Below are 144,179 nucleotides of genomic sequence, written 5' to 3'. Positions count from 1 at the left end.
GAATTTGTCCACTTTAGTGGCCAGCTTTGGCTTGCTTAAAGCGCCACCTGTTGGCCGCCACAGTTTCGGCGCTTGGTTAACAGATGGCGCTAGCAAACTGATTGGACACGCGCACATGTAAATGCCAATTGGAAGGCTCGAATTGGTCCACTTCAGGGTGGTTTTTATGGTCACACATGAAGTAGATACACACATGCTCACGCACACACATGAACAGATTCTCATGAAGATAAACTCATATGTGGTATAGAGATTTGGTCAAGGAGTCGTTCGATTAAGAATGGAATATTGCCTTTTTAAAATTCAAAGATTTATAAATATTTTAATACATATAAAACTACTTTCAACCATTGTCTGTTATTTGTTTATTTAATATTATTATTAAATAATTTTCGATCAATATAAAATTGATCTATTTAAAATTTACAGTACTATAATATCATACAAAAGTTAAGTTATTTGCGAATCCTGTACTATATTTTATTCCCTCTTAAAACGTCAGAGCTTCTTCTTAAAAATCAAATATAATGGATCCACATCCTGAAAAAAAAGAATCTCAGAGTTCAGCGCACAACCTGCATAACTGTACATTTGAATGCGGATCCTTGAAACGACCAGCAAAACGGACAAACGGAAAGCAACGAAAAGGTAATGGCACACAGGAATAGAGAAACGAGCGATGAATGAATGCGGTCGCAGGCGGCCTTTAAAGGTCGCTTTTGGATGCCTAAACATAACGGAGCCACTTTGCACCGCGACAGCCGAGATCCAAATGTGCCTCCTGCTCCTTTTTTCGCCTGTCCCTGTTTACTGCCTTTGCCTCTGTCTCTGTGTCTCCTGTCGCCTGTCTTGTAGCTCAAGATGCCATAAATAAAATGCTCGAGCTCGGGCATTTGTTTGGAGTACAGGCAACAACAGTGATTGCAAGAGCGAGTGCGAGTGCGAGTGCGAAAGTAACCGACAGAGTCTGAGGCTGTTTATAACACGACATAGATGTTTGTATGTGTGTGTGTTACACCCCCGCGAACAGTGGACGATGCTGATGCAACTCGGGGGAAGAAACAGAAGACAACTTGAGATTCAAGTGACAATGATAAACATCCTGCAGTTGGCCGTGTCCATCAACGCTGGCGCTTCGACCTCGAGAGTACACCGCACCCCGCACCCCGCACCCCGCACCGCATTCCGCACCGCCCGATCACACAAAACAATGCCGCGTTTTCAAGTGTCTTTCAACGTAATCATAATATAGACGCATCTCCAAAAGAAACCGAATCCCCGAACCAATTACACGTGCAGAGTTGCCTTAGAGAACGGGTTGTCAATGAGAAGATGCTCTGATGCAACTTCCTTTGCTGCATTTTCCAATTGAACACATGTATGCAATACAAACTGTACTTTCTGAAATTTATTCAAAATACGTACAGCATCTTCAAACTAATTTTTCAAACTACAATTTTTAAATAAGATTATAATAAAAACTCCAATTTTATGGATACAAATAATAAATTGAAGCATGGGAAAGAATTAAAGTAAAATAAGTAAGAAAGTGCAGTATTATTCTTAAAATATACCAAATTATTATACTGAAAAAATATTAAAATTTACAGAAGACTACAATTGGTATATCGATAAACTATTGCATTCGAAATATGTTATCAGATATACCAAGATATACCAAATTGTCAACTTATAAATTGTTAATTCAAAGTAAAACTTAGGAATTAATGGATTCTGGGAGTATTTAAACAATAGCCTTTTAATACATTCACTGCGGGGATATGGAAAAATACAGAAAGTGACCCAATCAAATTAGATAAAAAATAGTTTGGTTACATATTTTGTTTTAGTTGTAGTTTTGTTAAAAGTTTAGAATTATATAAAATTGAAATGCATTTGTAGGTTATAAAATATAACTAGCCGATGATGTTATTATAATTAGTATTTTAGTTTAAGCATTTACTTAATTTCCACCAATAATTGTAAACATTCACAGACCATAAGAGGTAAAATGTAAAAGTTTATGAATACACCAAATCTTCGGCATATGATTTGGTAAATTTTTTAAGAATAATACTTCTTTCATATAATTAATTATAATTATAATTATATGTAAGAAAGTCTTAAAAGACTTCATCACTTGACTCTGCCAAAAATGATTTAAATATTAAATGAGCTAAAAAAGCAAATGCCGTTTACTGTACTTCAATTAAATTCATTTAAATGTGAAAATCCAACTCTTTCTTTATAAAATATAATATATTAAGAGTAGGATTAAGACTTTGAGACTAAATCGTAAGTATGTAGAACAAAAACACTTAGCTTATTAATCCATTGGAAAATAAAGAAAATAAAAAGTCGTTTACAATAAGTTCCACGATGGCACAATATAAAATCTGTTGTGAACTCTTAGGGGGTGCTTTCAATCGACTAATGTCAGAGCTCTTCATTAAGAAAGTGGCATTTTTATGATGAAATCGACTCGATGCGTGACAGCGACAAATGCCAGATTGAAGGATCTGTTGATGATGGTCTGACGAACCACTATGGAAAATGCATAAAGTATTTTCGGGGTCCCGCGAAACGAATCGTTTGACAAGTGTGATGCTCGTTGCTGGACAATTTGCATACGAGTCGATAAAAACAATAGAGAGCATTGATTGTGAGAAGCGAGAGGATGAGGATGAGTTGCAAGGGGGCGGTGTGGCATGCTGTGGTGGTGCTGCCAATTAGCGGCGCTGCAGTTCGTGTTGAATGCAGACAACAAAGGCAACGCAGCGACTCTCAGCTGATTGATTTTGATGATGTTGCATCCACGTCATGATGTGGCATAAGGGCAGCTCAGAGACGCCGCAGCGTGTGTGGAACGTGTTGACTGTGGACCACCCAATGCAGGCAACAATTTTGACAGCTCGACAGAGGCCAACAACACAGAGTAGGAGGAGGAGCATATTGAAACCAATACGTCAAACGTGAGATTACATAAAAAACCGCAAAAATATGCGAAACAAAAGGCAAACAACAACAACAGCAACAACAATCGAGAGCTGACCTTTTGGGTTGGGCATTGTCCTGAGGCAAATACTCGTAAAAAACAACAACATATGAATCGAAGGCCCAGCATGCATATGGATGGGTCTATAAGGATATTAAGGATATTGCCAGCATTCGCCTCAACGCACGTACAGAGGGAACGTTGTTGCATCGATTGTTGTTTGCTTTTTTTATCCTCATCGTTGCTGGACAAAGAACCTTGCTCCGCATGCTCTTCACTCTGCTCTGCTCTTCGCTGTTCTCTGTTCTCAGTTCTGTGTTCTACTGGCCACCCATTAACAATGGAATGGGTTAGCAAAAACTCCTTAGAATATGATCTCGTTGAGGGCAGCTGAGGCAGCGTTCAATCGTTCAATACACCAATTCTCAATCATTCTCAGCACTGAGCTGAGCTGAGCTGAGCCGAGCTTCAATAAAAGCAGCTGACGCACACGATTTTCATTTCCATGAATTGCAATTAATCTTTCTCAGCAACATTTACTATAATACTTTAATTACAATGCAAAGTTAGCTACAATAATTTGACCTTGACCTTTCTTTGATTTAACTGGCATAAGTTACTAATTCCAGTACAATAATATACTAAAAGACTATCCATGAACTGCAATTAATCTTTCCCTAGCTATATTTATATATCTTAATTCAAATACAAAGTTAGCTACTATATTTAATGACATTTGTAAGCCATCTATTTTATTGAACTTTCTTTGATTTCATTATAGCATAACATACATAACTTAACAAAAAATCTGTATGCCCAATATTGAAATTCAAGATTATAATTTTGTTTTAAAAGCGCAAAAAATCTCAAAATTGAACCAAGAACAATTTAAAATAAAAATTGTTTAAAATAAATAAAAAAGATAGATTGCGTGTTTTTTTTTACACATTTTTGTAGTTTGTCTTATTTATTTTTTAATATTAGCTACAACTATGACACCAACCAATTTTTTAATTTGGGTTTGATTTAAAGATCTTAATTATTAAACTAACAGCAACAGCATCAGAAACTAGAGTGTACATTAAAGGAAGGGAATTCCAAAATTTTAAGAAACAATAAAAAATTTGTTTTCTAAGTTTTTAAGCCATGATTTGCGATATTCTTTGAAACTATAAAAATATTCTTGAAGCAAGATATTAACCTTAAAAGAAGAAGTGTTTAATCAAATTTCGCTTACAAATCTTGATTTATTTTTTCAACATACAAATCTTATTTCAAGATTTTTCAAGATTTACTTTTCAATCTATATTTTGTTTCTCTTTGTGTATTATACTTATTTGTAATGCAAAAATTAGTCTAATTTATATGAATATTCATTTATTAAATACAAAAATCATTTAAATAAAAATAATGAAATAAGAATTTGAAGTACCAAAAATAATTTTAACTAAAACTTAAGGTTATTCACGGACTTGTAAAGTAAAAGATTTAATGTTATGAATTGTCGTTGGCAAGTTTCTATTTGGTTTGATGTCATACGGCTGAATGGAATGCTTAAAAATATCAAAGCTGATAAGAGAGGGAGAGAGAGAGAAGTGGATAGGATCCAAAAATAGGCAAGTATTTGCAATAGCATCGCTGAAGATCGCAGCTCCATTATCTAATCGAGTGTGTCTACGCAATAACACCTACCTCAACCTCCACCTCTGCCTCTGCTTCGGTTTCTGCTTCTGACTTCATCTTTGCTCATCCTCTGCTTTGCTTTTTAAGTAAACAATGAAAAGAATTTCGAAATTTGCACAATGTTTCAATGTATTTGCACAATTTGCAAACCTGGCTTGACTTTCTCTCCCTCTCCCTCTCTCTCTCTCTCTCTCTTTTGGCGAGGGCTGTTAATTTTTTGGCATTCAATAAAAATAAATCAGAACCGCAAACAAATGCAGCAGCAGCAGCATCAACTGGACTCGAGTCGAGGGCTACTCTTAGAGGGGAAGGGCAGGGGAAGGGACAAACAGGGGTCCGAGTTGAGGTCTATTGTCCGAAATTTGAATATGGATTAGATAAATCGTGCGTGCGGCAGACGCAAGGCAACAATTTGCAATTTTGCATACGCAAAAACCTCACGCCTCGCTGATAGTCAGTCAACCGACTGTTCAGACTCAGACGGACGGACGGACGGACGGACGGACGGACAGACGGACGGACAGACGGAGGCGCATAGTCATCGAGATTTTTGGGCAGCGTTTTGAGCGGGCATTAAATTGATTTTATCGCCGCAGCAAATGCGGCAACTGCCAATAAAACAATTTGCCGGCCCGTTGTTGTCCTTTGTTCGGCAAACACAAACACTCACACACACACACACACACACACACACACACGATGGTTGTGTTCTTTTGATTGTTATGAGCATTTTGCCACAGAAGGCAACTTCGGTCGCGAGCAGCGTTCAAAGTCAAATTTCTGTTGATCCTGCAGGTTCGCTTCGACTGACAAATGACACAGCTTAGTGAAGTTGGTCAGCATTTGGTATTGTTCAGTTAAGTGAAGGACAGGACAGGACAGCAGTAAACACAGCTGGAGATCGGTCACTACAAAACACAAAAATAGCAGTTCAATTAGAAATGTATCTTCTGCTTCTTGAGACATTTGAGGTGCATACAAAGCACTTTGAATAAAATGTATACATTGCTAAAGTCCTTCTCAAATTAAATACTTTTGATTTAAAATGTTTGATGACAATTTAAATTTATTTCAGTTAATCAGAAGTTGGAATAATTCATGTGACAATTTGAAAAAAAGGGAAGAAAATTTACAAGCCCAATAGTTAAATAAACAAGATAAAAAAAATAGTAGCTAATTTAAACTTTTCCCTTGAACAGAAAAAATAATAATAATTCAAATATGATAATTCAAACATCATAATAAATAATCTTTAGCGAAAATATACGCTGCTGGTTTTGGATTAGATACACGCTTACTTTTGTGAAAGTTTATTGTTCTAATGTGGATTGAATTACAGTATTAATGAGGATTGAAATTAAGTTGATATGATATTATTTGGTATTAAATTATACTTTAAATATAATATCCAAATGATTATATAAATTTAACAAAAAATATAAATAAAAAATATAATATAATATCCAAATGATTATATAAATTTAACAAAATTGTGTTTCTTAAACATTTTCTTAAAACTGCTCAAAATAAAGTGAATTTTTCTTGGTCATTAGAATAAACGCACTTAAAAGCTTTTTTTTACTTAAACTTTAAGTTGGTGTTTATATTTGGTTTATTAGAATTAAAAAAAAGCTAAGAAAGGAAGCAAAACTCATTACCGCAACATTGAGTTTTGCTTCCTTTGTTAGTAATAACTTCATATGTATATCCTTCATAGAATGATAGAAGGAATCTATGTAGTTCATAGAAATCTCACTCCAAGCATTTCAAACATTCACACTAAAGCTTCGGATAATGTTTCCTTATATTCATATTTCATTTTTACTTCATTGTTAATAAATACTTCAGAATTTTAATCTTGATTTGAAATAAAGCCTTCTTGGTTCAATTTTGACATTTTTGCATTCTTCACATAAAAATATATTCTTGAACTTCAAAATGGAATTATTGTTCAAATTGGATTTAACTTCTTAACTTTTGGCTTAAATACTTACTTATTGATTTGAGGACTTTATTAATACTTGTTTTAGTGCTCGCATAGTTTTTATTTGTAACAGTTCTAATCTAATAAGTATTTTTGAATATCAATTTAGAACATTCTGCTGCAAAAGTTGACAATGCTTTTCATAGATGCATTTTTCATGTGAAAACTGTGGAGTGGAAAAAAATGAAGAAGCAGAAGAAGAAACGTTAAACAGCGACAAATTCGATCGCCGTTGAACTTGACTTTGACTTTGAGTTTGGGATAAAGAAGGAGAGAGAAGGAACTCGAAGTCGAAGACACAAGATGTGCGTTTTTAGTTGTTCAAAAATAGACAATCTTTGTGGGACTAGGCAACAGAGAGAGATAGAGATAGAGAGAGAGAAGCGGGGGAGTTGAGGGGCATATGGGATGGGGAGAGAGAGCGGCATAACCGTTTCGGTACTGCACACACACGCACACGCACACACACACACACACAGCTAAAGCGAGTGTCTAAAATAAACATGCGCATCCGTTGGATACGAAATAAATGTTGTGCCTGTTGCAGATGAACGGTGAACGGTGACCGTGAGGATGCCGCTCTGGCGACACTGAGAGATGCGTAACACACACACGCACACACATGTGTGTATGTGTGTGTGTGTGTGGCACTTACACAAGACACCGATGCAAGCGCGAGTGATGCGCGTCCTGCTTTTGGTGTCCAAAAACAAGAACGAACACAAAAAAAAAAAACGTATCTCGAACAACATTATCCGTTACATCGTCGCACACATGTGGCGCACTCAATGCGTATGTGCGTGCGTGCATGTGTGTGTGTGTGTTGCTGCGATCCATTGCGCCCATGTGGCGAGTGCGTTTGACATTGACATGGTTGCTAGTCTGTTTACTTAATGTCATTACGAATGTGTGTTTCATTTATTCAACCGTCCGAGTCCGAGCCACCAGCAGAAGCAGCAGCAGCAGCAGCAGCATCCCCTTCTCCTGCTCCCTCTTATTCCGCAGTCTTAGTCTCAGCCTCAGCCTCAGCCTCACCCCTCACTCTCCGTTTCTCATGCTCGCCCAAGTATTGATGCGCCCCAGCCGTCGCCCTTTAGCAAGCAAAGCGACCCAAGCGACCAAACCAAGCGACCAAGCGGAGGGTGGCTATTTTTAGTGTCCGTTTCAATTTGTGTTACTGTACTTTGTGTCCGCTTTGCTCCAACTACAGCAGCTACAGCTACACAAAGAGATACACGCTCTCCACTCATACAACATTTCCAAATTTATGCTAGTTTATTGACGTGAGCAGAAGTCCAACTCAAGTTGATGACACGCCACAAAATTTCGATTGCCTTTCGATTGAATACAATGTTTGTATATTCAATTTGAAATTAGGTAATAATACAGATACAACTTTTTATTTTTATTATATTATATTAAATCTAGTATTCAATTCTACATTTAAAAGAGAAGATAGAGTACTGGCTGCTGGGGTCTTTGACTCAAAGATACCACTTTAAACTAGCTATATGAAAGCTAAAACATTTTATACATTATCAAACGATATATAAATTTACAAATTCAGGAAGAAGAATTAAAGAAAAAACTCAGGACAATAACCCGCAATAAAATTGCATATTATATATTATCATCATATCTATTTGAAATTAAATTAAAATCACAAACTTAATAGCTTAATGTCTAATGCAATTATGAAGAAGTGCGAAAGCTACAGTCGGGTTTGTACAACTGTGAGATACACGCTAACAATTTTCAATAAAACATTAGCAAATCATAAATACTGTATTAGTCTATGTACAAAAAATGGCGACTCAAGTAACAAATTTACACTTGTTATTCGATTTGAGGATCCGGAATGCTTAATGCTTTATGTTAATAATTTTACAATTATCCGTGATTTATTACTGATCTATCTTGCTTTTTATTTAGTATAAAGTGGTATAAAATATTCAATTAAAAAGGCACTTATCCAAATGCACATATTTAATGTCTCAAGAGCTATATTTTTAAGCAGTAGACTAACAAGAAACCCTAATAATGCATATTTAAGATTCCATATACAGTTCTTTATATAAAAGGGTGTAATTTATACTTTAAAGTGTAACGAAATTGAAGAATCAATCGTACGAAATTAATTCTTGAGCACAAGACAATTGATTTAAGAATTTTATTTTACAGTACGTATTACACTTTTTGTTTCTGTGTGTTATTAATATATATGTATTAAAGAAGTGTTGTCCTATGAAGTGCAAAGTTAATAAATAAAGTTGAAGAAGTTGCAATAATTAAAGGCAATTAATTTGTAAACTTATTAAGTAGTAAATAAACAGTTGTTATTCAATAAATATTATTAGATATTATGTTAGATATTATTAATTTTATTAGTATTTTATAGATCTTACTACTCGTTGTCAAAATCCGAAGAATGCAATGTATCTATCATCCGCTATCCGAAGGAGAGAAATTCTAGATGTTAATAAAGAAATAATTTCATATGAAGTTAGGTCTTCGTTGCTTTGGGTGACATTCTGGTATATTTTGTACTCTTATAGTACATCAATATACCACATATAGCCTATATGGTATACTTTTTACTGTACAGTATATTTTGAATGTTTGTGGCATATCGAAGTACCAAATGTATCCTTCGGTATATTTTTGTATTTTGATATATTGGCGTATCTTTTTTACTTTTTTTAATTATCTTATATATGTATCTTATAATTTGATAAGATTCTATTTGACTTCAATTATTTGGTGAAAGCAAGTTATCACTGATGTTAAACATAATCCGAGTTCAAGCGGTGGCAACTGCTCAGCAATTGGATTACAAGCAAATTGAGCAACACAAGAGATCGAGTGCGAGTGCGAGTGTTCGTTTAATGAGTTCAAGATACTTAAATGCGGCCCCAAAAAAATGACTGCTGAGACTGAGACTGTGTCGCAGTTGCAGTTGCAGTTGCATTTGCTGCGATGGCGTGAGAGGGAGCCGCATACACACACACACACACACACACATATATAGGATGCGAGTGTGTTTTCCTGGTCGGCTGAAGGAGGAGCATGTGACACATGTGTGTCCGTGTCCATTTGGATGCAGCCGCTCCCCCTTGATGATAATTGCTCTTTTGGGCTCAGCTCAGAGTGTGGAGTGTGGAGCAGTGAGGCCTGCATCCGCTTGCTAATGATGCCACTTCGTTTGCCTCCAAGTCGCCACTGCAGTTGTGTATCTACATATATCTGTGTATCTGCGTCTGCGTCTGCATCTGTATCTGTATCTGTGTCGCTAGTCTTGTGTTATTCTTGCTCTTGTTGTTGCACTTTGATTTATTTGGACGCTTTTCAATTCCCACGAAGACATCGAAACCGAAGCGATTGCAGTTGCAATGGGCACAAGCAGTAGAGTATCTACATGCCACACTCATATGAGCTGCTCTTGTGTGTGTCTATATAAATATCTAAATATGCATATGCACTTCCTGCGGGACGGCGGCGTTACCCGCGAATATTGAATAACCAGAAGTCCGGAATGGGATAACTCTTCCTTCTCTTCCTTCATTTTTTTTTGTTCTCAAAAATATGCATAAACGTTTCGCCTCGTCCGAAATGGTGCAGTTAAAGGGCTGCGCAAAAAAAAAAGAAAACAACATTTACCCCTAATAAACCGGAACTAATAGAAAATAGAAAATAGAAAAAAAAAAACAACTCATACTGAACTCATACGCAGTTCCCAAAAAGGTCGTAGACAATTTTTTATAGGCATTTGACATGGATCACACGGGCATTTTTTGGTTTTTTACATTTTTGCTTGCTTGCTCTTTGCCATCTTCCGGTTTCGTTATCGTTTTCTCTTTTCATTAGTTGACTATAATTTATTAATTTACATTCGTCCTTTGCATATGCGAATGCCACAAGGGTTACACGCTGGGTAGCGGAGTAGCGGGGAAGCGGGGTTCGCTAGGGTCAGAGGGTTCGATCGCATCGCATCGCATCGCACCGCATCGCCGCATCTTCAGGGTAACTTCATTGACAGACCTCGATGACCCAGAGAACGCGATTCCTCCGATTCCTCCGATTTCCGATTCAAATACCACGACATTGTCAACCAATTTCGCACCCCATGGCCAAAAATGCCACTCGCATCGCGTTTCGCGCTTCTGTTCATTTTTTTTTTCTTTTGTATCCTATCCATCTATCTATCGAGAGTGGCTGCGGCTCATCAGGCAGGTCATGTAGGTAACCAACAAAAAATGAAAATGCATTCAAATTATAAACTCTTGCATCGCGAGGGGTTGAGTGCAGTGATTTAAACAGTATTCAAATGTGCCACAGCATTTTCAATTTCATTTATGCTGGCGCAACTTTGGCTATAGATTTTCCTCAGCATCATTTAAGTATTCTAGAGAGAGAGAGAGAGAGAGAGAGAGAGAGAGAGAGAGAGAGAGAGAGAGAGAGAGAGAGAGGGAAAGAGAGTTAAGCTATGGATCTACATGTATATAATGAAAAATAAATTGTTTCTAAAAAATAATATATACATTCTTGTTTTCATTAATTCAACATATTTAGCTACATAAAGCCAAATTGTCCAGCATTCTTTTTCTTCTCTTATTTAGACACGCTCACTTAAAAAAAGTATTATTTAATATTATTCAAATTCGTTCTAGTTTACAATTTTTAATATATTCCAATTATATAGTTTGCTGAGAATTTCAAGTAATATTTGATTTTAAAGTTGAATACTCTCGAATTAATTATAAACTTACGTTTTTATTGCAATCGCTATTGGATAGAATATCAAATAAATATCATTAAACAATATTTTAATTTTGATAATTTATACATTGAACTTGTTCTGTTCTTAGTGAAATGGGCCAATTTATCATATTTACAATTTTCTTTTTTGCACCGCTCCGAAATATTATAATACATAGACTAAGTATTCAGTATTAATTTTAGTAAAATATATTGTTTGTATTGTTATTTAAATATAAAAGTTTATTTGTTGTAACGCCGTTCAATATTATTATATATTTTATAATATATTCCTCCAGCAAATGTGTGTAACAAGCAGAAGGAGGCATCTCGTACCCCATACGTTAAATATATTCTTCATCAGAAATAATAATATTATAACAAGTAAAAAAGCTACAGTCGAGTGTACTCAACTTTGAGATACCCGCTACCCATTTTAAATAAAAGCTAAACAGTGCGCAACAATTCTAAAATACTAAAATATACCAATGGCTACATTTGGTATATTTATTTAGTACTACATTGAAAAATATAGCGACTTATAATGGTAATCTAGTATATTATATATTCTACGATATATATTTTGAATGTTGTAGTATATCGATATACCAATTATAACCTTCGGTATATTTTTGTATTTTGTTGGTACCAAGCTAATGATGGAATATTAGCACACTTCTTTGCTTGTATACCAATTTTTTATAAAATCAACACCATGCGGTATTTCACAGTCGAGCATGCTCGATCATCGCTTTCTTACTTTTTGTTTTGTTTCGTGTGTTTTGCACTTCTAGGTTACAATCCAAATCTCAATACTTATATTAATATCTGTTTGCTAATTTATAAAACCATCTTATTGAGAGACACATTTAAAGTTTAGTTTTGTGCATGGTCAATTAATATTATTGTACAATAAAAATAAAATAAAACTAATTATACAACTGTTTATATCTCTTCTTTATGTTGGCTAAGAAATGAATAATCTTTTTTTTTAAAGCCAATTCTGGGCACAATCTGTGGCAATTTCGAATTCACTTTCATTAGATGTCATTAGGTGCAATCAGCTGCAGGTTCTGATCCGGCTTAGGATTGTGTGATTTCTAACCGTATTTGTATCCTTTCTGGCAATTGGTTGGCAATGCACAAAATCGATTGACTCGAAGCATTTCATTGACTGCATAAATTGCTCTGCGGTTGGTTTCTTGTCCAGTTGGCAGCGCGCAATTAACGTGTAGATCCGCAAAAGGATCTTCTGGTTTTTTGATTTTACCGGCAAATAATAATTAGAAGCGTATACCGACAAAGGACAATGAATGCAAGTTGAGGAAACCTAAGCAATTTGGCTCATCAACGCTCTTCATTCAGCCCAGCCCGCAAAATCCAATGAAAACACACGCAGATTAGTGACGGTCTCGGTCTCGGTCTCAGTCTTGGGATTGGATTTGGGACTCTGACTGAGACTGAGACTGAGACTGGAATGCAGGAAGTCCACTGACCGCAGTCACGACACACGGAAATGAATCGACTGCCAAGTGCAATCGAGTGACGGCCACAGACAAATCGACGATGATGATGACGACGATGACCCGATCACTGACCCGACCCAACTCCCGCTGTGCTGTGTGACCATGCCCTTTGTCTTGCCTTAACGGTACCAGATGCAGGACACGGCAAGGCAAGGCAGAGCAGGTAGTCAGGTAGTCTCTGCTACAGAGTCCTTGGCTCTACGTGTCCTGGCGCTGCCTGGAGTTGTGATGTGTTTGTAAACACGCTGAAAATAGAATAATAGATCAAAGCCAGATACCAACGCGATCAGCATACACAATATGCAGGATCCCTTTGCACTTGCTGCTCTTGAGAAAGAGAGAGAGAGAGAGAGAGAGAGAGAGAGAGAGAGAGAGAGAGAGAGCGCGAAAGTGAGATCGCTGCGTTGACCCTGATTAACATTTGCTGGACTGTGAGAACTACCGGAAATCGTTCTCCTACTGCTGCTGCTGCTCTCTCTGTTCTCTGTCCATTTTCATAATTTCCATGGCATTGGGAAATTTGTAACACACATGTTGCTAATCGCTCTTCGGTCTTCGCTCTGCGCCGCCTGGCGTTTCCTTTTCAATCACAGAGCACAAGGTGCACTCCCCCCACGGTACCACGATCACCGAGCACAATTCTCGAGTGTGATTATTGTGAATGTTTCGAGTCTCGAAAATTATCCCACGCCTCAACAGGCAAATCAATTGTTCGTTGCTCTTGTTGCTCTGCCTTTTTAGCAGATTTCGAATTTAACACCTGAAATACGAATAGTAGGGGATATTCATCAATGTATTTAATATATTTTTATATTATTTATATAGATCAGCAATTTATTAAAGGATTAATGGATTTTCAATTGATGTTCTTAATAATAATAATACTTTACTTTCAGTATTGTATATTTAGATATCTTTTAAACATATTTTGAATTTAACACCTAAAATACATATATAGAGTAGAGTAGGGGGATATTTGTCAAAGTATTCTATACATTTCTATAATATATCATTATATTTATGTATATAGATCAGCAACAATTTGTTAAAGGATTATAAGATTTTCAATAAATGTACTTATGTAGTTAATATACATACATATGTATTATACTTTACTTTAAAATATTTCGTTTCTGTATTGTATATTTCGATAACTTTTAAACAGATTTAGTATTTAACACCTTAAATATATATGTAGAGTAGAATAGGGAATATTTTTCAAAGTATTCAATATATTTTTTTAATATATCATTATATATATGTATGTGTATATATCATCTACAATTTGTTTAAGAATTAAAAGATTTTCAATAGATGTTCTTACTCTCGTATCATTAATATTCATCGAAAATTAATATATGCATTTGAAATATTGTAAACAAATTTAGTACTTAACATCTAAACAGATTTAGTACTTAACATCTGAAATACTATGTATTGAATATATGTCAATTTATTCAATATTTTTTTAATATATCCTTTAATTATATGTATATATTGAGAAGCTGTACATTGTTAAAAACTTATTATTATTAATCGAAAGTTTATACACACAAGTATGCAAGAAATTTATTTTGCAATATTTGTTAGTATTATATATTTAAATATATTTGGAGTTGAACACTTAACACGTAATAAATCTATTCAATTTATGTATTTTCAAAATATTACTATATTTTAATTTTGTCAAAGGATTTAGGGAACTTTAATATATTGTAGTATTATAACCATTCTTAAATATATTTATTAGTTATATTTTAAATATCATTCTTAAGTTTTTATACCCGCTACCCATAGGGTAGAAGGGTATTATAACTTTGTGCCGGCAGGAAATGTATGTAACAGGTAGAAGGAGGCATCTCCGACCCTATAAAGTATATATATTCTTGATCAGCGTCAACAGCCGAGACGATATAACCATGTCCGTCTGTCCGTCTGTGTGTCTGGCCGTCTGTCCGTCTGTCCGTCCGTCCGTATGAACACCTAGATCTCAGAGACTATAAGAGATAGAGCTATAATTTTTTTTCGACAGCATTTGTTATGTTTGCACGCAGATCAAGTTTGTTTCAAATTTTTGCCACGCCCACTTCCGCCCCCGCAAATCAAAAAAATCGAATAACAAGCGTAAATTTAAAGCTAAAGCTGCGGTATATACTATAATTACTATAATAGTTATGATTCCTGAAAATTTGGTTGCGATCAGATAAAAATTGTCGAAGTTATTAAAGAAATACTTTTGTATGGGCAAATACGCCTACTTACTAGGGCTCTTAGTTGCTTTGGCCGACCATCTGGTACATTGTGCCGTCTATGGTATATTCTGAATGGTGTGCTGTATTGATATACCAAACATACCATTTGGTATATTTTTATTTTTTTTTTAGTATTTGCGGTATATTTTGAAAATAATACCGCAATATTTTGCCCTTTTTAAAAATGGGTAGCGGGTATCTCACAGTCGAGCACACTCGACTTTAACTTTCTTACTTGTTAATATTTGATTATGATATTTGAAAATATTCTATTTCTTTAAATCTGTTATATTGTACTTTCTTTGTTAAGCTGTATGGGTAAAAAATGTAGAAATATCTTCATATTTTATTATTTAGTTCATTTCGTTAGTTCCAATGTTACGTTGTTAAAATAGAAAATGTCTCATTGATCCGATCATATTTTTATTAGGGCCTAATATATTTTATATAATCAATTTACATACAATATAAAAAATGAATTCATATACAAGAAATTATAATTTAACAAATGTATTTAAATAAGACTTTTTCAATATTTACAAATTTAAAATTTCGTAATTTAATTTCATTTGCCTTTTTTCGGTGTTACCTAAAGCGTTTTAATTATTCAAACTGTAATATCTCTTTTTTAATCGATTACTCTGCAATACAACGACCCATCTTTTGAATACTCCCGGTCTCTGATCTTCATCCTTTGGCAATCGCAAATCTGCGATCTCCAGCTACTCAATTAACGAGCACATATGTTAACAATGACATTGACCTCTTTATGGCATTACTCAACTCGTATCTCGAAGTACTCGCATAGTTTGTTTTCAATTTTCAATGCTGCTAAAAAAATAAAGATCCCGTTTTGCTGTTCGGTTATTTGTTGTTGTAGAACTATCGAGGAGGAGTATCCACCTACGAAATGGACGGCAACCTTCTACGGTATCTGCTTACTGAGTTTTGTGCCCATTTGATACTCACAAACTGTGGACAAAAGCAAACCCAATCAAAAGAAATGGAAACTTAAGACGCCTCGACCGTTTTTATAGCGGTACCAACATCCTGCCCCATCTTCATCCTCCACACACACACACACACACACACACACACACACACACGCACGCACACTCACTCAAAATAGCAAAATGGACCCGCGCCGGACGACGCCGAAAGACCTCGAGGGTCAGGGCAAAGGACACGGGAATGTGGGACGATGATGATCAACTACTACTTGAAGAACAAATGCCTAGCGGTTTTTTCGGTTTTTTACAAATATCGCACAATGCTTCTGCCCCCCGCCCCTCTTATTGGCTGCTTTCTCTCAGTCCTAGAGGATTCTATTCTTTTTCGCACGCTGTTGGTTTCCTCTAAAAAAGAACAGAGAAAGAAAGGGCAAGCGCTAAGAAAAAACGCACACAAGAAAAGAAGGAAGCGAGTGAAAGAGAGAGAGAGAAAGAGAGGAGGAGTGAGTCCTTAATGATGATGATGATCGCAAATGATGATGATCAATTTTCAATAGCTTATCTGCTTAGAGAGCTGCGCATGATTGATTTTAATTGGAAAGCAGCAGAACGAAGGATGCAGCAGGATAGCATCGAAAAGATGAGATGCCTGTGGCACTTCAAACATTCCGTTGCACGTTGTATATTGCACGTTGCACGTTGCACAATATCAGGGGACATCTCGCTGTCTGTTTTGTCTGGCAGCATCTGTTGTCCTGCAAATTGCAAGACTGTCGTAATGTGTGCAAAATCCATTAGATATGTGAGATCTACTCGATGGGATTATGCGACGACGAGACAGCCAGACGCCTTCGAGACTGAGATACTCGCATCTGTATCCGTCAGATACGCAGATACACAGAGTGTATCTTCAGATAGCAGCAGCATGTGCACTCGCATTTTTTACTATTGTCATCTTGTGCAACGGTGCAACGCCCAACTTACAGCTCATTAGGTAATCGATTTCTTTGTTTTCATTTTGCAACAGAACAGAAAAGTTCTGCATAGAACTATTCGTGTCATTAGGTAGCACTTAAAATGTGTTTTATTAAAGCCTTTTCGAAAATAATTTCATTGTTCGAATATTTTATATTAATATTCATTGAACTTACTTTTATTTGATTCTATTTTACTTTATTTTAACATATTTTATTTTATTCTATTTAATTAGTTTTAATTTAATTAATTTTTCAATACATTTTATTTTATAGTACATATTTTATTTAATTTCATTTTATCTTATCTTAGCTCAATTTTTATTCAATATTATTTCAAGTTACTTTATTTAATTTCATGTTTGTTTCATTTCATGTTATATTATTTCATTTGTTTTATTTCAATTTATTTTATTTTATCTTTTGATTATAATTTATCATTTGATATTTTTGGTTATTTAACGTATGAATAATGCTTATAGATAACAGAAAAATTTCTTTTAAAAAAGTAAGAAAGCTACAGCCGAGTGTGATCGATTGGGATATACTCGCCACCCATTGAAAATAAAAGTAAAAAAACAACTGTATTAATTTAAAAATATAACAAAATAATATACCGCAAAAATACTATATATATGCCAACGGGTATATTTGGTATATCGATATAGTATTACGTTAAAATATATTATAAAGTTCTAAAATATATATAAAATATAGCTTATGCAATTAATATCGTTTTTGCCTATACGAAAGTATTTCTTAAATAAATCAGACAATTTTTATCTGTTCGCAACCCAAAATTTCTGAAATCTTAAATTCAATAGCTATTATTGAATCGATTTGCGGGGGCGAAAGTGGGCGTGACAAAAATTTGAAACAAACTTGATCTGCGTGCAAGCAAAACAATTACTGTCGATACAAATTAAATCTCTATCTCTAATAGTCTCTGAGATCTAGGTGTTCATACAGACGGACAGACAGACAGACGGACATGGCGATATCGTATAGGCTGTTCTCGCTGATCTCAAAAATATATAAAGTTAATGGGTCGATGGCTCCTTCTGCCTGTTATATACATTTCCTGCCAACACAAAGTTATTTTGTGTTATGAGTAGCGAGTATAAAAATATGTATTAAATATAATACGAATTAAAAGAATTATTTAAAAAAGTTAAAATCTGATGCAACAACACATTTTGCTGCTATTTCTCATCTGATTTCTAATGCGACGTGAACTCTGAACGCTGACATGAGTAAAAACTTGAACTTGGTGAAATTTTTCAGTTGCATCTCTGTGGATGGATAATTTACATGATATATTGGCGCTGATGTTAACTGTATTCAAATGCATCAACGACAAGAAAGCTCGATGTATGCATAATATGAAGATAGATAGAGAGAGACAGCTATCCTAATTATAATTATTGATCATGGAATTGTTAAGAATGTGAATTAGAAATCGCTTTATGGCAAACGTTGTAGTTCTCGAGCCCTAGAACTCTCCACAGAAGAGAACAGAGAAGAAAAAAAGCATATCTTGTTCTCAGCCACAGACGAAGCAGACGAAGTAATGTGACTGCTGCTGTGAAATTCACGATTCAGCAGTTTTGGCTGCCGCTTGCGGCTTGTTGCTTGGCTGCTGGCTGCTTGCTGCTTGCTGCTTACCACTTTGCCGCATGTTGCTTGTCGCGTTGCCGTGAGCAATGAGATTTCCATGGTTTTTGGCCAAAAAGTTCAAATTGCTTGAACTTTTTGGTGTTCCAAATAGACCAGACCAGACTTGTGAGCCTCAACTGGACTGCAGGTTGTCCCTTTTTTGGACAGCTCTCTCTCTCTCTCTCTCTCTCTCTTTATCTGTCTCTGTCTTCCTTGCTCTTTGGAGGTGACCAAGGGCCAGACGATGGACGATGGTCGATGGACGTTGAATGGTTTTGTTGCTTTTTTGTTGTTTGTGGCTGACTCAGCTTGGGATCTGTGCTGAGTTTAAGCTGCTCTTCTCTCAGCTCCTAATCAAAAGTCAAAATCTTTGGCTCGCTTAGCTTAGCCAACGAAAACGTGATGCAGTAGGAAACGCTGCTTGCTGACGATGACTTGTTGCCGTTGCCGTTGCCGGTGCTACCTCTCCCCTCTCTTTGGCACCCCCGCATCACATCATCATGGCATTTAGGTGAATGCATAAGCTTGGACAATCAACTAAGTGACTAACTGACGGACTCACTCACTCACTCACCGACTGACTGACTAGGTGGCTGGCGACTGGAGGAGCGTCTAGTCTTAACATGGACCTTAGCCATTAGCCAAATGGCACAATTGCTTTTATTGGCGACTGCAGAAGCAGAAGCAGAAGCAGCCGCTGCATTGTGGCCGCTCCCGTTGACAACTTGAGAATTATGAACATTTATTTGGGCTTGCCTCTGCTTGCTTCTGCCTCTTCTCTCTCTCTCTCTCTCTCTCTCTCTCTCTCTCCAACTCCAACTCCAACTCCAACTCCAACTCAACTCTCTGCTGCACCTCGACTTGGCAATCGCCGCCTTTGGCCAGATGAGTCGTCGCAGTCGCAGTCTCAGTCTCAGTCGTCGTCGTCTTCATCTGTGTCTTTGGTGCGAGATCTCGCACAACGTGGCACAGTGGCAATGCCAAAGCTGTTGCTGTTGCTGTTGCCCAGCCCAGCAGCATTTCCTCAGTTGCAGCTCAGTCCATCGATTCGAAATAACGTAGATGGAGACATTTAAAATGATTAATTCACTACACACTGGTTGTGTTGCTATGTTATGGCTGCTGAAAGGAAAACTACTTTTACACTTTAGACCACAGCAATCAAAGAGTTGGACTGTTGTCTTTAATAAGATTAATAAATACCAAACTTAAGACGACTGTGGGACGAATATGACAGACATGTTAAATAAATAGATCCAAGACAGATGTGACAAAAATTGATTAATTCTATTAAAAGTCAACTTTTGTTTGAACTCCTTCAATGAATTATGTTATTTCTCTAAATGCACACATATGTATATTAATAGCGAATTTGCAAGAAATAATACATTTTGTTAATTTGAGTGATTCTATTATTGATTCTATTATCAATCTGGTATATTTTCATCTCTATGGTATATTACGAGCTACACTTACTACAACGATATACCAAATATGGCCTTCGAAATGTTTTTGTATTTTTTGATATATTTTATGAAGTATGCCGCACTGTTTTGCTTTTATTCAAAATGGGTAGCAGGTATCTCAGAGTCGAGCACACTCGACTCTAGCTTTCTTACATGTTTTATCTAGATTGCTGTCTATTATGGCTTGAGAGCTTGAGATTTGTTAAGTTCTGCAACTCTTTTTCATGCCAGAAAAGTCTAATTAGTATACATATTTTGTCAATTATTATTTCTCTATACTATTTGACACACTTATGGTTAATCATAGACATAATCATGCTAATGGTAATTTTGCAGTAATCGGTATCATATTTGTAATTGTAATTTTGTATTTGAAAACAAATATCGGTTACTAGTTAATGTAATTATATTTTCAGCTATCCCCATATTAATAAAACTTTCTTTGTATCTAACTGGTTCGTCTCATACTTGAGTATGGATCATTTGTCGGAAATCCTTAACATTGGATTCTTCATTTCATGTGTAGTCAATGCAGAAACTATTACTGCTTTTTGCTCTTTGTAGCGTAGAGTGGAAACCATAATATTAGATTACCTCCTTACCTTATTTCACTGTTATTACTAAACCTTATCTTATTAACCGTAAGACGATGAAATGTTTTTTTCTTTATTCCTTAAACAGTATTTTTATGGTATTTATCTAATACTTATTTGGTATAAATAATATTATAAGTATTATTAGTTTATTTTATTAGTTGTCCAACGTCTGATTAATAAATGCTTAATAAATTTCCAATATTAATTTTCCTTATCCACGCGTCAACTAGCGGTTACATACGTCGAGGCCCAAATAAATAGTTGCTTTGGTTAACAATCTGGTATATTTTGTACTCTATGGTATATTTTGAATGTCATAGTATATCGATATACCACGTGTGACCTTCGGCATATCATAGTATTTTGTTAATATACTAATTTGATATATTTAGAATTATCCCGCTTTGTTGTGCTTTTACTTAAAGTGGTTAGCGGATATCTCGCAGTCGTGCTCACTCGACTGTAGCTTTCTCACTGGAGATGCTTGTATGCGCTGGGCCAATTGACAGTACTGACAGTACTGTTTAGAAATATTTGAAAATATGAAACAAAAATTGTTCTATAGTTAAGTCGAATAACTTACTCTATTATACAAATATTGAAAGCAAAGAAATGAAACAAACTTTTCGAAGTTTCGAAGTTGAAATGTTGTGTGATTTAGTTCTGGAATTTTAAATGCAAAATATGTATCTCACTTTAGTTTAATCAGAATATGGAATAAAGATATTTTTCTAGCCTGTTGTCTTTTTATTTTGCGTTGTTGTATGACGTTTAAGTAGGTCAAAGTGCTAAATGGCAATATGTGAACTCTGAAGAGCGTCTTCAAAAGTTCCCCCATAAGATTTTTGTCATAATTCAAACACACTCGCACACACACACACTCACACACCTGTTGTGTGCCAGATTTGTTGGATCTGCATGCTGTTTGTGTTTTACTGTGGTTCAATGCCGAAAGCCGAAAGCCGCATGCCACATGCCGAATGCCGCATGCCACATGCCACATGCAAATGTGTCAATAGCATCAAACTGGACATTTATTGCATTTGGTTTGCCATTTAGCCAAGAGTCGAGTCGAGAGTATCGCGCAGAAAGCTTTGAGTATCGAGTACATTGAGTACTTGCCGCATAGAGCATCGATTGCAATCCGACATCGTCGTCGTCGTCGTCGTTCGTTCGCTTGACTTTGGCCGCTCACTCGCCACAGTTTTGCTTTTGCCGATTTTGTATTTCTTTTTCTCTGTGGCATGGCCCATGACCGGAGCCGCAGTGCTGGGAAAACTGGCAAGTTGCAACTAGCAACTTGCAACGTCGTCGTGAGTGAATCTGGCATACAATATTTTGACAATTCAAAGGATTCTTCAGCAGAAGCAGCAGCAGCAGCAGCAGCAGCAGCGTTCACCTTTTGCATGCAACCAGAGCCACCGCTCGCTCCACTGACATGCTGCAGCTGTAGATCACCGCCCCCGCCAGCAGCAGCCGCAGCAGCAGCAGCAGCAACCGTTGCCTCCGCTCTCATCGTGCACTATGAGTTGTGAAACCGATTTGTAGCACGGTCTCTGGCGAGAGGTTGTCGATTTGTTGCACAGATTTGCGCACTCGTCGCGGTGACTGGCAAAAAGCAAAAAGCACAACAGCAATATAAAACACACACAAATCCTTGCTTTTTCTATTTCTATTTTAAGAATTTGATTTTGAAAAACCATTTGGCAATAGCCGCAGAACCAAAAGTGAAGCCAACAGTCTCTTACCTTGGCACAATAAAGTCGCAACAACAGCAGAAGCACCAGCAACAGTATCATCATCATCATCATCATCATCATCATGATGTTGATGATCAACGGAATCGTTGTCAGGCATTATCATTATCATATTCATATTCAAAAGGTTCAACACACATTCAGCATTCGACAGCTTGAACGTTTTCGCCTCATTTACATGTGGCGCGCTCTTGAATCTTGCGGCGGCTCAAGACTCAGATCATTCGCAGCTTCAACAAACAAACAACAAACAACACAAAAAAAAAAGTTCGGCAACAACTTGGGCAGTCATGATTATATCGTAGTTGTTGCTGTTGTTGTTGTTGTTGTTGTTGTTGTTGTTGTTGCAACAACCGCCTAAAACACTCATCATCATGTCGGACAAACAACCTTGTTGCCGTTTTGCCATTCGCCGTGGCCGGTGCTTGCGATGTTGCCTGTGTTGTTGCCACAGCCTGCTGCCTGCTGCTTGCCCCAGCTTCTCGCCTGTTGCTTGCGTCGTTGCGTTGTTTGTTGTTCTTCATTGTTGTTGTTGTTGTTATTGTTGTTACTGTCGCTTTACCCGCTACCCGAGGCTGTCATTGCTTCCTCGTGGCGCTAATGTGGCCGCCACGGCTGCTGCTGCTGCTGTTGCTTTGCTGCTGCTGCTCCATTAAAGCCTGCTGCCGCTTATGACAGCAGATGCACGCTCGCCTCGACATGCAACCAGCCGATAGACGCTAGACGGGGGCAGCACCAACAGCAACAGCAACGGCAACGGCCACAACATGTCGAAGGAACCTTTGTGCTCCAAATTGTATGTGAATGCTCTCTGTTAAGCTTTATCTAACATTTCGTATATTTATTCTCCATCAATTTGCAGCCATGTTCGCCAGCTGTTAAATTGCAATTTCAGCCACTTTTGGCATGCTGTTAACAAGCGTTATGCGTATTGTAATTAAATCCATGTTGGACAGTTTTCAATTATTGGCTATTTAATTGTAATACTCAAGTTACTGATGACAATTTCTCATAGGATAACAATGAATTTTTCCTTTAAATTTAAATATTCTGAACTGATCTACATTGAAAGTTATTAAAGAAATTATTTTATGGGAAGTTAGATCTTCAGTGGCTTTGGTTGTCAATTTGGTAAATTTTATACTCTGTGGTGTATTTGTAGTATATCGATATTCCAAATATAGAATATCCGTTGTATTATGTACATTATTGTATATTTTGAATGTTTGTAGTATATTTACATTACATTTCATTAATTTAATACTTTTTTGGAGTAATACCGCACTCTTTTGCTTGTGATAAAATGTGTAGCGGGTATCTCGCAGTCGAGTAGTAGCTTTCTTATTTGTTTTACTTTTATATATTCCACACTCTGAAGATCTAAATTCCTCTAGCCATATTAATGATGCAATATGTTTCTATATAAAATGTGTTGCTTAGAATTAAGACTTATGGAGCAAAGAAAATAAAATGAAAATAAAATATACCAATAGATTGTTCATAAAATGTAAAAAGTTTTGCACTAAGAAACACATTCAAATTTTTCTAGCACATTTATAACTCTTAGCATTCGGTATTTTTCTCTTGTATATTACTTAAACTTAAATTCAATTTCCATATTTCATAACTTTGTAGTTAATAATTCTTTTGTCTGTTCTAAGATATTAAGCTACTACTAAAAACTAAAAACTTTTTTTTGTTTCTTATATATTATTCCAACACACATATAAATTCCTATTAACTTTAATTTAATTATATTTATTTCAATATATTTTGCATTTTATTAATTAGTAGTAGAATTTAAATATAATTTCTGTGTTTATTTTTTGTCTTCACTATTCAAATATGTGACGACATATTAAGCCTGAAACTTTCCGATACATATATTTCTTTTATTAAATTTTGTCATACAGATTTATTGGGTTATTAATTTTGATACATTAGAAAAAAACAAGTAAGAAAGCTACAGTCGAATGTACTCGACTGTGAGATACCCGCTACCCATTTTGAATAAAAGAAATACATTTTGCGGTATCTTTCTCAAAATATACCGAAAATACTACAAAAATACTAAAAAATATACCATACATGGTATATTTGGTATATCGATATAGTACACCATTCAAAATATGCCATGGACGGCACAATATACCGGATTGTCACCCAAAGCAACTCAGACCCCTAGTAAGTGGGCGTTTTTGTCCATACAAAAGTATTTCTTTAATAACTTCGACAATTTTTATTTGATCGCAAAGAAATTTTCAGGAATCATAACTACTATAGTAATTATTGTATATATATATTCGCAACTCTAGCTTTAAAATCACGCTTGTTATTTGTTTTTTTTTTATTTGCGGGAGCGGAAGTGGGCGTGGCAAAATTTTGAAACAAAACTTGATCTGCGTGCAAACATAACAAATGCTGTCGAAAAAAAATTATAGCTCTATCTCTTATAGTCTCTGAGATCCAGTGTTTCATACGGACAGACGGACAGACAGACAGACGGACAGACACACAGACGGACAGACGGACATGGCTAGATCATCTCGGCTGTTGACGCTGATCAAGAATATATATACTTTATAGGGTCGGAGATGCCTCCTTCTACCTGTTACATACATTTCCTGCCGGCACAAAGTTATAATACCCTTCTACCCTATGGGTATGTTAGCAGGTATAAAAACACATTGCAAAATACAAATTAGTTAATTATTGAAAATGTGTAATTAGCAATTTCCTTACCTTAATATATCATAATGCAATTTTAATTGTTACTCAGAATTGAGTTCTAAAGTTGATATTAAACAAAGCTCTGTATTTGACTGGTTTACTTTTATTGAAAGCAAAAGCAGATAGAATGTCAAGCTTTCAAATATTGATGGCATTGATATGAAGACAAATTCAAATTGTAGGGAAAAATTGGTAAAAAATATGTTAAAAGATTTGAGCAAGTCTGTGTGTTGCATGCACTATATACATACATACATGCATATGTATTGTAGGATCAACGTAATGCGGCATACAAAGTATATCGACATGAATACAATCTTTTAATGATCGTGTGTAATTTTCAAACATGTCGGGACAGAAAAGTCAAGGCACGCCGCAGTTGCCGAAGCAGTTGCAGTTGCAGTTGCCGCAAGTAGTTGCAGTTGCAGTTGCAACGACGTCCGTCACCTGACCCTAGCTCAACTTGCTGGCAATCACTCACATTGCGAGCCCAGATGAGAGTAGACAACGACAACGACAACGGAACACAGAGAGGCTGAGAGGGGGAAGGAGGAGGAGGAGGAGGAGGAGGAAGCCTTCGAGACATAGGCGTTGTTGCTGTTGCCCCAAACTGAAGCTGACTTTCGGTTGCATTGCACCTTGAATCCGAGTTCAGCGCCACCGCATCACTCACCCACTAACTGAGGACCAATGCATCGTGGTTTGCTCTGGTCGCATTTCGCAAGCAAGTCTAGCAACAACAACAACAACAACAACAACACCAACAACAACAACAGCAACAATGTTGTGACTCGTTCACATGCCACTCAAGAAGTCGTGGCACTGAATTCTTCGGTAGTTCGTCGCATGCCCAACGTACTTTGCATTGCTTTTTTTCTCTCTTTAGCTTTATCTTTATTTTTGTTGATGGGCAAACGGGAAGCGAACACAGCGCGGGGCATTCAAGATGGATTTGAACGTTTTGGGCAATTACAATAGCTCAATTTGTTTGGCACTGTGCACTGGCAATCGTTTTGTCAATTGCCACCAACCAGAAGGAGTAACAGCAACAGAAACGGAGCCAGAGCCAGAGAGAGAGAGAGAGAGAGAGACAAAGTCAGAGTCAGAGTCTAGAGCTGGCCTCATAACTGCTTTTGACTTCTTCAAAAAATATTCTGCTAGTCGCAGATACTTTTAGTTTTCAATTAGCTCTTGCGGCATCTAGCTGTTCATGCAAAGGGAAAGAGAAAGGCAAAGAGAATGGAGTCGCCACATTGGACCCACAAAATCCACACGATTTGAATGGCAAGTTCTTTTAAGTTTAACTACCAAGTATTGCTAAAATATTGAATACGGCATTGCATTGTCAAAAATGCAAAAATTCATATTTTATATACCCTTTTAAGTACAAAAAAATTCATTTAGAACCAAAAGTAATTAAAATAAATGTAATGTAAGTAGTCAAAATAAAAATTACTTATTATCAAAATATTAAATACTAACATTAATTGATAGTCAAAAAGCTGCTACCATTTCAGTGCTGTATTATTTTTCAAATATACAAAATTAATATACTGAAAAATACTAAAATATACCAAAATTTGGATTATACAATATTATGTACATTTACAATATACCATAATGTAAATAATAATCAAAGAATATCTATTTAATATTCCAAAAAATACTTAAGTACACCCATACTCGATATATTATAATCATAATATACAATAGTGTAAAAAACATACCAGAAATGCCAAATTAGTGTATTAACAAAATACTAAAATATAAATTTAATTGATATATATACTTTTACATTTCAAATATACCATTGTTTAACAGTAATGCCAGAAATACTAAATTAATATATATAGAAAAAATTACTAAAATAGTAATACTAATACTAATAATACTAAAATTACAAAAATATACAAATATTTGATATATTGATATACTATTACACTAAAACTTTACCATAGTGCTAGAAATACCAAAATTAAAATACACCAATATTCGGTATATATAACATATATGGACACTATTATATTTAAAATAACAAAAGTGTAATAAAATATGCTAGAAGTACCAAATTAATATATTGTAAAAATACTGAATAATGCTAATATTCGGTATATACACTATTCGTTCCTAATATATCATTATACAAAAAAGGCCAAATTATCAGTAGAAGCAACTTAGATCCGACAACAGCAGCCCGGGCGTGGCTATTTATGAGGTCGAAGGCGACTCCTTCAGCCGGTCACATAAATTAACTAAATTAACAGGTGTCTTGGAGATATACTTGAGTTGAATGTAGTTTGGCATTATTAATTAGAAATATTCAGTCAGAAATATTCGAAATGTTAATAAAATTCTCTTTTAAGATGAAAAGGTGAAATTATTATTATATAATAAATATAATAATTATTATTATTTATTAAATTCAAACGGTTTTAAAACTAAGATATTGCTGCTTTTGCATGCTTATTGACTATTTGGAATTATCATATACAACTTCATGCATTCAATATTTTTATTCAGCTTTCTAATTTCTACATATTTTGTGGCATTTAATAAAGTACTAAGCCTTAAATCCTTTTTTGTTTTGAGATTTGGTATTAATTAATAATATATTTATTTGTTTAAAAGTTAATCTACTTTCATTATATGCTAATATAACATTCATCTTTGATTGAACATAATTTTATTTAACTTTATTTCTTGAGACTTACTCTACACCTCCACTTGCATCGGGATTTTCATTGATATACGAGTATAACATTCTATTTACCTATTTTAATTTGAGCTAATGATTGCAATACAATTGATATATAGCTGATAGCTGAAATCGTTTTGTGTTGAACACAAGCTGCATGGTCATTTAAGTGCTGCTCACTCTCAGGCTGAGAGCAATTGTTGACTCACTGATCCAGATGCAAGCCGAGGCGAAGGCGAGGTTTAAGGGCTACAATAAAGATTAGTTAAGCTGAGAGTTGTGCTTAACTTAGCGATACATTTAGTATGACCAATTGTGTATCTTTTGGGCTACTATTGCTGTATTTGTATCTATTTCTGTATCTGCGTTTGTATCTGTATCTGCATCTGTAGCTGCAACTGTAGCTGTATCTGTATCTACTGTTGGTGTATCGTTTAATGTCTGGTGTTTAGCATTTTCAATTTACATATTACACGGCAGTCGAAACAAGATTTGTAGCCGCAATCGCAGCCGTGGCCGTGGCTTCAGCTACAGCTACAGCTACAGCTACAGCTTTAGCTTCAACTTCGGCTCCTGCTCCAGCTTCAGCTGAAAAACAATTTATTGTGACACGAGGTAATTGCCTTGGGCAGCAGCAGCAGTAAAATTGTTGTTGTGGCCAAAACGGACACTTGAAAAAGAGACACAATACTGAATACTTCAGATCATATTGTTGAAGAGCTGAAAGAGCACAACGAGTGACGGTCAGCTACATATATGTCTAATATATAGTATAGAAGTAGTCATAGTAGAAGCTGCAGCTGATCGATCTTGATAGGAAAAGTCGAAGTCTCAGTCGCAGTCAAAGTCTCGGTCCGCTCTGCTTGGCAGCGGCACGAAGATGCCACAAAATGTTGAAGAAGAACCAAACTTATTTGGTGTAACAATTATTTCGTGATTTAATTTCGACCTTTAGCGACCAATTTAATCGATCCACACACAGCTCCATTGTGTGCCACAGTCGAGTTGGCGAGTTGGACAACAGCGCTTCTCTCTCTCTCTCTCTCTCTCTCTCTCGTTCTGGGAGTGGGCAGCCCGAAGTGGCAGCAACAGCAGCAGCTACAACTGTACATTTCAAAGAGAGCGGCGGGGGGCAAGTTGGCCGACTATTCGCTGCATTGTTTTGCCCTGCCAGTGGCTCCTCAATCGTGCGCGATATTCCGCCAAGCCTACAGCCCCAAGGCACCACAACAGCAGCCACAGCAACAGCAGCAAGTTGCAAGCAGCAGGCAGCGGTCGACAATCGGCAGCGATTGCCCAGCGCTTGCCAAGGGGCAGCTGCGGCTTCGACTTCGGCTTCGGCTGCTGCCTAGACACAAAGTTCCCACGTCCATGTCCGCTGCCGTCGACGTCGTTGTTGGCAAGTGGCATGCACCATGGTCGCTGGTCGTTGGTCGCTGCTGAAGCTGCTGCTGCTGGTCGAGAGTTGCTCCAGAGTTGTTGCAACAACAGCAGCAGCAGCCACAACGACAGCAGCAACAGCGACCGCGACAATGTCCCCAGAAGCGTTTCGAGCGAAAATTTAAATTTCGCACCGTGGCATTATCATCATCATCATCGTCATCATCATGATCGGCTTGCTCATCATGATGTTGATCGTGGTTCGGGATCATTGCTGTCGTTTCTTTGTTTTGCGGCCTGCTGCTCCAAGTCGCCGGCGGCTGTTGCTGCCGTCTCTCTCTCCCTCTCTCGCTCTCTCGGTCTCTGTCTCTTCCTCTTCCTCTTTCTTCTCTCTTTGTTTTTGGGGCTTGGGCCAGGTCAGGTACGTCTTTGGCTTGGTCAGCAGCGACACGATTGCTGGTCAGCTAATAATTGCCATTGATTTCGATCAGACAAAAACAGAATGAGAGAGAGAGCGAGAGAGAGAGCGCAACTCTGCTCGCAATTTGTGAAATTACATAAATCAGCTTTTATTTATTTATACTTATGTTGAGTTGTTGCAACTTGTTGCAACAGTTGCTGCCGCAGTGTTGCTTTAGCGTTTGCCCTTTTTTTCCCACTCCCATTCGCATTCCACTTTCCTTTGCGCATTGATTACTTATTTTCCCAAAATAAATAAGCATTGTAAATTGCGCTCCAAAATGAATTTGAGAGCCACTGTTGCTCAGCTTAGCTCTGTGCTTTGTGTTGGCTGCCTTGCGGTTATCAAGCGGCCATCGGACAGCGCCATACCGGTGGCAATGGCAACTTGCAACTTCCAACTTGCAACTTGCAGCTTTCAGCCTGCAGCCCACAGTTTGCACTGTGGCCCGATAGCGTTGGCGATGGCAATGGCGCTGTTATCGTTAATCGATCAGCCTGCCTACGCGCTGAACTTGTAAGAATAGTTGCAATTTAATTGAAGCCACGTACGATGGCAACAACAACGAAAGTAATCGAGAGCAATCGACTATCGATAAACGAATATATGATAGAGACGCCATACTTGAATATTGACTGCTCATTTATCGATCACATTACCGATTTGTCAATTAGCTCATCTAATAGTGTTGAATACATTCTGTAAAAAACGCATTTTCAATTGACAAGCCTACACTATAATAATAACTTAACTTTAACAGTACTCGTGTAATCGTGTTATTACCTATCGATTTTGATACGCTTAAAATTTATCATCAATTAACATAGTAAAACGCCAATAAACTTAAGCATTCTATAGTAGTATATTCTAGTTGAAGCATTACAATTCGCATATACTAACTTGATAATTTATCGATTTTTAATCGACTAGATTAATAAGCAATTATTATAAAAACTTAAAAACAAAGTTGTTTATTCTAGCTTAAGCGTTAATTTATATATTTTCTGCAAGGCAAATTTATAATTTATTAACTTGATTATTTATCGATTAATAATCGCTTAGAATTGTTCATCAAATAACTAATTGACAAGCCATCAAAAGTTTTTTTATTGCAATAGTTTAATTTTTTTATATTGACCGCCAATTTATAATTTCTCTTTTAAATAATATTGTCATTTGTTAACTTGATCATTTATCGATAATTAATCGCTTACAATTGATCATTAATAAGCATAGCATAAAGCATCAACAAACTAAAGACATTTCTTTATTTAGTTCAATATTTTAGTTAAAGTGGTAATTTATAATTTTGTTATAAAGCAAAAATTTCATATTTTCATTTATCGATTTTTAATCGCTATCAATTGTTTATCAATTGATATATTAATTCGCAAACAAAGTTAAGTCTTCTCTTGCCACAATATTTTATTTTAGTTTCAGTGTTAATTTGTAATTTGTTTAATAATAAAATTCAGTAATATTTTACACAGTTTTTTTTCCCGTTCGATTATCGATCAATCAGACGCAGCCTACTTAGTTTAATGTGTGAGAAGCGCTGGGAAAATGCGTTAAGCAAATGGCAAAACAATTTGCCAGGCTAGAAAGAGAAAGAGAGAAGACCCAGGAGTAAGCGAGATGGTGTATAGGAAGAAGAAGGAGCAGACAGAGAGATGCAGGCGATTTATGAACTTGTAGTCGGAAGTGATTAGAGAGTCCAACGGTCTGCAGCCACCCTCGACTCAAGCTGTGGCCAAACTGCACTCTGTTAAAGTGTGTGTGTGTTAGTGTAAAATACAAGTGTGTGTGTGTGTGTGTGTGCGATTGACACGTTCCATGTGCTCGATTTCGACTGAAAGTTCAGCTGATTGCAACTTGCGGCTTTGCAACGCGAATGCTGCGAATGCTGGCAATGCATGGACGCCAAATTCATTCATTCAACGGACTCCAAGGTAAATCCCAAAAGCAACACCACACACCACACTCCACAGCACAGCACACCGCAGAGCAACATTGTCTGTTTGGCTGGAATCGTGTCTGCCATGGAAATTGAATGAGTTGTGCGCGTGAGCCACGATCAGCGCAAGCTTTGCGTAGAGAGGCACAGATGTTGCAGCAGCAAAGGAGTGAGGAAGGTGGACGGGGAGTCTGCGTCCAGCGATCGCCTTGAGGCCAAGCCACAGAGTCTGAGTCTGCGTCTGAGGCAGAGTGGCAGCATCGTTGTTGAAGCACACTGTGCACTTGCAACTCGCTCGCTCGCTGGCTTACTCGGCTTTTGGGGGGTAATGAAGAATTATTGTGGCTCATTGTAAATGTCTCTAATTATGGTTCATTAATCAATAAAATTGTTTAAGTTGTCCCCCCCGTACCCCTCCCCCATCTCATCCATCTCTCTCTCTCTCCCTCTCTCTTAGCTGTCTCGAAGATAATGTTCAAAGTTGAGCACGCCGCAAAGTGCGCGATATATCGACATGTGTATGGCGTGTATTGCCAGATCGTGATATTTGTAGTGGACACACGTTTGTCTCAGCTCCAGACAGCTGCCCTCTGCCCCCTCCCCCATCTGTAAGTCGACTACAACTTAAAACTAAAACTAAAACTAAAAAAAAAAACTAAAACTAAACTAAGCCTGAAATTGCGCGCTTCAGTTCCGCTGAACTTTCTTATCGCTCTTTTAATGGCCTAATATGAGTTCTCGTTTCTGCCTCCTCCCTCTCTCTCTCTCTCTCTCTCTCTCTCTCTCTCTCTCTCTCTCTTTGTCAGTCTCTGTCTTTGTTGTAGCTGCGACCAGTGACGCTTTTGATAATGTGGCCAAGTCAACGTTTGCGCTCCACTGACTGAATGAAAGTGCGCGACTTTGGTGGTTCCAAATGGCTTCAGACGTGGCCCAAAGATCAGCGCGCGTTGGCGACACATATCACTCAGCTCGCTGTCTCTATCTTTAGCTATGTGTGCATGTGCATGTGCATGTGTGTGTGTGTGTGTGTGTATCTTTGTGTGTCCAAAAGTGTACGTCATGCACATTTAGCTGCCCCCTCTCTCACTCTCGATGTGTGTCTTGGCCAAGGTAGATGACACGAGAGAACCTTCTCAATGCTGTTGCCTCTAGGGTTGCAACGCTCTTGGCGCTTTACCGGCGTGAAATTGGTTTAACCCACTGGTCACAATTGCACACACACACACACACACACGCACACACTAAGTGGAGCTTAGAAGTGGAGTGGGGAATACAAATAGTTTGAAGCACATTAACATTAACATTAACTGAGCCGCAAAACGCGACAAGGGCAGCCGACCAGAGCCCCAAAGACATAGCCACAACCAGAGACAGAGTCACAGTAATAGCAATAACGATAGCCATTGCTGTAGTCTGAGCGAAGCTATAGTCATTGCTATAGTCATAGTCGGAGCTATACTCATTGCCATTGCCATAGTCAAAAGCTGCGCAGAACCAGAGCGAGACCCAGAACTAGACGCAATACCAGAACCAAGTACTGTCCTCTGCTTTGGCTCTTATCTTTGTCTCCATATCTATACATGTGTTTGTCTTTGCCTATGCGTGTGCGTGTGTTTATGTGTTATAGCCATGGCAATGTCCAAGCACATATTACATACAAGTTAATTTAAGTGCAGTCTAAAAGTCGTTGCACTTGGCATGACAATCATTTAGATACCATTCGCATGAATGTGACTACGAGTGTGAGTGTTAGTGTGGATGTGAGTACTCATTTGAGTAGTTCAACCATTCATAGCAACTGCAATTACCAGCGTGAGTTAATTGAGCTCAAGAACTAAATGTATCTGAAAGATCTCTTCTTATTGATATTCACAACATTCCGACTACAACTTGTCGACAACTTATTCCAATTCAAAAGTGTATAATTTTTATTACTGTTATAAGTATTATTATTAGTATTATTACACAACTCATGCCTTAATATATTCATAACGTTAACTAAAAAATGGTTAAAATGACTCAGACAAATACCACAACTTTCATGAACTACTAAGATTGTGATTATTGAAATAAATAAATGCTTCAAATAATTTCATAATTTCTGAATGCTATTATCTTAATACTACTATTGTTAGAAATTAGTGAAACTTTTCGCCACACCAAAAAATTTGTTATATAAAGCGATAAATAAATATTTTAATTCATTCAAAAGTTCTGTAAGTTTTCCAATAAAAATTCAGTTATAAAATGAAATAAAACCTTGTTCATCACATTAGTCAATGCGACACTTAAAATAAATACTATAAAATCGACAAAGTCGAATAAAAAGCGTAATTTTTAAACAATAAAATGTAATTTTTTGTTGCGATCAGATACAAATTGTAGAATTTATTTAAGAAATACTGTTGCATGGCTAACAAGCTCGAAAGCTACAGTCGAGTGTGCTCGACTGTGAGATACCCGCTACCCATTTTGAATAAAAGCAAAATATTCCGGTATTATTTTCAAAATATACCGAAAATACTACAAAAATACTAAAAATATGCCAGATGGTATATTTGGTATATCGATATAGTACCGCATTCAAAATATACCATAGAAGGCACAATATACCAGATTGTCAGCCAAAGTAACTCAGACCCTTATAAGTAGGCGTTTTTGCCCATACAAAAGTATTTCTTTAATAACTTCCACAATTTTAATCTGATTGTAACCAAATTTTCAGGAATCATAACTACTATGATTATTATTGTATACACCAAATCGCAGCTCTACCTTGTTGTTCGATTTTTTTGATTTGCGGGGGCGAAAGTGGGCGTGGCAAAGCTTTGAAACAATCTTGATCTGCGTGCAAACATAACAAATGCTGTCGAAAAAAAATTATAGCTCTATCTCTTATAGTCTCTGAGATCTAGGTGTTCATACGGACAGACGGACAGACAGACAGACGGACATGGCTAGATCGTCTCGGCTGTTGATGCTGATGAAGAATTTATATACTTTATAGGGTCGGAGGTGCCTCCTTCTACCTGGTACATACATTTCTTGCCGGCACAAAGTTATAATACCCTTCTACCCTATGAGTAGCGGGTATAAAAATGCATACTACAATTCTGGTAGATTTTGTACAATATCAATATCTGGTAGATTTTGTACAATATCAATATACCAAATGTAACTTTCGAAGAGTTTTAGTATTTTTGTGGTAGGTTTATAGTATATTTTTTGTATATAAAAATAGGTATCGTACACTCTGCATTGTTGTTATCTTACTTATCCATTTATATTATTGAATGAATTAATAGTTAGCTTTAATATCATAAAACTACGTGTTTGCATAGTAATTTGTTATTTTTTATATTCATTAATGTGGATAATATATATCTATAATGGTATCTGTAATGTGCAATATAATTTAAGTTTTCTTTTTATATCTAAAATGTAAAGCAGTCTAGTAATAAACTAAAACTGAACCAAATTATCCTGGGACATAGGTTTGTGTAGTGAAAGGGAGGGAGACTTATCGCCCCGTGGCCATCTTAACGGTTATCCACTGCCTCTGAGAGATGCGGGAGGAAGACAACCCATACCAACACTCCTTCCCCACCCCCCTCCACCATCGGTGGCTGTCCACACGTTGAGCAGTTGCGGTCTGCAGCGGTTAGATGCGCCTGGCCGGCGTTTAATTTCATTCGCCTGCCTGCGTCTTGAAGAAGATTTCGAGTGATTTTTAATAATCGTCGTCGTCGTCGTCGTTGCTGTTTTTGTTGTTGTTGTTGTTGTTGTCATCATCATCATGGGGCGATTAAACGAGGCAGTGGCAACTGTAGCAAGCGACATCGCAACGACACGAATAACGATGAATAATCACAATGGAAGTAAAAATAGCGGCAGCGTCACCTACAACCAACACAACAACGACAACAACGACAACAACAACAACAACAGCAGCAAGAGCAATAGTAATAGGAATAATACACGTAATAATAATAATAATAAATATTTCTAAACAGTTAGTTACATTAAGAGCCGCAATGAAAACAGTAACTCACTTGTAAAGAAATAATTTGACTCGCACTTGGACTTTAATTTGCCACGAAAATGCCGCTTGCTGCTTGCCGCTTTGCCGCCCTCTTCGCTCCCCGCCCCCTCCCATCTTTGCCGCTTGCTGCACTCGTTTGTGCCACATGGAGTTGTGTGTGGCTACAGGGCATAACGCCGCCGACGCCGCCGTTGCTGCTGCTTTTCACCAGACACCACTAACAACAACATGAAGTTCAAAGTCTTGGCTATTTCAAACTGAAGTTTGAATACACTTTCCAACATTTTCATATATTTATTCTGTTTAGTAAAAGTTATCAATATTGCGATCAACACTAACTTAATTCAATTTACTTCATTCATATTTCTTTATTTTATATTACCAATATTATATATGACTTTCATTTAATTTCATGTAGGTTAAGTTTAAAATAAGGCAACCTAAGCTTATATTATAAAAATTACTACGATTCATATCTTGTTTAAATCTATGCTATTCTTTTTTAAGCTAGTTATTCACATATTATATCAACATATCTATGCCAAACTTAAAAATACAAATATTTTTGTATAAAACATTAACAAGTAAACAGCTTTAATTTCCGCCATTAATTTTTGTATATATATGTACACCCAGAGAGACAAAAATCTAGATTGGAAAGTAGATTGCAAATCTCGATTCACAATTTTTTCGATCTTAAAAAAAAACAATCTTAAAATAAAATTTTTTTGTTGAACAAAATCTTAAGTCAAGATTCTAATGCTAAGTTTGCATTTTAAGATTAAAAACATCTTATTTAAAGATTAAAATCTTCTTCTAGATTGAAAGGAAGATTGGAAATCTTAATTTAATTTAATATTTTATTCTTGATTTTGACGTGTTTTTTAATGTGTATATATTCTTAAATTAATTAAGATCCTAGGCAAGCATAAACTAATTATACAGATGTGTATTATATTATACTATATGAAAACCATTACTACTTGTATATCATATATATTTTATATTATATTAAAATTCATATTTTTGAACAAATTGTTGATTGTGAATATTTTTCAGCAATATTAATGTTTTTGTATTATCATTATATGTTTTATTAAACTATATAAATATACTTAGCATATTGTATAGTTTTATATTTAAATTCATTTAAATAAGCAAGTTGTTGAAAAGTACATTTTTGAATTATATTTTATGTTATGGATGGAAAGTGTTGTTACACTTTGCTGATTAAAATGACTTTTCCCTTTTCATAGGGTATTGCAACGTGAACAATTGCTGGCTAAGCAAACGTCAGGCAGGCAAGTTTAGCGTGGAGCCACATCGTAAAAGCGAGAGAAAAAGAGAGAGAGAGAGAGAGAGAGGAGCCTCCTCTTCGTTTGCCTTTGCAAGTTCCGATCTTTTGATGATAATCAGCAGCAGCAGCAGCAGTGGAAGAAGCTGCTGTCCCGCCGTTTGTTGTCGTTGTCGTCGTCTCTTTGTGGGCAGCGAGCGTGGAAACAGTTTGGGAAATCACATGCGACATTTGCTCAGCCGGCAGCAGAAGCAACAGCAGCAAACCGACCAGGGAGGTGGTAATCTTGAGCCAGATGCAGCTACTACACATTTGCCAAGAGCCCAACTGGCATTGGCATGCACGATTCAACGAAGCACCCAGCAAGCGTATTCCCTTGCACCTTTCTCCCAGTCCGCACTCCGCACTCTGCACCGCACTCCGCACCGCACTCCCACTCCCACGGTGGTTTTATTCATTGGCCCCGTTACATGGAAGCCATTTGGCGACAGTTTTACCAGCCTCCTCTCTTTCAGCCTCTTTTGTGGCTGTGACTGTGGCTTCGCGACAATTTGCTTAAAAAAATAAATCACGAAAAAACCGCGAGACAGCCACAAGCACAAACCACCGACAACCGCCGACAGCCGCAGCCACCGCCAACTTGCACCACAATAAAATGCCCAGCAATATTAATAATGCCAATGGCAAAAAGGACCACAGACCCACACACACACACACACACAAACTCAAGCTCAAACTCAAACTCAAACTCAACACACAGAGCCAGAGCCAGAGCTCGTAACTGATCAGAGCAGGATCGCAATTGGCAAGTTTGTAAAGTTTGATGGCTTTTTTGAGTGCACCAAGTGTTCTTCTTGTTCGTTCGCTTGCTTGCACAGTGGTGAGAATTCATTAAATAAGCAGTGTAAACAATAACGAATCAGATCACACTTAACTGCATTGGGCATTTGAATTGTTCTTCCAAAAGCACATATTGTTAAACTGAAGAGAAGTAACTAAACTAACAAAAATAATATAATTCAGAAATTTTATTTGCTTAACAGTTTAATTTTTGCAAACCCAGTTGAGGCTGTTAAGCGAGGTATGAATGTAATAAGTTATTCATAATTTGCAATAAGAAACTTTCTACAATGTTCGTCAGTGCGTTTAACTTAATTTGTATGGGAAAAATTCATGTATATGTATATTTTTAAAGAATAATTGCATTCGAATATGTTATCTCGCTTAACGGCCACATAGCATTATGACATGCAAATTATTCCCTCAATATGAAAACTTGTTGAACTAAATCAAAGTAACTAAACTAACACAAATAATGGAAGGAAAAAATACAAAAATTTATTTTCAGTCACAATTGTGGCTGCTAAGCGAGGTATGAATATAATAAATTATTCATAATTTACATTAAGAATTTTCCAAAATATTCGATACAGAATTTGGCTTAATTTGTATGTGCCAAGTTCTTGTATATGTATGTACATATATTCTTTACAAATAATGCCATTCATTTTGATAAGTCAATTCTTATAATATCTCGTTTAACGGCCACATAGCATTTTGGCATGCAAATTATTATTCGCTTATTTGCTTACTTAAATCAAAATCATTAAATTAAACAAAAATAATGCAAAAATATAGTAAATTTACTTATTTAATATTCTTAAGGCCTATTTTTTCGATTTCAATAGATATCCAAAAATTGTTTTGATTATCCATAATTTGTGTTGAGAACATTATAGGAATTAGTATTACAGTATTTGCATTATTGGGATATTGCACAAAGTCTCGTAAAATTATTTCAATTACTGTTTTGCATGTAAATTGAGTTTGTCAATAATTACCGATCGATATGCAAAACAATGTTATCGATATTACCTTTGATGTATGTATCGCATAAGTATCAAGTGCTTGCATTAGTAGAAATTATTAACATATTTGCAATAGAAGCATGAAATTCAAATTAAATCTTTTCTTTCTTTTTTAAAATGCCCAATTACTTTCTTAGGCATATTGATCGATAACACACCGCAGATCGATAACATCCATATGTCCATCAATGGCTGCAACTCTGTTGTACTCTCATTGACTGCCGTCGCATGTTGCCAGCCACCCACCCAGAGTTATGGTGGCTCTACCTACAGAGCTGAAACGGTGGCTACGACTGGAATTGTGGAGAAGAAGAAAGAGGAGGAGGAGATGGATGCGGGGATGGGGGAGTTGCGACAGCATTTGCGAAATTGTCAAATGATTTACATCCGACATATGTATGCTAAACTCACGAAATCTAACTGAGGCACGATTAGGACACAAGCGCGAAATTCGCCACGGTACAACGTGCTCGTGTGTTGTTGCACACACATGCACACACACTCATACACGTAGAGAGCAACACACACACACACACACCTGGAGAGTCAGACTCATTCACAGCATTGGGCATCATGTATGTACATATAGTACAATCACTGGAGAGGTAATCGTAATCGTGGTTATGACAAATTTCAATGCATCACGTTGGCCAAGCGCAGGCTATGTTTAGAGAGGGAGGCAGAGAAGGAGGGTGGTTGGGGGAAATAACTGTGGGTGCACAGCGATCCTAATGCCACAAAATGCCGCTGCCTAGGCGTCGCAGTTGCCATCAAAGTAATTGGAACTTTTCTCACTTTCACGCGCACAAATTATACGACGACTGCGCAATTTTGAAGTCTGCCCGAAATAATCTACCAACTTTCTTATAGTTTTCCTTTTTTTTATTTGGGCTTTTGTGTTTTACATTTTTGTTGAGTTTGCTGTTGTTGTTGTTGTTGTTGGGTTTTCGTTTTAGTTTTAAATTTAGCTGTTACTGTGATTGCTTTCTGTGACACGGCAGCTCATCTCATTGCTGCTTCGTGTTTGGCTAGTCATGACTTCCGCTCTGTCTCTCTGTCTCGCTCTCTCTCTCTCTCTCTGTCTCGCAACTTCGACTAAATCCAGTTGCAACGTGTGCTTTGCCCCATTATGTGGCATGTGTGGTGCAATGTTCTGCTGCCCACACAAACGGCAAACCGCCAAATGAGCCAACAACCCCACTCAACAGTGGCTCGAGCTCAAGCTCGAGTGTCGATTGATCTGCTCAATGATGATCCATCGATCCATCGTCGTCGTCGTCGCTGTCGCCGTCGTCTTCATCTTCGTCCATCGTCTGACGTCGTCGACACCGTTGTCTCTTTTGATTGCACCCAAGTAACAGGAATTGTGATTGTCATGCTTAGTCAGAGCAAAACATGAATGTGCTTCTATTAGTTTGCTCTGCTTGCAGCGGGCTGTCAATCACAGATCAATCAAAGGAATTAGCTTTCGAATTTGGTTTGACCAACAGCTAATTGATTACTTAGGTTGCCGAATGAATAATTTGTTATAAATTAAACAGCAATTCAATAACTTATTACTTAAATGCCTTTGGAATCTTTTAAATACTTTTACTATATTGATGTAATGCAATTTTAATTATTGTTAACATAAAGCAGTCAATCAATAATATATATACATATATTTTATATACAGTTTGAGTACTTTTATTTTCTCTTTTTTGCCAAATAGAACTTTTATTGAAAAACTTTTAAATAATTATAACAATGTAAGACTTCAATCTTCTTCAATCACAATCACTAACAAAACTTGTACGATGTTTTAAAATTCTTGTCATCATTTTATTTATATTTTTTTTTTATAATTCTTTTCTAATTATAATTTCATAAGTTATCAGACTATTTATACATAGTATATGAATATATCAATCAATCAATCAATCATGAGTACTGCCTGATACAAAGACTCTAATTTGTTTTTCCAATCCACATATGCTGAAGATGAAATCAAAATTCGTATGCATACTATATGCTAATATATATGCTGATCAATCATGGATCAATCATAATTATAGATTACTACATTAGGGCCTGATAAAAAGAATATTCTATTTTCTCGGAATTTCAAATCCCTCTTTTGAATATGCATGTATATATACTAATCAATCATGGGTCAATCGAAACAAAGTCTTTTCTATGTTTTGTCATTAGTAAATGTCATTTATTAGTTCCAATTGCTAAAGATAGAATCAAAAATCTTATGCAAATATACAAATTTACTTCTCAACCATAGATCAATCATAACTATAGATAATTGCTTTAAGGCCTGATATAAAAACTTATATTTTATCTCATTAGCAAATGCCATTTATGAGTTGGAACTGCTAAAGATTAAATCGAAATACTTGTTACAAATCTGAGTAGACACTTATTTTAATCAATCACGGATCAATTAATCGAGTTTATTTACATACAAAGTCTTTTCTTTCTTCTTACCAAGTGTCATTTATGTGTAGCAACTGCTAAATATAATATAAAATCAAAAATCTTATGCATACTATAAACGTATATATGTATGTTTATCAATCGGGGATCAATCATGACGTTAGATGAGTTCTTGCATTTTCTCTTATTAGCAAATCTCATTTACTCTTTGCAACTCCTGGCTTCTTCTAAGTCGCAGTCAAGCGAGTTGCCCACATCTTTATACCAACAGGCAGCACGAGACAACTGTCCGGCATAAATATTTGATTGAGGAAGAGGAAGAGGCCAGGCTGGCTTATCGCGTGCTTTTCACCTTTCAAAACTGGCCAACTTAAAAGTTTGCCAACCGAACCGAGCGTGTGTTTGGAAAGTCTTTTCAAATGAGGCAGGGCTGTTGGGCTAACTAATTCAGGAAAAAAGTGTATCATGGCCTAGTCAAGTATTTGTTGTTGTTGTGGTGGAGTTCTGTTTCCGCCTTGCCCTCGCTTGCCATTCAATTTGCTTGCGTTTTAGCAAAACTTTTCAATTTTTTGTTTTGACAGGGAGAAGAGTGCGGTGGCGATGACGGTGGCGGTGGCGGTGGCAAGGAGCTGGTCGACGAGTGAAAAGAATGCATGAAGGCTTATCAGTTGGACATGCTGTATTTTAATTGTGGGCACTCGAGTGTGAAGCCGGGCCAGCAAAACAACATCGACAACAACAACAACAACGGCGATGACAACAATTTACTGTCTTGTGCAGACCTCGCTTCAAATACAAAAACAAAAAAAAAACAAAGTTTGTTTAAGATGGGCCAAGGGGTCGGTCGTCAGGTACAACACACATTAGAGGCAGGCGCCCGCACAAATGGCCAGCAACTCCCCCGGAATTTTCTTTCTCTGACTCCTTGACTGCTCGCCCTTCCCCTTCCCCTTCCCATACATACTCACATGCCTGATAAAGTGCTTCACGTGAATCCAAAGTTTTGTTGTTCCACATTTTTTGGTTATCGCCAACACATCGTGTGTAGTGTTGATAAACATCAAACCGGCAAAAGCAAACGCATTTTTCCAACAATACTCCAGGTCCTGCTTCGACTTTAGCTCCTTCTCCTTCCCCTATTTCCATCTCCATCTCCATCTCCAGTTGCTGCTGCAGCGATACTGCCAAAAGTTGGACAATACTTTGCCTTTGTTCTTTTGGCCGACGTCGTCCAAGCGTAACCCGCAAAATTCGACTTACTTTTAAATCTAGTGTCAAAGTTTAATTGTCAGCGACACATGTGATGCGCCCTCTTCTAACTGCGTCAACGAGGTAGCAATCAAGTCCTAATGGAGTGCCAAGGAGTTCACTTTAATCCACTCAATAATTGAACAACTTTCCAAGCTACTAACACCAAATATTTAGAGGGTATCTCAAAGTTCGACTTTGAATTAACTACCAGCAACAATTCTTTTCAGAGTTAATCGCTATTTCATATAACAGTTTTTAAATTTTCGCAAAATATTTATAGGGTATCAAGAAGTTGACAATCAATACTTTTATGTTTCCAACCTTTTTTGGTTGCAATTAGATATTGTAGAAGTTATTAAAGAAATAATTTCGTAAGGCAAAAAATGATAGCTTACTTTTTGTTGACAATTTGGGATGTTTAATTTTGAAAGTATGCATATCGATATACCAAATTTAGCTTTCGGTATGTTTTAGTATATTTCGGCATATTCATTTGGAATACTTAAAGATTTAAAAAATCAAATTTTTGTATATTTTAGCATATTTCGGTATATTTAAAGATACACCAAATATAACTTTCGTTAGATTTTGGTATATTAATTTGTTATATTTTAAAATATACCAAATATATCTTTCATTATATTTTTGTATATTTCTGTGTGTTACTTTGGAACATTTTAAGAATAACAAAATCTTAAACAATCAGAAAAATTACTTTTACTGTTTATACTTAAAATGCAATTTTTCGTTAACCGAGCTGTTACTTTTAAAATAAATAAAAAAGTCAAATTTATGGCATATCTATTGCGTTAAAGAATACTTGATTATGACTCACTTTCACAATAAACCCGAATGTAATTGGACAATTTGAGCAGAAAATCTTTCAAGCGCATCTTAAAGAAAAAACTTCCATGATAAATAAATTTAAAAAATTAGAATACATAATATAAATTCAGTAATTTTGTGTAAATACGTTAAACGTACTTATTATGATTAGTAATTTATTTAATTTATTTTATTTATTGAAGCACATCAGTTACTCAATTTAGTTACATTCAAATAAAATTAATCAAATATGTAAGTAAACATATTATTATATATAAATGAAATGAATAAATATATCGCAAATAATTAAAAAAATAATGAACTAAGATTTTTGGTTGACTTGAAAGAATGTTATATCAAGGCACTCGTTGCAGAAATTTGGGAAAGCCCCGAAAAAAACCAAAAATTTTTAACATATTAATTTTCCTCCAATTGTGAAACGTTGTTCTCTATGATTAAAGTAAAGTTTCTCAAGGCATTTTCACAGCTTAATGTGAAGAGACAGATAACTTAATTTGGTTGTAGGCATCGCTGGTTGTTTGCTGGTTGCTGGTTGCTGGTCGCATCATCTGTCAGATGTCATATGCATGTTAGTGTGTGTGTGTGTGCTTATGCATTTCATTAACCCCTTAACGCCGGGGCTACTCGCATTCAAGATTTACATCTCCATCTATACTGGGAAATCTTGGAGCGTCAATCTGTAACCGAAAGCTGCTCCCCAAAAGCGACGTTGACTGAGGTAGCGACAGCGATTGCGATTGCGACTGCGACTGCGACTGCAGCAATTTTTTGGGGGAGCGTCCAAGCAGCTTGCAACTGAGTTGCAAGTCGCTGCAGTCGCTGCCCACCCACTCACATTTGCATGTTGCAATTGTCAAGCCCTGCCACGCTGGTCAGCGCACAGATTGCAGTCGCAGTTGCAGTCGGCGTCGCTGTCGCTGTCGCTGTCTCTGTCTCTGTGGCTAGCCCATACGTTTTGTTTTTATTGATGGCTCTTAACAGCCAAGCCAACGTCGTTTAAATAATGAGCCATGCCATGCAGTTGCCTCCTCCTCCTCTTCTTCCTTCATTGCCATCTCCACACACCTCCGCAATGCAGCAAAAAAGTCTGCTGTCATAGTAAAGTCATCGATCGGATTTGAGGCTGAGGCCCAGTTTGACTCTCTCTCTCTCTCTGTCTCTCTAGCAATCCGATCTACGAGTTGCGCGCTCTGGGCAGCTGCCTCTTTGGATCATCCGCTGTGTGTTTGTTGGGCAATGGCCATTTGGGCATTACCTAATGATGTGGCACTGCCACAGCGGCATGGCCAGCGGCATGACTAATTACAAAAAATCACTGCCTCAATGCAAAGTGCCAACTCATTCTATCCCTCTCTCCCCTCTCTTCCTCTTTCTTCCTCGTTCTTTGCCTTGTCCATTCTCACTTTCAATTTCTCTGCGAATTATGTGCGATTTCGCGCACTTTGACCTCGTGAATGAATGCAAAGTCAGCCAGCCAGCCAGCTAGACGTTTGTTGTCGTTGTCATCGCTACTCAAGCGAGAAATTGCAAAGACAGCTGCTTACACACAAACACACACACACATACTCTGCACACTTGAAATTGACCGGCCAAAGATGCGACGGCGATCGTCAAATGCCAACTCAAGTCTGACATTTGTTGTTCGCCGCTGACGACGACGATGACGATCGCCGGGTGACGTTAACAGACCAAATATATAGATATTCAAGAAAAAGTGATGGACAACGAAATACCAAGCAAAGAATTTACCAAAGTTTTTTAGAGAACTTGAAGAAATTAGCTAACTTCACTTATGATATTTTTCATTTATGAATCTTGTTTGTATCTCTCTGTTCAAGAACTACTAATTAAACTTTTTCCCGAGTACATTAATAATTGGTGCATGAATATTGCTACATATTTAATCGATTATAATTAGTTGATTAATCGAAAAGTCAATTTTGCCCATTTTTATTAATTTAATTAGTTACAACGCTAGATTAGCAAACTTGTTATTTTTACAATAAAATATCATACTTACAATCTTTCATTTAAGTAATTTAGAATTAAATGGATATTATTAGTTGAGCAAGTTTAGTTAGTACCAAGTATAAAATGTATAACTCACTTTAGTTTTTAAATGAAAATTAATTTGAATTTTATAAAATAAGGAGTTCTACTGTTTCTGTTTTACTTTTTGTGTTAATTTAGCTTTCCTTTGCATATTGCATATGTTGTGCTCCTCTATAAATTAAATATATACTTATAATAGTTAGATATAATTGTAATTAACACTAACTTATATCCGAAGCACTGCCTGCAGTGGTCTTCTGCTTGTTCCTCTAGATATACAATGTTATATTATGTTCCTTACTTTTTTATTGCTAACTCAATCTGTGAATATAGAATATTTTTTATTTCGACCTCTTGAAGCATGTGCATTTGTAAGTATTTTTGAGTATCCCTTCACATATTCTAATAACATGTTAAACAGTTAAACGTTCGTATCAGCATATATAGCATATGTTAAGTCTATCGTTGTAAATAAAAAAGCAAAAGAGCCCATTCAAAATTAAATAAAATAAACCAGATATTATTGTATCATTGAGTCTCTATTTTTAATATTTTATACCCGCTTTCCATAGGGTATAAAAGTATAATAACTTTGTGCCGACAGGAAATCTATGTAATAGGCAGAACGAGGCATCTCCGACCCTATGAAGTATATATATTCCATGTCCGTCTGTCCGTCCGTTCGTCCGTTCATATGAACACCTAGATCTCAGAGCCTATAAGAGATAGAGGTATAATTTTAAGTCAAGTTTGACAAACATCGAATACCAAGCCTAATTTTGAAGCTAGAGCCGAGTTTTGTAGCAAACAAAAATAAGTTAAGTACTTATGTTAGGATTCCTAAATATTTGGTTAAGATCAGATTAAAATTGTAGAAATTATTTATGAAATATGGGCAGTTGCTTTGGCTGACAATCCGTCATATTTTCTACCGTATGGTATATTTTAAATGTATTACTATATCATATACAAAATATTAATTTGGTATATTATAAGAATATCGCACTGTTTTGGCTTTATTCAACATGGGTAGCGGGAATCTCACAGTAGAGCACACTCAGATGCAGCTTTTTTAATTGTTAAAAGTGCCTAAAATTGGATTTTATTTCTTAGAATGTTAAATGCTTACACAAAAACCAATAAAAAAATCTACATTGAAAAGTAAATTTCTAAGAATTTAACAAAAATTCTAACTTTTCGATCTTAAAAAAAAAACGTATTATGATTCAATACTTTTGTTTTGATTTCAGAGTTTTTCATGTGTTGTTTATGGCTAACTCCTTAGATACTGCTTAAGGTTCAATTGTACACAGAGAGAAAAAAAACTCTATATTGAAAAGTTCATTGCAATTCTTAATTGAAGACTTTTTCGATCTTAATAAAATATCTTGAACCAAGAATCTTATGTTTCAAAAGCCTTTACAAAAGATTTTGATATTAGTATTGCATTCTAAGATTCAAAACTAGAATGAAATTCTTGAGAGAAGAACTTGTTATGGTTTCATCATGACAGAATATATCATGATTAATTATATCATGATTCAATATTTTATACTTGATTTCAGAGTTTTTTCTGTGTAGTTTATTCCTAATTCCTTCGATACTGCTCAAGGTTCAATTCTACATAGAGAGAGAAAAAACTCTATATTGAAAAGTACACTGCATATATTTATTTAAGAACTTTTCGATCTTAATTAAAAACATAATCATGATTTTTATACTAAATTGGAATTTAATGATTAAAAAATCTTATTTTAAGATTGAAATTTTGATACAAGAATGTTTTTTTATATAAAAAATAGTTTTCAGATCTTGATTTAACAACTTTTCGATTAAAAAAAGTTCTTGAATCAAGAATTTTAGGTTAAAGAAATATTTCGATTTTAAAATATCGTTTTAAGATTGAAAACTATAAAGAAATTCTTGAGTTTAAAACTTATCTTGGTTCTATTTTGACATTATATAATCAAGATTGAAGATTTTGTTTATGATTTCAGCACTTTTTTTCTGTAGTATATTCCCAACTCCTTAGATACTGTGTACCAAACTCAAAGCACTCCCTTCAAGAACTTGCCCGTGCAGGGTATGCGGACAAGCAGACTTTAAGCTGCCCAAGTTGTGGACGCTGTGATTGAAGCTGGCTGTGTGTAAGTGTGTGTGTATGTGTGTGTGTGTGGGGGGGGCATGCTGCTTGCGTCCAAGGCGGCGGCACACGCATATTGGTGCCATATGATTAGTTCGACGTTGTCGATGCATGACAACCCAACTGAAAATAGTACAGCGAGCAGAGGAAGCGATCGAGCGCCAGTGCCATTCTTTGATCCGCTGCTCTTTAAGCCTCGTTCTTTATTCTTGCGCCCCCGTCTTGCCCTCGCTTTCTGTATTTTGTGTGTCTTCCATCAAGCGACGCGTCTTCGAGCTCCATCTGTGTGTCTCGATGTCTCGGGCTTGCCAGCGCAATGAGCAACAAATATGATCATCATCTGTGCGCTCTGCCTGTGGTGCCATTGATGACCACAAAAACTGGGCGTGGCCCCGGCATGCCCCTCGATTCACCCAACTTTGGGCATGGGCGCGCACACCCAAAAACCAAAAAACAGAAACAAAATCGGAACAGCAAACAAACGAGAGGAAAGAAACGAAAACGAAAAAGCAAAATCAAAACCAAGTTGTAGACTCCTCCACCCGTCCCCTCCCTCTCCGCTCCGCTCCGCTCTGCTCTGCTGCTCCTCCTCTGACCAAGTGCGATCACTTACAAGTACAAAATTGTCCCAGCCTACGCTCAGTTGCACTCAAATACTGTTGTTGTTGTTGTTGTTGTTGGTGCCCCCAAAATGATATCTGGGCGCTGATTTCTCATCCGCTGTGTGGCGTGTGCGTGAGCCAAAGTTTAGAGCTTGCTGCTGATGCAGAGAGCGAGATAGGGCATAAAGAGTACTCGAATGGGAGCAAGACATATCGCAGGTACGCCTTAGCCTCAGTCTCAGCCTCAGATTCAGATTCAGCTTCAGCCTCAGCTCATTTCATATTCATTGATGTGGAGCAGCCCCAGCTGTCGCCCAGTCTTTTGGCCAGGGGCACGGCCACGTTGCATGCTGCAAGCTGCCTGCTGCCTGCTGCATGATTGCGTGTGCGTGTGTGTTGCAAGTGCGATCCATGGGAGGACTCTGTTATGCTTGCTGCAATTGCAATTACCTCACCCACTAAATGCCCACCACAGGAAATGGCAAAGCAAAAGAAAAAGAAAATCGAGCAAGATAAGATACGCGCTTGCGATTGAGATAAAAAAAAGATGACAAGAACTACTTGAATATACTCAATTGAAATCGTAGTGAAATAGTTCTCTCGGTTTCCTCACATTCACATTCCAAACTTTGAAGCGATTTATCAGATCGATTTTTTGTTTTTTTTTTTTTTGGGCTATGCTTAATCTGGCTGGCTAACCGTTTAGCGTGGCTCAAATTGATCGTTTTAGCCCTCATTGTGATTGTGTGTGGTGTTGGTGCTGTGCTTGAGACTGCGACTGCGACTGCGACTGCGACTGGGCCTGGCCAACACCAACAACAACAACAATAATAACAACGACAGCAGCTTGGGCTTGACTAAATGCTGGCCTGCCAGTAGTAATTGTTGTTTGTCTTCAAGTTTTTTCCAGTTGTTGTTGCTTTCGGTGTCATGCGCCACCTTAACAACATTTTTGCCAGTCCCATTTGTCATTTAGCCAGTCAGTCAGTCAGTCCGTCAGTCAGTCGCAGAGCCATCCAGCTAGCAATTCATTCATTATGCTCTCAGATTCAGCCCAGGCGAGTCATTCGATTCATAGGCAGACTGCGTGGGTTGTCATCGCTATTGCTGTGGCTGCTTAAGCTAAAGAGCAAACAAAACAAAAGAGACTTTGCTGCAAATAGTATTAAGAAAATACTTGTACGATGCTTAGGCATTCAACTTAAAATCATATTGAGTTCTGTATACACTAACAAATTAGCCAATTAAGCATCCCGAATCGAGAAGTGAACTGATCCAATCTTGTTAATTATTTATTCATTTTAACGAAACATATATCAAAAACAATCAACACTAAGTTTATTGCAATTCGATTAAAGGAAAACATTATCTTTTGCTAATTTATAAACTAAATAATATTCAAGACTCTATAGTTTGTCTAAGACGATCGCGAAGATCAATCGTAAGTAATTACTTTCTGAAACATGCCTAGTTATTTCTCCATTTATTTCATAAATAATCTGATTGTTATACTAAAGAATCATTATACATACATATGTTACATAGTAGAAAATAATAAAGTTTATTGGTATTATTTACAAATTTTACATCAACTTGAAGTCAGAAGGGACAAATGTATCTACCATACGTATTCTCGGCACTGTATATTCTGATCTATTGGCGAAAGTAAGTTCTCATCCAATTTATCCGAAATATATGCACTTTTCACAAAATATATTTCAACTTTTTATAAATCATTTTTCAATTTATTTGTTTGCCATATTAACGTTTAAAATACTGCATTTTAATATAATAAGTTTTTTAAATCTTAAAATTAATCACTAATCAAAAAAAAAACTAATCCAAGTTCATATCATTCAAAAAAAATCGTTTAATAATACTTAACTAATATATTAAACCCAATAAAAAGAGCCTTCTATCTAACAATTGTTTAACACATATCGTAAAAAATATTCATTTTCCCGTTTAATCAGATTTTTAAATGAGGAAGCAACATTTTCATTACTCTCAAGAATTTTAGGTTTTAGCAATGTAAATTCTTCTTAAGCAACACCATAATCACTTGTTGTTCTTTTTCGAACTTCCTCCATCAGCCACATATTTTATTAAAATATTTAAGAATTGCTATTTATTATTTAAAATTAATTATTTAACATTAATACCTATTTTATTTGTTTTTTTTTTCCTTCACACATCACATAAATATTTTTGGAACTGATATTTATTATATTACATTATTACTTGATCATTTTGTTTTATTTTACAATTTAATTTTAGTATTGAAGTAGAAATGTTTTCTGTTTTTCTTAACATTATTTTTGAAATAGTTCGAAAATTATTTTTGACACATTTCTTTCAATATGAATTTCATTTAATAGTGCATCAAGAATGTTTTCCTAAAGGCTATCATAAATTAACTAACATTATTTATTGGCACATTTTTGTAATATAATATCTTTTAAATAAATATTAGAGTAAAGATGTGTTCTGCTTTTTTCAACAATATTATTATTTTTATTTTATTTTTATATTATAATTTTGCATTGTTTTCCAAATAAATTTTTATGACATATTGAATCAGGAAATAGCAATATTATTTAAATATTTTGAGTAGTGACCACTGCTATTTATTATTATATAATATTATATTTTATATTTACATTTATTTAATATTGACTCAAGAATGTTTTTCTGTTTTCTTTAAATGCACTAAACGTTGAATGAAAATTGTTTTCTCCAACTTTATCCCTCTCGTCCGCATTTCTCTACCCCCCGGTCTTTATGCTCCAAGTCCGTTAACCCATTTGTAGTGCCCAAATCCCACATAGAGCATACACCACATGACAATGCTCGAATTGTCTCTACGTCTCCGTCTCCGTCTCCGACTGCGACTGCGACTCCGCCTCATTGTTTGCTTTTTTCTTCAGTTTTTTTGTTCGATCGCAATGCGCTTGGGAGAGCCACACTCACACACACACACACACGCTCAAACACTCACATACACACTCACACACACTCTGGTTAGTTGTAGTCGTAAATCGCATGCCTAGCTAGAGATAAGTTCAGTTTTGTGCTCTATGATGCACCTCAGATTGCAATCAAGAGATATCCAGAGATATTGCAATTAAGATAAACCCACAAACGCCGTATGCGAGTATTTAGCCAGAGATCAGAGCTCCCCTCTCCCCCCACCCTTCCCTTCTCCCCCTTCCCATCTGTTCTTCCTCTTCTCCTCAGTTGTCATCTAGTCTCTAGTTAAACCCTTAACCGTTCTATTATTATTGTTGTTGCTTTTGTCGTTGTCAACCGTTGCCCATTGCCTCCACCTTTGCGTCTCTCTCTCTCTCTCTCTCTCCTCGGTGCCCGTTGCCCGTTGCATCGTGACTCTCCCCTTTGCTTCTCCCCCTTCAATCCGATGGAATCCACATGCTCACTTTTGCCATGCAAAGAAAGGCCAGCCGAACGGATTTTTAAATACCAAATAAAATTCCAAAAACAAAGAAAAGAAGTCGCCGAAAAAGTCAAACGGCGATCGCTTCAATGGGCTACAAAAATTCAAATCAGCTTTAGCCAAGAAAGATCGCAGTCAAGTGCAGATCAGAGATGGAAAAAAGAACATTGCCAAATTAAAAATATAAATATATTAATTTTTTATTTATTTCATTTTCATTAATTCCTATTCCATATTTAATTCTTAGGGACAAATCAAAATTACATTTTATATAGAGTGCACCCAAGACATCTTGATAAAAAGTATATCAACATTTAAATGTATAAAAGTAATCCCTAAATTAAAAAATTAAATTAGTAATAACAAAGAAGTTCTGAACAGTTAACACTTTTTCATAGGACTGCATTCATTAAGGTTAATAATTCAGTTGCAAGTTTTAACAAGTAAGAAAGTTACAGTCGAGTGTGCTCGACTGTGAGATACCCGCTACCCATTTTTAATAAAGGCAAAATATTGCGGTATCATTTTCAAAATATACCGAAAATACTAAATAATACTAAAAATATACCAAATGGTATATTTGGTATATCGATATAGTACACCATTCAAAATATACCATAGACGGCACAATGTGCCAGATTGTCGGTATGTGTTTTTCGACAGCACTTGTTATGTTTGCACGCAGATCAAGTTTGTTTCAAATTTTTGCCACGCCCACTTCCGCCCCCGCAAATCAAAAAAAATCGAATAACAAACGTAATTATAAAGCTAGAGTTGCGAATTTTGGTATATACAATAATAAACTAAAGTGGTTATGATTCCTGAATTTGGTTGCGATCAGATAGAAATTGTTGAAGTTATTAAAGAAATACTTTTGTATGGGCAAAAACGCCTACTTACTAGGGGTTTTAGTTGACTGACAATCTGGTATATTGAGCCGTCCATGGTATATTTTGAATGCGGTACTATATCGATATACCACATATTCCATTTGGTATATTTTTAGTATATTTGCAGTGTATTTGCTATATTTTGAGAATAATACCGCAAAATATATTGGCTTTAAACAAATTGGGTAGCGGGTATCTCACAGTCGAGTACACTCGACTGTAGCTTACTTGTTAGAATAATCGAATAATACCGCAAAGTTTTGCTTTTATTAAAAATGGGAAGCGAATACTACACTCTAAATATTCTAAAGAGTGCAAAATATACAAGATTGTCAGCCAAAGCAACTAAGACCCATAGTAAGTAGGCGTTGTTGCTCATTAACTTAATTATTTTATTTTATTTTATTTTATTTTATTTATTTTCTCAATAACTTCTTAAATTTTTATCCAATCGGAATTATAAGATTATAGTTATTCTTGTCTGTACCAAACTTTTCTCTAACTTGCAAGGGCAGAAGTGAGCATGACAAAAATTTGAAGCGAAATCTGCGTGCAGACATAATAAGTGATCCCGAAAAAAATTATATCTCTGTCTCTTATAGTCTATGAGATCTAGGTGCTCATACGGACAGACAGACAGACGGAAGGAAGCAAGGACATGGCTATACTGTCTCGGGGTTTGTCCTGGATTTAGGATATATATATACCTTATGGGGTCCGAGATGCCTCGTTTGGCCTGTTATATAGATTTCCCCAAGGAATAAAGTTATAATACCCTTCTAACCTATAGGAAGAAGTTATAACTATTATCAAGAATCAGATGACTTCTATTTGAATTGATGCAGCAGAAAGACGCATTCAAGATTTGTATCAACATTTGGAGCATCCTCGACATTCTTGCGGCTACAACCTTAGCTCTCTAGCTCTAAATAAATAAATAATGAAATAAAATTCACAATTGTTTAAATAGTTATAAGATATCAAATGACTTTTATCAAAAATCAAAATACTCCTACTTCAATTATTTTATAAAAGAAAGGCAATTGCACGCACTCTAATCATTCTTGTCTTTGTAAATTGAGCTTTCAATCCCAAAAGAAATAAATCGACAAATAAACTAACAAATAAAAATAGTTAATTAAATAAAATGTACTGCACTTTATCTAGTTTTAATATATGTCAAGACCGCTATCATGATTCAGATGACTTCTACTTCAATTTAAAGATATAAAAGATATGTAATTAGGAGCATCCTTGGCTTGGCATCCTTGTTGCAATTGCTTTGACTGTACCGCGTGTCGCAAGTTGAGTCGAGCAAATGTTGTGGCAGCCATTAAAAAAAAAAGAGTAGTGTAGGAAATGTATAAATATATCTCGCACTTAATGTTGAAATTTTCAAGTTCACCCCCTGCTACGAGCCAAACTCTTGGGGCAGGAATGGGACTGGGTCTCTTCTTCTTCCTCTCTCCCTCTCTTCTCGGTCTGGTTGCGGTCTGGTCTGTGGCACAATGTCTGGTCAGAAATGCCTGGTGTGTGATTTGTCTGTTTGCAACCGAATCCGAATCCGTATTCGAATCCGTATTCGAGTGTCACTGAGTGGGATCTGTGATCTGGATAGCTGACAGTGGCTCAGTGGCCTCTCTCACTTTTATTCTCTCTCCGTCTGTCTCTCTCTCGCTTTCTCGCACTGTCTATCCGTTGTCCCCACGATGCTTAAAAATAACATGACGCCCGCGTCGCGATCTCGCGGCCAAGCAAAGAAAGCTGGGCGGGCGCATCGCGCACATGTGTCAGCCATATGTTTGTCCATGAGGCGATGCCAGTCAGCGCAACGGAATGGAACGGAACGGAACGGACGACGAAGGACGGACAGCATTGGAGATGTAGATGGAGACTAGCCGTGGGGCTGCGGTTGATGATGATGTTGCTGCCACTGCCACTGCCACTGAATGTTGCCGCTGGCGACTTTGACATTGTGTCGCGTTGTTGGGCAGAAAAGACAACAGAAAATACAAAAAAAAGAACGTTTCCCTTTTCCACCATCGATCAGTCGATGCGACCCCAAAAGAACCAAACACTCAACATGCGACGACTCGCTCTCATTGTCATTGCTTCCATTTGTGGACACACTTGAGATTCCATTAATTCAAAAATATTTATTTTATTTTCCCATTTACCAAAAACATTCATTCTCGTTTTCGTTTTCGTTTTCGATCTTGTTCTTGTTCTTGTGTTTTATGGCAAATGTTGCTACTGTTTCCCATTTTCGGTCTTTGCGGTCTTTGTTCTCAATGTTCTCAATGTTCTCAATATTGTCACTTGGACACTGTAAATCGAGAAGGGAGGAAAGACAAGACACACTTGAGATACACACATACACACACACTCATCATGCAACACTCGCACAACATTCAAATTTCAAACTCATTTTCAAATCGTTTACACCAAATGTATGTGGGACTTTTCCTCAATTTTTCTGGTCTCTTTCGAAATTATAAATTATAAATGAGAATATTAACACAGAGTTGCAGCTCAAATGGAAAATTAATAAATCTTTTTCTTTAGCATTATTTGTCTCAATGTAATAATCAATAATGTATTGGCTTTTATCAACACCAATGTTTAAAGAAATATTCCAAAAAACAGTTTGAATCTTATCAAAACCATTTTTTAAAACAGTTTAGTATTGAACATATCTGAATATTGAAACCAAAAAAAAATTACTCTGGTATATTTTCTTCTACATGGTATATTTTGAATATATTACTTTGTTAATATACCAAATATAACATTCGGTAGATTTTTACTATTTTTGCGGTATATGAATTTGGTATATTTAAAATTACCGCACCGTTTTGGTTTTACTCAGAACGCCTTCCTACTTCGGGTATTAGTTGATTGGACGGCAATCTGACAATATAGCAAAAATACCATTTGGTATATTTTTAGTATTTTTTGGGATACATAATCTGGTATATTGTTGTGCATTTACTCGACTGTAAAATTCTTTATTTGTATTTCTTTATAACAACCTACAACTTATTTTATTTATTCCCAAAGAAATGGATTTTTCAAAATGTAAATACATATTTTTTTTCATATTGTATTACTTTCTATTATAAAATTTATGTAATTAAAAAGAATTATAGTTCTTACTAACAAGATGCAACAAATTTTCTTTTATTCATACAATATTTAATTAATATTCTTGGACTAATTTATATTTGTTTACAATATTAGTGGATAAGAAGAAAGCATTTTTAATCCCGTAAAATATATATTTTTAAATATTTAACTAATTTTTCAGATTTTATGTCTTTATAAAAAAATGCAATAAAATCCTTATTCTTAAAAAACGCATTCTTCAAAATTTAAATATGATGCGTGTCTAACTTTATAATTCTTTACCACAACATTCGATCAGTATCACTTTGACCTTTTGAGTTTGAAGTCAACCACACCAAAGACACTCAAACAATTTCTCTGGTGATCATTCATTTCAAGAGCTGCCCGCAAAATGTAAAAACAATGTCCTTTAAAGGGGCGCCTACTGCTCTGCATGGGGTACGTATTGCTGCCAGGACATGGACAGGCGGAGAGATGGACAGGACTCGCAATCAAGTGGCACTTGAGAAGTCAAGTGTGGCCGGCCACTTGTACTATACAATTCGAAAACTCAATTAAGCGAAGTCACAGATGTGGCTGTGACCTCGCTGCAAGGGGTAAAGGACTCGAGATCCTTGAGAAAGGCGCTGCCATAGATCTGTAATTGATATGAAAAACCATTTGGGAGATTAAGTGGAACAAGTGGAAGATCTACAACGAAATGCGCTGATTTCCCAAGGCGAGGTAATAGAAACGAAAGGAGAAGTAGAAGGGGGGCACTTGGTATCGGTATCTATGGCACGGCAGAAGGGCATTGAGGACAACAACAGAGCGTTTATAGTACTTAGTTGTTAGCCTTCATGGCCATCGAATGTATAATCGATCAGTTGGGTGGCAGTGCCCAGCCAACGGGTCGAGTCGAGAGTTTGTTGGGTCATCTAAACAAAGCCAAAACCACCAAAGGGCCGCCTTCGTCCCCTCCTCCCTCTCTCTCTCTCTCTCTCTCTCTGTCTCTCCTCCCTCCACACTCCTCTGTGCCAGCTGTGTCCCGCACCTGCAACGCCAGGCCGTGGCTGGAGCCAAATGTGGCACTCGTTGGCTCGTTGGGCTCAATGAATTTTGTTAAATCGATAAACTTTGTTTAGCCCACGGAAACAACAAGAAGCAAACCGGCCGAGCGAGGCCCCTAAGAGCAGCCACCACCACCACCATCTCACCACCTCACCACCTCAGCTAGCTTGCTAACACCACAGCTGTAGTCGCTAACATCATCACCAATAGTCTAACCACAGTGCAGCCCGCAAAGGAAAGCAACAAACAGAAAGGAAAAATAAAAATAAAAAAAACAGATTCCATGGCTACGCGGCCCTGGCCAACGGATTGCGTCAATCAACAATTTGTCAACGCGGAACGATATGGAATCGGAATCGGAATCGGAATCAGAATCGAAAACGGAATGAAACGTTGGCCCGCATCCTGCGGAATGTGTGGCGACCGACAACAACACCACCGTCGAGGAAGGGGCTGTCAAATTTTGATACCCTAACAACCAAGTTGAGTCAATATGATCCATCTGATTGCTTGACGCCCTGTTTGGAAGCTATTGCAATGAAACTAGTTAGAGTCAAGGCTACCAAAGGTGCATGATCGATGTTTCATTCGATCAATTAATCGATTCGTTTCAATAATACTATGTACATTTATATATATAGATCCTCAACTTGGAAGCTATTTTAATGAAACTTGCTACAGTAAAGGCTCAGTTTGTGATTATTTTAACATAAAATCAAAAAGATCGCAAATCATGCAGTCGATCTTACATTCAATTGATCGAATGAAATATCGATTTAATAATCTCTGATCTTTTTGATTTAATCCTATAAGCTCTCTGAAAGTTTGTAATCAAAGCACTATAAAATACATACCAAATACATAAAGCTGTCATTTGTATGATCATTCCAGAAATATATTCTTATAGGAAGCGTTCGTTGTTTTCTAATATGTAGTATTAGAACAATATATCAGCGTATCACATATCAATATATGAATGAACAGTATATTAGAAGAACGTATCAACATATCAAATAAATACTGTTGAACTAAATGAATGTGATTTATTTAGTAAGTATTTTTCTAATGTATAGTATTAGAACAATATATCAGCATATCACATATCAACATATTAGAAGAACAACATATCACATAATACAGTTGAACTAAATACAAGTGACTTATATAGTAAGTTACTTTTACTTTTACTCTTTAAATACACGCTAGGAGAGCTTAAGCTTGAAATTCAGCCTGAATTTATTCCATAAACCAAAACCTGAATTAAGGCCTTCTTGTTTAAGCTTAGGTAAAGCGATAATTATCGGTCAGATGAAAAGTAAAAAGGCAATCCTATGCCTCAGCTGTTTCTGATTTGCCAAATTCCAAATATCCTCGTTGCTGTCTTAGAAAACTATTCAACATTTTTCAAACTAAGTAACTAATGCGTAGTATTCAAAAGTTGAATTAAATCTATGAATATAACATCATTTTAGCCCCAGTAACTTTATTTATATTGCTTGTAATTTTAATATTTCAATTTGTATGTATATTTTATGAATTGTGCAAAACTTATAAGTTTGTAACTTAAGAACGCTTAAAAAATATTTGTAATACCGAGAAATTTTATTAAGATTTTAACCGATAGTCCCGCAGCCTCCTAATTCTTACCGTTTCGGCTGTGCGTTGATAGTGTTATCAGTAAGTAAAATAGTAACTATTTTAAATATTATACAATTTGAATATATAGAATATTAAAATTTTAGCCATCTTGTTTAACAACTTCATTCGGTTTGCATTGCAACCTTCCAGCTCTTACCGTTTGTGTAAGAGCTAATATGCTAAATATAAGAGTATACGGTCAAGCGTTAGCAATGCAAGAGCGAGACCTCTTTAATTTTTATAAGTATTAAAAATAATAATTTATAAATTTGTTTTTTAGCATCGCACTATGGACTGTATCATACATAAGTGATTAGTCAAATACTAAACATAATTCATAAATTTGTATCGTAAGATCCCGTTGCATTGCAACTTTCCAGCTTTGCAGCCTTCTTGCCCTTACCGTTAAATATATGGGTATATGTCCAAGCGTTGGCATTGATATGGCTCTTAAATTTGTATATATATATTTTATTAGTCTAAGAAGATTTATAAATTGTTATCTTCAGATCGCCTTGCAGTGCAACCTTCCAGCTCTTACCGAGTGGCTGTATATTCCCCTCAGTAAATCAAATAGTAACTACTTTAAGTGAATGTAAGAGTATTTGACTGTTCGTAGTGCTGCTGATGACGTTGCTTTGCTGATTTGTTTGGTGCTCGTTTAATCGATCAACGGCCAAGCGTTGGCATTGAGAGAGAGACCTCTTCAATTGGTGCCACGGGCCGCACAGCGGGTGACGCCGACGGTCGCCCGCTCGGTCGGTCTGTCGGTCGTTTGTTGGTTGGTTTGGTTGGTTTGTTGCTTTTGGTGGGTCGCTGGGTCCACCAGTCACCCAGTCAAGGAAACTGTTTGGGTTTGGGTTTGAGTTTGGGTTTGGGTTGACATAGCGGTGCTATCGAGACTGTGACCCGCAATCGATCCAACAAAAAAGCCCGTTTCACGCGACAATTAATAGCTGGGCAACGCCGTGGCGACGCCTGGCACGGCCCCTGCCCAGCAAAAGACAGGAAAAAAAAAAACGAAGAAAACGGCAACCGTTGTGGCAAGAGGCAAGGCAAGGGCAGCGCGCCTGTGGTTGCAGGTTGCAAGGTTGGGAAGTTGCACGAGAGGGGGGATGGGGAAGAATTGCACAACGGTAGCCGTGATAATGGGCAGCTTTTGTGGCTTAGGCGGCCGCTGGCCAATTGCAAATTGGGGCCGCCACTTAAGGAGCAATCATGGCCAGTCGGCGAGCGAGATGTGGCAAGCTTAATGCTAATGCAACAGCTGCCCCATGGCCAGATGATGAAGGTGTGCAACAAGCGAACGATCGCTTGATCGATCGATCGAACGATCGATCGCTTGGCCAATTTGTCGACACTTCTAATGCTGGACATGCGCCGCAAGGATCGCGTAATGACCGCTGTTGTTGTTGCCTCTCTTGCTTGCTCGCTGCACTTTGGCAAAGCCCGGTTGCAGTTGCAGTTGCTGTTGCTGTTGCAGTTGCAAGGAGTGCACACTCAAAACTCAAGCAGTTCGGCTCGCTTGCTCCGCATATGTCACAAACAGCGAGGTAGTAAATCCCCTCCTCCTTCTCTTCTTCCGCCCTCCCCCCTATTCCGTGGTAATTGTCGGCAATTCTGTAATTTTCGTTGCAAGCTTTGTTGCAGCCAGCAGTTGCAGTTACCTCACATCTCGCCGACAAACAAGAGCGCGTGAGGCTTTGCCTATACTTTGTATAGTGTGTGCATACATTATGCGATATATATAGTGTATATATACATATATACACCGATCCATTCATAACACTTCCCTCCACACGGCGAACTGTGCTTATTATTTACTTATTGAAATGCCGCTGCGAAGGGTAATTACGAGTGCTCCTTTTTTGGTTCTGTTTGATGTCACCGCATTCCGTAACAGCGAAACTCAAAACTCAAAATGCGAAACAAAACAATCGACAAAATTATTATACAAATCTCGCAACTGTTGCACACACACACACACACACATTAAGACACACTTATACACACCCGCACAGCGTGTTTAACCTTTTTTTTTTTTTTTTAGCGGAGGGACAAGCCCTAAAAAGTCAGCAGTCACAACATTGTATGATTAAAATTACGTTTATAATTATGATTCGATGAGCTTGTTGGCTTCACTAACAGTCGATTATATTCACAATACTTAACGAAAACATTTCAAAATATGCATTTAATAGAACAAAATTTAACATAGAAAATATTGATGAAGCGAATGTTTAAATGTTTAAGCTTATAGTATATAAAACATTTTTAATATTAACAAGTAAGAATGCTACAGTCGAGATTCTAATAGAAAGATAACAGTGTGATATTAATCTTAAAATATATTAAATGAATATACCGAATTTGGTATATTAATATTCTCTAACATTGAAAATATACCATAGATTGCAAAATATACCAGATTTTTAACAAAAGCAACTAAGACGTTTTTGAGTAGCGGGTATAAAAATCATATCGCTGCTGAATGTTCTCAAATTTAAACAATTAAATAATATTTATTTAGCAAAAATCCGAAGCGAAAACTATATAAAATATTCTACTTTTATATTTTATTTTTTTTTACTTTACAAAATGGTAATTTGATTTTCTTTTTGCAAGTTGTTTTCTAATGCAGTCAACTATAAACAGTCAATATTAAAAACGTATTGCACATAAATTAAAATTAATGTAACAAATGAGAACCTTAATTAAATTAATATAATTTGATGAAGTTGGATTATTTTTGTATTTGGCCACTGAACGTATTCAAGCATTTTCTACTTAAACAGATTAAATTAATCAAAACACAATATGCAATTTTTTAAGAAAAAAAAATTTAATTTTAAATTTAAATTTAAATTAACGAAATTATAAATATTAAATTGTGTTGGGTATTCTAATTATATTTATATATTCCAGTTAGATGTTAAATTTATTTGTAACTGATCTTCTAATAAAACTTTCAGAAAAAATTTTTAAAAATTGTAAATTAACGAACACAATAAATAATAAATAATGTTTCTATAATCCAGCAAGGTGTTAATTAACTTGTAACTGATCTTCTAATAAAAAAAGAATATTTATTCATTTATTCACATGTTTAATTATTATATATTATATAGGGAGTGCTAGCTACTGAAGCCACAGACTCAAAAAAAAAAAAAAAAAAAAATACATAAATACATTGATTGGTCTATATACAATATTATTGTGATCTTTAAGATTGGCATAGATTTTAATTTTGGTAGTCGAATACAACATTTATTGTATATTAGTTGGATTTACCTTTACGTTTGTAAAGGTTCTTAAATTATCATTTTGCTCAAGCAAAGTTTTTAATACTATACAACAAGTCTGGGGAAATTTGGATGTTAAATGGGTTAAGTACGAATACAAATGCACAGTCGATGGTACGTAAGTTTCATTTATTCTTTTAATCAAAATTTTCAAGATGCAACTCGAATTCAAAGACTCAATCATCAATCAAGCGGCCAACAAGTTACGAGTAAATAACATACGTGTTCTGGTCATCGTGCTTAACCTACATATGAATGTAGCATGTGTTTATGTGTGCATGGCTTATACAATTTCGATCTGGCATATAACCCTTTGTGCGATGATGCTGCTGTCCGCGTCTGCCGGCGCTGTCAACGCTGCAGCGACGACTGATAAGCGTGCGACGGATGCCAAAGCTCGTCTGCACGTAACCCCATCCGAAGGTGGCCAAACTCGTCTCTGCTACTGCTGCTGCTGTAGCTGCTGCGGCGACTGCGGCGACTGTTGTTCGCTCTCTCTCGATGTGCCTTGTGCTCTCACACATGTGCGTCTCTCTCGCTCGCTCTTGCTCTCAGCCAGACAAGGCTAACGGCAGCAGCAGCAGCAGCAGCGTTCTCTCGCTCTCCCATTTGTTTTGGGCAACGCTCTCTGGCTCTCGCAGTGGCTACCTGTGTGTGAGAGCGCGAGTAACGGTGCTTCGCCAGCAGGCAGGTTGAGTTATGGGGAGAGAGGAGGTGAACTTGGTGAGGACAAGAAGAGGGACAAATGGTTAGGGGAGGGAGGAGGGAGGTATATGGTGAGAGCAACGATGGCCAATCGATGGGGCGAACGCGCGTGTGCGACGCTCGTGTGAGTGCGTTTCACATGTGAGCGTGTGTGCGAGTGTGTGTAAATGCGTGTGAGTATGTGAGTGTGTGAGTGTGCGAGTGTGTGTGTGCACATAAGCAAATGCGCCGATACATATGCTATAGCCATGGGGCAATAACTGTGGACACACACATGAGATATGCGTGTGTGTGATGTGAGTGAGTGGAGAGTCGAGTGGTGGAGTGGAGGAGTGGGAGAGGGGGATAGAGTGGGTGGGGGAGGGGGAGGGGGAGGGGGAGCAACTAAACAATGGGTTAAGCTTGAGGTTATCTGAACTGCGAAGCTGCAGGCGAGCAAGTGTCATATGATTCACACACACACACACACACACACACGACTGAAGTTCATGTGTGTAGGGGGAGGAAAGCTAAAGCTGAAGTTGTGTCTCAGTGGACACTCACAATACACTTGCACATGTGTGTGGCGCTAATGATCTCTAGCCATCTCGCTCTGGTTCCCCCACCCCATCACTATATCCCTCTCCCTTTCACACACACATACACACACACACAGCCGCAGCACAATTAACAATAAGGCAAAACCTTTGCAATAAAAACAATTCGCATTCACTTTTGGGCCAGCATCACACACACACACATACACACACACACACACGCAGAGAGACAAGCTCACATACGTGAGTACGTGCTCTGTGTGCTTCGCATATCAAAGCGCCTGACATTAATGGGTGCAATGCTAGGCAGCGCAGTCGGCAGCGCAGTTAGCAGCGTTCACAGCAGCTTCGTATATGTGTGTGTGTGTGTGTGTGTGTGTGTGTGTGTGTGGTTCGAACAGTTTGCCGCGTCCAGACTTGGCCGCTTCGCAACTTGCAACTTGCAACATGCTGCAAGCCACCCACCAAACTCATTGCCCTCTGCCGCAGTCGCAGTCGCAGTCGCTGCCGCAATGATTAATGTGCATTAGCCGGTGTTGACCGCGGTGGGCGAGCATTAAGCTTAAGTATGAGCATTCTCGTGCAGCAGCTCGCAGCAGCAGCAGCAGCAGACGCCAATTGCAGCGAGTACGCACCTACACACTCACAAACACACTTATGAGTACACTCACTCCCACAATTTGTGTTTGCTAATGTGTGTGATATGATATGTGATTCGTGAATATTCTCGAGTATGAATGCATTCAGACCTAAGTAAGAATGAATTCAATTTGAATAAGTCATGAATGTACGAATACATTCATTCACACTCGTTAATATATTCGCACATACCTAAAAACATTTATTTTAAAGAACAAAAAATGTTTCAAAAATTATTCATGAATATACTCACGAAAACATATGAATACACTCGCGAATATATTCACAGATACGTATGAATACACTCGCGAATATATTTAAAAAAAAATACATATGAATACACTCGTGGGTATATTCAAAAAATACATATGAGTACACTCGTGAATATATTCACAAATACATATGTATGCACTCGTAAATATATTAAAAAAAATAGTTATGAGTACACTCGTGAATATATTCACAAATTCATATGAATACACTCGTGAATATATTCACAAATACATATGTATGCACTCGTAAATATATTAAAAAAATAGTTATGAGTACACTCGTCAATATATTCACAAATTCATATGAATACACTCGTGAATATATTCACAAATACATATGTATACTACATGTGAATACACTTATGAATAACCTGGTGCGTACACTTGCATATACATATGAATACACTCGTGAATATACTCGCAACATTCGAACAGTGTACTTTATGCCCGAAACACGTGCGAATCTGAATGCATTCGTGAATACCCCAGCGACAGAAATCGAGCAGAGCACAGAAATCTCGGCAGACATTCACTTTGAAATGAATACAATGCAAACAAACACTCACATGGCACTCGCGAGTTGCGAGCTGTGAGTTGTGAGTACACTCAACTAAACACCCACCCAGCAGCCACCTGAACTTCAACCCAGAAAAAGACCAAGCTCAACTCATTGACTAACTACGCCAAATGATGGCAGCGACGTCAACGTCAACGTCGCCGTCGACGCTGGCAGAGCGCACAGCTCACAGGGGGAGTAACAAACTGCCCGTTGGCGCTGGCAGCGACGCTGACGTTGCGACGACGACGGCGACGCCAACGTTGGCGTTGCGAGTGGTTTGGTCGGTTGTAGCGCTGTGGCCTCTTGTTGAATGGAAGATGGGCATAAACTAAGTTTAGTTTATTAGATGCACACGAGCAGCCGCGTTGTGAGGACGTGCCACAAGTTCCTGCCACAAGTTCAACCGGTCCACCGGGGACACAACGAAAGCGACGCGCGCGAAAAGTCGGAAAACTTTGTGACAAAAAAATATCGAGAGTGTTTTGTTTTTTTTTTGATTCTGCTGGTAATTTACACATTCATATTGAATATGAAAAATGCTGCACGTTGTTGTTGTTTTTGTGTTTTTGCGCGGCAAAAATGTTGCGCAGTCGTCGCTTAAGCTGCGCGCGCATTGTTATCGTTATCGTTATTGTTATCGAAGCTTTTCTTGTTGTTGTTATCGCACGCATTGTTGTTGTTGCCGGCTTTGAAACTTTTGTCACTTCTACTTCTCAGTCTCCGTCTCCTTCAGCTGTATTCGTCCTCCTCCTACTCCCCCCCTGCTCTAACACTTCACACATGTTTGAGACGCGTTCTTATCAGCCAGCGTCACGTAGCGTCGCGGCGCGTCGAAGAGCAGCGCAGTCAACAGCGACGTCGCCACATCGAACTTGGCTATTTTCATTTGTTTCAACTGGCGCAAGCTTCGCCTCTCTCTTTCTCTCTCGCAGTCTGTCTCGCTCGCCCGCTCACACAAGCTAGCTCGCTCTCGCAGTCATATGTGTGTGTGTGTGTGTGTGTCCACCCCCACATACGCACACATATGCGGCCAACGGACCAACGAGTGCCAGCAAACCAAATAAACAAACGCAACGACAACGACGACAGTGACAGCGACGTCGACGGCAGCAGCAGCAGCAGCCCAGCAACCCACCACCACCATCAACCCACCTCGTTCCCCTCCTCCTCTACACCCTCCACCCTACACCACCACCATCAACAACAACAACAACAACACCAACAATAACAACAACACCAACAATAACAACAAACCACCACCAACAGTAAAGGGCTGCGTAGCTTTGGCGTTGGCGTTAGCGTTGACGTCGACGTTGGCGTCGCTTAGCCAAAATCAAATTTTCAGATTGGCATTAAAGTGCAAAACCCTAAAATAAAATTGAATTATCTGAACAGTCGCTCGCAGGACATCGTCGCGTTCGGACCATGCACTCGTGTTGTTGTTGTTGGCTTGGCTGCTTGGCTTTTCCTTAGGCTCGCATCAAAAAGCGCTCTGCCGCAGTCGCTGCCGCTGCCACTGTCGCAGTCAGTGACTCTCTCTCTCTCACAAAACTACCTTACATACATGTGTGTACATTCGCTCACTCACACACACACACACACACACATACGTGCACACATGCACGCTCGCTTACTCTCTCACGCACTGTGGACTGTTTGTTCGTCCACTCGTCAAGCTTTCGTTTCGTTTCGTTTATCCGACGACGACGACACAATACACGAAGTTCTCTCTTTGCCCGTTGCCCATTCACACTCACTGGCCTCGTGTGCTAGTGCGCTGGTGTTAGTGTTGGTGTTCGTGTTGGAGTGTGTGTGTTGGTGTCGCTACGGCGCTTTGTGCTTTGTTGGTTGGACAACGGCAACGACAACGACAACGACAACTACGACAACAGAGCGACAGCCGCAGTCGCAGTCGCAGTTGTAGCAGAGTCAGCGAAGACGCGCTCGCCGCTCGACGCCTCGCAGTAGTCGCGTACTTCCGCCGTTAACGTTAGCACCACACATTTTTTACTGACGAGGCTGCCACCGCCGTCGTCGTCGTCGCGGTGCACGCAGCAGCAGCAGCAAACGCAACTGCAACAATAACAGTTATCAGTTAACAGTTAGCCACAGGACAACAAACAAACAAATTATGCTGACGCGCTCTCCAATTGAAAACTAAAACACAACGCGCATTCCTTTCCTCCCCCCTCGTCAACCATCCGTCGCCCAACCAACAACACATTATTATCTAGCCGGTAAAACACACATATACTCACAACACACACACACACGTTAAGAAAGTGCAAATTGTTTTTTTTTTCAAGTGCTAAAAGAGTTGTGTATTCCAATTGGAAGGCGAATTTTGGTGTGTTTTGCCAATTGGACGAAGCCGCAACGCAACGTGAACGCGTCAGACAAAAACATCGAAGCGAACGATAAAGTTGTGAAGCAAAACAGAAAACGCAAAAACAAAGAAAAAACAGAAAAAAGGAAAATGAAGAACGCGCTAAAAAACAACAAAAACAACAACAACAGCAGCAACAACTAGCAAAGCATAGGCAAATAAATACAACAGCAACAAGAAAGAACGGCAGTGTTCCAATAAGAAACGAAGCATAAAGAATAGAAGAGAAGGAAGCGAGAAGAGGAAGCAGCCAGCAAGCAAGCAAGCACTCTGTGTTTGTGTGTGTGTTTCTGTTTCTGTTTCTGTTTCTGTGTGCGTGTGCTTGAGTGCGAATGCGAATGCGAATCTGTTTGTTTTTGTTTTGTTTGTTTTGTTTGCTCAATTTGCGATATCAAATGAAATAAATCGAATTATGTTAATAAATCATTTTGTAATTGTATTAAAGGCTTGCCAACAAAATGACAACAACAACCACAACAACCATAACAACGACAACGACAACAATAAATAAAACAAAACTTAAGCTGCCGAGTGGCCGCCGCTTGAGAAACATTTAAACGGCCCTCCGACAACAACAAAATAAATCAAATTTGATCAAATCACAAAAATCACTTGGAAAACATATTTAACAAAAAAGTAGTGCATTTTTTTATATGGAAAATTAAAAAAAGAAACACAAACAAGCAAACAAAAAAAAAAAAAAAAAAAGAAAGGAAAAGTGCAATAATAAAAATCAAATCAAAGTAAATCATAAAAATAAAAACAAACAATACATTTATCAAGTGTTTGACGACAACCCGAAAGAGAGCAACTAGGAAAGACGAAGGAGGAGAACTTGAAGAACGAAGGAGAGGAGAGGAGAAGAGGAAGCCCGCCCAGCTGCCATTGCGGGGGCGAGCGCTCGGCAAAGTTTCGAAACACCTTTGGAAATTGAAACAAAAATGAGAATTAAAATGCCCGCGGTTCGAATTGCACAAGGTGAGTACGAATAAGAACAAGAAGATGAAGGAGAAGGAGAAGAAGAACAAGCACAACAAGTGCACCCCTTTAAAACTTCTCTTTTGGCAACTATTCATCCCAAGTTGACAAAAGCTCTTAAAGCTGACCAGCTTAGGAGGGTGGTTGGGGGGAAGTTGGGACACCTGTGGGTAGGGATTGGAAACGGGAAACAGGAAACCCAATGCGGGATGCGTAAAATGAAGTTAATTGGGACATTTTCTAACATTTGATACTTATCGATATGCATATCGATAGTTGCGATAGTAAGAATTAACTTTTCTATTACCAAAACTAGCCTTTAAATGAGACTTTACGAACTTTAAATATTTATATTAAATATTAATGATATGTTATTCTTCATATTGGAAAAATAATAGCGAATGTTCAATAGTTTAGATTATTTGTTTATTCATTAAACTTTAATCTTGAACAAAACCCTTTTGTCAAATCATTTAATTTTCGATATATTTTGAAATGAATAATTAATATTACAATAATCGATAATTCACTTCTGTTTACTATCGAAAAAAATCACTGTTTTCAAACGCGATGGATAATCTATAATTTTTAATATGGAGTTTCGAAAGCAAATGCTATCAAACATTTGTTTGAATATATTGTTGCCAAATATTGAGTATACGCTGTGGGTAACAATCGACTTTTTAGCGCAATTTTATTCTTGATAAAAGCGATATTGACATATTGTTTGAGAAAAATATGAAAATATTTTTGTATGCTTGCTTTCAGTTGGCAAATTTATTATAAGCGTAGCTTAGAATTCAAAACTATGGAACAAATTGTGATAAATTATGGTACTAAAAATAGAGCGCATAATAAATATAAAAAATTAAAAATCTAAACTGAAGTAAAAATAGTATAGAGTATTGAAAATGCGAAAGTAGAACCAAATTAGTATGTTGTCCCCGTAAATTCTATTGTATTCAATTATATTCTATAATTTGAATAGAATTGTTGAAGTCACAAATTCAATAATATGGAATAAATACAAAATACATATTATAAAATTGTGGAGTTTGTTAAATCTGAATTTGAATCAAGTAAAAGCTGAAACGAAACTGGAAAACATAATAAATATTTATTTTCAATGTTCAATTCAAATCGAAAATAATGAAATAGAAATTAGAAAACACAATAAATAGAATATATTAAAATTATAAATGGAATTTGTTAAATCTGAAATTGAATCAAGTAAAAGCTGAAACGAAACTGGAAAGCATAAAAATATATATTTTCAATGTTCAATTCAAATCGAAAATAATGAAATAGAAATTAGGAAACAGAATAAATAAAATATATTAAAATTATAAATGGAATTTGTTAAATCTGAATTTGAATCAAGTTAACGTTAAAACAAAACTGGGAAGCATTATAAATATTTATTTTCAATGTTCAATTCAAATCGAAAATAATGAAATAGAAATTAGGAAACACGATTAATAGAAGATATTAAAATTATAAATGGAATTTGTTAAATCTGAGTTTGAATCAAGTAAAAGCTGAAACGAAACTGGGAAGCATAAAAAATATATATTTTCAATGTTTAATTCGAATCGAAAATAATGAAATAGAAATTAGGAAACACGATTAATAGAAGATATTAAAATTATATATGGAATTTGTTAAATCTGAAATTTTAGGAAACACAATAAATAGAATATATTCAAATTCCAGCTTGAACTTTCGTATCATAAATATATCGATATTATTCGCCTTCGTTCGTGAGTGAATGTGAGTGTGAGTGTTTTCGTATCTGTCTGCGAATACTATGGGTACTCGCACGAGTCAAAAACCAAAAAAAAAGAACAGAACAGAATCGGTTATCGCGACGATATCGCAAATGCTCTGAAATCAGAGCCCGCCCGTTTAGGTGTGTTTGCAATGATTTCCCAGATTCGTTGTGGCTGGTATTTTTTTTTTGTTTCGTTTGTTGTTGTTGTTGCTTTTGGTTTTGCGTTGGCGGTTGTAAAGTTAACGCAGTTGGCCGCAATTTAGTTGAGGCTATATTGCTTATTATTATTATTGTTCTTATTATTATTACTATTATGACGACGATTGGCGAGCTTTGCTTTGCTTTGCTTTGCTTTGCTTTGCTTTTCCTTTTTGTTGTCCGATCTCAATGGTCGCAATTAACATGACAAATAAATGAGAATGCGACTGCGACTGAGTGAGTGAGTGAGTGTTGCGCCTGGTCACGGCTAGTTCAAAGGGAAATCAGAACCGTATAACCATAAAACACACAAAAAAAAGAAGAAAAAAAAAACTGGGGCCTGTGAATTTTGCACTCATATTTGGGCATTTCCGTATCGCTCTGATCATAAAATGTGACTCCAATGCGGTGTTTTTTTCTGTTCAGTTTTTTTTTTTTGGCTGAGATTCGAGCAATTGTTATCTGCGCTTTATCTAGATAACAATCGTCGTCCAGCCCTGAACTGCCCAATGACGCACTTGCCACGTTCCCAGAGTACAGAACACGCTGGCCATTTATCATTTATCATTTATCACCTGCCTTGCCCCACCTGAGACCTTCTCTATCTCTTTCTGTCACCCACCCAAGTGTCGTCAAAACAGTTTTAATTGCTCGCAAAGTTGTTTGCCTTGTTATTGTTGTTGTTGTTGTTGTTGTTGTTTCTGCCCTGTTTTCTTTTTTGTGACTTCAGTTTGTGCTACAAATCAAAAGCGGAAGGAGTGAAGAGTATCTTCCACGAAATGTTTCCCATTCAATTCGAATTTTGATAAGAAAAACTTCCACCTCAACTTCTTCTAATTGCTGACGATCGAGAACAACGTATTTCTTCTTCTTCTTCTTTTTTGTTTTGTGTTTTTTTGGGAGTCTCTCGAAGTGCTTTATATATAGAGCGAGTTATCTGTTATCGATAGATTGTGTTGTGCCCAAAATTGCTCTTGTTCAACTCTATCTAACCCCCCTTTTCCCCTCCCCGCTTTCCTCACCTCTCTTATTGTCCGTCTCACATCATAATTAATTGCTACAATTTCATTATTTATTTGTTCGTCACTTTGTTGTTGTTGGAATCTTTTTGATCTCCGAATTTACAAGATTTCGTCATGCTGCCTCTTATTCTTATCTTCTTATCAGCAACTAATGAGTAATTTCCAAGAACAAGTCCCATTGCCAAATGCCTCAACAGCACGTCTCATTTTTCTTCTTCCCCTTAATTTAGATGTTTCTTCTTTTCCATATCACTTTCGGCCAAAAGAAAAAGGATAAACCTGGTTGATAAAATTTCATTTAAATGTTCTAAAAGTTGATTATTTTTGTTGCAAACAATATTTTATTTGGATATGTCAAATATAATTCAAACCATTGTTTGGTAAATATACTATAAATACTAAAATAAATATATGTATATACTAAAATATGCAAAGTATTTAAATTCAATAATATTCAGTTAATATTTAGTTAATTGCAAGGTGTAAATTTGGTTGCAATTAGATAAAAAGTATACAAGTTATTTTGGAAAATCTTGTTGAATGGAATATCTAGTATATTTTGTGTACCCATATTTTCAATACAACACTATTCAGTATATTAAATATACCATATTTTGTGTACCCATATTTTCAATACAACACTATTCAGTATATTAAATATACCATATTTTGTGTACCCATATTTTCAATACAACACTATTCAGTATATTAAATATACCATATTTTGTGTACCCATATTTTCAATACAACACTATTCAGTATATTAAATATACCATATTTTGTGTACCCATATTTTCAATACAACACTATTCAGTATATTAAATATACCATTTAGCATATTTTTAGTATTTTACGGTATATATTTTTAGCATATTTTATATTAATTATGCGATTGAATCTTCTCTTATTTAACAGTTGCATATTTGAATAATAATTACTGCGAAGCAATTATTATTTTTTCAAACTTTTACGTTTATAACGACCAAAATATAGTTTATTTAATTTCAAATGGACTCAAATGAAAGTATTTTGTACTTATACATTTTAAGTCAACATTTGTGAATCATAAACAAATACTTTATGAAAATAATGAAATTTGGGGATTAAGAATTCTGGTGGATAGAAGAGTTAGAAAAAATATATATTAACTACTTTTCTTCTAAGAAATTTCATTTTCGTTGTAAAGGACTTTATTTACAGTTATTCAACCCTTTACTTGTTCCCAATATTATCATAGTAAAAATGTTTCAAGTCACAATTTATTAGTCGATATCATTTAATTTTAAATTTTTCATTTTATTCTTTAGTTTCATCAACTGTCCGATGAACTTTAAATATTTGCATATTATCTTTAATGGGATTTCGTAAAGTCCCGATACTAAATGTGGTTCTAAAAAGGTTAAAGGATTAACAAATGAAATCCCCAAAAATTATTCTCTTTGATTACATAATTGACTAGTTCAAGTTTCAATAAAATATTTGAAGTTCAACTTAAAAAGTTGTTTTTTTATCGATTTCAAGCAATAAAATAAACTTGAGCAGTTCAATTGAATAAGTTTATTTCTATTCGATTTCATGTAAATAAATAAAAGAAAGTTCACCATTAAATAATCAAAATATGTCAGAGATTTTGATTTGTGGCAAACAAATTTCGATGAACTATTATTTTCACCTGTTTTGTCACAGGACACTGTTCACTTTCCTCAACCCTTGAGGCGATCCGCGTTGCGATTGAATACGAAAAGCATTAAAATGAAAAGCAGAGAAGTAAACGGTCAAATGTCTAATCAAGCGGAGCCAAAGGAGCAGCTGGCTTCAAGCGAAACACGCGCCGGACACGAACTAGCTTAGCATTGATGTGTGTGTGTGTGTGTGTATGTGTGTGTGTGTAGCACCTGCTGTGGGCCATCTGATGGTCTGGTGCCTGGCTTTTGGCTTTGCTCACCTTCACGCAAGAAGTTGGCTTTTAATTTGATTATCGACCAAACAGTGTCCATTAAATGAGCGACCATCCGTCCGTCCGTCTGTCCGTCTGTCTGTCCGTCCGTCCGTTCCTTCACTGCCCGTCCGTTCGTCCGTTCGTCCGTCTGTCTGTCTGTCCGACCGCGAGCTGGCATTGTTATCCAGCTTTGCCATGGCAACCCATATCGTTCTCTCTCCCAATTGTTATAACAAATAACAGTCCTCTATCTCTATCTCTCTCTCACTCTCACTCGCTCTGCGTCGTCATGTGGATGTCAAACTTTTGTCCAGCTGCGGCTTAAACGGCTCAGCAAGCAGCAGGCGGAGGAAGGAGAAGGACGATGAGGACGATGAGGAGGAGGAGCAGTAGGTGGAGTGCATTTGAAATGCTCCTGCGGAGCCTGCAGGACATCCCAAATAAATTGCAACTTCGTTGGGGGGCTGTCTCCCTCTCTCTCTCACTCTCTCACTCTCACTCCCCTCGCTCCCTCTCTCTCTTTCTGGCTGTGGCAGCATAATCAGCCACAACAGCGCGCAGCAAGCTTGCTTCCGCTGCGACGTCTCGGCGCTCGTCTCCACTCACTAGGTGCATCCGCCAGCCAGTCAACAGTCAAACAGTCCGTCGGTCGCAGCCGTGTCCGTACTTCTTCTTCTTTTTTTATTCTGGCTAGCGACAGCGGGCGGTCGAGCCAAAAGGACGAATCGCCACTCACTCACTCGTTGTTGTTGTTGTCGTTGCTCCCCAAGTCTCGGATGCGGATTCACATTCGTGCACACACATTCACTTATTCACATATTCACATATTCACATTCACATTCACAGATTCAGGATTCCGGCCAGGCGCATGAATTGTTTTGCACTTTCTTTTGTTTTAAATACGCTTATGGCTTTTGTTTTCCGCTCTCTCTCTCCCGCTCTCTCTCTCTCTCACTCGCTCGCTCAGTTCACTTTTAATTTTTCGTCCAAAATATAAGAAAACACACACTAAAAGCAGAAAGCACCAACAACAACAACAACAACAACAATAAAACGAGACAAACAAAGCGCAGCGCAGTTTGAAATAAAAATACGAAAAAATCCCCTTCGCAAGTTCTTGCATAGTTATTACACACATACACACATGTGTGTGCTGAGCAATTTCCCAAAAAATAAAAATAAATATAACTGGGAAAATAAAAGCTGCAACTGCAGCGAGTCCCAAAACAGGATGCACAGAATTCATTCGCCCGGCAGCTGCAGCAAGAGTTTCTTCTTCTTCTCTCAAATAACAGCCTCGAACCGGTTCACAAAAGTGGTTCAAAATGTTTTGGGAAAATTCTTACAACACTTATGGTAACACATGAGACATTTTTTAATTATTGTCATTCATTTTGTGTACAATTAAAAACAGCAGACAGTTCCATATTTTTGTTTATCATACAATTTCTATTAAGATTTCTAAGTTAATGAATTATATTATATTTTTCACATTAGAAGTCACTATTTTTATGTATAATTTAATTTAATTTCTTAATGTATCAAATTTAGGCCTTTTGTTATAAAATTTTTTAGCAATTTTTGTTTTTTTCTTGTTCCATGTATTAGTTTTATTATTATTACAATTAAAACATTCTTTCTTTTTAAATATACATTTTAGTAATCTCTTAATATAATAAAAGTTAATCCTTTAATGCTAGAAAAAGGCTGCTGTTTATATATTTATTATTAATATGTGAATAAGCTGCATTTTTTATGTATGTATATTATCAATGTTCAAAGAAGTAAATTTAGAAAATATGCTTGACTTTTTTAATACACGAAGGAAACTCGGAAATATCTTTATTCTCAAATGTAAAGTGGTAAAAAGTGGTTCTCCAAGTATTTCAATTTCTTTTGTTTTCGGTTTTAAGTTTAACCATTTTATTTGAATGCGCTTTATAATAATGTTGAAATATTTTAATACAATAAAATTTTAAATGCTTAATCCATTTTTTTGATTTTGCATTTACTTTTTAGTTTATTTTAGTCATCTGTTTTTTGTTTGTTTGTGAATTTTATCATATTTTTTACTTACCTCAACAATATTAAATTCATTTTTAACAAACCAATAGTTGCAGAAATAGAAAATACTGGAGATTCATATAATTCAATGTGAAATAAGCACTTTAAAAAGAATCATGACTGAAGAAATTTAATGAGCAACAAGCTGAATGAATTGTCTTACACATTTAATGGGGTTTAACTATACATGAAATTATATTTACAAATTTGTTGAGTTGTGCGCTGCAACGTTGCGTATACGCAATGCAGACGCTGACCAGCTGCAAAGAGAAATAATGCAGGGGAAAAAGAAATGAAAGCGAGTAGCAAGGCTGCAAACTTAATGAATCTTTTACTAGGTTTGTTTTGACGCGCATATTTTTATGACGTCGACGTCGACGACGATGTTCGCACTTTGGCAAACTTTTCACTTTCAATGGCGACAACAGCGAACAACGGCAAGAAGGAGGCCAAAAACCGGGCTGTGTGTGGGTGGAAAGAGGAGAGCATAAAGAGGACTTGGCACCTTTGTCCTTTGCCTGGCTTGAGCTTGAGCAGCTGTGCAGCCTGGTTGAAAATTTGCGTAGCAAAACAAACCGCAAAAGCAGCAGCAAAAGCAACATTTGAGTGATTGCAGCGTTCCATTTGCCTCCATTCATCGAGGCTCTAGTCTGTTGTTGTGCGGCGCACGCGCCTCGCAGAATTTGTTGCCTATTTTTTTGAATGCTTGCAACGGCAGCACGTGCCACAAGTTGCCAAACTAAACGCGCAACTTGAGACTAGACCGGCTGCCGCTTCCGGCCAGGAAATGCGCTCAAAAAAAAGTAAAAAAAAAATAAAGAATAAAGAATGAAAAACAGCAAAACAGAAAAACAGAAAAAGAAAACCAGCCGCCGAAGATGCTTTTGTGATTTTTGCTTGTCGCACGGGGCGCATAAATTAGCCCGCCCAATTGCCGTATGCTGCACGCTGAACGCTGCTTGCCCCGTTGTGGCAGCCAACAATTTGATTAGTTCCAGGTCCCAGTGTCAGGGCCAAAGAGTCATTCATTAAAGGCTTGGCAACAAGCGTTTTTTTTCTTGTTTTTTTGTTTTGTTTTTTTTGTTTTGCCCAAAACGCCAACGCAATGTCAAAATGTGAGCCAGCAAAAAGTTGTGGCAACAACTCGCCCTCCCCCCCTCTCTGCTCACCTCTTTTTGAGTTGAAGATGAAACCCAAAGTGGACGTTGTTGTCGTTGATTTTGATACCCGCTATCCATAGGCTAGAAAAGTATTATAAGAAGGTAGAAGAAGGCATCTCACATAAAGTATATATATCAAATATACCAAATATATGCTTTGGTATACTGTATATTAAATTCATATTTTTAAAGAATACTATAGTGTGGCTATATTTTTATTGAAAATATAAAAAAATATATAGTTTGGTATATTTTTATGGGCAGATTAGACAATAATACTGCATGGCTTTGTATTTTTTTTAAATATATATATGGCAAATACAAAAAATATTCCATTTTTATTAAAAATATACCAGATATATATTTTGGCAGATTAGACAATAATACCGCATTGTTTCACATTTATTAATAAAAGTAAACATCAAATATACCAAGTATATCTTTTAGTATATTTTGGTATAAAATTATGGGCATATTAGATAATAATACTGCACTATTTTGCAGCTTAGTAAAAATATACCGAATATACCACATTTATGCTTTGATATATTTCAGTATTTTCGGTATAGTAATAAAAATAAAAAATACATTATTTTTTATTGTAAATATACCAATTATATATTGTTGTATATTCTAGTATATTTCTTGTTACACTTTTTATGAACATATTAGAAGTTAATGCCGCAATGCTTTACTTTTATTGAAAATTTACCAAATGTATAATTTGGTATATATTTTAGTATTTTGTTGGTATATTAATATGGTATATTTAAAACAAGTATTTCACAGTCGAACACATTCGACTGAAGCTTTCTTACTTATTTCTACCTTTAGCTTTTTTAATTGAGCAGCGCAATTATTATTTGCTGCCTCGCTGACTGTCCGTCTGTCCGTCCGTCCGTCCGTCCGTCCGTCCGTCCGTCTCTGTCTTCGTCTGTTCGTCTGCTCATTCATTCACTCATTCATTCATTCATTCGTTCGTTCGTTGGTTCGTTCAATTCAATTCAGTTTATAAATAGCGCACGAAGCGCAGATTGAAAACGCAGCCCACGCAACGTGAGGCGCACCCAAAAAAAAAATCACAGAGAGAAAAAAAAAGGAGACTCTGGAGTTGAAGCACGGTCAGCGTTTGGACTTCTAGCTGTAACTGGAGCTATTTTCACTCTCCTGCTGTCGTTGTCGCTGTCGCTGTCTCTGCTTTTCATGTGGGTGTCGACGGTTGGAGATGAATTCAATAAAAACTTCACAGCCAATGAACAGTTTTGGCATGTGACCAACCAACAACAACAACAACAACAACAACATGAACTGAAACGCGTGCTGCAATCTCAAAGATTTTGTTCAACGTTTTCTTCTTCTGTAGGTGTGGGTGCGGCTGTAAAGCCCAGCCCCAGATAGCTGGCTAGATGGATGGATGGATGGGACGATGATGATGATCATCATCATCATCATCATCTTCATCATCAGCAGCAGTTGGATATTTTTTTCCTTTTTTGGGGCTGGGGTTGGCACAATTTAATTCAATGATTACAGATTTTCAACTGAAACGAAGACGCGAATGACGTTGCCAATGCCCACAGACAGCAGACAGCAGACGCAACGCGTGCGTCGTCCGCAGCTCAAATAAATAAATCAATCATGCCACTCGACGGTGCAACAACAAACAAACAGACGTGAGGGGGCTCCCCAAAGGGCGCCCCCGCCAAAAATTGTGCTGCTGCCCGCAATCCGCACCTGGACCCACCTCGAAATTATCTCTGTGTGGCACTCCCCATTTCCGCTTGCCTGGCGATTAATATCGAGAGATGCCACCACACCAATTCTTCAATTCTTCAACTCCTCAACTCTTCAGTTCTGCAGTTCCTCAGTTCTTTGCCTTCACTTCATTTTCACCCGCCCTTCCTTGGCCTCATTGTTATCAGTGTGTGCGTGTAATTATTGTTATTAAGATGCCACATTGTCACATTGCACACCCCAAGAGTGGAGTCCAGGACTAGTCTCCACACTTGGGGCATGCCACAGCGATGGAGTTGCAGTTGCCTGTCAATCTGTGGTGCAATAATATCTTAAAAGCTAGAGTGTGTATTTTGTGTGCTTCATTATCATTATTATTATTATTATTATTATTATTATTATTATTATTATTATTATTATTATTATTATTATTATTATTATTATTATTATTATTATTATTATTATTATTATTATTATTATTATTATTATTATTACTATTATTATTTTAATTTATGTATTTTTATTTGCAAAATTTATTATATTATTTAATTAATTGTTAATTTTTTGAATCCCTCAGTCTAATATTCATTCATATCTACATATACTTATGACTAATAATGTATGTGTAATTTTATTCATTCATATTTTTATTAATTATTAGTCTTCTATGCACATTTTACGCTATAAATAATATTTATTTATGTATTGGAATTAAATGATATTTTAGAAAATTCGTATATTTCAAGGACATCATATATACATAGCTTTACTTTAACGATTTTCTTATTTTAATTTTAACTCCGCTCAAACAAAATATTGTTGTTGTTCACATTTTTTGTTTATATTATAATCTTATGTTATTATTTGGTGATATTTATCTAAAATTATATTATTACCCATTCACATTTTAGTTCTTTCGATTTGAATTAAGTTAATTGAAATACTTCATACTATTTCATTCTTTTTTTGAACTTTTGCTATATTCAATTGTTGCTTTTATAATGCAAATTTTCAAGATAAATTAAAAAATGTTTCGACTTAAGCAAATCATTCGTATTAAGAGCCTATTCCACGATTATTCTAAATAGTTTCTTTGACTTTGGTACAGAAAATATTTGTGAACTCTTTTAATTTGAATTCGCATTCGCTTACTCATAGTCTATCTCTGTCTGTGTGCTTTGCTGTCTCGCTTTCTGCTTGGCTGTCGTAAGCCAAAGACAAATAAACATGAATAAATTGATACGCATTCAGATTTGGATTTGAATGGGCACGCGCGACTTATAAATCGCTTGCTCGCTATTCGTTGTGTTCACACACACACACACACGCATACACTGTCTCCCCAATGTGTGAATGTATGTGTGTGTGTGTGTGTGTGTGCCCAGTCTCCAAGACGCGCTCTGATCTTTGTCAACGTCGCGTCGTCGTCTTCTTATTGTTATGAGCATTGTTGTAGTTGTAGTTGTTGTTGCTGTCGCTGTCGCTGTTGTTGACGCCTCCCCTTTTATACATATATTCGTTCGGTTTATTTTTTTGCTGTACTTTTGCCACAGTAAAGTCTCCAGTTACAATTCGACTGATAAGTTATTTACTTTACGGGGGGCTTTTGTCCGTTTGTTCGTTCGTTCATCTGTCTGTCTTTCTGTCTTTCCGTCTTCGTTTTCGTCTGTCTGTCCGTCTGTCGTCGCTTGGCGTCGCTTTGCCGTTGGCTGGCTGCCTCTCAGCACTGGCTTGGCCCTGGCCCAGCCCCAGTCGCCAGTTTGGTTGGCTCGCCGTCGTTGTGGAGAGAGTGGAGAGTGGAGAGACTGTGGCCAAGCGCATTGAATGAATATCAGCATTGAGTACACGACGCTGAGCAGGTTTTTAGCTGGCCACCAAGAGAGCGTACACACAGAGAGAGCGTGAAAGAGAGAGAGAGACAGCGAGTGAGTCTGTATATGTGTAAGTGTGTGTGTGTGTTGGCTTGCTTATCTGCTGCCGTGTTACGGTTTGTTATTGCCCCACAGCGTAGCTGAAGCTCTTCACACCTGTCGACGTCGCTGTCGTTGTTATTGTCGATCGAGGCGGCCTCCACAACAACAGCAATTCAATCTGTGTGTGTGTGTGTGTGTGTGTGTGTGTGTGTGTGTGGCTGTCGAATTGGCTTTTTGATTGGCCAGACCTTGATAACTCACTCGACTCGCACATAGGCCGAGGCCGGAACGGGCCAAGCCCAAAACAAAAAAAGCACAACGTCCATATCAGCCAACAGCGGCCTGGGTTTCGATCTGAGTTTGGGTTTGGGTTTGGGTTTGAGTTTGGGTCTCTGGGCTCGGCCAAGTCATCTACAACTACTATATGATCATCAACTACATCATCATCATTAGCAAACTGGGCCCGGCAAACGCAGCTCAACTCAACTCTACTCAACTCAGCTCAGCGCCTGCGCAGCATGCCCACATCGTCATTTGCATTTCCCAGTTTCGCACACCTTGATGCGACTTTATGTACATATGTATGTAAATGTGTGTACATACATAGCTGGTCGATTCTTATGTACTTCATTCGATCGCCATTTTGTGCGAAAGAGATGACTGCATGACAGAGCCAAAGGCGAGAGCGAGAGAGAGCATGCCACCTTTGGGCAGTTGCAAGTTTGCCGCTGAGCGAGCACAGCTTGAGATGCTACACTTATTGGCTGCAGTCTTTCAAGGGGTTTACTTTTAGGTCCATCTTGTGTCCAGCTCTTTGATTTTGATTTAAGGGTGAGTTCCACAAACAAGCGAGATCGTTCAAAGATCGCAGAAAATCAAGAAATCAAGAAAAATCCAAAAAGAAATAGCCTAAAACGAAAATTCTGAAAAGGGTTTAATGATTGAAATTCTTTTGTCAAATTGACACACAGAAATTATTAATTCAACATGTTTCAAGATTGAAATTTCTTTTTCCAAGAAATTTGAGAATGTTAAACTCAAGAAAACATTTTTTTATGAAAATTGAAATTCTTATTTAAAATAAAAATGTTTTAAGACTGAAGATTCTTCCTAATATAAAATCCTCATAAAGAAATCGAATATAGAAACTAATATAAAATACATAAAATAATTTAAAAATTTGTTGGAATCAATTTCCTTATATTTAAGCTAAGCCTTATTAGAAAATTCAAAATAATTGAACTTAGAAACTTTTTTGAAATAATTACTTAACTTTTATGAAAACTTTTGTGAAATACTTCAAATTAATTACAATACTCGAGATATTTAAAACTGAAACTTTTTTGAAATAGTTTGCTCGAAAGGTTTAAAGATTTTAGAATTTGAAAATAAAGATTACAATATAGAATATTATGAAATCTAAAATTCGTAATTGGGACCTTTTTGAAATACTTGGTTTGAAATGTTTAAGAATTATGTTATTGGGAATGCAATTTAATGTTATTAAATGTTTATTAATAAATCTGAAATGCTTAAATACTTGCTTCTAAAATGCAACTTTTCTCTGTAAGAATTAATTATATTCCGACTTTATCAATTCTCGAATGTTTTTGAATGTTGGGCACAAGTTTAGCTCGATTCTATGATTAAAATTAAAAAAAGATCATTAGCTGAGGTTCGTTCTTTATTTGTTAATTTATGCCAAGATTGCAATGTATTTAAATTGGCATTCAAAAGCGATATTTATTGCAACTTTAAGCTGCAAGCCTGAAGTATGTGTGTGTGTGTGTGTGTGTGTGTTTAGAAGGTATTCAAAGTTTTGCTAGGCCTTCGCAGATTGAATGGCTTTTAACTGAGAGTTTGGCTTGTGCCTTTGGCAAGTGCTGGCCAAAAGTGTTGGACACAGCACAGCACAGCAGAGAGAGAGAGAGAGAGTTAAGAGTCAGAATCAGAGCTGAGATTGAGTCAGAGACTGAGATTGAGAAGGATGCAGGAGTTGCTTTGGAAGGACTTTTGCTGGCCGGGCGCCAAGCGTTTAAAGTTGATGTGAGATGAGTGCAAAGGCCTCGGTTGAAAATTACCGTTGGCTACTTGAGCACACACACACTTACACACATCTGCGTGGCAAGCAAATAAACGTAGTTGCAAATGGGTTGCACGCTAGAAAGAAGAACAAGAAGAAGAAGAAGAAGAAGGGGGCCACAAGTTGCGTGTGTCAATCTAAGCGTTGACTCTGCTCTGCGTTGTGCCATATGTTAAAGGAATTTATGCATCAACTGGCATAGACAGAGACGTAAGGGGAGTGGCGGGGATACATGCAGGATGCTGGATGCTGGATGCCAGACTTGGCTGGGGCCAAGTCACTTTGCATCATCATTTAGCGCAGGCGAGCGAGCAGCTAAAGCGTCGCCATTGTTGGGCACAAGTTGCGCATAATTGAAACATAAAACGCTTGGACACCAATTCACAAAAGCCAACGACAAGGAGCCGCCCAAAGGAGGAGCATCCACACACACACACACACACATTAAAAACTAGAGAAAGAGTGAGAGAGCGTGAGAGTGAGAAAAGAGAAGAGAAGAGAAGCTCTGCTGGGAGCTCGACTCTGCATTGTGCGAGGCCAAAAGAAAAGAGACAATTGTGTGTAAGAAATATGCAAGCACTGTGTGAATGCGCCTCTGGATGTGAATGTGAAGGTGAGTGCGAGTATGAGTGTGTGAGTGTGTGAGTGTGCGTGTGATTTATGTTTGTTGTTGCTCTGTGTGTGTGTGTGAACGATTTGTTGTAAATTGAAGAGTGCCAAACCGCATATTTGAATATGCCAGCTGCTTGTCTCTCAGTCCCCGAATGAATGCGAGTGTGAGTGTGAGTGTGAGTGTGAGTTCGAGTATGAATGTGAGTGTGTCTATGAGTGTTGGGTGTGTTCCTCGGCGCAGAGTGTCACAAGCCTTGCCTATGCCATTTGCTAATAAGCCATTTGTATTCTATTTTCTTCATCGAGAAACAATTGAATAAGACAACTCGAAACTTTATTTCAGCATTTGAATAACTCACTTGATCGATTATTACTCAAACTATTCACACTTCTCACTGCTTAGTAGAGAGCTGCAACAATCATTTCTGTCAGAAGTCAACTAATTCTCTATCTGTCCGTCCGTCCGTCCGCTAGTATTAACATTTATATCTCAGAAATTGGCAATGCTACAGCTATGAAATTTAACCTGAATGTTGCTTTCTAACAAACCTTAAATATGATTTCATTTATTATTGAGTGCAGATAAATCCCTCCACTTCAGTAGATGAAATACAAGATTAAAAGAGGAACAAAGTCAATTTAATAGAATTTGAAAGAGATATAATAACATTTTTAAGAGAAAAGTAAAAAGAATTAAAAAAAAAATATAGAATTAGAAGTTGAATATATTAGCCTCAGACAAAAAATTAAATTAAAAACAGATTAATAGCAATAAATAATGATATAATAAGAAAATATACGCAAACTAAAAATTGGCATATAAAATAAAAAATATACAAAAAGAATTTAAATTAAGATAGGCTAAGAAAGATGTATTAAAAAATTAAAAACAAAATCAAATTTATTAGGCTCTTTACATTTTAGGCATAAATAAAGTTTATGAGAAAAAAATTAATCAAAAATTAAATTCAGAAAGTCGAAATGGCATTCAAAAGAAATATAATAAACATTTAGTAATAAAAATATATTTATATAACAGTAAATAAAGAAAAATAATAAAGTTCAATAATTATTTCATTACAAATGAAATATATTTAAAATTGCATTCTTTCAAAAGCATTTAAGAAAGATGTATTCAAAAAAGAAAACTCATACCTATATTATCATATTTAAGTAAATAGAGGCATTTTACAATTCACAAAAGTAAATGCGAGGATTTGTTAAAACAATTCGATTCATTTGCCTTCTTATAAAGGCACAACTAACACTATGTGCTTGCCTCTACCTTACAATAGCTGTAGCTGTAGCTGTAGCTTTGCTTGTACTTTTTGCCCGCTGTCTGCCAGAATGCCTGAAAATTATTTTCGCCCATAAACTTTGCCCGCTTTTCAATTATTTCAACTTGCGTATTTTATTTGTTGGCGCTTTTTGCCTGTCGCATCCGCCCTGCGGTTAAAGGCGGCAACCAAAGCCAAAGGAGGGAGAGAAGGAACTCGATGCCCACCCACACATGGGGCCAAATACAATGACCAGAGCAGAGCGAGAGAGAAAGAGAGAGATAGAGGGAGAGGGAGAGAGAGAGAGAGGGAGGAGGATGCGTCAGCATTTTCGGCTACAGATGCATTGCGATTCTTTTGACCTCCAGTTAAACTGCCGAAAAAAAAGGCAACAGACGCGAATCGTTGTCGTTGTTATTGCTGGCGAAAACAAAAAGCAACCAAACAGTCAGCGACAAAACGAACCGAACGAAGAAGGGACAGTCAGACAGTCAGACAGACGGACGGACAGACAGACAGACAGACGGACGGAGAGATAGCCAGAGTTTTGTGGAGCAAATGCTACACATGAACAGGAGAGTTGGAAGCTGCTTCGAACATTTTCGCTACTTTCATTTGTTCACAATTTGCGTCCTGCCCTGCGGTGGAAGCTGCTGCCGTTGCCGTTGCTGTTGCGGTTAAGTTCTCCAAATTGCAGTCATCGTCTGCAACATGAGACACAGCATATAGTAGAAGTATATATATATATATATTTGTACATACAGAAAGAGAGTGAGAGAGTGGCAGAGAGAGAGGCAATGTCTGGTCGGTTTTGAAGTTGGGACACTGCCCAATAAGTGGCAAAAAGCGACGCGTGGCAAGTGACAGTGGCAGGCAACATAGCCAAGGTCCAGAACATGTATAGCTTTAAAAATCTAACTTAGAACTGAGAGCTGAGAATGTCTGCCATTGGCATTGACGCCAGGCCAGCGAAAACAGCAAGCAGAAAGCAACTCGAATCACTCAGCCGTAGCCGCATAAAGTTCATGTTGCGAAACAGTTGCCAGGACACACTCTGTGGCAAGACTGCAGAGCAGCAGCAACAGCAGCAGCAGCAACAGCAGCGCAAATAGAATCGACAGGACTTCAAGTTTTTATTGTGAACCCGAGGCGAAAAATGCCAGCGACCGTTGCAGCAAAAGCAGCAGCAGCAATATGTATAACACATATACATATATATATATATTGTATATATCTGAACACATGTGTACGTGTACTATCAACGTCATCGGCCTGTGTACTCCACTCTCTACACTCCTCGCTTCCACTTCGACTTTGACTTCGACTCTGACTTCGACTTCGACTGCGACTCCGACTCTAACTCCGGCTCTCCGGCAACGTCATCGTCGTCAACGTTTAAGTGCCGCATCCGGTCGAACCCCCCCAAAACGGACTCCCCAGCCATGGACCAGAGAGCGAGATGGCATACACACAATACACACACACACACACACACACACACACACACACATATGTACGAACTCATATTGAAAGCAAGTTGGGGGCCGACATTGGGGCGCTATTGATTTTGGTTTGCGCTGCGTTTGTCGACTTGTTTTGTGCCTCACATGTGTGTGTGTGTGTGTGTGTGTGTGCGATTGTGTATGTGTGTGTGAATGTGTGAATACACTTATTGGGGTTGGACTGTATGAGCATTTTTGGGTGGCCACCACATTGGACAAATGGGCGTGTGCTGTGGTCAGTCGTCATGGCGTATGCGTGATATTTTCACTATTCCAGCCAAAGCCAACAAACAGTCACAGCGATAGGACTCCGCCCATGACTAATATATATTATATATTGGTTTACGTATGTGTGTACTGAATAAAGCAAACAATACATTCAAAAGCAACACTAAATAGTTCAATTTAGCTCTGAATTACAGAAACATTCTTTAAATTTCTTTGGTTTTTTTTATTTGAAATATTCAGTTTCTTAACTTATCTCTGCGATTTTTGTGCAGCATTATTAATAAATTCTACTAAATTGTGATTATAGAATAAATATTAAGTCGAATTCATTTGGTAAAAACTAACTTTAGCATTTTATTTTCAATATTCAGCCTATTCTTTATAATATAATAGTTATATACAAAAGTGAATAAATACTACTAAAACAATATTAAATATGAATTACCAATCAATGCGGGCCTAATCCAATTATTCAACTTTTCTCTATGATAATTAATCAGTCTTTTTTATAAATATTTTGGATGAGTTTTTAGGGTTTTGAATATGATGGATGCAAAAGACGAAATATAATAATATGTTGAGATACACTCGATGAATATAAAATATTGATTAAGTAGAAACCATTTGATCAAGCTTATTTTAGCATTTTATGTATTAGGCCTTAAACTCTGTTTCTGGCTGAATTAATTCAGAAGAAAATTAAATATTTAGTCAAAAAATATAAAATAAATATAAGCTCAACTCATTTAGTATTTTATTCAAAATATACCATTTTAGTATTTCAGTCAAAATGTACTTTTTTAGTATTTTATTCTGAATATACTATTTTAGTGTCTTAAAATATACTACTTCAGTATTTTTATACTTTCTTAGTATTTCATTTGAAATATTATTCTGTTAAAGAAAATTCCGATAATTGACGTTTAACCTTTTTGGGTGTTTTTTGAAAGTAATGCTATATCAATATGCTTTAGTATATCTTTAGTATTTGTGTGGTATATTCTAAGAATAATACTGCACTGCTTTAGTTCATATTGATCCAACCCGAGCTTTCTTGTTAAGTATTCTATTTAATATTCTATAAAAAGAGATTATAATAATCGAGCATTTCTCTATGAGAATCTCGAATACATTGATGCAGCCAGCAAAAGGGTTTCAGTCGCATGCCACTTTCAACCACATTCGACTCTATAAATAGTTGCGATGATTTCTGGAAGCAAACTGTCACCTGTGCTGTGGTTGAAGCCATTTAATTGCCAGTTGGAAGTTATCTCGAAGATTAGTTCTTCGACTTTTGCTGCTGCTAATAGCCAAGCCATAAAAAGAGCATGAAGCAAAAAGATGAATAGGAAAAATAGTAGCAGACACAAAAAATATAGATGCTCGTGCACAACAAGGGATCATGTAACCCAAAGTGTAACTGAAACTCAGCCAGCCACGGGCCATTGAAGCATTTGGACTGGGCGACAACTTTGACTTATTGCAGCAGCGACAGATACAATTACAAACGATTGCTGCGGCCATTGCGGTCAATGAGTGAGTACATGAATGGATGAATGAATGAATCGAGTGGAGTAGAGTGGAGTTGGTGGCCAAAGGAAGAGTCTTTGCAGCTTTCTCACCTTTGTCGCCAAATCGGAAGCGATGCCAATCGCGATTTGTTATCATGGCTAACGACGACGACTGGGCAAAGTTTGTTGTTGTTTTTGTTTGTTTTTTTGTTGAGCGCTGAGAAACCATATCCGACTTTTGAGCTAGCAAGATCATCGAACTTTTTGCGGTGGTGCGATAATGTTGCTGCCACATATTGCATGCTGCATGATGCATTGTCTGCAATGCATCGACTTCGACTTCGACTTCCACTTCGACTTCGACTCCGGCTTATTGCGGTTAACCGAAAGCTGTCTATAAATTATTAAAATTGTCTCATTATTCATATAGAATACAATAGATTTCATTTACGTTTCATTTTATTGCAACAAGAACGCGAGGCAGAAGAACCAACCAACTGAGAACCGGTCACAGATCGTTCAATTGCCTTTGTTTGTTTGTTTGTTTTTTGTCTAGTGTCTAGCGTCTAGTGTGTTGTTGGCCATAAGCTTCGCCTCTTGGCCAGGCTTAGGTCACCAGGCGACCATCAGACAACCAGGTTTCAAATGCGTGGGAGACTTTTAATGAAACTACCACACACACAAGTGGACAGACAGACAGACAGACAGACAGACAGACAGACAGACTGAGAGACACACACCTCAAATGCTAGGGAACCAAACCCAAACGACAACTTGCAATCTTAAATATGACATTCAACTGCTCATAATGCATAAAGTTTAATATTAAACAGTATTTTTTTGTTGTTTTGCAAACTTATTATAACTTGACAATTTATTTTATTTCTTTACAGGTGAGTTGCCTATCGATAAATTGCAACAAGAAAAAATTACCAGATTGTATATGGGTAAAGTATTCAATTGCAAATCCTGTTTACTTTTATAATGATTGATTGCAATTCGATAAGCAATCGATTTCTTATCGAAACGTGAGTGAAAACGAATTTTATAAATGATATCGCGACGATAAGCTATAAACAGCTTATTGAATTCTAAGGCGGCCTTAGTTTATAAGCGAGTCATGGAAAGTATGCAAATTGTTTGTAATTTATACGAGTTATCGATAATTTGTCGACATTAGAGAGTTAGTAATTTGATTGACTTGGCGTAGGTCAACTTTTGCCTTCGTTTGTATAAATGAGTTTCGTAAAGTTTTCACTTTGCTTTGTCATGTAATCTCAAAGCTCTTAGTTATCGATAATGTATCGACTTAAGAATGTTTGGAAATATGTTGAAAATGTCATGTTTTGCCTTCGTCATAAAAATTTGGCACTTTGTTTGGCGGTTTTCGCTCAAGGCGAGAAATTATCGATAACACATCAACTTTAACAAGTTGATAAATATATCGAATATTAATTACTTGGTATAGGTGAAGTTTTGTCTTCATCTATAAACATGTTTTATAAACGGAGCTCTTTGTGTTGCAAGTTGCTTTAAATGCGGTAAATTATCGATAACATATCGAAGTTGATAATTTCATCGACTTGACATAGTTCGATCTCTATCTGCATCTCTAAGAATGTCATTTTGTTAGCAATTTACTCCCATTTATCACAAATAATCGATAACATATCGACACAAGAAAGTTGCTAAATATGTGGACTTGGTATAACATAGGTCAAGTTTTGGGCTAATCAAGGTGTGCTCGCTAAAAACATTTCTCGACATCCAAATTCGTGTACTTTGTACGTCGAAAGCTCGCTCATTATGTAAGCCAGAAGAAGATGAAGCGAAGAAGAGAAGACAGAACCGCGACGACTGATCGCGAACGAATTTCCCAGCACATTTTTCGTCAGTGGTCTTCAAACGGCGAAGGAAACGTGAACATTGCTCTGATTTCCCATACAGTGCCCGACTGAAGAGACATGAAGACGTGGAGACGTGCGGGGAGGGGGGGAGACAAAGTGAACTGAGACCTGACTTGAGACCTGGGTCGCTGGCATTTCAATCAGATGAAGCGGCTGGCTGTAACTGTAGCTATAGCTATAGCTGTAGCTGTAGAGTTGGAGCAACAAGTTAAGTACATGGCCCATTACATGGCCAACGCGTGTAATCGCAACTTGTTCGATGTTGGCCTTTTAATTATGCCAGCAACTGCAGCAGCAGCAGCATATTCAAAGAGGCGCCCTCTCGGTCAATCCTGTCGACAAGTCAAGCTCGTTAGCCTTCAGCCTTCAGCCTTCGGTATGTTTGATAGCATCCAGTCCATGCAGTCTCATGCCCACTCAAATGCCCTGGCCCCATGATCCCTCTCTCTCTCTCTCTCTCTCTCTCTCTCGCTCTCTGGCGATGACATCTCAATAGTTTGAGCGGCTTTTGGCCTAACATGTCAAACCTCTGAGGGAAGCATTGTCAATGTCCAAGCCGGGCATGTCAATTGTGCGCTGGGAAATAGTCTTAGGAATTTTTTTTCGTCGTTTTACTTGAAAACGCAGAATATTTTCATTTCGTGTTGTCTGCTTCGACATTTGATGCAATGTCGCTTAATTAGCATCATGTGGGCAACGGAAAAAAACGAAAACTAAACTCTGCCTAATTAGTAACCTTGACTGCCGCCTGACTTGACTGATGGATGGACGGATGGATGGATGGATGGATGGATGGATCGGTTGGCATTCAATTTGCTGGGCTCTTTGTTAAGCGACCGCTAAGCCGCTCCACTAAACACAAAACACAACTCATGCCGCCAACTAAACTCGAATTCGGTCTCGGACTCGGACTCGAGGCTGTCCAATGTCAATCTCTGCGAGTGCAGCAAGTGCACGTTGCTGCCTTTTGTTTGTCCACAACATCATCATCATCATTGTCATCATCGTTGTCGTCATCATCATGTGACTTACACGAATGCGCGGTAATGTTGCGTGCATGTCTACACAATTCAAATCCCAGCGACGCTCTACGCAAATTTTCCAACGACGATGGCGACTACGACAACTAAGTGAAACAAATCGCAGTTGCAACTGCGTGGCATGCCACATTCACACCCACAAAACAGATAGACCGAGAGAGTAAGAGAGAGAGAGAGCAAGGGGATCATGTAGCAAATTATTGGTAGGTGTCAATGCGTGGCAAGCTGCCTCTGACTCTGACTCTAACTCTAAATCGGCATCTGAATCTGAATCTGCCTCTCCCAGCTGACCCAGCTGCCTGTTGCAACTTCCTTCCGAGCGGCAGCTTAAGCATTCACCATGGGCAGCAGACGCACTTTTATGTAAAGAACTTGAATCCCTTTGGCTTTGACTGAAATCAATTTTAAATTTGTTTGGGTCAACATTAAATTTCATTTGTCATTAATTCTTATTTGTTTATTTTTTAGTAAATTCGATAACAATCAACCTTAAGGTCAAATTGTTACATTATATGGTATATTTTACTATTTGTGGTATATTAGAGAAATATATTGGTACGTTTCAGTATTTTTTCGGTATACTTAATTTGTATATTTTTGATAGACTCTCTATATCGATATACCACTTATAGCCTTTGGTGTATTTTAGTAGTTTTTCGGTATACAAAATTTGTAATTCTTTCTGGGTCCTCTATATCGATATACCATTTATATCCATTGCTAAATTTTAGTATTTTTTCGGTATACTAAATATTCTGCTGGGTATTCTAAATCGATATACCAAATACAGCCTTTTATATATTTGTTGTATTTTTGGTATATTTTTAGAAAAATACCGCAATGTTTGGATTAAAAAAAATGGGTTACGGGTAGTTTTCTTATTTGTATTTATTTGTATTTATCAGTAAAATCTATTAAAATGAACTTAATATTATAGATTAAATTGCAAATGAATTCCATTTGTTATTGTCAACTGGACTAATCCATAATTCGCATTATTGAAATGTTTTCATTGACATTTATAATTAGCTTCAGTTTGCAATTGGCAATTTCGTTTAATCATCTGCTTAGCTTAAGCATTATTGCCCATTGTCCCGCGTTCTCTTTCATTTCAAAATCCGATTGATATTGAGGCATGGGGACATGGATATCGAGGAGTTGGTTGCTGGTGTGGCATGCTGTGGGCTTGCGGCATGTTCGATCTGTGGCAAGTGCGTGTAAATGCAAATGTTGTCAATGTGCAGCCGAAAATTGAATTGGAATTGAGTTTGGGACTGCGATTGCGATTGCGATTGAGATTGGGATGCGGTGTTGTAGCTTTAGTTAAATGCACAACATGCGGACCGCAGCAGTCCGAATGGATGATGCGACGTTGAAATCCTTAAATACAAATTTGCAAAGTAACCGCGACCAGTCCGACGACAACGACGAGTCGTCAATGTATCTGCTGATGTGTGTGTGTGTGTGTGTGTGTGTGTGTGAGTGTGTTGCAGCAGCAGTTGTTGTTGCGGTTGACTAAGCCAAAAGCAAATCAACTCTGCTGTCTGTAACTCTCTGACTATGAATGTCTGGTCTGGCCTAAGCTGATGAGTTGAGTGGTGAGGTGAGGAGAGGAGAGGAGAGAAGAGAGCTGGTTTGGTGAAGGCATTGAATGAATTCAATTGCCGACCGCAGACGGCAGGCCGAGGGCCAAAGCTAACACGACGCTCGCTAGTTGTTGTTGTTGTTGCACTTTCAATGTTATGTGTGTGTGTGTGTGTGTGTGTGTGTGTGTGTGTGCTTGTTGTACCAACATATTGTTGTGATTTTTTTTATGTTTTTCTTACTTACTCGATTCGATTTGTGCATACCCTAAACTAGATCAGCAGACAAGAAACTGTTTTTTAAATATTTTCAAAATTTGCATTTACAAAATTAAACATATTTATATATAGATTCAAATTAAAAAAAAAATGCCTAAAAGTTATTAAATACAGCAAATTAATTGCTTTGGCATTTAGCTGAAAAATAAATCAATAACATATTTGTTAGTCTGCTTTTGCTTTCTTTTACATTTAAAATTTACAAGATATTTTTCTACGCTAAAAAAGTACAAGAAATTGAATAAGATGCACACAAATTTGGATATTCTTTATTCAAGAATAAAATCTTGAATCAAGATTGTATGATGCCAAAATTGAACCAAAAAGGTTTATTCTTAAATCAAGATTATTTAATTACATTAAATTTGCAATCATCATTACGATTGAAATATGTTATTTGATCTAGAATTTATCTCATCGGTGATATATTTGTTTAAAGATTAAGATATCATAATTGTATTTCATGTTCACAATTGAAATACTATATGTAACTTTCATTTTAATTGTGTTTAATATAAAGTTGATTTTCTACAACGTATCTTCAGCTTAACTTTTGAAATGCAAATTAGTTTTACATAATTTTTATTTAACATAAAGTTGATCTCTTTTCGGCTGATTACTTTTAACAATCAATGTTTATCCTCCTTACCCTTTTTGTATCTTTTTAACCTTACTGAGTATCTTTCTGTCGTTGCAACTCCAGTGTAGCATTATTTTTGCATCATAGTGTTGTTTTTAATGTTGATTCTATAATGTAGTCTCGTGTGTTTGGAGGCCTTCAATTCCAACAGAGTGACGGCGACGACGACGACGACGACGACGCACTAGGCAGCGCCAAAAGTATCTGCAAGATACAGTTGCATCTGCACTTGTACACATGTATCGCAGTTTTAATCGTGCGCGTTAGCCGTCACATTTTATTTTGGCCACATTGATATGCAAGTGGCGACTGTGGCTGATGCTGATGTTGATGCTGTTGCAGCTTCCACAGCAGTCGCAGGGTGGCGCGGGTGGATGTGGATGTAGATGGTGTTGGTGTTGCAGGTGCCCGCAGATATGCAGATACTTTAAGTTTAGTATCTGCAACATGACTTTCAAACGTAATACAAACAGTTCATACATATGGATGGATGCCTTGGTCTGCTCTGGGACTCTGACAGTTTGTCTATCCGTCCCTCCGTCTCTCTGTCTGTTTGTCTGTCTGTTTGTCTCACTCTGTGGCGGCAGCTGGCACCTAGGTCGGCCGCTGTCGACCATCGTTGGTGCAACTTCTTCTTCGACAGTCGGTCGATCACGCAGAGCAGAGAATGACTTTTAGGTTGGCGAAGCGAGGAGGAGACGGACGAGGATTTCTATTCGGATTTTCGGGCTTGTTGGCAGCGCATCTGCTCAAGTATCTGGCAGATACTTTTGCCTCGACTCGACTCGACTCGACGACACTCAGCTTCAACTTTCAACTTTAGTTGCTTCGTTTTTGTTGGCTTTATTTTTGGTTGCCTATTTGGGTTAGTCGCATTGCCATTGTACAGTTAGTCTGTTCCCTTCCCTTGTCTCCATTGCCTCCATTGCCTCCCTTGCCCTTCAGCATGTTGCACGTTGTCGCCTGTTGCCCGTTTTGCCACTTGCCACTTGCCGCTCGCACGTCACTTGTCATTGTTGTTTACCTTTTGTTTTTTGTTTGCGCATTTCATTCAACAACTCGTCTCGTCTCGTCTCATCTCGTCTCTCGGCTGCCGTTCAAATCATCAAATTGAATTAATGTGACCAAGCACATTGAAGGCTTCAATTCAAGTGGTCGCGGCTCCATTTGCAGGAGCTGAGCAAACACTAAGCGAAATCCCCCAAAAAAAAAAAAACAAAACCAACGCAAAACTTTAAAACTTTAAAGCTCTAAATAACACTAGACGAAAAACTCTGTGCTTCACGTCAAACATTGGCAGCCCGAGATCATGATCATGATCATGATCGTGATTATCATTACAATTATAACTGTGATTATGATTGTTTGCTTGCTGATTGTGATTGTGCTCTTAAGTGTAGCACAGCTCTCAGCTGATGGATTATTCGCAATGAATTGAAAGGGCAGCTTCAAGAGCTAACTGCAAATGTGTAAACTCAACTCCAAATTTAACTTCAATCAATGCTGATTGACAGCAATTGAAAGCGAGTTGAGAGCGTTGCCAAAAACAGTTGCAAATTTACAGCACACTAAAATGAAGCATTCAAAAATAAGTGAAGTTGTTTGTTTATTGACAGTTCATTCAAACGCCCCCAAGAGTCTTAAGCTTCAATCAGCAGATGATTGAAAGCAGTTTAAGTTGACTGAGGATTCATGATTATGATTTTGTCGCAATCGTTGAAACAATAGGAATTTAAATAAATAAACTTAGATTCATTTCAGAGATATCAATTAAGAGAATTACATCAACTTCAATTTCTGTGAAACTTAAACTTGGCTAGGTATTAAAAGGTTATTCTTACAATATTATTCATCATAATAGATTAGCCTTTAATCAGCAAATGATTTAAAACAGCAGCCCAAATTAGATGTTAAAGTCAAAGTAACATTTTATATTAATGAACATAGGACTAGATCATTAAGAGTAAAACTGGGTAAAATATGATTCATTTAAGAGCTATCAATCAAAAGAATACAGCGTCAATCAGCAAAGGACTGAAAGGTACAATTTGAATAATTTGCAGAGAGAGAATGGAAGTTCAATCATTGAAATTGTAATAGTTAAGATTTAATTTCAATCAACACAAGATTTTAGTAAGCAGTAAACTTACATAGAATCAAGCTTCAATCAACAAATGATTGAGAGATAAAATTGCAATAATTTGTAATGAGAATTAAGCTGAAATCATTAAAATTGTAATAATTAAGATTTAGTGTCAATCACAACATTTCAACAAGCATTTAATTTACGGATTAATAATCCAGAGATTCAAGCTTCAATCGGCAAATGATTGAAAGATACGATTGGAATAATTTGCAGAGAGAATTAAAGTTGAAACAATTAAGAATTAGTTCAATCAAGACCACATTTCAATGAGCATTACTTTTACACATATTAATCCAGAGCTTCAATCATTGATTGAAGCGGCTTAAGTTGCTTGTAAGAAGATTTCAAGTAGCTGTGTTACAATTAGATTAATTTTCGAGGTATCAATTTCATTTAAAGGGTTCTCTCATTCTCACAGCTCTCTCCCACAACTGCAGCTCTACTTTCCCCCCTCCGACTCCCCTCATTAAGTTGAGTTGTGCCTCCCACTCGCTGTTGATCTCCATTGGCGACCTTCGGTAGCTGTTGTTCTCCTCTTTGTTGTTGTTGTTGTTGTTGTCAGCGTTGAGTGTGTGACCGCGACCCATTTGTTGGGTTCCCATGACACCTGCTCTCCTCCTCAGGTGCCGTTAGAGAGCGAGACAGAGACAGAGACAGAGACAGAGACAGAGAAAGAGAGAGAAGGAGAGCGAGAGACAGTTTCGGGCTGTGCCTGACATTCATCAATCAGCTCTGAGGCTGAGCGTCATGTTCATGTTCACACAGTTTAACTGGTACAGAGTCCAATACAACAACAACAACAACAACAACAGTGAGTACTCGTACTCATTCATTTTATTCATATCTCAGTCTTACAATGGGCCAGCTCTCTGGTGCAGTTGTCAACAGCGAGTCTCTTCCCTTCCGCCTCGCCTTCTGTCCGTCTGCCCGTCTGCCCGTCGAAGAGTGTGGGAATCTGTTACCCTTTCTCTCGCCAAAAAAAAACAACAACAAAAACAAATACTAAATAACTTTTGTGCAGACAATGCGACCAACCACAGCGGCAGAGAGTTGCAGCGTTGGACGAACACTTTCCAGTTGCAAGTTGCAAGTTGCAAGTTGCCAGCTTCGCTTCGCTTTGAGTCAGGTGCATTTTGCTGGAGATGCTTGGCCATTGTTTCTAGGCGCGCCCCCGCAAGCAGCGCAGTCAGCGGCGACGCTGGCAGCGAAATGGCCCAAAAGGGTGAGCCAACATTTGGGTGAAGGTTGCTCCGGGAGGGCGGGAGTACGAAGAGGATGAAGTGGAGGAGGAGGAGCAGCAATCATCACGGTCGCAGTTGCAGTCGAAGTTGCAGTTGCAGTTGCAGTTGAACGTGTTGTTCGGATTATCCGTGAGATAATTTCTTTTTCGGCTCCCACCGCGCAGCGTCTTCAGCTGTCTCCTCCTCGTCTGCTCCCGCTGCTGCTTCTTCTTTTCTTTCTTACTTTTTCCAGCTTTTCACTTCGTTTTGTTGTTGTTGTTTTAGTTGCTTTTTTTTGGGTCTATTGTGGGTACAAAACTGTCTTGTTCGCATTTGCTGCCTGTCAACGCTCGGACGCTGAGCTTCTCTGCATCCGCCCCCTCCACTTTTGTGTGTGTAACTGTGCATGCACATGTGTGTGTGTGTATGTGTGTGTTTGTGTCATGTGCAGGCCATTGCCATTATTCCTAATTTCGTTTTAAATCAGATCTCCCAGCGAGCTGCTTCTGCTTCTGCTGCTGTCGACGTCGACGTCGACGTCTACGTCACCGCCAACGCCGCCTACTAAGACGCTTGACATTCCTACTGGGGCTTCCACCTTCCTTCTTCTTTCCCCTCCCTCTCCTCCTACTCATCCTCCTCCCACTGTGCTTGGCGACAATCGTTATCGTTTCAGGCCAAGCGCCAGCCGAAAAGCTTGAGCTTGAGTTTCGGCTTAAAGGCCAAAATGGTCCAAGCCAAAAACGCTGGCACAGTTCAGTTTAGTTCAGTTCAGTTCAGTTCAGTTCAGGCCAGGGCAGGTTAGGGCCATTGTGTTTTCTTTTTTTCTATGTTTTTCTCTGTTTTGTTTTTTGGATTTGCAGCTAGCCAACAACGAACAACAACTGCAACTGCAACTGCAACTGCAACTAAAGCAATTGCCTCCGTTTCGTTGCTGCCGTTTTATTTTCTATTTGTTATGGCTTTTCTCTTAATTTGAGGTCGTGAGAATCATGGCTAATTAATTGACTCGCTGACTGACACACACACACACATGTGAGCTTGCTGGACAATTAGACTGAATGCAAACTTGCAGCACTTGCAACAAACGTTGCCTGAGATACTTTTGCACTGCTTTTAAACAACTGCCGAGGCAACTTAAAGTCTTCTTAACAATTTTGAAATTTTAATGTTAAATGACAAACTGAATTCACTTTGCTGTCGCAAATTTTAAATGAGCTATTAAAGACAATAAAAATCTAAGCAAAAATAACTACTATTAAATGTATATTCATTATTAATGAATAATATATTCAGTTGGAATTAAAAATTGGTGCAAATTATTCATGAAATTTGAAAAGCATAACAAAAAGTAAAAAGAAAATACAACTTCCAAAAATTTTTAAATCTTGAAAACATTTTATGACATACGAAATACACAACAAACTTTTAAGCAAAAAGAGTATAAGAGAGTATAAATTTTTAATTCTATAATACAAACAAATAAATTATAAAATAACATTTTTATTGCAATTAAAATCTGTTTAATGCAGTTTATGAAATACTAAAGTAAACAATAATATATTAATTATAAAATATACCAAATTAACAAACGCCAAACATATTACAAATATACCAAAGGCTATATTTGGTATAATGATATAGTACTGCATTCAAAATGTACCAAAGAGACCAAAATATACCAGATTGTCAGATTGGCTATATTATCGAAGCTGTTCGCGCTGATCAAGAATATATACATATATATATGCAATAATAAATACATATTTTTAACAGGAAAACAAATGTTTAACAAAAATGTCAACAAAATTCGAATAACACAAAACTTTTTATTAGATTTATAAAATTTTAAAATACACAACATTAAAGCAAAACGGTGTGGTATTAATGTTAAGATAAACCAAATTAGTATACCACAAAAATACTACAAATATACCCAAGGCTATGTTTGGTATATTGACATAGTATACATTTTGAATATTTTGAATAGAGTAAAAACTTAAATCAAAAATCTGTTGCTAAAGTAAGAACAACTTAGTAATTAAAGTAAAATTTAAATTATTTGTAATTTAGTTATTTCTCGCTCAAGTCGCATCGAGTCTTGAGCTGCTTCTCATATTTATAAAATCATAATTAAAATGTTAGATTAATGCAACTAGTTGTTCTTGTTGCTGTTGCATCTAATGCACATCGCATCACATCAGATCACACCACCGAGTGTTGCATGTGTGTCAAATTATGTTAATATTGAAAGAAAATCAAATGCAAATGCAGCAGCAGCAGCAGCAGCAAAACAATTGGCCAAAAGTTGTTGCAGCTGAGTTCTCAGATTGTTGAGCTCAAGTGAAATGAAGAAAGCTGCCAATTGTTGCTGTTGTTGTTGTTGTTGTTGTCGTGGTTGCTGTTGCCCTTTCGTGTTGCTGCTTCCGCATCGATTTTCACATTGGCCACTGCTGCAGTTGCAGTTGCTGCTGCAGTGGCTGCTGCTGCTGCTTTGTTGTCTCTTCCTTAAGTTCATTACAATTTATTTTTATGTGTAATGCAATTATTGTTGTTGCCGTTGCCGTTGCATTCGCTGTTGCTGTTGCTGTTGCTGTTGTTGCCGCTACATTTTGCTGCTTTGTTTTTTGTTGTGTTTAATGTTTATTCGCGCTACTTGGCGCGGGGGCGTTTGCTCTGCCCAAAGCCAGGGGGGAAGGGAGGAAGAGAGTAAGAGAGGGTTATGCAGCGAGGTCTTTGTTACACTCTCGGACATGACAACGGAGGCACGACCACGACACGTTGCGAATTTGCCACGAACATTTTCGGGCTGCTGCTGCTGCTGCTGCTGTTGTTGCAAGCAGAAGTGGCAACAGCAGCAACAGCAGCGGGCAGTGGGCGGTGGGTTGACCTGCCGTTGCACCAAATACAAATACACAAACACAAACACAAACACCGACACCGACCGACTCACACAGTCACACATCTGGCGCTGCAGATCGCGCGATTTCTTAATATGAGAATATTCCCACCATTGTTTTGTGGCCTGTTGGTCTGTTGCACTGTTGCACTGTTGCACTGTGTTGGCCCAAGCTTTGCCTTTGCCTTTGCCTTTGCCACATGAATGAGGCTGGGGTGAGTGACTCGACGAGAAGTGACGGCGCGACAAACCGACGACGACGACGACGTCAATGTCCACTCTACAGCCCATCCTCAGGTTGTTGCTGTGGTTGCTGCTGTTGCTGTTGCTGTGGTTGCTCTCCCACTGCCCACTGCGCCTTCGATTGCATGTGAGCTGGCCATGCCCCCACATGCCACACTCCACACACAAACACACACAGTCTGTGCCCCATTTAGCACTCGCGCTACCCACGAGCGCCGTTTTTGAATGTGCCACAGTTGCTGTTGCAGTTGCAGTTGCAGTTGCAGTTATTGCTGATGTGTTGCTGCTGTGTGTGGCTTGGCGCTGCTTTAATTCCAGTTATGCGAACTGCACTTCTTTTGTTTTTGTACTCGTAAAGAGTGCAAATTCCCGAGCGCATTCACATGACTGCAACACCAACGGCAACTAGCCGCATGCAACGTGCAACGTGCAACGTGCAACTTGCAACGGTGGCCCTTTTTGAATGCCCCCGCCAGGGGTCATTACTGGTCACTGGCAGCTGCGGTGAACGGTTCCCATTTCCCATTTCCCGTTTCCCTTCTTTCTCCCACTCGCGTGCAACACGTGGCCAACTTGCAACTTGCAACTTGCAGCACCAACTGAAGTTCTGCTCTTCTCACCATTTCTGCGCTTGTCTTAAGCTAATTTATTTACATTTTGCAACCGCTCTTAATTAAAAATTTATGCTCATATTCTCCCTCTCTCTCTTTCTCTCGTTGCAGGTGAGTCTAACGGTCTAACGGGACTGCATTATGCGTTTTGGGAGCAGGCATTATACACACTAACACATCTACAATATATTGTTTAGTCCACAAGAAAACTCCCACCACACACGCCAATTATCGCGGCAAAGCTGCAAACAAACCGATCGCAGGTAGGAGTCCCATTTGCACTCGCAGTCACGATCAGCGACCCCTGAGAAAAGCTGATAAGTGCATCTCAGAGGATCAGTTCCCCACTATATATATGTATAGGTATACCTCGGTTATCAATACAACATTTATTACGTTTTGATCTCTTCACTATCGCGGGAGTAAACTCTAGTTAAATGTTTGGCTATGCAGATTAGTATACTAAAGTAAATAGTACACTGGGGTACATTATAAAATATATTGTACCAAAGTAATATACCGAAAAAGTACTGCAAATACCGATGGATATATTTGGTACCAACGTAATATACCAAAAATGTACTCAACTATACCGATTGCTATATTTGGTATATCGATATACCATACTATTCAAAATATACCATATGCAGATCAGTCTGATACAGTTTAGAAAAATACTAAAAATACCCATGCATATATATGGGACCAACACAATATACCAAATGTGTACTCAACTATACCGATTGCTATATTTGGTATATCGATATACCATAAAATTCAAAATATACCATATGCAGTTCAGTCTGATACGATTTAGAAAAATACTAAAAATACCCATGCATACATATGGGACCAACACAATATACCAAATGTGTACTCAACTATACCGATTGCTATATTTGGTATATCGATATACCATAAAATTAAAAATATACCATTTGCAGAGCAGTCTGCTTCAGTTTACAAATTAAATTTTAAATTAAAGTTCCTAGGTGCTCAAATTTAATTTAATCAGCACTCGGGACTAAACTGCACTATTATTAATATAATAGAACAAGCCTCGAAGCCATCATCTTATCTCAATTCAAAGAGGTAAACACTCTATTTAATATCTTCACTTTATTCTTCGTATATTTACTTCATCTTATAGCGATTCATTTAGCTCTGGTTTAAAGAGCTCTGATCGCACATTGAATGCTCTTAAGACGCATATTTCTATAAATTGAATAAATTTCGCAACAATTTCGCTCGATTGTGCCCAAAAAATCTAGCACACACACACACACACACAAATACACATCGTACGGTACACACATCCAAACACGATCCCTCGCTAGACAATAGACACCTGCAAAATGGATGGAACAATTGATCGAGCCGGGGGATTAACATGGATTTTCCCACAATTTGCGAGCAAAATGTTGTTGCTCTTTGCCCCGGAACAAGTCTAAAATTTCATTATCGCGCACTTGCCCCTGCCACAGTTGCAACTGCAACAGCAACTGCAACTGCACTTATCCCATTACATTAAGCGCGTAGCGAGGGGTCAACAGAGAGCGGGAGGATGCAGCGTCTTCAGGTTTCACGATCGACAAGGACATTGTCCTGTTCGCTACTTGAGCGAAGAAGGCTGCCCGCTGATACAGGTGCCTCTCCTCCGCCTCTCTGTCTCTCTCTCCCCTCCCGATTAGCTGCCTCCCACACCAAAAAAAAAAAGAAGAAAAGTAGAAAAGAAGACCATAGGGAAACTCGCTTGTCATGGGAAAAGCGAGCAGGTGCTGAGCGAGCTGAGCCCCATTTCGCATGTCCTGCTTAATATCCTTCTCCCTTTCTCTCTCTCTCTCACTGTCGTGTATGAAAATCGTTGCACTACTTCGCATCGGGGAATAATTGAATTGATCATGATTTGCCATTGTTGCCCCCGACGAAATGCGACTGAGGATGCAGATGCTGTTGTTAGAGTTGTTCGCCTACCTGAGATCTGCGCTCCGCTCTGCAGAGCAGCGCAGCGCTGCGAAATCGCCGCTTGTCCAGGACAATGACAGTGCGCATTTAATTTCGCCCTTCAGTTCGCCCCTCCTCGGCGCATATTTGCAACGTGTCACCCGGTTGCAAGATGCTTGAGAACATTTTCATTTTTTTGCTGCTGCTCGGGAGGCTCTTTTTCTTTATTGCGATTTCTTTTTATTGGCAGCGAATGTTTTTTGGTGCGTGAGAAAAAGGATTAAGGATTTGTCACCTAGACGATTAACAAAGAGCTGCGTATGTGTATGTGTTTGTGTGTGTGTGTGATTGAGGCAGCTGAATCCAATGTAAACGATTGACAACAATAATAAAGGATGTGCCAGATGCTTGATAAACATTGTCTGCATATAAAAGTTTAGCTTAAAGTGTTATTTAAATTGAAAAAAGTAGTAAGAAAGCTACAGTCGAATGTGCTCGACTGTAAGATACCCGTTAACCACTTTGAATAAAAGCTAAACGGTGCGGTATTATTCGTAAAATGTACCAAATTTATATACCAAAAATATAAAAGTATACCATATATATATTTTGATATACTATTATGTTTAAAATAAACCATACACTACAAATTATACCAGATTGTCAAACAAAAATACTAAAATATACCGAATGATATATATTTGGTATATGAATATACTATTATGTTTCAAGTAGATTCTAGAATAAACAATATACCAAATTCTCAACAAAAATACTAAAATATACCGCATGTTATGCTTGGTATATAAATATACCATTATGTTTCAAATATACCATAGACTGAAAAATATATCAAATTGTCAACCAAAGCAGCTAAAAATTGCTGAATTATTAATAAAAATTCAAAAAATATTCCCAATTAAAAGTTATTAGAAAGTCAAGCCAAATTGTGCATGCAATTATTTCTGGCTGCATATTTTGTGTGTGTGTGTGTGTGTGTATGTGTTTATCTAGTTATCTCTGGCTCTCTGCTGTTCTCCATCTGCGTGGCATTCGATTGTTAATCAAAATAAAATCAATTGCCAAATGTCAACTGAATTGGCTTCGCCTCTGGTTCTAGCTGGTCTCCCTCTCTCTCTCCCTCTCTCTGTTTCTCTCGCTCTTTCTCGCTTTTTCACTCGCAGTTTGAGCTCCACCTTTAGCTTTGGACACGCTCCCGCTGCCCACTCGCTGAGGGCAACGTCTGCTGTGAGGCAAAACGTTCTGCCAGCGTTCTTCGATAAGCATCAAGTTCTCACGAACTTTTTATTGTCGTCTCGATTCGTTCGTTCTTTGGTTTGCTTACTGGGAACTCGAACTCAACCTGGAGCCAGGAACTATTTCCCTCTGTGTGTTGTCTGCTTTATTGGGCGCCACAGTCACGTGAGATACGTGGGCAAAAACAATAACAACAGCAACAACAACAACAACAACGAGCACAATTGTGGAGCCTAGTCGAGCAATTAATGCGCCCAATTTTATGAACAGCAAAAACTGTTTCAGTCTTTCGATCTTTCAGCATTTCAGTCTGCTGAATGAAGCGTGAAATATGAGTAAAAGGCGCACCCTGGAGTAAAAGTAGCCCGGAAGCGACGCTGACGCATGACAGTTAGTCAGTCTATCAGTCAGTCAGTCAGTCAGTCAGTTAGACAGTTAGTCAGTCAAACTTGCCACCTTGAAGACTACGCTGACCCAATTAGGTGAACACACCCCCCCATTTGAAGCGTACGATAAGAAGCCCGAGTAAACGCCGCATGATTCGATCAAAATTTTAAAATTCAAGGCGCATGCGCAGCCCGTGGATAAGAATTGTAGCTTGCTGCTTGCCGCATGCCGCATGCCACTGGCATCACCATGCGGGACATGTGGAAATCTAAAACCTAATTAAATTGTAAAATGAAATTAGCTAAATTCACATTTAGCGTTTCTGGTGGAGACCCAACTGTGTGTGTGTAACCCTTTTTCTTGTCCCTCTCTTTTTGGCAGCCCGCATCGATCGATGTTCGACCGTGACATAATAACATAATATTGCAGCCGGAGAAATGCATTTCAAATACTTATTTCTAGTGCGCCGTAATTCGTTGTGCAGATGCATTTCGATAAATCGTCCAACTCACTTTGCCGCATCATTTTGATTAATTGATTGAGGTTCTTCATGCTGATTTTATTTCACAGACGAGATTGCTGCCGCTCTGAAAAATTGTGTGGAATCTAGCTTACTATCGATTACGAGCTTTGCTAGCGATAAACAAAAAAAAAAAAAAAATTCGTTAACTCTCAACTATCTCATAGAAAATCATTTCGTTAGCGATAAACAAATTAAAATTCTTTACTATCGATTACTTACTTATGTTAGATGACATCTTTTCTTTTGCAATAAATTAACTCATTCGTTATAATATCGGTTCATTATTTATTCCAAATATCTCTCAGTCAATAATACTGTTTCGATATAAGACATTTTTTCATTATTGATATACTATAGATTGTTTATTTATATGACGCATTTAAACTATAGATTATTTTTCATACTATCGATATATTTTCACTATCCATAACTAAAAAAACAAATACTTTATTCGATTACAAGCTATTTTATTGTATTGACTAATAATATTGGAAGAGTTAAACAATAGTAAAAAGATAATATCAATATTTTATCAATAATAGCAATAATGCTCCTTCTAGTTCCTTAATTATTTTTCCACCAAATAAGGCACAACTATAGTTAGTTCTAACATATCTTTCCATCGACTCTCATAAATCATTAGCATACTTCAACAACAATGATCACAGCTGGCACACTTTGCCTTAATTTTGAGAGTCCTTCATGCAGCAACGCCTCCAAAAATTCGCTGCTGCTTCTGCGGCGGTGGCATCTGTGGCAACTTGTTGCAACTGCTGCTGCTGCTGATGCTGCTGCTGATGCTGTTGGCGACACTTGTGTTCGGTTAGCCAATTCGATTTCGATTGAAATCAAAAAGAGAAGGAGAGCAAAATAAACAATTTATATTTATGATTGCGCACAGGATCAAAACAAAGCGTTCGACTATTCGGTTGTGGGTCACCCTCACTTTTATGCTCATCCTCGCCCTCGTCCTTAGTCCTTAGTCCTTAGTCCGAAGTTGTTGCTGCTACTGTTTGTTGTGGGCGTTGTTATTGTCTCGTCCCTAATAATGTCCTGTATCCTTAGGCCGTTGGTCAGCTACAACCACAACAAATAGTGCTTGTTGTGTGTGCTTGTGCTTGTGTGTTCCTCTGTTTTGTTTGTTGCATTTTATTGCGTGTAAATCACAGTTGGAAAGGTCCTTAAATGCGTTTATTCCTTGCTCATTTGCACAGGTAGCAAACCAAAACAACATTTGTATTTTTGTTGGCTTATAAAAGCGCCGCTGTCTCATGTCAACTAATCGAATATGCAGAACACGTCGAGCTGAAGCTGCGCCCCAAAAAAAAGATATATACATATATATTATGGTATATATAAAGAAAGACTGACACGTTCCGAAAGAGCGAGAGCGAGAGAGAAAGGGAGAGAGATGCGGCAGATGAAGATGTGTCACTTGAGTAATTGTTGTTGTTCCAAAATGCGACGACTTATTTTTCCTCCATTTCCATGTCAATTTTTTTTTTTTGTTTTTTTGGTGGGGAAGCGCAAACAAAAGGCGGCAAGAAAGTTTTCTGTCCGAAAGCAGACTGAAAGAAAGAGAGAGAGAGAGAGAGAGAGATGTGTAGAAAGAGAGATGGGTATATTGCCATTGGCTTGGACATGTGCAGCTTGTGCGGCTTTTGTTGTCGCGGCCAGTTGCACAATCTGCGTGTCAATGCGTTGCCTGATCCCATCACAGACGCGACGCTCCCAAGAGACCCAGTCTCAGATGTGTGTGTGTGTGTTCGAGTGTGTGTGTGTGTGTGTGTGTGTGCGGGTGTGCGATCGTTTGGCATGTCCAAAACGCTGGACGCTTGCGTCAACGTGCAGCTATTTAGGCACTTTGTCTCCGTCTCAGTCGCAGTCTCAGTCTCAGTCTTCGCCTTGGTCTCCCTTTCCCCTATCTCCGCTCCGCATCTTTGTATCTGTATCTCTGTTTTGTATCTGATTGTCTTGCCATACGTGATCTACTACAGTTGTCCGGCCTGCCTGAGACTCTGCCAGAGAGGGAAAGACCTGTGTCCACGTCCAATGACAACATTTCATCATCACAGTGTTCATGATGATGTTCGTTCGGCGTTTGTTGTTAATTTTCGATGCCGCACATAAAAAGCAAAAGGAGCACCTTAACAATAATTGTCAAAAACACATTTGACGAGCCCTGAATGGAACTCGGACTGCGTCTCAGACTCCCTCTCACTCTCCCTCTCCCTCACCTCGGTTATTATGCATGAGACTGCGACTCAGTTACGACTATGACACGTAGATTTCTCATTGTTGTTGCTGTCGGTGTCCCAGTTGCTGCTGCTATTGCTGTTGCTGTTGCTGGGAATTAGCAATGCGACAAGCACTCGAACAACATCAACCAGAATCTACTTAACGAGCGCAAAGAGAAAACCTGATTGATACGCCCGATTATGACAAGCGGCAACGGGATTCTCTCTATTCTCTGCTCTGTGTCCTGCATGGGTCAAGCAGGTTGCCATTTGAGGACGACAACCCAGAAAAAAGAAACCCAATTCAATAATGAATTGTCTTTCAAAAACTGATTGAAAAGCAGCAGCAGCAGCAGCATTGTGAGAAATTTACACAAAACAGTTGATCATCTTCAGTATGAGCTGAGTTTGCTTTACGATTGCTGTAAAATAATTTTAAAATATTTTCAGCAACATATTTCATACAGATTTCATAGTAGAAAATTGAAATTAATAGTTGAATTTAATGTTCAAGTTTCAAGATGTAATTGCTGATTGATAAAGTCAAATCGAATACCAACTTTTTTTATTGATTTATCAGAAATTTCTATCTTAATGAAATACTGAATAAATACGTAACGAATACTAAATAAAAACTAAAAAAAAATATAAAGAAATACTAAATGAATACTGAGTAAATGAAAAATAAATACCAAAAACTACAAAATGAAGACTAAAATAAAACAGTTTAAATAACAATGAATGTAATAAAAAATTCCGTTTCAATATACAAAATTACTAATTTTATTTGACTATGGAAAACCATTTCTTAAATGAAAATAATTCAAATTATTGCAAAGAACTAAGCAGAAAAGATTCTATTCTAAATTTTAATAAAAGTTTTATATACAAATTACGAATTATATTCTTCTTAACTCCTGCTCTTCATTCATATTAATTTTGTAATTATTTTGTACATTAAAAATTTTTCGCATTTTTAATCGAAATTTTCCTGTTTTCTCCGCTCTCAAGATCTGCGTTGAACACTGGAAACCGTTACAATTTTTCACATCACTTCATTCTAACATAATTAAGTGCTGGTTTCTAGTCATTTCTTTGGTTCTTTTTTTGTACTATATTTTTTCCTACAGCGATCAAATTTCCATGCTCGTTTTTTTTATCTATTTTCTTGCCCAAGTGCGCAGTTTTTCTGGATTTGTATCTTGAACACGCAACGGTAAACCAAACTTCCTCACTACCAGAAATTATGCAAAAACTCTCAAAAAATAAAGAGACCTTACTTATTTTTTTTTTTTTGGGTAACCCGTTACTCATAAATTTTCCGTTAAAAACGAATGCATTTTTTTGTGTTCAAAGAAGAGATTTGCTCATTTAAACGAACGCTACGAAAATCAAATTGAATATCAGACCGAAAATTATCTTTCCGTAGAACCGGAGACGACAATTGCCCGTCTTGGTGCCTTCTGCCTGGCATTGTCCTCGGAAATCGTCCTGTCTGTCAGGGTGTCTCTCTCGTTTTTTTTCCCGTGAGTTGTTTTTTTCATATGCTGTTTTTTTTTTTGTTATATCATTGTTGAATTGAATTAAAAAAGCGACGGTAATCAATGCGCAAGGACACAGCCGGCGAGGGTCCTGATTCGGTTTCTGGGTGCCCTGTTTCTTGATTCTGCTGCTGCTGCTGCCTAAATCAAATGCAAAATCTTGTCTGCCTCACATGTGACAACCCTCCACTCCCCTTCTTCCCATCCCAATCGACCCCTCATACCGCTGCATATTTCATATCTTGGGAAAATCTTGGCCACCACCCAAGAAACCCACGGCGACGGCGACGGCGACGGCGACTGACAGTCAGAAAACATCGCAAGACAAAAAAAACAATAAGAGCAAAAAACAACAAGGACGCACACACACACACACACACACACACACACACACATAGAGACAGGACGTACAGGACACGCACAGGGAGCATAAAAAATTAATATAAAAAAATTTGCATAGAAAAAAAATGCCGTTACACACACACACACATCCAGGGAGGACGAAGACGGTCGCCTGAGCCTACCTGAGGATGGAAAAACGTCACCCTCAGGGCCGACACAGGACACAGGACCGAGAATTTTTGCAGGGTTGCAAATCTCCGCGGGTCACGCGTGCAAAAAAAGAAAAAAACATACACAGTTTTCTTATAGACTTTTGTTCTTTGGGAAACTTAAAGAAGTTGCGCTGAGTTGATCGGCAAAAATTGCATAAAAAATTGCAATGCAGTCCCGAGTTGCTGCCCCCTTTCCCTCTTTTTATTCTGTCGCTTATATCCTGTCCCCTTCCCCTTCCCCTGCGCCTTCCCTCTGCCTCTGTGCCACATTTCATTCGCATTTCAATGGCATTTGATTAAGCGCACACGTTTTTTTCCTTCTACGTTTTTTTTATGTTGTGTTTCTTGGGTTCGCATTGTTCTGCTGCTTTTGCTGCTGCTGGCAGGACATTAGCAGCATCCTTTTACACGCTCCGCATCTAAGGAGACTCGGCGCCTGCGCAGCCGTCGCCAGGGGTAAAAAAAAAACCAATTGCAAGAAATGCGCGCGCAAAAAAAAAACCTCACTTACCCCCTGAGCAAGCAAAAGGATTAAATTGTAGTCCAAAGAAGAAAAAGAAAAAAACGCAGTCTACAATTGTGTGTTGAATAAGATGAAGAAAAATCTATTACGGCATCCGCTGTCCGCTGATCTTGCATCGCATTCGCTCCTCAACTGGCAACTTGACTATTATTAGAGTCTTTCAGTTGAAAGGAGACGCGCAAGGAGCAGGGGAAGGGGGAATAGTAGAGGCCAGGAGCGGGGGGCAACGTCGAGTAATGTAAGAAACTCACTCGTTGCGCCGTTGCTTGGCCGCCACGCTTATTGCGCAGCTTCCATATGGACCAACATCCTTGCTCTCTCTCTCTCTCTCTCTCTCTCTTTCCTTCTCTCCTTTCTGCTCTCGTTTTTCTTTGGGTTATTTAGCTGCGCACATTGCTTAACACATTGCTCAGCGCATAGAGGGCAACAAACTCGCAAAAGGATGCGCAAGGATGCAGGGATTTGAGCATCCAAGTGAAACAGCAGCGCATTTCATGAAAGGGGAAGCAACAGCGGGAGATTAAAGTTGAAGTTGGAGTTGCACGAAAGAGATGCAGATAGCGATAGAGATGGAGATGGAGATGGAGAAGAACTAAAATAGATCATAACACAAGATTTCTCTTAGCTAGAGCAGCTTAGCATCTGCAGCTCTTTGTTTCTCATAGAATTTTATGTAAAACAGTTTGAAGCAGTGGCACATATTTTTTTTTTAAGATATTCAGGTTAATCATGAATATTTTGAAATTATGTACATTCATTTTAAAATATTATATTATATTTGTATTGGTTTTTTGGAACTTGAGAGTTCTTTCAGTTGTGAATCTCTTAATGCAGCCTATTTAAATTAAAATATGTTCAGTTATAATTACAGATATTTAGCTTGCTTTAAGTATTGCTTGGGAAGTTTTTGTTATATATGTATGTACATCTGCCACATTTGACTGTTTGACTCCTTAGTTATTGTTTATACTAAAAGAGTATATTAATAAGTTAGTACAGATACCCAGAAAAGATGATTTAAATCATATTTAAGCGTAAAAATCAAATTCGTTTTTTAAACAACGCTACGAATTTCCAATTAGCCAAAGTTTCTTACTAAAATAAATTTAGAAAAAAAACAAATAAGTTTGATTAAATAGTAGAATATTACTTTAAAAGTATAATAAATATACCAAAACTAAAGTATACTAAGGAATATATTTGGTATATTGATATACTATTGCATTAAACATATTGTAAAATAGTATATAAAGAAAATGATTTCTTTCCAAATAAAACATATGCTATACCATTATTCTAAATCCTAAACAGTTCTTATTGCGTTCCTTACTTATTCGAATCTATTTTCAATACGACATCTGTCATTAGTTTCACTACGTTTCTGAGGAAATTTATAGTTTTAGATTATAAAAAGTTGCTTAATTCTTTGTATTTGAGTGCGAAAATCATATTTGTTTTTTAAGCACTTTCTAAAATTTCCAATTATGCAAAATTTGTACTAAAATAAATTCATATAAAAACAAATTAATTTACCGAAAAATACAAAAATATACAAATATTTACTATTTGATAATGAATTTGTACGATAATGTGAAATTCCTAATAGTTATTATTGCCTTCCTTTGGGTTTCTTCTATGTCAATATATCAACTTGTCTTGCCTCTAGCTCTAGCCTATAATAAGGAATATTTCTGAAGATTTTTGGGTTAATTTCAGCCTGTTGCGTAGTCTAGTTTTTTTTTATTTTTTGTAGTCTGTGTTGTTGTTGTTGGTATTAATTTTTGTTTGCTGGTTGCAACAGCTCAATTTGGTGCAGGGGCACGCATGTGCAACGGGAATGGGAACGGGGAAAGGGAATGGGAATGGGAATGGGAACGGCAACGGGAGCACGATGCAGCATGCATGAGCATGAGTGGGAGCGGGAGAGCAATCGACGACGTTGCCAGGAGCGCCAACATCGACAGCGACAGCGACTGCGACAGTGACTGAGACTAAGACTGAGACTGTGACTGAGACGGAGACTGAAGCAGCGAAGCCGCTGGCCAAGGGAGCTGCTGATAGCAGCAAAGATGTTTTTCATCCCCCTTTTTCTTAGCGACGTCCACTCGCCATGTGTGTGTGAGAGCGCAAGTGAGAGGCAAAGAGCAACTACCCTGCATGTGTGTGTGTGTGCGCGTACACACACGTTTTTTTTATTGTGTGTTGGTCGATGTCCCGCACACGGACTGTGACTGCGACTGTGACTGGGCAGCGCAGTCAGCGTTAGCGTTAGCGTCGACAGCACAGCCTCAGAGGCCAAAGGGAGCGGAAGCGAGTGCGAGTGTGAGCGGGAAAGGGAGAGGGAGAGGGAGAGAGGCAGGACCGTCGACTGCGACCGGCGACTGTCGACCGTCGACGGTCGAGACCGGCAACGACCGTCACAGGAAGACTTTCGATTGTCAGTCCACGTGAAGCCTCTGTGGGGTCAACAACACACGCGCTCTGTCCTCACAAACACACAAACACTTTTACACACTTCTTCTCGACAAAAAGGATGCGCTTCGAGATCCCCGTGCTGGCTAAACGTGCTATCAACAAGAACCGAAACATAACCGATTCAACCGCTTAATCGTTACGATTATTACTACTACTACTACTGCTACTATTTTTTTTCGGGTTCCGCACACAACGCAGGACAATTGGATTACCTACGATCGTGTGTGTGTCCCGCTCCCCTGAAATCAAAATCGAAATCGATTCAAAACAATTTTTTTGTGAAACAACATTTGTGATGAAAAGTGAGAAAAGTGCGAAGAAACACTGACTAAACAAATCGAAAACAATACTTTTTTTTTTAAATGCTAAATGCTACAGTGAACACTCGCTACAACAACCGCACCAACAAAATGTACAACAAAATGCTGTCAATCAGTGAGGATCATGGATTCCGTTCGCTGAGCCGTAAGTTCTCGCCAAAAAAACAAAAACTATGATGAAATGAAAAAAATACCAATTATGATATTTGTTGTGTGAGAAGAGTTTTTCGCTTATCAGAAATGCGAACGAGATAGACGATCTCCTCCAGCAGCATTTCTAAGAATTTGTCCAACTTTCCGGTTGCCGCTTTTTCTTTCATTTTTCGTGTGTGTGTTTGGTTTCTTTTTTTTTTTTTTAATCATTTGCCGAGAGCTCACACTCTCAATAAAGTGAAATTGTGCCCTCTTTAATTTGCTGTTGTTGATAAGCGCCCCGTACCGAGAAAAGCACAACAACAACAACAACAACATCGACAGCGACAGCGACAGCAAATGGTAACAACAATCGTAATAAGCCAACGCCCGCACCCACACACACAATCTGAGATACATTTATGTACAGAGAGACAGACAGACGGACAGACAGACAGACACACATATAGATACTTATATGGCAGACCAACCTACCTTCCTACCTAGCTAGCTAGCTAGCTATAGATATAGCTATGGCAGTATATAGATCGCGGCTATTTACATACGACATGTCCGTTTGTCGTTGTCGTTGACTTTTCGGGGGAAATAAAAACAAACTGCGCGCCGTCTCACCGCAAACACAAATACAAAAATACAAATATTTTAGCGACCTGAAAAAAAAAGAAATATAAAAAATGAAAAACGAACTCCACATTACAACATTGTTGCAGGCGGACAACAGCAACACCCGCCAACAGCCACAACAATAATAGCTCTCTCTTTCTTATCAAGAACAACAAACAGTTCGAGGTCTTTTAGACTTGTCCGACTCTCAAGTAAAAGAGCAAAAGGATCATAACTAAGAAACTTCAAAGTTATCGATCCAAGTTCAAACTTGGCAAAAACCTTATTTTAAGATGTAATGCACCCTGTTTAACTTAACTTAGTGAACAATTATTAACTAAGTGAAGTCAATATTTTGAACTGTCTTTTCGCTCTTTCAATCACAACTAAGTAACTAATAGTTATCGATCAGCTGCAATAAAGCTGAACTTGCTAACTATTTGTATTAAAATCTTTTCACTGCACAATAAATAATATCTAGTAATATCTAAAAGTAAAAGCTAGCTTTCGTTCTTCAGACTCTCTCACATTGTGATCGATATCTTGACAAATTGTTTGCTTAGTTATCGATTGGCTGCAATAAGTTTGCTCTAGCTGAAATCACTTGTTTTAGCTATTACTATTAAGTTTAGCAAAGTTTAAACCATTTCATTGCGCTTTCAATTGACTTTCTCTGATCGATATGTCACTTATCGATAGTTTTCTATCGCCCTGCTTTTTGTTGCTGTTGCTGTTGTTGTTGTTGTTGTGCTTTCGCCTTGTGCTCATTTCCTTTGCCAAAGCAAGCAACTTATCAGCAGCAGCAGCAGCGTCGACGTCGGCGTTGTCAACCGTCAAAGCTGTCAACCGTTGGCTCCTCTCCCCTTCCCCTTCCCCTTCCCCTACCTCCTCTCCCACCCCTTCCCACACACAGCAGACAGTGTGTGTCCAGCTTTTGGCTTGACACGGCGGCATTTTGCAGCTTTACCTCACACACACACACACACACACACAGACATTTGAACGTTGCTTAATTTGTTGTTATTGTTGCTAGGGCAAAGACTGTGACTGTATGTGTATGTGTGTGTAGTAGTAGTATAAGTGTGTGTGTGAGCACATTTAATGCTCGCTTCCAGGCCGCCTATATTTGCATATGGCTCATTCACTCAACCTGGCGGACTATTTGTTTGTCCAGATACACACACACATACACGTATACATATGCATATGCGGGTGTTATCAACAGAGTTGCGATGGCATTGGGGGGCACCTGGCCACCACCAGCAGCAAGGAACTGGGAAGGAGAAGAGGGGAGCTGAACAACAACGCAGCGGCGCAAATAAAACCAAATTTGTATGCTAAAACACTTTGCTGGCCGCGCCAGTTGTTGCTGATAAGACACCCACACACACACACACACACACATAGACTATATAGTGGGGAGTGGGGAAGGGGGGCAATTGCATATGTGTTTGTTGTCGTTTCAGCTGCGAAACACCTTTAACTCAGTCCGTGGTTATCCACGTAGTAATTTGTTTAAACAAATTAAGGCGACCGCCGCGTTTCGTTTCCAGCTGCCTGACGTCGCTTTGTCACTGTCAAGCTGTGTATGTGTATGTGTGTGTGTGTGTGTGTCTGTCCACTACCAATACGCCCACACAATAACTATGTGTGTGTGTGTGTCTGTTATCGCAGCAGTAACAAAAAAAAATTTGTCGAATTTGTTTAACCTTTTTTTTCTTTCTTTCACTGTTTTCGCTGTCGTCGTCAGCATTTTTAGTTCACTGAGCGTTGGCCAAAAGCGAGCGCGACAACAAACAAAATGTGGCTCAGCATTTTTAAATATTTACACAGCATTTCTTTCTTTTCAACAACGACAACGACGACGACGACGATAAATGCCTTGTTTTTTAGTACATAATTTATTTGTCTATACAACAACGAAATGGAGCACTTGGTGTCATAATAACATAATGTTGTCTCCTCTCCTCTCCTCTCTCTCTCTTCTCTCTCTCTCGCTCGCTCGCTTCTTGCCTCCAGCTGAGAAATTTTGACAACTCGAAATTTGAAAAATAGAATTGAATTTGAATTCGAGTTTCGATACAGCTAACACAATATTTGCTTATTATTCGCGCTTAATTATTATTTAGTTAAATGTTATTATCACAATTCACAATTTGCATTCGCCACAAAACAATGCTTCATCTTTATTGTGCTTTGCATATTAATCTATAAGTTTGCTTAATGATTAAATGATTTTATTCAAGTTTGTTATTGCATCATTCCCAAGAAAAAGAAGTGAGGTTTACTTTTCATATATTTCTCTTTTACTTTCGCAATTAAACTAAAACATTTGGTATATAAACTCAAATGAAAGTATCTTTTATTATATTTCATTTCTTCTCTAGTTTATTTCAATTCCTATTTAGTTTTCTTTACTCAACATTGACTGCTTAAAGCTTTAAGCTTGAGCTCTTTGTACGCTTTCTACCATATATGATGTATGGTATATATTTGGTATATTAGTATCTTTTATTATATTTGATTTCTTCTCTAGTTCACTTCAATTCCTATTTAGTTTTCTTTACTCAACATTGACTGCTTAAAGCTTTAAGCTTGAGCTCTTTGTACGCTTTCTACCATATATGATGTATGGTATATATTTGGTATATTAGTATCTTTTATTATATTTGATTGCTTCTCTAGTTCACTTCAATTTCCATTTAGATTTCTTTACTCAACATTGACTGCTTAAAGCTTTAAGCTTAAACTCTTTGTACGCTTTCTACCATATATGGTGTATGGTATATATTTGGTATTTGGTATATATAATCGTGTGTGGCAGAGGCTGACCTTCCGCTGGCCGCACATCAAAGCTGTTCGCGCTGCAGCTGTGTGGCACATTTTGTGTCCACTGTTTTCTCAGCCTCGACAGGCTTTTTCGACAATGTTCCGTTGTTTTTCACTCCGCCATTTTTCATTTGCCACACGATATGTGTGTGTGTGTGTGAGTGTGTGGCACCTAAAAACAGTCGACCGTGTGGCGCTCGCCTGGTTTTTATGGCCAGCCTTGGTCTAAGCCCAACCACCCAACCACCCAACCAACCCAAACCAACCGAAGCACATTGCTCTCTCAGCCAACTCGACTGGCCCATAACCTTTTTGGCCATAAAGCGCGTCCTTTTGCCTCACATATGTGTGTGTGTGAGAGTGGGAGTGTATATGTGTGTGAGTGTGAGTGTGGGGGCATAAATTAGCACAATCAACGTATTGTTTTCTGCCTGTGCCACGCCTTCAGTGGGGTGGAAAAAGGGGAGGGGGGCAGCTGCCGCATCGTGCAGTCAATAACATGAAAATGTTATAAATAACAAAAATACGACGGAGCAGAAGATGGCTCGATGTATCTCTAGCTGTGTGTATCTGTATCTGTATCTCTAGCTGTATCTGTGTATCTTTCGCTTGAATTTCATATTTGTGCGTCTTGATAATTTGCGCAAAAGTCCTATTAATATGTTAATTCTTAATTGTCCTACTTTGCCGCGGCACACACACACACACATGCACATAGAAGAACACACACATAGATACAGTTATGCGCATATTAATAGCCGCAGGATAGTTTGGCAGCAGCTCGTAAATATTCTTAAGCTGCGCCGCTTTACAAATCGACGCACTTCAATTTATTTGCTGCGCTGTCTGAGGATGTGTGAGTGAGTATGTGAGTGTGTGGGGAATGAGGGGGAGGAGTAAGTAGAGAGGAGGAGGCTGAATTAATTGCAACGCTTCGCGATGACATCACAAAATTGTGAGCGGCCATTTTTCCAATGTGGCAACTAACGCAATATTCGCTTGTGTTTTGTGTCAGCTCAGCTGGTCAATGAAGCAGTGAGGAGGAGACAAGGAGATGGGGGATGGGTACGGGGACGGGGGAGGGGCAGACAGCTGTGTGCTGAGTTGGAAGCATTGATGCTGGAACCCTTTCAGCGTGTCCTTTTTGCCCTTTCTGAGCAGATAATTCAATTTATGAGCTGACTTTATGAAATATTCGCCCAAAATACACGTGAACTCGTCTCTCTCTCCCGCTCTCCTGCTCTCTCACTCTCTCTGTCTCTCTTATACACTTACCTAGCTACTGTTGACACTTGTCAGGCGACTGTCAGCGTCTGTCTGACATTTGACAGTTTCGGGCACTCGGCGAACACCCTTTCAATACACCTTTTGGCCAGCTGCTGCTGCTGCAACCCTCGCGCAATATTGCAGCAGACTTTCTGTGTGTGGAGAGAGCTGTCAATAAGTTTGGTATTATTTATATTTACTCTTAGTTTTTGCGCTAATCTCCCCACCCTTTCTCTTCCACTTCCACTTCGATCTAATCTAATCGCTTAGCCAAATAGCTGGCGACGCCCCTCTTAACCAGCTAACCGAAAGCAAAGCGGCAACGCCTACAAAAAAGAAAAAGGTAGACAGGTAAAAGGCTGCCTCAATCTACCTGCTTGCCACATGCCACATGCCACACAAGCCACACGCACCACAAACTGGCCAATAGCAAAGCGGCCAACGCACACATGTTTAATTCATGGCAGGCAAACAGGCGACTAATTGCGTCCTGCGTCCTGCGTCCATTTCACGCCTAATGATCGCCAATCAATAAAAATGAAGCGCATTTTTCCATAAAAAACGGCGACACGCTAAAGTCAATAGGTCAGACAAGGGGAGGAGAATGTGAAGGGAAAGCGAAAACATATTTTTCTTTATTGTTATTGAAACAGAAACCAAAACGAAGCGACAAACGATGCGTTGCCCCACCCAAACAATCAGCAACAAAAAAGGCGAAATATATATAATAATAATACGAGATAAATACACACACACATGTGTGTGAGTGTGTGTGTGTGTGTGTGTGTGTGAACAGCTTGTTGTCACCCCGTCGCAGGATAATCAATTGATATAAAAAAACGAGACAGAGGGCGGAGGGCGAAGGGCGATTGAATGGACAAAGGACAAAGTGAAAGTTGAGCAACGCTTCAGGGCGCATTATCTCCGTGTGTGTGTGTGTGGGTGTGTGTGTGTGTGTGTGGGCAACCGCAAATTGTTGAAACTGGACAAGTGGCAACCGACAGCGCGTCAATAAATTGTTCTTACTCTCGACGTTTGCTTTTTTTTTATGGACCTTGCGACAGCTAATTGACAATGTCAGACAAGCGAAGGAGGCGGGATAAAAGTTACAAGAAGTTAAAGAAGATAAAGGAAATAGCAGAGAACAATATTGAAAGAAAATATAAAAAATAGCAGACAACAAATATTAAAGAAATAATTAATATTAATACATGAAAGAAAGACAAACTTAATAAGAAAATAACAAACTTAAATATTAACAGTAGAATATAAAAATATAAAGAGAAGAAAAACCGAACAGCAAATAAAAAATAACACACTAGAATATAGAACTAAATATATATGGAATAAAAGATAGTATTAGTCATCTGAAAACTAAAAATACGAATTTTATATTAGTTAGAAATACTAAAGTAATATAAGCAACTATGAAATGTATAACAAAAACAATTTTGTATAGTATCGTATCGATAGTAGTTAAACCTATAAAAAAAATGCTTAATAAATACTGCGATAATGGAATAATTCAGCAAAAGCTTTGAAAATAAAATGGGAAAATATGGCCATCAAATAAATAAAAGCAATTTAAGATGAGAATGAGCGAAGGAAGTCGAAACTTCTTTAATAAAGAATAGAATTTCCATTTATTTCCTTTTATATTTCTATTTCTTTTCTTTCTTTTTTTTTTTTGTGGAGTAAATTTGGTCACTTTTGATTGACCAATTTGGGCACATTTCAATCAACGGCAGCCAAACTTGAGTTTTGGGTTTTCGTTGCATATCCCTTGGCGCCACACACACACACACACATGTGTGTGTATGGGTGTGTGGGTGTGGGTGTAACACACAGCCTCAGGCTGTGCTAGTTGCTGTAGTTGTTTGTACTCATATTTGTTTTTGGCTTCTTTGGTCAATCAAAATTCATCGATAAATTGACAAAAGTTGCCGCAGCTGCGGGGCAAATTTGCGCTGTCGCTTGCCACAAGTTGTGGCATTGTTTTCGCTGCTGCTATTGTTGTTGTTACTGTTGTTGTTGTTGCTGGGCGGATAAGCAGCAGCAGCAGCAGCAGCGGCAGTCACAAGTTTCTCTATCAGTTCATTGCGATGCGAATTAATTGCAGACCTCGCCAAATTTTCTCGCCTGGAATTTATGTTCACATTTTTCTCTCTCCACACACACACACATACATGCAAATAACGCAACGAGTGTGTGTGTGCTTAGATTACATTTTTCGGGGTGTTGTTGTTGCTTTTGGTGCTTTGGTTGCTTTGGTTTTTCGCGGGGCGCACGCAAAATACATAAATTAAAGTGCAAGCGAATCGATACGCGCCCTCCTATAGCCTCTCCCCTTCCCCCACCCACGACTCAGCACTCTCCGGCTTATCACAGTCCATATGTAAATAAGTGTGCTGCCAGCCAGGGTTGTCATAGTAGCTGACAGTTGGTCATGGTTGCCTGCAATCGTTGCCGTTGCGTAAAAACCCAGCGCATAAATTGTTGTTGCAAATCAATTGTGACACATCGCACTCTACTTTATGCCAGTCTGACTGTGTGTGTGTGTGCGCGTGTGTTGGTGTGTGTGTGTGTTTGCCTATTTAGTTAAGCTCGCTTAATGAATGCCCACGCCAAATGGCAAATGGTAAATGGCAATTGCGTGGCAAATCACTGGCAATCGCTGATTAGCTGCTAACTGCTTAGCGGGCTATCGATAACTTATCGATAACTAGTATATTGATAGACGTTAGCTGTGTCAATTTAGATGCAGTCACGAATAAAACTCTAATCTATATTCTAATCTAATTTAGTTGCTGCCGCAAAAAGTATTCTAATCGATAACTTATCGATAACTAGTATCGATTAACGATAGTTGTTGATATCTAATTAGTTGCTTACGCGAAAAGTATTCTAATCGATAACTTAGCGATTTCTACTAGAGTGCACATGTATCGATAGATGACCAATTTAGTTGGTGCCACGAAAATTATTCATGGTCGCCATAAAAGTGACAACCAACTAAATGAGAGACAGTGTGAGGGAAGCTGCTTCGATTCCGTTCGTTTCGTTGTCGTTTTCGTTTTCGTGTGGTTAACTTCAAGGCGGCATTAAGCCAGAATTGATGGCCCATAAAAGCGACCCAAATTTATGAACTGCAAGTGCAAATGTTGCTCCCTTTTTTCTCCCCCTCTCCCTCTTCCGAGACCATTAAAGACAATGACTAAGAAACGTTTTCCCTCTCTCTCTTCTCTTTTACAGATTCCGACTCCACAGAGAACGATGCTGTCGCCGCACAGGACATCCTGACGTGCGGCGCCTGCCAGAAGACCTTCGCACTGTCGGACATCGTCCGATTCATACAGCACAAGGTGCTGCAGTGCAACAAGGAGAACTATGGCCAGTGCCAGACCACACAAGCGCCCAGCATGGATCGCGATGCTGACGAGGGACGTCCGCTGAGTCTCGTCAATCGTCGCCCCTCCATTTCGGCGCCCATCACAAATGCCGCTCGCAAATCGGCGCCCGTTGGCAGCGCCACAGCGCCAGCAAGTGGACAGTCCGCAGCAGCCGCAGCAGCAGCGGCGGCCACAGCAGCAGCAGCCGCAGCGGCAGCAGCAGCCACAGCGGCAGCGAGCGGTTCACGGATCCACACACCACCGCCAAGTCCGGCGGATCTGTTGGCCGATGGCGCCAGCAGCACACCCAAACGCCTCGTAGACGGTAAGTCGCAAGTGAAAGCCTTAAAGATGGAGCTTAGCTAAATGAGAATTCCTTCGGCTTGCAGAGAATGACAATACAACGCCGAAGGCAGACCTCGAGCAATCGGAGCAGGCGCACATTGGACGCAGCGACGATTGCCACTTGGATGACGATGCCAACGACAATGACAATGACAATGACAATGACGTTGAGAAGCCAAAGGTCAAGCAGGAGCCAACGTATGCTGACGATGAGGATGATGAGCAGCAACATCACGTTGAGCTGGACACTGAGCAGGAGCAGACAACGGCAGCAGTTGATGCTGATGTCGATGCTGATGCTGATTGCCAACAGCCGCTGGCGAAGCGACCCAAAATGGAGCTGGTCGATGCGGAAGCCAACACAGTGCATACAGGTAAGGTATTTTGTAATAACAATCGCTGACCAAAGCACAGAAAAAATAACACACATCAAACGCGGCGCAAAAATGTGTTTGATGTGTGAGTTGATCGGGGATAAGCTGCAGCTGCGGCTGCATTAACACACTTCAACCGCGTGCCTTCTGACCAATTGCAAACTGGGTTGAGGGGGAGAAAAAAAGCAGAACAACATCAAAGTGCGCTAAAGGCTGATAAACTGATGTGCAGCAGACAGCAGTAGGAAAAAAAGGACACTCGGACAGCAGAAGCAAAGGATAACAACAGAGGAAGAGAGAGCGGGAGAGGGAGAGGGAGCTGGCTTCGATTGTCACGCGGCTGCTGGCCTTTGACTTTGACATTTTGCATTGCCAAACGATGACGATGACGATGACGATGAAGCTGTGTAGCTGTAGCTGTGGCTGTGGTTGTAGCTGATGAAAAGCCAAAGCCAAAAGACAATAATAAAAAAGCAAAGAGCGTTAGGGAAATGGAAAGGGAAAGGTAGGGAGGGAGAGAGAGAGGGAGAGAAGGGTAGAGCAAACAGGACATAGAACAAAAGCAGGCAGCTAAAGCTAAAGCAAAAGTCGAGCTGCCCTCGGGGTTAATTTAAAGAGAGAGAGAAGCAAAGCAATGGCAAAGGAATGCGAACGGACTGAGGCAAGGGCAGAGGGACAAGCACTTGAGTGGACAAAAGGCGCAGGACACTCGAATGTGAATGGAGAAAGAAGCTGAAGCAGAACTGGACTTGACACACGCACAAAAGAATGCGCAAGCAGAAGAAGAAGAGGAAGAAGAGGGTTAAACTCGGGCAAAAAGCGAAAGGGAAATGCTTTAGGTTGACCCAGGAGGAAGAAGGGAAGAAGGCGACGCTGGTCAGTTGAGGACGTCGTGACTTGACCACGCGCCGAGGGGTCAAAGTTCGTGGCGAGGTGACGTCGCGTGGCAACGAGAGTCGATTGACAGTCAGTCGATGCCAAGTGAGTGCAAACTTGACTATGAATACATCAGCACCGTGAGTGTATTCGTGAATGCACTCACTGCTTGTCAGGCATATGTCGCGAGACGGATTTCCAGCATACATTGTCAATGTTTAACCCTTGAACTTTGCGCTTTTGACACGAGCGACACAACACAACAAAGTTGTTTGACTCCTGTGACACAATGCACAAAACTGTCAGCAGTTACAGATACAGATACAAATGGAGATAGAGATACATTTGTATCTGTATCTGTCGCGTTAATTACGCATTGTTTTAATTTCTTCATTTTTCGACTCGGTTTTTTCTCTCTCGTTGCTGCTGCGGCTGCCGCGCAACGCATTTGAAAGTTGTTGTCGCATCGCATCGCATCGCAATTGTTGTCCATTTGGTAATTATAAATATGGAGCGACTGCTGCCATGACAACTTTCCCCCGCTGCTGTTGCCATTCCCCATGCCTGTCACCTGTCTGTGAAAAACTGTCAACAAAATGGGAAGTTTTTTTTTTTGTTACTTTCGCTGTTGCCTGTCACACATGTGAGTGTATTCATGAGTATGTGTGTGTGAATCATGTTAATTATCAATTTGTTTGGCTCTCAGCGCTCGCTCAGCATGTCGCGACCGCAACGACAATGAAACACCATCAAAAGTTGCGAGTTATGTGTGGAAGGAGAAAGGAAAATGGAAAGGGTAAGGGAAAGGGAAGGGGGGAGGACTGGGGTCAGCAAAGGACAACGCCGCTTGAACCCATTTACCCCATTCATTCGAGAAAGCAAAAAAAGGTTACAACATTCAGTTGTTCAGTATTCACCGCACTCGCATTCAATTATTGACTCATGCTGGCACTAAGCCAGGCATTAGTCCCCCAACCCCCTTCCCCGCACTTTTGCAGCTGACCCTCGCACATCTTGTGCTTTTCTTCTACTTCGTTTCAATATCCAAATCAATGGCTAATGCGCTAGCTTCATGCAATTTCACGTCCTGCTCTCGAGCCCACAAAAGGATTACGCGCGCCTTTCCATTCCTTTCCTTTCCTTTCCTCTTTTCCATTCGCTTTGTGCACAACAACAGCAGCGGGCAAAAAAAAAAGAAACCTAGAGAGATAAAGCACTGCAAAAAAGAGAAAGAAGAGAGCAAATTGTGTGTGAGGGAGATGGCTCCGGCTTAAGCTAAAGGTCGAGCCATGCAAATCGCCGCAGGAGCCCGCAGGACACTTGACGACGACAACAAACAGTGAAACACAACAACAGAAACGCGCCAAACGTTGCCAACAAAAAACAGCGGCGGAAAGGCTGCAACAATTATCCCATTACTGTGCAACCCTTTAGCTCTGTGCAGCAGCAACAGCAGCCCACACGCTGTGTTCCCGCTTCGTCCTGTGCTGTGCTGGCATTGCTCATACGCAACATTGTCCTGGCGCACTTCCTGGCTCCACGTTTTTTGCAGCAGGCGGTCAATTTGCCATTTCCTTGACTCGTCGCAGTTTTGTTTTCTGCGCTCGCTTCCGTTTGAGCTGCTTTCAATGCAGTCGGGTCACTTGAGATTGCCACTGAGACACTGGCAGAGTCCTCGACTCCCGCAGGACAATGCCAGCAACAGCAACAGCAATAGCGACAGCGACAGCGACTCAGACAGCGACAGCTGAAAGAGCTGCCAAAATCAGAACGTGCCTGGCGCAGACAACAGATAAATAGACAGGCAGGCAGACAGACAGCAAGGATAATGTGAAAGGATATGCTTGGCGCGTGCGCAACTCGCGAGCACTTTTTTTTAGCTTAGGATCGCGCCTCGCAACGCAAATGCCGCACGTTTTTCGACAACTTTTGCCTCGTTTTTTTAGCGGCTGCTTCTCCGGCTGCTGCTGCCGCGGATGATGTTGATCATTATCTGTGATGAGACGTGCCAAGGGGTTAGGGAGCAACCCCTAAATGAAACCCTTTTGTTGTCGTATCTGTCAGATTCATTTGCATTTCCTGCCCGCATCGCATAGCATCTTGTTGAGATCCCCGATCCCTTTCCCTTTCCCTATCCCTATTCCTATCCTTTGGCACGCCTGATCAGGCGTTGTCCTTGCGCTCGACTTGCTCGGGTCGTGACCAAAAATCATGTTTAGCACGCTCTCTCACCTTTAGCGGAAGTTGCAGTGGCGTGGAACGTCATAAAAAACCAAAAATAAAAAATAAAAAACGGATAAAAATGTTGAAAACTAAACAAAGGAAAGCAATAGTTTGTCCTCTCTCTATAATATATTTTCCGATCGAGTCTCGTGCTCAACATGCGCTGCTTTTTTCCCATTTATCCATTTCTTTCCCATTCTCATTCCCATTCCCATTCCCATTTCTATTTCACTTTTATTTTAAAACGTCATTTAAATGCAGAGTGCGTTGTCAACTCTCGCTACCGTTCAGGGTTTCTTCAGGGGTTTTTTTTGGGGGGGTTAGTTCTTGTCTCCTTGTTTGTAATAGTTGCGCATTAACACCTTGTTTGGTGACATGTGGCGACTTCGAGTTCGACTTTCACTTCGATTAGCCCTGGACCACATTCGATTTTTATCTCTTATCTACGTGCCTAACTTTTCAAACTTTTTGCAAACTGTTCTGTTGTAGTGCATTTTCTGTGTTCACGGGTTTTTTTTTATTAATATTTCTTTTGGCGTAACAAATTTTGCACATTTTCACATTTTTCATTTTAAAAATCGCATCTGTTGCGTTCACGCTGTCCACACACAGACATTCCGAAATTCCGTGTCCTCCCTCTAGCCATCAATAGTTATGGGTGTAATTTCCTGCCGCAGGACATGTTGTGACAGGATATGTGTGTGTATGTGGGGTGGAGAGGGGGGAGAGGGAGGAATGTGTGTGTGGGCTGAGTTTACGCTTCGGTTTTTGATTTTTGGTTTCCGTGGCAAATTAACAAACGTCGCGACAAACCACCAACAAAAAACGAAACGAAACCAAACGAAACTATATAAACAGGACGTGTGTGGGCGACTCCTCTGTGGGGCATTTGTATGCGTTGCATGTTGTGCTAAAATCAATAAATAGATACGCTCCGAATTTATTAATAATTAATAAGCCAAATTGCTGGCAGTCTCATTTCCTGTCAATTCGCATACTTTACTAATCTCCTTCCTCTCGCTCTCTCTCTTCTATCGTTACAGAGCCCAGCAACTACACGTGCTCGACGTGCAAGACCCGATACACATCCGCGTGGCGCTTGATTCAGCACGTGCAACACTCGCACGGCGTCAAGATTTACGTGGAGTCGAGCGGTGGCGCCACACTCACTGTGGCCACACCTGCCGCACTCAATGCCGCAGCCTCGGCTGCTGCAAATGCCAGTAACAACAGTGGCAGCAGCAACCACAGCAGCCCCAATCGCAGTCTCAGTCCAACGGCAGCAGCAGCAGCAGCCGCCGCCGCAGCAGCAGCAGCCGCAGCAGCTGTGGGCGTGCCGCTGCCGTTGCATGCGCTGATGGCGCAGGCAGTTGCCTCGCAGTCGGTCTCGCCAGCAGGCAAGCGCAGCAACAGCAACCACAACCACAACAACAGTAGCAGCAGCAGCAGCAGCAGCAGCAACAACAGCAGCAGTAACCACAACAACAGCAGCAACCACAACAACACAGCAGCAATTGCAGCAAACACAAGCAGCAGCAGCAGTGTCAGCAGCCACTCTCCCACACAGCAGCTGATGCAGCAGCAACAGCGTGCACAGCAGCAACACCAACAGCAACAACAGCAGCAGCAACAGCAGCAACAACAACAGCAGCAGCAGCAACAGAGCATGGCCTCAGCAATGGCGGCAGGTATGCGACATCATCCGCTGCTGGCGCCGCCAGAGGCGATGCACGCGAATCCGTTCCAGCTGCTGCGCATGCCACTGCCACCAGCGCTGGCCCAGAGCAATGTAGTTCCTAGCGTGTCGCCGCTCTTCGGTCGCCCCACGCCCGCCGATCACTATCGCATGGAGCAGCTGGTGAGCGAACAGTTTCGCCATCATGGCTTCAATCTGGCTGCCGCAGCCGCCGCTGCCCAGGCGCAGTTCAATGCCGCCAGCAACCAGCAGCAGCAGCAGCAACAGCAGCAGCAACCAACTCCTGGTGTTGCCGTCAATGTTCCTAATGCCGTCGAGCAGCGACCGCCGTCAAGCAACAGCAGCCAGCGTGGCTCAGTGCCGCCCGCCTCGTTGCCGCCTCCATCGCTCAGCTCGCAGCAGCAGCAGCAGCAGCAACAGCAACAACAGCAGCAGCAGCCACAGTCCCAGCAACAGCAGCCACAACAATCCGCAGTGAGTCCGGCTAGCCTGGAACCGCAGCAGATGGATTTTTACTCGCAGCGATTGCGTCAGCTTGCGGGCACAACAAGCCCTGGAGCTGGCAACATTGTTAACTCGAGCTCGCCGAGTCCACGACAGAAGCAATCGCCGCGCTTTGCGAGCCCCTCGCCCAGCTCCGTGGCCCCCGTGACACCGCGTCCTCACTCCCTGACGCCACCCGAGAAACCGGAGAATGGCAACGCCAACAACTTGACCCTTCCCAGCACTCCGCGTTCGGCCAGCACACCGCCACATAGCAAGCCACAAGCAGCGGGAGCGGCAGCAACCACAGCCGGAGATGAGCTCGAGGCGAGCTGCTTTGCGTGCGGCTACTGCGACAAGAAGTTCCGCTTTGAGAACAATCTGATCATACATCAGCGCACACACACCGGCGAGAAGCCGTACAAGTGCACCGCCTGTGACTTTGAGTGCTCGCACATCCAGAAGCTGATGAAGCACATGCGCGTCCATCGCAGTCCCACAGCTGAGGGACACGACGGGGGCAGCAGCAATGGCGGCGATAACAATCAGGACGGTCACGATGGCGGCAGCAATGCGGACTCGCTCGAGACGAACGAGGCTGACAACGATGACGATCCCAATCCCGATGAGACCGACGAGGAGTTGAACGATGAGGACGTCGATGGTGATGCAGAGGGTGAGGGAGAGGATGAGGACGAGGATGAGCTCGAGGATTGCGATGATGTTGACTACGAAGCCGAAGATCTGAGCGTGAACAATCGCATCGATGGCAAGAGCCAGAGTCCCAAGACCACAAGCTCCGGTGCCACATCCCTGGTCGGTGAGCTGATGGACAAATTCGGACTCTCGAACATCGCCCAGTACTCCGAGGCGTACAAGCAGGCGCTGCAGGAGTCGGGACGCAAAGAGGCCGCCGCAGTTGCAGCTGCCGCAGCCGCTGCAGCTGCCGCTGCCGGCGTGGACAACAACAATCGTGGAGGCTCAGGTGGTGCGGGCGCAGCTGGTGGAGGCTCCACCGGAGGCAACGGTGCTCAACCGCTGTCGGACAAACTGAACGGTTTGCCGGTTGCGGCGCTCCGACTGCGTGATGAGTTCGCGAAGAACTGCAACATGTTCCAGCCGCAGCCACAGGATGCGCCCACAGCCGCCCAGGTGCCGCTCTTCAATCCGTTCCCCAATCCCTTCGAGCTGTCCAAGCGCATGAAGATGGACGGCGGCGACTGGTGGGGCATGTCCGCACTCCACCGCAACGAGGCGCTCTTCGAGAACTTGAAACTGAAACCCTTGGGCCTGGGTGGCGCCAACTCGCTGCTCCAGGGACCGCTGCTGAAGAAGGAGAGCCGCCAGAGGAACGACACCTGCGAGTTCTGCGGCAAGGTGTTCAAGAACTGCTCCAACCTGACGGTGCATCGCCGCAGCCACACCGGCGAGAAGCCGTACAAGTGCGAGCTGTGCTCCTACGCCTGCGCCCAGAGCTCCAAGCTCACCCGCCACATGAAGACGCACGGACGCACCGGCAAGGACGTCTACCGCTGTCGCTTCTGCGACATGCCCTTCAGCGTGCCCTCCACCCTCGAGAAGCACATGCGCAAGTGCGTCGTCAACCAGGGCAAAGCTGCCGCCGCTGCGGCGAATGCAGCCAACGCTGTGGCTGCCGCCCAAGCTGCTGCTGCCGCTCAACAGTTGCAGGCAGCGGCCCAGGCTCAGCAGCAGCAGCAGCAGCAACAGTTGCCGACCCCATCGCAGCTGTCGCCCGCCTGTCCCATGGGCGTGGCAGTCGGTTTCCCGCCCCAGTTCGGTACGATGGGCGGCCACAATCTGTCGCTGCCGGGAAGCGTGAGTGGGGACAACGACTCGAACGCCTCGTCTAGCCTGCCAGCGCACTCGATCTCCCTCAAGGAGGAGGCATGACTTTTTAGCAGCTGGAGCAGCAACCCGCCACCACCACCACCGCCACCGCCACCTCCGATGCACCAACTGCAACTGCCGCCGCCTCATGCGTTGCAACTGCGCGGCAACAACTCGTTGTTGTCCCCCATGCAACTGCAGCAGCAGCAGCAGCAGCAACAACAGCAGCAACAACAAGAGCAGCAGCAACAACAGTTGGCCAGCAGTCGCAGTCGCCTCATGTCGCGCATCTTCTAAAGATGTGTTCGTCTCCCCCTTTGACCTCTGACCCGCCCCACTGTAAATACCCCAAGTCTTTTGCACTATCTAAAAGATTACCCCTTGGCCCCTTGCCCTTCCCCTCACCGCCCCCTGACGAGCTGCCACTCTGAAAGCTAAGCACACACGACACGACATGTAACGACACGTTAGGACACGACCAGAGGCATTTAATACCAAAGCAATAACCGTTATGTAATATAATTTTAATGCATTTTTTTTTGTCCAGCTAAAAACAAACGAAAAAACAAAACAAAACAAAACAAAAAACATATTACCATTACATAATTTGCACAATAATCAATTTTTTTAAACAATTTTTTTTTTTTTATAAATATTTTTACGTAATTTATAAACAAAATTGAGAAAGAGAGCGAGAGAGCGAGAGCAGCAGCTGCAGCCAGGACACTCGTCCTGCCAGCGACACATTTTCCAGTGTATTTATAGCAATTAAGCAACAAACAAAATTTGTATAAAAACAAACAAAACAAACAAACATTATAAAAAAAAACCCAAAAAAAAAAAAAAAAAATCATCTACAACAACTATGTGAAAAGACCCACTAAAAACGTAAAACAAAAAATGAAAAAAAAACCCCAAAAAAAAACAAACAAACAAACACGAATTGCGCTCCCAGTGAGCGAAATTATACGCTAAATTTTACTATATAAAAATACATATAACATAAACAAATTATATATATATATATCTTTTTTTGTGTGTATTTAAGGTCGCGTATTTGTTAAACATCGATGTACATTTTAGTAAATCTAAATCTAGAAATCTAGGCACTAAAGAGCAACACTTGTAAAAATCGTATTGAATATATAAACAATATTGTATGTATCTACTATTATTATTATTATTATTATTATAAATAATTATTATAATTATTATTATTTCATTTTTTTTTGCTTTTTTTTATTTGATTTCGATACATTTTTTTGCCTAGGAAATAGTTCGATTATTATTAAATGTAATTAAAAACAACACGAAAATAATCAAATTTTTTACATACATAAATAAATCTATAAATGTAAAACACAATTTTTTTTAAACAAAACAAAACAAAACAAACAAAAATGATAGTTTAAGTATTGCAGCAAAATGAAAAACAAAACCAAAAAAAAAAACCGATGAAAATGCAGTCGAAATAAAAAGTTGACAAAATTTGTACGTAAAACTTCAAAGCAATTAACAATTATAAAAACAAAAACAAAACAAAAACAAATCGACAACAAATAACTAGATTTAGAAGACTGAGGAACTAATGTATGTATTATGTTTTCCTTTATTTTGATTGTTTTTTGTTTTGTTTTTCTTGTTTGGCAAATGAAAAGACAAAAAAAAGAAAAGCGCAAAGAATGGAAGAAGACAAAAGAAGCAAATTCTAAGCATTTTTTTTAAAGCTGTTGATTTTCGTTATTTAACTTAAAAACTTAACTATATCTAAATCCACAATTTGATTAATATTTAAAAAATCGTTTTTAGTACAAATTTTTTTGGTGAGCGAAATTCAAAAACACAAAAAAGAAAAAAAAACAGAAAAGAGAAAAATAGTTAAAACTTTCTGTTCATATATATTTTTCCTTTTGGTTTTTTTTTTTTATTAAAATTTTTACAATTTAGCCAGTGAAAATTGCTTCTATAATTGCAGCGCATGTAGACACACCCCAAAAAAGACAACCCTGACCTTTGACCCCTCACCCCTAATCCTCACCACTCACCGCCCCGTTTCTCCTGCTGCTGCAATAATACAGGCAATTTCTGTTATTTTCGAAACCAACTATGAAGTTTATCGTGCATAATTTATTAGAAACAAGTTGAGAGGGAAAGAGAAATCAAATGAAAGAGAGAGAGAGAGAGAGAGAGAGAGAGAGAGAGAGAGAGAGATGCAGAGAAAGCATAAGAAAAGATTTTGTTAAATGAAATTCATAAACTGATCGACAATGCATTGTGTTTCAGCAAAACAAGACATAAAATACATATATTAAATCATATATATATATATGTGTATAGATAAAATATATACATCTATGTATATACATACCTATATATAGTTCATATATCAAATGAAGAAAACTGAATAAAAAAGCAAATATTACAAAATCATACAAAATTTATCTTTTATTTCATCACCAAATATCGTTTTTTTATTTCGAATTTTTTATTCTTTTTTAACAGCAAACCGAACGAAATTTAAATTGAGAAGAAAAAAAATAAGCAAACCAAAAACTATCGAGCAAAATTTAGAAAATTTAATGTAGCTATAAATTAAATAACTTTATACTAAAAGGAAAGCACAAAATAAACTAAAGAAAAACTAAATAAAATTGTTGTAAATTGGCCGTCAATAAACAGAATGTGCAACTTAAGAAATACAACAAACAAAAACAACAAAAAAAAAACGAATAAGCAAATTGCAAAAAAAAAAAAAAAAAACTAAAACAAAAATATTTTTCAAGTGTGTGTAATTTTTTGAACATAACAATAACAAATACGAAAACAAAAAAAAAAACAAAAACAAACGTAAATTAATAATTAAAAATAGTTGTCTGTGTTACGAAATACAAATACAAAAATACATACAAATTGCAAAAATGGTACAGAATGCATTTTTCACTTAAACTTCAGGGTTGAAGTCCACGCTGTTGATATAAACACATGGCTAAGCGGAAGATCGCTTGCCATAAAAATTTTATAGCAGCACCTAAAAGTAGGCAACTCATCGTTAACGATCGCGAGCTACGTAAAAAACGTTGCCTACTTTTAAGCGCTCCCCCAGGTGTCGCTAACGTGCAAACGTTCAGTATTCAAATGGGTTGCACACACACACACACACACACACACACACACACACACACACACACACATGTACAGTGGCATATCGATACACACATGTGAAAGCGAAGCGCTGCGCAGAGCGAACGAGAAAGCGAACGTGTGCGTCACAGCTTGCCGGCTGCCCAGTGGACGCCATTGGCCGCTGGCCATGTGGCAGACACTTGGAAGTGCCCCATGCTCGGCCCCACATCGCACAAAACTCGACCAGCAGTGACCAATCCAACATAACTGGCCGCCCCAATTGGCAGCCAGAAACTTCAATTGGCATTGGAATTCAACGTCTGTGCAAAACCCTCGCACACCCACACACATGTGTGTGTTGACGGCAGCGCATGTGTGGGCCAGTCATCCAGCCGTTGACGTTGACGCTGACGTCGCCATCGCTGTCGACGCTGCCGTCAACGTAGCGCTGCAGGCGTCGCTGTCCAAGCAGTTGCGTCGTCGTCGTCGTCGTCGTCGTCGTCGCTGCCACCCCAAAGCCCAAGGTTGTGACTGGCTTGTGGCCGGCTCGAACTTGTTTGCAACAGCATCGAACATGTTGCGTCGAGCAATGGACAACGTTGGGTCTACAGCAGTTAATTCACTCTCGCCCTTCCCCAACAACGAAAATCACATTATCGCCACGGATTCGTAGTTAAAACAATACGAAATACTTTATTAGTTAATGCCTCATATATAGAATGCTGTATTTCATTTATTTATGGCTCGTCAAGGACATTCGTTGCCTGGCAACTGTTGTATAAAAATAAAAATCTATTCGTGAATTGTAATTAATCATTTTTCTTTATATTATTGTCCTTGAGTATAAAATTCTTTAAGGCTTATCACATCCTTTATTTTTATATTTAAGAAAAGAAAGGACATTCGTTGCCTGGCATCTGTTGATAAAAATGATAAATCTAGTAAGAACACAAATGACAGCAAATTGAATTTAAGAATTTAAAATTTTCTATAATATATTTCCCATATAATCCTTCAAAGTTTTTGTTATTATTTAATTTTGTATTTTTAGGAAAAGAAAATTGTTACTAATAAATAAAACTTCAAATTAAGATTTTCGTATTGTTTCAAAGACTCACAAAAGTAGAAACAAAGTTAGCCTTGAATTTCTTTGTATTCACAAATCAGTTGTAATTTGTTATTTTACTTCAAGGCTTTAAAAAATGTTTCTCCTAAAAATAGTTTACTTACTGCCATCGCTAATAGCGATCGCTTTAAATTGGCAAACAATTTGTTTTATGCCATTGGAGAAAGCAATGTTGACATTCTTTCTATTTATAATTATGTCATCGATTTTGATACTGCTGATGGTGAATCGTGGCATAAAATCTAGATCGAAGATAATCAAGTTTCTTGAGGTATTGATCAAGCTCTTTTCTCTACAGCTCTTGGTGTGCTATACTTGGGATTATACTGAGAAATTTTCGCTGCAAATTGTGGATTGGATTGAGAATTATTTAAATGGTTTATCTTGTGAGGTTAATGATCCTGAAATCTCCATTTGTTCGATTGGAAATTAATTGGATTTATCACAAGTAAGTCAACCAAATATAAAGCTAATATTTTCCATTACATATTTTTTTTGTTAATTTTAGAAAACAAAAGAAAAAGATTTGTCCGCAGTGTGCTGTAAAAATGTAAGATTAAGATATATTCTGTGGCATTCATGATTGTTTTACAAATGTCCGGAATGTGTGTTCTATACATAATCTTTTGAATAACTTTCATCATTTAATGTGTTCATTCGATTTATTAATTATTAAATAAGCAATACTGGATACACACTGGAAAAATCCAAAATCAAGAACATTTGTTTTAAGAAACATACAACTTAATAACTGAATGCGTCAACTAAATAATAAAATAATAAATAAATAGAATGAAACAATAAAATAAAATCTAATATTTTATTATCTCATACGATTTTTGGCCTTAACACTTATGTATAAATAAAAACTTGGTTCTTATACCAAATGTATTCGAAATCAAGATGTGTTTTCAAACATTACAATTTTCATGTTCTCAATGCACTTTTTGGAACAAAATTCTTTGTACTAAGACCAACATCTTGATTTTACAACTTTTTTTTTTTCATATTTTCTGAACCTTAGTTACAAAATGGTGGGAACTTAATAGATCTCCAAACATAAACATAAAACGATATATCTTTGTTAGCTATCCTACACATTTCTTATATACATATGTACATACATAAGTAGACGATACAAAAGATACATACAAGAATAAAGCTTATCAAATACACACAAGAAACTTGTTATTTGTTCATCAAATGTTACTAGAAATTGTTGATACTTTAAAATGAAAAATCACGGTAGTGAAGAAAATACCTCCATTAAAAACAAGTAAGAAAATTACAATTGCGTGAGTGAGGAAGTAAAACAGTTCGGTATTCATTTTAAATGATAGCAAATTCTTATACTGCAAAAATACTAAATAGTCATAGTTGGTATAGTGTACATTCAAAATATACCACAGAGGCGAACATTTACCAGATTGACAGCCATAGCAACACCCAATTACAGAAGGCGTACTTCAACAATTTTTATCCGATCGCAGTCAAGAATCATAAATACCATATGTTAGTTGAAATTGTCTTTACCAAAATTAGCGACGCTACCTTCAAAATTAAGTTTGTTATTCGATTGTTATCCAATAATTTCAAGAAATTTCGATCTGCGTGCAAACGTAAAAAGTGCTGTCTACAATATTCTAGATTTGTCTTTTATAGTGTCTGAGATCCAGTGCATGGACATGGCTATATATGTATATGCTTTATAGGGTCGAAGATGACTCCTTTTGCCTGTTATATACATTTCCTGCCAGCAAAAAGTTATAATACTCTTCTACTCTATGGGTGGGAGTATAAAAATTATTACAAAATACAATGCGGGCGACGCCGGTTGGTGTTATATCTTGAGTTTAAAAAGGATTTTCGAAATACGAATTGTACGAGTATGAGCAAATAACTTATTATTTAAGAAAAAAGAAAAATAATGATCAAGTGTTATATGAACTACACTTTACAATTGCATCTATTATCGTCTTATTGATTTCATTTACAGCCAACGAAATATAAAAGCTGAGGAGTTGGCCAGCATTTACCAATGGGACGACGAATTGAGCTTTGCAGTTTGTAGTTGGCAACTTCAGGCGACTGCAACTAAGTACGTGTTGTGTGAAGGTGGAGGGGATGGGGATGGGGATGAAGTTGGTGCTGGGGACTGAGTTGAGGGGGTCAACTTTAGTCCATGCGATGCGATCCTTTGCGCTGCGAGCAATTCAAGTGTGTGTGCCTGATACTCTCACCATATATAACGGCTAACCTACGCCTAATGTGTGTGTGTGCGAGTGTGTGTGTGTGTGGCTATAAGGGTGAAACTTTTACTGCTTGCTTACAGAGATTCTTTTCTGATGATAAATTAATTTATTATGTTCGAATTGAAGCACTCGCAACGGCAAAGGCAGAACGAGAATCCAGACCGGAGTCAGGACACACAGGACGCAGGACGCAGGACACAGAGTCGAGCCAATGCTGTTAATGCGAGCGGATGTAACAGCCATTGCCATGCAAGAAAGAGAGCAACGGAAAGAGTGTATGAGAAAGAGAGAGAGAGGAAGAGTTGTAAGTTCGGACTCAGCTCGGAGAGTCAGATGCAAACACATATGCGAAGTCGTGTGTGTGTGTGTGTGTGTGTGTGTGTGTGTGTGTGTGTTCAACCCTATCGCAAATGTGTAAGCAATTACAGCAAGAACAACTATAGAAATAATGAACAACACCATCTGACCACTTGAATAATTTGAGAGTGTCAAAGGAGGAGGAGGAGGAGGAGGAGGATGAAGCGACTTGATGGGAGAACAAAACGGGTGATGTTTTAATTGAATGCACAGCCAGCATGGCGGCAACCCAAATGTGACAAGGACACCCACCACACACACACACACATACACATCTCACAGGACACACACGAAACAGGACGCAGACAGTTGGCCAAACATGGCCGCTATTCTCTCTCTCTCACTTTCATCCAGGAAAACATGCGTTGATTACCGCGCACAATACGAATTCCCAGAGCCAACTATGTGTGTGTGTATGTGGATGTGTGTGTGTGTGTGTTAACGCATCGCGGAACTGGCCATGTGAAAAAAGGACTTGTTCACTTTTATCATTGCGCGAAAGGCGAAAACAATAAAAAGCGCCCAAACAAAATAAAATGGCCAAAAACGCGAACTTCAGCGTTGAATTGGATTCTGCCATGGCCATTGTCATGGCAGCACCAACTTCTGCACACACACATGCGGAGGGGGGTAACAGGGTGGGGAGTGGAGAGTAGAGGAGAGGCAGGCAACCCGGAAAGCAAAGAAAGTCAAAGAACAAATGTCTACGGCTCCACGACGCCGTCAGCAATCGTCGTCGCCCACATGGACACACTGAAACATTCGTAAAAGCAAACACAGCAATTGCACAGGGCATGCTCGACTACCAACATACCCTGCCAACTAGAGACAGGCTTCAAGAAGCGAACATGATTAGGATAAAAAGTCAGAATAAACTATTCGAGTGGCAAACTGGTATGAAATACCCTGCAAACTTAATGTGATAGGGTATGAGATGCATATTAAACTGCACACATTAATATAGCAGCCCCTTCAAAACTTCATCCACTAACAAAATGCTACAAAACAAGGAAATATGACATTCCCATTCAACTTGTATTAGATTGAGATTAACTAAACTTTATATGAATAATTTATTTGGTCGTACTATCAACATAATATTCAAAAATAGTAAGTAGTCGTAAGAAAATATAAAAATAAAAACTAGTGTGCATTCAATGTTTATTAAATTAAGTGAAATCGAAATAAATGTAGAATTGAAGCATTAATTTATTGATGGCGATAAATACAATTTGTCATTTTTATTGGTAAAAACATTTTTCCCTTTTTTCTTTTTTCCAGCTTGAAATTAAGTATGAAAATACATACGATTACTAACTATGATAGAAATTTCTTAATATATTAAGAGTAAGTTACACAAAAATCAAGTCATCAACAATTCTTTAGAAATAAAGAAAGAAAGCTAAAGTTGAGGGCGCTCGATTGTGAGATACCCTCTACACATTGCGTATAAAAGGAAAACAGTCAGTTAATTTTAAAATATGACAAATTAATACCTGACAATCTGATATATTTTGCACTCTACCTCGAATAAATCAACTTATACAGAAATTTGATTGATCAGCGAAAGCAACTACGACAATCTGGTATATGCAAAATATTTAACCAACTTTCTGTAAAAGTTGATCTATTGGAGTTAAATTGTTAAATAAATTTAATAAAATTGGTTTTTTGCTTTGCATTTTTCTACTCAATATTAATGATTATTGCGAAGTTTAAATAGCGTGGTATTATTATCATATAATATATTCATTATTTTTGAGCAAATTGGTAAAAATACAAAACTAAAATTAATAGTTAATTTTGTTATTTTAGGGTAACAGAGTTAATTCGATTAGGTTTGATTACAAACAGCGCAGTGAACATAAAGGGGAGAAAACCTTATTGAATAGGCAAATTTCACCTAATATGCTATAATACTCGTAAGAGTAGTTGCTTCTGTAAAGAAAAGAATACCAAAGTTTTAACAGTTTTTATGCTTAATGATATTATGTATAATAAAATACACAAGCTCCTATTAATAATTTATGAATGAATATAGGAAAGACTATGATAAAAATGATATGCTAACATAAAATTTACACAATGTGAATATTTCAGAGTATATACTGGGTATGGTGAGCACTCATATGCCACTCGCTATCGCTGCAGGGTATCCGATAGCCAAGAGGGTTGCACGCGTATTGCCACCGCAAGGCAACCCAACGAAACGAAACGAAACGCAACGCAACCGAACCAAACCAAACCAAACCAAACCAAAGGCAGCTCCATCTCCAGCTGCGGCTCCGGCTCCAACTCTTGCCACACACACACACATGTGCATGTGTGTGTGGTGTGTGTGCCTTGCGTGTGTGTGGTACGTCCTAACGCTGGATATCGTGCTCTAGAGACCAAATGGAAACTTAAGCCTTTCTTTTGTGCCAGGCTAAGGACTCTCATACTGTCCATGAACCTTTGTGGCGCTTTGGATTTAGCTCCGCTGGCGAAGAGCGGTGGAGAGGAGAGGGGAGCAGAGAGGGGGGAGCGTGGAGCTGAGTGTGGAGCCAGAATCTCGCGTTGGTCGCGCGTCCTTTCATTGCATCCTTTTTGGCGCGCACAAAATTCGTGTTGTTCTGCGACCAACTGCATGTGTGTGTGTGTGTGTGTTTGTATAGGGAGAGGAGGGTGTGTGTGTGTGTGTGTGCGGTTGAAAATAGCATGTGGAGTGCACTGTCCTTACATTGTCTTTGGCTCGCTCATCGCATGCGACAGACAGAGAGGCAAGAGCGAGAAGAGCGAAGTAGCAAGTCGAGATAAAGCAGGTGTGTGTGAGTGTGGGAGCGAGAGGGAGGCATGCCGGAGTGATGCGTGGTTAGCTGTGGAGGCAGCTGCATTGGCCTGGACACACACACCCATACACACACTCACACATGAGGGTAGACAGGACTCGCTGGCTCGTTAATAGAAGCCCCAAAGTCCCATTTGCCTCCCGCCTTTCCATTCCACTCTTTCTCTCTCCCTCTCTCTCTCTTTCTCTCTTTCTCTGGCCTTCTCTTTCATTCTTTCTACCCAGTGGGGCCTAAGCCCGCTGCTCTTCTCTCCTGGCACCCGCTGGCACTTTCGTTCTGGCTAAATGCGCTTCGCTGTCCAAAGCACATACGATATATTCGCATTCGTTAAAAAACGAAGGGAAAACCCAGTCAAATAGTTTGCAGTTTGCTCAACTTTTCGATACCCGGTTACTAATTGCAAAGAGCATCCAAACTACAAGTACAGTAAAATGTCGATAAGTGTACCTACAAGACTACAAACGGATCATTTCGTTTATTTGCTGTACGTTTTTTAAATAGTTCATTAGTTAATTAGTTGCTAATACTGAATATATTCCGTTTTTTAAGATTTCATATTCCAAATTACGTTTAAGTTTGAAAAACAAAGAAAAATTAAATATACAAAAAAATGTTTCTATATCTTTTGAGGCCTGAGATAATTTAATTGACCTAAGTTGTGTAAGGAAAATTGTCGTTACAATAAAAAACAAACAAGTCGCAATTATATTTATTTATTTTATGTAGTATAGTAAATTTGTTTTTTTATTTGTAATTAAGCATTAATATAGTACTCTATAGTGTTAGTTTAATCAAACTAATTGTTATTGTAAATAGCACACACCACTCAATAAGTCGTCTAAACTAAATCAGAATACTCAGATACTTAATAAAGATGCTACATAGCACATCGCTCAATAAATCGTGGGATTAGGTAAGAAATACTAGGCACCGTAAATTATGATTATCATTGCGATATTTAAATTCAAAAATCAAATACTTTTCAACAATATAAAAGAAACTTTCGAGTATATAAAAGTGATTCTTATTTTGATCACCAAAAAATAAAAGTCATGCATAATCATTTATTTTTAAGAACATTTTTTAAGTTTCTTGAAAATTTGTTTGAGATGGAATTGTGGAAGTTATTTAAATAATAATAATACATTTTGGTTGACAATCTGGTATATTTTGTACTCTAATAGTGCATATATCAAATAAAGACTTTGGTATATTTTAATATTATTTTAGTATATTATTTTGTTATATTTCAAAAAATAATACAGCAATATTTTCGTTTTATTTATCGAGCAGACATGACTGTAGCTTTCTTACTTCGTATTTTTATTTTTTATCAAAAAAATGGGTACCTTGGATATTGATAAACTTACTAAGAGCTAATCATTATCATTCCGTGATTTTTTAAAATAAAATTTGTAATGATTACGGCATTTAACCTTCTGATGTTTTAGTGTTTGAGCTCAGATAGTTGATGAAATTAACTTAAAAAAATTTAAGATTTTGTTTGGAGTACGATTAAAATAGATCGTTTATTCTGAAATCCAATAACGAAATTTAGCAAAATCGAAATACCCTTTTACTGCTGAGTACCGGGTGTAATAATGAATAAAAGAATCATTAAGTCGAGGCGAATGTGTGTGCTGGACTGCAAGGATGCAAGCATATATACAGGCTACCACGAAACAGGATGGCAAACAGGCAGGATGGAGGGGATTGGGCAGAGGGAGAGTGGAGAGTGGAGGGGGAGAAGGGGACAGAGGCGGAGCAGGTCCGAGGCTCCTCGTTCCTGGGGGCCGCCTCCTTGCTGCATGGCTGACATTCAATGACTTCTCCAACTTTTCTGTGGGTTTTGTGCTGCATGCTTCATGCTGCTCGCCACATTTTGTAGCTGCTGCTGTTGTTGTTGTTGTGTGTGTGTGTGTGTGTGTGTGTATAATATATCTGAGTGGGAGGTGTGTGTGTGTGTGTGTTTTTTTGTTGTTCTTGTGACTTTTCAAACAAATGCGCGAATGCGACTGCACTTCTGACTCGCTCTCTCTCGCTCTCTCTGTATCTTTCTCTCACTCTCCACTCTCCCAGCTTCACCCTATCTCCCGCTTTCCTGCCACGCTTCGCTTATTTGGAAAATCCATTTGTCCACCTTGCTAGGACTCCAACTTTCTCCCTCTCTCTCTCTCTCTCACACTCTCTTTTATTGCACTCTTAAATGTTAGACGGACTTTTGCTTTGTTGCCCACGCCACGCAACGCTTGCCACGTTTTGTTGCACAATTGCAGCCGAGCGAACGGACAGTCGACTCCTCGAGCCTCCTCCGCATCATCCTTTATCCCGACTTTGCCCTCGCTTAGCATCCTTAATGACCCTCGATTGCTACTAACAACTAACAGTGGCGGTATCAGGCACAGCAACAACACGACAACATTGCAACAACTGGCTGCATCATCTGGCTGCCACTTGCCACTTTTACTGGCAACAGGATTACCACCGTTTAGAATACGGCCAACTCTTTGACGCACTTCCATTCCAATTTCAATAGGAATACGAGTCTATCCAGCGAATACACTGAGCGAATAATTTACTTGATTTTGTTTACCCTTTTTAACATGTTTATTAAATTGCTTTCAAATAATTATTAATACAGTTATATAGATATGAATTGCTATACAACCTATTTATTTTTTATTTAACTTCCATTTTTTAATAGAAATATTTATTTCAATACAATATTTTAAATTAACTTTATGTCGTTATAATTAATGCGTTATTTACACACTTATTATCTTTATTTATTTTCAGGTGAAAATATTTCTTTCTAATTTTGTATAAACCTTAACTTTTAATTGGTTCAGCCTCAGCTATTTATTAACAACAAATTTGATTTTACCCCCTATCTTCTATAAGGTAGAAGGGTATTATATAGTAACTTTGAGCCTACAATAAAGGTATGGAATAGGCAGAAGAAGACATTTCCGACCTAATAAAGTGACCTCTTTGGTATATTTTGAACTCTATGGTATATTTTAAATGTAATAGCGCATAGATATACCAAATATAGCTATTGGTATATTTAGTATATTTCTTTATGGTATATATTGATAGTAATATGATCTCGATATACCAAAAATGGTCATCAGTATATTTTAGTATATTTATTTACGTATATTTAAGAATATATAATTATGATATACATATATTGAGTGTAATAGCATCTCGACATACCAAAAATAGGCATCAGTATATTTTACTATATTTATTTATGGTTTATTTGAATGTAATAGCATTAACCGCAATCACATATTGATATACCAAATTCGCCATCGGTATATTTTAGTTTAGTTTTTATGATATAATTTGATATATATTATCACATATTCGTGATGTTTTTATGTCTGGCTTTGAAATTCATTCCAAATTCATTCATTCATTTTGTTTTGATAAATTAATAGTTTTCGTTATACTTTCTGATGCTGAAATTGTCTGGACTTCAAGATTTAAGATATTTATATCTTTGACTTTTACTTTGTAATCTTTGTAGTTGAGCACATCAAATTTTTTGAGGCCTTTGCATTGAAGTGTTTTGAGCCACCCTTAGCATAGTCTAATGGTTGAGACTAACTTCCTGCTTTGTACTAGAATTACTGCTACAAATTCCAACTGCCCCCCAATAATAGTAGGAACCAAATAAAAAAGAGCTGCAAAGGCGTGGCAAAAGGCATGGCCAAGGGACGTGGGCTAATTTAATTAAATTTGAAATCGCAGTGCCGCCCATTTAATTTCACTTTGCACGAATTTATGCGGGGCGTGCTCATTGCTCGGTGTCCAGTGTGGCAGTTGCAGGCTTAGCTGCTGGCAAGTGGCAAGTGGCAAGTGGCAACTCGCAACTTGCGACTCGCACATGTTGTCATTTTAAGGGCCATGCGAAAGAGTTGTGTGCGGCATGCGACATTGTTGCACGTTCAGCTTGACTGCTGCAACAACTATTTTCATGTGATGGACGAAGCCTGTCGAATGCTGACGCTTGTATTGTCTCTAATTAAATTCCCCTGTGCGCAAATGATGAACACAGCAACAGAGGTCAACAGGTCAAGAGATTAACAAGTCATCAGAGGTAAAACCCCTTAAACGAAAACAAAAATTAACACAAAAACCCCTCTTGGAAATTATGTTTAAAAACTTGTTTTTTTTCGCACAGCATCCGAGAGAACAGAGAGATCATCGGCTCATCAAGAGGTTAATTGTCATCTAAAGCTGGCCAATGGGCAGTGCAGCAGTAGCAGCTGGGGTAGGGGAGGGGTAGGGGTAAGGGCAGGGACAGGGTCAAGGGGCGGGGGCCGTTTAGTGATCTCTCGACTGATGCTGCAAAATAGTCTGTGAAATTTGCCCTTTTCATCCTGAAAATGTGAGCAGCAACCCTTGCAGAGTCTCTCCCTCTCTCTATATTTCTCTCTCTCCCTCTCTCTTTCTGTCTTCCTCTAGCATCAACCGGTTCCACATCCGGGCTGCGGTTCGCTCTGTTTTCAATGTCGCGCACACACTATTTATTAGCCTGAGGATTAATAAATCTATTTGGTCACCGTCCTAATGAAATCACCAACGCCTGTCTCCACATCCACAAGCTGCTCCCAATCAGCCCCAGGCCGAAGCGCAGCCTCAGACTTCCCCCACCAACCCACCGACCCCGTCCGATCACCAAGACCCAACCCTTGCCCCGAGGGGGCAGAGCTTTGGCTCATGTGTGTTTGTTTGCTGCTGTGGCTGACGCCAATGCCAGCAGATATGTATCTTCACACTCACACTCACACTTACACTAACACACTAGCACACACACACACTCAAGCTTTCCCCCTTAACAGATCTAGCGGCCAGCAAATGAGCTAAGGCCGCCAACTGGCAACAGGGCAGCAGCAGAGGAGGAGGAGGGGTAGTGACTGAGACTGAAACTGAGGTTGAGGCTGCTCAGAAGTTGCCAATTTGCCTTTTTGAATTTACGCTTAGCTAAAAGTATCCTTTCGGAAACCACAAATATTTACCCAGCTCAAGGCTCAGGTCTGCGGTCGCCGCGAGTCCTTCCATCGCACCCTCTCCCCATCGCTCTTTCCCCCCCTCGCTTCACACTCTGAAACTTGCCGACGCCATCGCGCTCGTCGTCTGACCCTCCACAACTCTCTTCCTCACTTTAGCTCTCGCTCTCTTGCCTCAAGCCGACTGGCAACGCCTGCCTGGCGGCTGTCTGGCAGTCCTCTCTCCAACCCTCCCCATTCTCCCCCTCCTCCCGTCAACTGGCAATTTTCAAAATCTGTCGGACCATCATTTTCAATCCCAGCGCCCCCCTTATGCTCCACCCTCCACCCTCCACCCTCCGCCCAATGCGGAGCCCCAAAAAGCCCTCGACCAGAACTTATTTTTCCATCTGACACTAGCCAAGTTGTGGACCAATACTCATATTTACACCACACACACACACATGGGCGCGTGTGTGTGCGACGCCTGGAAAGGACTTTTGAAATGAGATTAAAAACGGTAAATTCCTGCAAGGGTTACACACATCCTTCGGCTAAGAGTAATGAATGCGGTTTCTGCCCAAAGTCAAATTTTAGAAAGTGTTTTATTTGACTAGGTTAGCAGCAGTCCCCCTCCGACTATCCCTTCTACCCATTTCCCCTCCTCTCACCCCTCATGCACACACAAAGTCTGCAAAAACAACAACGACAAGTGAAGTGAGAAGAGTGAGCGAGCTGCATGCCAGGCTGATAAATTTGGAAAATTTTGTGCAAACCTCGAATATCTGTGTGAGCCGAGAGAGCAAAAGAAACTCTAATTATAGTGTTGGTAAATACTGCAAAATTCTCATTCTAATTTAGAACTAGAAACGACTTTCGAAATTCCCAGATTATCGAATAAAGTTTAAAAGAAATTTGAATTTCGTTTTCTTTCTTTACTCAATTTACGAAATACTACTAGAAATTATTTTAATTAATTATAACATATATTGATTAACTCAATCAGGATGAATTTTCTACAAGTTTTTTTTAATGCAATACAGGGTTTCATATAAATAACTATATCAACATATCTATTTGCTAGATATACATACATATGTATGTGTCCTGTTAAAATGCATATAATATATATTTATATTTTAGACTATACAAATTATAGAATCAATTTGTTGACATTTATTAAAATATAGTATATTTTTAATATTTTAATATAATATTAGATTCAATACAAATTTGGTATATTTTTTTTTTGTATTCATTAGGTATATGAATTTAGTTTTTTTTTGTATTAATTAAAGTATGTTAATTTATCAGTAGACCAAATATAGCTTTTGATATGTTTTTGTATATATTTGGTATATTAATGTTGTACTAACATATGGTATATTTTGAATGCTGCAGTTTATTAACATTATACTTTTTTTATGCAATATCCTTTTTGTTATAAGTGGTATATCAATAGACCAAATAAAGCTTTTAATATATTTTTGTATTAATTTGGTAAATTAATATTGTAAATGTTGTACTAAAATATGGTATATTTTGAATGCAGTATCATTTGACCAACACTGTTTTTTTTTATTAATAATGAGTATCATTGAATATTCTACAGTATAGTACAATTTGGTGTAGTATATAATAATTGAAAACTAATCTTAATTAACCCTAAAGTAATTGCCAAGGCTCTAAATTATAACATTATAACATTAGTTAATTCAAATTCAATTTTTTTTTATTCACAGAAGATTTATATTATGTCAATTTATCATAATATAAGTCTGTATTTTCTATTTGCTTAAGAAAGTTTTATTAATTTTCATTGCAACATTGAAAGCGTTTTTCTTAAAGTAACAAAATTGCATTCAATTTATTACTATTAGTCAATTAACAAAAATAATAATATAAACTAAATAATAAACTTTAAAATAATAATAAACTTTTAATGTGATGTGCCAATAATAATTCACTTGTTCTTCATAGCTTCAATGATAGTATTTTGAACTCGCGTATCTTTGATTATTGTTCATGGAACATCTTGAAAGTAAATGCAGTTTTCTAAGCACTTTAAAATGTAGAGTAGAGTTGTTCAATTCGTTTGTGATTTGTAAACTTGGCTTCTTACTGCCAACATTTGCCATAATCAGCAGATTTGCAAATCAACAGCAAGTTATAGCGACTTTCCCTTCTCTTTCTCTCTC

At 38.4% G+C, this 144,179-nt stretch overlaps 1 protein-coding gene across 4 annotated transcripts; it reads left to right on the top strand.

The window, feature by feature from the left end:
* Window positions 1–64,863: 64,863 nt before the first annotated feature.
* On the top strand, window positions 64,864–128,238 carry LOC132795975 (uncharacterized). 4 transcript variants are annotated; one of them, XM_060806960.1, is made up of 5 exons: window positions 64,864–65,008; window positions 67,335–67,867; window positions 119,314–119,775; window positions 119,840–120,169; window positions 124,312–128,238. In XM_060806960.1, the coding sequence occupies exons 2-5, from the start codon at window positions 67,831–67,833 to the stop codon at window positions 127,356–127,358; spliced, it is 3,876 nt and encodes a 1,291-aa protein (XP_060662943.1). In that variant the 5' UTR covers window positions 64,864–65,008; window positions 67,335–67,830; the 3' UTR covers window positions 127,359–128,238. The 4 variants fall into 4 exon arrangements, with proteins under 4 accessions (XP_060662943.1, XP_060662941.1, XP_060662942.1 ...); XM_060806958.1 differs by lacking the exon at window positions 64,864–65,008 and adding an exon at window positions 65,895–66,069; XM_060806959.1 differs by lacking the exon at window positions 64,864–65,008 and adding an exon at window positions 66,221–66,740.
* The last annotated feature ends 15,941 nt before the right edge of the window (window positions 128,239–144,179 follow it).

The sequence above is a fragment of the Drosophila nasuta genome, chromosome X (genome assembly GCF_023558535.2).
Source record: "Drosophila nasuta strain 15112-1781.00 chromosome X, ASM2355853v1, whole genome shotgun sequence".
In the NCBI taxonomy this organism is placed as follows: Eukaryota; Metazoa; Arthropoda; class Insecta; order Diptera; family Drosophilidae; genus Drosophila; species Drosophila nasuta.
This window is presented reverse-complemented; position numbering and strand designations above follow the sequence as displayed.

Coding starts and splice junctions, on each gene's coding strand:
- LOC132795975 (XM_060806960.1), top strand. CDS start 67,831: ATGAGAATTAAAATGCCCGCGGTTCGAATTGCACAAG. Junction 67,868..119,313: donor CGCGGTTCGAATTGCACAAG/GTGAGTACGAAT, acceptor TCTCTTTTACAG/ATTCCGACTCCACAGAGAAC. Junction 120,170..124,311: donor AGCCAACACAGTGCATACAG/GTAAGGTATTTT, acceptor CTATCGTTACAG/AGCCCAGCAACTACACGTGC.